The sequence below is a fragment of the Epinephelus lanceolatus genome, chromosome 2, assembly GCF_041903045.1.
Source record: "Epinephelus lanceolatus isolate andai-2023 chromosome 2, ASM4190304v1, whole genome shotgun sequence".
NCBI lineage: Eukaryota > Metazoa > Chordata > Actinopteri > Perciformes > Serranidae > Epinephelus > Epinephelus lanceolatus.
In genome coordinates this window covers 25,742,604-25,868,208 of record NC_135735.1, presented here as the reverse complement: position 1 = coordinate 25,868,208, position 125,605 = coordinate 25,742,604, and the positions used below count along the sequence as shown (strand labels likewise).

At 40.9% G+C, this 125,605-nt stretch overlaps 4 protein-coding genes across 8 annotated transcripts; 3 read left to right on the top strand and 1 right to left on the bottom strand.

Annotated features, from left to right (window-relative positions):
* Nucleotides 1-3,989: 3,989 nt before the first annotated feature.
* Nucleotides 3,990-51,822, top strand: phlpp2 (PH domain and leucine rich repeat protein phosphatase 2). Of its 2 annotated transcripts, none has more exons than XM_033627603.2 (19): nucleotides 3,990-4,336; nucleotides 7,874-8,154; nucleotides 13,751-13,884; nucleotides 27,590-27,780; nucleotides 29,745-29,870; nucleotides 34,603-34,757; nucleotides 36,630-36,776; nucleotides 37,608-37,838; nucleotides 40,106-40,308; nucleotides 40,458-40,518; nucleotides 41,247-41,342; nucleotides 41,989-42,144; nucleotides 44,356-44,556; nucleotides 44,650-44,812; nucleotides 44,904-45,034; nucleotides 45,273-45,386; nucleotides 47,665-47,859; nucleotides 47,974-48,205; nucleotides 48,366-51,822. In XM_033627603.2, exons 1-19 carry the CDS (start codon nucleotides 4,124-4,126, stop codon nucleotides 49,656-49,658), a joined length of 4,323 nt encoding a protein of 1,440 aa, XP_033483494.1. In that variant the 5' UTR covers nucleotides 3,990-4,123; the 3' UTR covers nucleotides 49,659-51,822. The 2 variants fall into 2 exon arrangements, with proteins under 2 accessions (XP_033483494.1, XP_078031835.1); XM_078175709.1 differs by having other exon boundaries at nucleotides 7,871-8,154.
* A 6,888-nt stretch (nucleotides 51,823-58,710) lies between these two features.
* On the bottom strand, nucleotides 58,711-62,098 carry marveld3 (MARVEL domain containing 3). The gene is made up of 4 exons (XM_033619303.2): nucleotides 61,964-62,098; nucleotides 61,249-61,514; nucleotides 61,038-61,135; nucleotides 58,711-59,461 (listed from the first exon to the last, which is right to left on the bottom strand). Exons 2-4 carry the CDS (start codon nucleotides 61,506-61,508, stop codon nucleotides 58,851-58,853), a joined length of 969 nt encoding a protein of 322 aa, XP_033475194.1. The 5' UTR covers nucleotides 61,509-61,514; nucleotides 61,964-62,098; the 3' UTR covers nucleotides 58,711-58,850.
* A 2,730-nt stretch (nucleotides 62,099-64,828) lies between these two features.
* Nucleotides 64,829-90,495, top strand: usp10 (ubiquitin specific peptidase 10). Of its 4 annotated transcripts, none has more exons than XM_033622769.2 (15): nucleotides 64,849-65,088; nucleotides 73,132-73,200; nucleotides 73,603-73,648; nucleotides 74,086-74,145; nucleotides 76,805-78,037; nucleotides 80,380-80,471; nucleotides 80,987-81,096; nucleotides 81,183-81,241; nucleotides 82,737-82,840; nucleotides 83,289-83,388; nucleotides 84,733-84,913; nucleotides 86,704-86,869; nucleotides 87,557-87,701; nucleotides 88,664-88,729; nucleotides 89,414-90,495. In XM_033622769.2, exons 1-15 carry the CDS (start codon nucleotides 65,068-65,070, stop codon nucleotides 89,599-89,601), a joined length of 2,640 nt encoding a protein of 879 aa, XP_033478660.2. In that variant the 5' UTR covers nucleotides 64,849-65,067; the 3' UTR covers nucleotides 89,602-90,495. The 4 variants fall into 4 exon arrangements, with proteins under 4 accessions (XP_033478674.2, XP_033478683.2, XP_033478660.2 ...); XM_033622776.2 differs by having other exon boundaries at nucleotides 64,861-65,088; nucleotides 76,808-78,037; XM_033622783.2 differs by lacking the exon at nucleotides 74,086-74,145 and having other exon boundaries at nucleotides 64,829-65,088.
* Nucleotides 90,496-100,822: 10,327 nt separating this feature from the next.
* Nucleotides 100,823-120,436, top strand: crispld2 (cysteine-rich secretory protein LCCL domain containing 2). The gene is made up of 15 exons (XM_033630909.2): nucleotides 100,823-101,058; nucleotides 103,331-103,685; nucleotides 104,775-104,893; nucleotides 107,950-108,082; nucleotides 110,643-110,758; nucleotides 111,193-111,293; nucleotides 111,374-111,568; nucleotides 111,658-111,718; nucleotides 111,809-111,875; nucleotides 111,970-112,100; nucleotides 112,258-112,301; nucleotides 112,417-112,489; nucleotides 112,847-112,922; nucleotides 114,454-114,584; nucleotides 118,552-120,436. The coding sequence occupies exons 2-15, from the start codon at nucleotides 103,410-103,412 to the stop codon at nucleotides 118,601-118,603; spliced, it is 1,575 nt and encodes a 524-aa protein (XP_033486800.1). The 5' UTR covers nucleotides 100,823-101,058; nucleotides 103,331-103,409; the 3' UTR covers nucleotides 118,604-120,436.
* Nucleotides 120,437-125,605: the final 5,169 nt, after the last annotated feature.

Here is a 125,605-nt window from a genome sequence, read left to right as displayed (position 1 = left end):
TGAGTGCTGGGCTCATTTGGGCTGTTTAATTTCAGGGATGAGTTGTATGAAAATTTGCTGAATCAGCCAGAAATTAATATTTATACATAAGCAGTTTCTCAGTTGATTTTACAGAACATTTACTATATCATAATATCCTCCTGAGACCCTGTGACATCATATGAGGACATCCCATTTTGAGTTTACTTGACATTACACTTAAGTCTACTTAACTTAGACCTGTTGTCCTTGTCCAATTTTTTTGTGCCATGTAGCAGTGGTAAGAGCACAATACACAAATGCATGTAACAACAAGATGGCAACCATCTCTGTCAAGTCAGTCTACAGCTGATCCCGACAAAAAAAAAAGACAGGATATCGAACCTGATCACATTATATGGTTTAAACTTGTTTATTTATGGGTAATAATGTTTGTAGTTTGATATGGCAACAAATTTGACCAATTTTAGCAACAGTAACAAATTAAGACGCTGTTAATTAGGAAGTGCTCATTTGAAGAAATTAGGGCTTTATTATCGCTGTTTGACTCTCTTGTTGTCTCATTTTAGGACATAGGGACTGAATTATCATTGACAATGTTTAGTTTTTTAAACCTCCTGATCCCAAATATTCATTCATTCATTTTCTGTGACTGCTTTTCCCGTTGGGGGTCGCAGGAGGGCCTGTAGCCTATCCCAGCTGACACTGGGCGAGAGGTGGAGTACACCCTGGACACCCCAGACAGTCACAGGGCTGACACATAGAGTCACCAATTAACCTAATGTCTTTAGACTGTGGGAGGAAGCCGGAGTACCCGGAGAAAACCCACACTGACACGGGGAGAACATGCAAACTCCACACAGAAGGGCTCCCCCACCCTGGGTTCGTACAATCAACCCAGTTGCTGTGAAGCGGCAATGCTAACCAAGCCAAATAGCTAGGAAAAATGAAAAATGCATACCAAACAGAAGTTCAGGTCTCAGCAGGATATTTATACAGATATTGTATTAAATTGGTACAATATTGGATGATTTTATGATCTTGTTTACCTCTAGCCCAACAGTTTTTTCTGTTATCATGGGATAGACTACATCTCTCAAAGAACAAATGTGTATGGTACATGATAATTACTTATAATAATGTCTTTTATTTCTACATTATGACTTCTATCAGAAAATATCAGTATATCATGTTAAATGAGCAACCAGCAGCCATGCAGCTGCTTTTATAGTTTTTCTTGATTGCTAAGACACGCTAAATTAAACTTGGATCCTCTTGATCGTCATCATCACCTTCTTAGCACAGCAGAAGTCTCCTCTTGCAAATGTGTTAACACTTTTCATTGGTTTCACACATTTTCACTGCCCTTTACAAACCAGTTAACAGACAAATCTCATAGAAAGACCCAAAACTCTAATGGATTAACTGTGTTAAACAAAATGAAAACACGCATTTACACCTGATAGAAATTACTTGCGTAGTCATTATGAATCTCTAATGCACTAATGTGAAACTCTTGAGCACAACTCTAATCAGCAGTCAGTCCTTATCCATCTATAAAAGATGCACGCCTCTGGGTTGATATTTGCAAACACGGATTAAAGAGAGGCTGACGGCGCATAAAATGAAAAACAAATGTAGTAAAACAGGAGAAAACTTTCTTAGAAAATGTCTCCCTTTTTTAAGGTATTTCAACAGGGCACCTTTAAAAATTGTAAGAAGCAAAGGTGCAAAGTGCAGTAGGGTTATCTCTAGTAAAATCATCTTTAGAGTTAATAATATAATCCATGCTTTGGTATGCTTACTTGAGTTTTTTGGCACAAACTATATGTAAAATATCAACAAATGGCACAGTCATATAGCACATTATGTCCATTGTGTAATGATTAATTGAGAAACTATATTAATTTGACCATATGTTTTGTTGATTGATGGAAATATTTGCTTTTGTTGAGTGTTTTTAGTGTTTCATCAGTGTTAGCGCATTTTGCAAACCTGCACCTTTCAGTTTAGGTCTGAGTGAACAAATGTGCCCAAGCAAATGAGGAAAACTGTAAGCATCAAATAACATCACAAGAAAGCAGATTAAACTTTTAGCATGAAGGGCCCCTGTGGGAATACAACTTTATTTGTCTAACTGTGTGTGCAGTTACAGAGAGTGAGTTGGGACATATGAAAAGGCTTAGTATGGTTATAAGTGTCTGACATATATATTTTCTGACACAGTTAGACAAACATAGGGTAAACATGGTAAAAACATGAATAATGGCTGAATTCCATTCAGCTGCTTCAGTTTCAGGGTCCTGATATTGTAAATGCTGCTGGCACACTGGGACACTTGAACAGAACAGAGCCGTCAGTGTTATTAATATCACCTACACTCCAACTTATCTGCTGTGAAGAATAGTCTACTGGTATTCCTTAATTAAGCTGAGAATTCTGAATTAAAGTTAATTATGAGCAGGTGTGTCTCTGGAAGTCCCTGACTCTTGATTAATCCACTTAGTTTATTGGACCATGGTTTGGAATACATAAATACAATAATAATTTAAATACACATTACAGAAACATCTCCCATCTAAGATTAATATTAACTGACATTTTGAAGGTAAAAGAATTAGATTGTGAAACAGGGTCCCTCTACCAAACAGGGATATTGCAGGAGCCACTTTAAGCCCCCCACCAGTTCCCTTTATTTTGTGTTAGTGGTGCAATTCACAAAGCACATTTGCAATTAATCAAATTATCACAGAATAATTGCTACTCAGTGAACCTTAGGGGCAGCTGAGGAGGTTAGTAGTCCACTATTGATGGTCCTCTGACAACAGACATACCCCTGCATTTTTGCCTGTGTGTCTTTAGTAGTTGAACCTCCCAAATTATTTACCCATTAAACAGGAGAATAGACATCCTCCAACATGATATTGGCTGCACTGTTAGCCCCACCAGAGCCAAGTGTAACAAAGGTAAGTAAAATAAATTAAATGAAGTGCAAATTTGTAACTAAAATTCATGCTTATGCTAGCTATGTATTTTAGCTATATTAAAGCTAGCGTTACAGACATTAGCCATTAAATTAACTAAAGCTAAATTAGCTAAATTAAATTAGCCAAGTCATGATGTTAATGTTGTTAATCGCTTAAGCTGTTTAATGAAACATATCTATGTGTAAAGGGATACAAAAAGAAGACTAAGATAATGAGTTTGAATGTAAGCCAATGGATGTATGGTGTTAGCAAAAACAAACATAAAAGGTTTGTTTTGTAGCTAAACTAACATTAGCTAATTTAGCTAGCTAGCTAGCTACTTTGGCAGTTAGCTTAATGTTAGCTAACATTTCGCCTTAAATAACTCGTTTAAATGATGACCCACAATTTAATTTCATAAAACGTTTATATCCTATATATTTTCTAAGAGGGCACTCTTCATTAAGGACTTTATTTTATTTATTTATTTTAATTTAATGCTTTATAATTCACCTGTAATCCAGAGGAGCTAATTTAGCTGCCATTACTTGGGTTGCCAGGTTGGAAAGAATCTCTGTTAGTTGGGTTGTTAATAAAGGTTGAGTTTTTCCACTTCCAGTGAGCTGACAAGTAAACTATTAAGTAATGTTAACTGTAAATCATTTGCCTTGGTAAGCCAAGTGTATTTAGAGAGGTTATGAGACTTATGAGAAAATATTTCTGAATGTTATTACATTAAGGCAATACCCAGTGATACCATGAAATATTATGAATAATATGATAATAATATGATAACATGAGATATTCATATAAACAGATACAATCCAAAAACTCGAAGGGTTAAGGCTGTAAGTACCAAAAACACGCCCTCCAAGGACATATCGTGATTTCTCGTTGTGAGCTGCATCAAGTGGTAAAGGACTTTCCTTATGGTTAATGTAATACACCTCTCCCCTCAGAAAGGGGCAGTGGCTGCTGAATAATAAATACCCTGAACCCGCCCATTTAATGTTTATTGATCAGCTCTCCAGCAGGCCTATCTGACAGCAGTCAGATTCAGTCTGGATATGGCGTCGCTGCACCGACACGGGATGAATTTTCACCTCTCCGTGGGAATTTGCCAGTCGCGCACCGGGACGGCACTTCTTGGTTTTTGTCGCTGTTAATAGGGATCATACATGGCGATGGAGGACGAGGATAATCACACAGCGGTCGTGGCGACTAACACCCAAACGGGCATCAAGAAAGGAGGTGATGTCGGAGATAACGGGGCTTGCATAGACAGGCAGCCGGACACGGTGGTACACCAAGCGGGGCTGAATCAGACTGCAGGTCGCGGCAGCCGCAGTGGTCCGGGAGCTCATGCTGCAACGGGGATCCGAGTGCTAAAGGCAAGTCATAACGAGAGGATTTATTTTCCTGTGGTGCAGGAGGTGATTCAAACAAAGTGCTCGGCAAATATCTCTATATTGTGTTACATGTCATGTTTTTTCTTACATTGTAGCTGGTGATTCAAACAGGGCAAAGTGCACGAGAATAAAAACGCATCATTGTAATATTATGTAATGGCTGTGATATCCAGTGATTGATATTCTCTGGTTGATGATTGATCTGTGGATGATTGCCACTCAGTGAGGAATGTACCAGAGCCAATTAACATCCACAAACCACACGCACACATAACCCACGTACATACACTGTAGGCTGTAAGAGCTTTTATAGGAAGGCCCACTGCTGAACAGTTATTATATGACATTTTAGGGCAAGACACATCATGTGTAATAACACACAAGTCCCTGAGGAAGCTGCTCACAAGGCAACGACAAACATACACACAGAATCTCAGCTGTGCCATTCAATTAATGTGTATGCATTACTCAGATATTGTATTTGAGGAGTGCACGTCAAAATCATAAAATAAGATAGGTCACCCTGTTAAAAAGTGCATAATACTGTAAGTAAAATGTTGATTTGTCCTCAGATTTGATTAAGTCCTATGATGTGTCTGCCAACAGATATTGTCTGCAGAACAATTCACCTATAATTAAGTTAGCATGTGTGGGCAATGCTTAGTCTTTTTTCATGCCTGTTAACATCAACATGAAATAGATAATCAAGTCTTTCTGAGTATCAGTAAGGAAATGCACCAGGGTGTGTTAATTAAATCAGGGGATACATCTAAACCCTATCTTTCTGACTGGTTTGCTAAGATATGGACATGGTTGTTGATTTGCTAAAGCACAAGATACAGTTTGTGTTACAGTTACATACTGTATCATCATGAAGTCTACAAGGGACAAACTAAAACTGAGCCAGGTCAGCCATCATTCATTGACAAATCTGTATTTCATTTCACATGCAGTATATTTATCTAATCCTTACTGACTCATGAGAGTTTGGCTGAATATGCATGCTCTTATTCAGCGCAGCCCTTTTTCACATTCACACAGCGACACATATCCCCACCTGGGAGCTGCCCAGTATATCTGTAGTCGACTGGAATGACCACTGAGTGATTCCACAGCAGCAAGCAGTGGTTCAGTGCTTCACTCAGACACACCTTGACAGTTGCTGATGAGGAAAGGGTATGGCAGCTCACTTTCACTGTGGACTCAGTTTTTTCAACAGGTGTGGAATTCAAACTAACCTCTCTATGGTTACCTCCCCCCTCCCTAACCTCTGGATTAATACTGCTTCTGTAATGACCTATATGTAAGGAGTGAAAGGGTTTTTTTGACTTGGAAGTAGAAGTTTAATAAAATAATGTTAACTCAAGGTTCACTTTACTTAACTGAGCTGGAAAGCTGGAAAGGGCTGTGACATTTGCTTTGCCCAAAAGGTAGAAAACCTACAACTACCAGAATGCACCAAACGCTGCAGCTGGTGGGTGCCATAATGCCAGCTAGTCTGTTTTGACACAGGAAACAATATGGCAGCCGGCAGATAATAAGCCTTCTTAAATTACAATGAAATGGTAAACAGAAGTATGTTTTTGACAATATTTAGGTGAAAAATATTCAACACAGTGACAGAATCTTGGTTCACAATAGATCAGCACTGCTTAGTTTTACCATTTGATCTTTTTTTTTTTCAGCCTCTGTTTTAACAATATAGGAAACAGTATGTCCCCCACTTCCTGTTGACAAATTCTGGTATCACCAAGCCCACACTACAGCAGCCACTGTAACTGGTGGTCCAGCAGATCTTTCCTTTACTCACTGAGCTCTTCTTTTGACATTTTCCAGAGAGACCCTTGGTTTTATTCTGAGCTACTCTTCCTTAACACTCAGCAGCAAAATGTTTCAAGGCTTACTGGATGTCACAATTGAATGAGGTGAAGATGACAACATTTTCAAACAATATTGGTGACACCTTTAAGCCACCAAACTGGATGCTCTCCAGACTTGTGCTGTCATATCCTGCCTATGAATCATCTGAATAGATGTGAGGTCATAGTGCATCCTTGACAAACTCCACCTGTAGCAGAGGGTGTGTGTTTTTTGTGGGTCTCTGAGTGTATGTACTGCAGAGCCTACATCCAGAGTCAGACCAGTGATTACATATCTTTACCTCTTGGACCAAGTGACATGTTGTAATGCCTTTGTTGTGCCCGTGAATGGTAGTCCATCAAGAGCAGCTTTATCATTTTAGCACTTAGTTATCATTAATCTCAAATTTAGATTTAATAGCATGATAGCGTAATTTTCAGGAAAGACATTAGGCTAGTGCACATCCGGCTAACATTACCACAGGTGATTAGGGTGAGAGCAAACAACAACAGCATGACATTCTGGTTCCTGTTAGTAATGCAGTCACAGGTTTTACCCTCAGTAAGACAGGTAACATTGAAGAAAACATTTAAGATTACAGTCAATGCTGCTGCAACAGAGAGAAGCTGCTCCGGAGATGTAGAGTTCAGAAGAGTTGAGTCTACAAAAGAAAACACTTGCAAGTCTCCTTGGTGTAATGACTGGAATTACTAGCTACGTACTTGCTAATAACTCAATATTGATTACAGAACATTGATTACAGTGTAGGGGGAGCGGTACTCCTTCACGAATACAAATACAACTGCACCAATTTCCAACAGTGTCACCTTCACTTAAACTTGACAGCATAGTTCTCATTTCAGTTGTATACAGATAGAAAGGTGGGCCTCTACAGGACTGTTAAAGCATAGACTCTCATAGCATCAAGTTGATATCAGAAAATGTGGTTGCTGCTAAAAAGAATTAACACATTTTGATAACCTTTTCATTAAAGGTATACTCTGCAGGATTGTAGGTTACTCTAATCTTACGGGGTACACGCCCATAAATGTGCCAAACACAGAAAACAAGAAGAAATTAAGAAAATACAGGAACACGGCAGAGTCTGTGCAGAGAAATATACCGCAACACACTTTTAGTGGGTTGTAAGTGATGATTGAGAGAGTTTACTCCTGTATGAGTCCATACATTGTTTTTAGGAAAATCTTGCAGAGCATATCTGTAACAACAAGAAAATAAAAACTGGTCCATGCAACCAGGATGAAATCTGTATTGCCCTCCCTCTGTCTGAGGCTGTAGTTGAGCAGTCTGATGTCTCCATAGTTGAAATTTCTCTATTCCTTTTGTAGCATCTGGACACTTATACTCTTTCAGCATGTTTCATGTTTGTCCCAATTTTAGTTTGTTAACATTTTATGTTCCAGTACTGACCTAAAAAGCTCTAAAACCAGACTTTATGAGAGTTAGACCATTGAGATAGTCCAGTTGGTAACTATCAGCACAGATGTTGTGTTGTAGTAAGCCCATAGCACCTCTGGGAGGGTCAGCAGTACATTTTGGACCACCCTCATGTTATTTAGGCAGCCTGAGGCTGTTAAACATGCTGATATGTATCTGATGTCAATCTGTGTGTTAAAATGAATCTCTCTGTGTCAGCAGCGCAACATGAAGCGGAATGGGAGTCGTGGCTGTGTGACGAGAAAGACCAGATTTGGATCAAGAGAGCGGGACTGGTTAAAGGGGGACACCCAGCGTGGCTGTGTGTGTCTATATGGGGGGACAGTGGACCCCCAGCCACCTGCCTCTGGCCCACAGGCCTCCTCCACCCCTCAGACAGACCTGCAGTTGGTGCTCTGCTCCACCAGTACCACAGTGGAGGAACTGTGTGCTCAAAGAAATGGAAAGGGACTCTATGTTCAGCTGCATGGAGACCTAGTCAGGTAAATAAACACTAAGATGAGTCATCAGAGTTAAGTTATACCTTATAATTTTCATTTAGACAAATGTGTCCTTTGCGTTTGAGCCGTTTGGCCTAAAATATCCTAAAAGGTTTGGATGGCTGTTGAGAGATCAACTGTAGTTTGGAGGCCTTTGTTGGTCAGAGGTCATCTCAGGATATTCCAAATACACTATGCTCCTTTTAGAGCAACACAGCGATGCGGTTTAAACCTGCCTCAGTCGCTCTGAATGGGTCAACACATGTATCCAACATCCAACAGCTGCGGTGCTTCATCAGTGCCTTCATTAGGTCTTGTCAGTACTGTAATGCTGTGCACGCCGAAGCATCACAGCTCACAGCTTTATGTATAATCACGTACAAACATGGAAATACAAGAAAGTGAAAGAAATAAATGACCTGAAGTTTAAAAAGATGCTTTGGGTTGCAGTTACGCGAGGATAGTGCAAGTGAAACACAAGATGTTGTACAACTGGTTTAGACCGTTGCATAGGTTAAAATGGAAGCACTTCTCCTCCATCAGACACACAAACACAGCTAAAATGGGTATAATGATGTACAGTAACAACAACAGTAATAAAAGCAATTTAGAGGCAATGCAATTTTAAATAAATGTCCACATCTCTTCTTTACTTATATGATATAAAAACTATACCAGGCCTTGGGTTTTACTTGATATCCTGTCCATGAAAACCACACACAGACTGTCATCTTAATTAAGCTTGACTCAAAGCAAAGAAAGCAAACACAGCACTGAGGACCTGCTACAGTTTCTCCAACATCCCATACTCCCACAGCACCTCAGTCAGGATACCCTCAGGGAACATGATTGTACGCCTCTGTCAGCTCTATGAGATGTACGTATGCAGACAGAAATAGCAAATGACCCTTTGATTATCTGTGAAAGGATAAAACGCTGGTTCACTGATCCGTGACCAGGAAGGAATCTGGGCTGTTCGTGGGAAAACTTATGTGTAGATATTAGACAGCAGAGTCTAAAAAAAACCCCAGCTATAGCTTGAATCGTGGAGGCATAGGGCATATTCTTTGTGAGCCTTACTGTCTGTTCAGATGTTTTTAACAATGTGGGATATTGAGATCTAATCTTACAAGACATGGGGTACCAGCAAAAATCCTAGTAGGCACATTTTTAGTGGAGAACCATAAATGACTGTGCTTGTAGTATTAACGGCTGGGAGATCATGCCACGGATGTGCTGCAGATATTGTGCTGGAATCATGACTGGAGGTTATTAATAACTTTATAGGCTGGTAGCCAGTGGTGTGATCAACAAACAGCATGTGAACCAACTTCATTATATCTATGCAGATTAAAGCTGTAGGCATTGTAGAGTAGTGCAGGCTGGTAATAAATGAAAGGCTTTTGGTAAGCCTGTGGATAGGCTGTGTTGGTTCAGTTTACATTCCTGCAGTACAGCCAGCGAGTACAATCAGGTGGATTTAAATGTAATATTAAAGTCCCCAAAACAGCATTGGCGACTTAAGAAAATCATGATTTCTGTTTATGTATAGGGAAATTCCATTCCTCCAGAGAGACAGCACATACAGTAAAATCAAGTCAAGGTTGCATTAAATGCATTGAATTTAAATGAGCTAGGACTCCATTTATGTTTGAGCTTAAATGGGCTTCTAATCCTATGTTTTCCCTCCTTCATGTAAGTCATTTTTAGGTACTCTATAGATGTGTTCTATGTGTAATAGGTTTGATACCCGTGATTGATAATAGATGTGTGCACTGTATAAATGAATGACTGAAACATACAAAGCTGTCGACAGCGTTGAGACAAGCACTGAAGAAAGGTTTGTAAGTAAGGACATGATGGAAGGGATGGAAGCTTTTTTTAGTGATTTTCTTATTATAGCTTGTAGTAATGTGCTGCTTACAGGAAGATGTGGTCTGGGTTTTTTCCTGCTTAGGGAACATTGTATTTTCAGTCGGACAAACTCCCTTTTAAGATAAATTTACTGAGGCAATGGAGTTGATGGAAGACATCCATTCTTCCATTCATCCATTTTTGAGCCACTTATCCTGGTCAGGGTCACAGTGCCAACAGGGTGAGCAGAGCTGGCCGGTGTTCTTTTTCCCAGCAACAGGCTCTTCCTTGGGGATCCCTAAGTGCTCCCATGACAGATGAGATATGTAATCCCTCCGATATGTTCTGGGTATGCCCGGGGTTTCCTCCCAGTTTGTCATACCCAGGACACTTCCAAAAGGAGGTGCCCAGACATCTCAACTGACTCCTCTGAGAGGAGTTAGCGGCTTGATATCATGGGCGTCCCAAAGCACTGAGCGCCTCACTCTCAAATGTTAAGTGAGGCCAGTCGCCCTGCAGAGAAATCTCATCTCGTCTGCTTGTATCTGCAATCTGCATGGTGAGAGACCAGACCAATTGCAATTCAAGCATACCCCTGTAATTGGTCCTGAAAGATCAGATAGAACCTCACACAGGTTCAGGACACAGTGCTAGCTCCAGGAGTCAGGTTAGGTGACTGCCCCTGTAGCTTGATCAGGCACAGGCCAATGAAGTGATGCAGGGCCATCTTGTGGGCTCACCACTGACAAGGTGAAGGGTAGAGGCTGGGTGGAAGTGCTGTTGGATAAGGGTTGGGGTTAGAACAGATTGGGCATTGTGATGTGTGCAACAACAAACAGCTGATTGACGATGTTTTATTTGGTAATTACATGTTGCATTTCCTTTGAGTTCAAAAGTTTAATCAGCAGTAACTGCAAGATTTTGGTTGAATATATGTTGGTCTGATATGTGGCTAAGATTAGCTTTCATAGACATGCACATCATAGCATTAAGCACCAACCAACCACCTACTGTAGCTGTCTTTTAGAAAACCATGTTTACCCACAAGTATTGTGATTTGGATTGAAAATTTTAAGCTTTGCTCCATTATGGTCTGGTTATTGATTTTCACAGGAGGTACCTGCCAATACAGTGCAAGGATAGCAGCTAGTTAATACATTTACACAGTTGGGGATGCTCTGCTTCTTTTGCAAACAACAGCCTTCTTCTTTCAACACTTGGTCTCTATAGTAAGAAACTGAAAACCTTGCTAAATGATCTATGATTGCTGAGGCATCACATCTTCTGCCAGCTAATAAAATGTAAAACACACCCTCATGAAATTAAAACATACTTCTCCGATCCTCTTTGTTCTTTTAAACCGAGTCAGTTTTGGCGCACCCTGAAACACACACTGAAAATGGGTGTTTTCGTTTATTTTGGCTGATTAGACATCTACTCAGATTGATGTTGAGTGGAACAACGCTGGGAATTACTAGCACAAACTAATAATAATTGGAAAGTTGTAAAGAAAGTGTCAATCAACCACTATCTGTACACACAAACACAGTTCAGAGACGTATAATTAGCCAAATAAGTGAAAACACCTGTGAATACACATCATTGATTCTGTAAAGCTCACCTGTCTCTGTTACATGGGCTACTGGGGTATGCCTACAGTAATCCCAGGGACACATTATCATAGTGTGCTGCATAATTTACCTTCCACCCTGAGGACGGATGAACCCGCTGGGTGGCATTTGACAGAGATTTAACAGCTTCTTGCTGCATTGCCCAAGGTTGGAGGATTTGCCAATAAATGAGGCATATCTGTGTTAAGTGTAAGCATCAGCGTGAATGGTCAACAGGGACTGTCAGTCGTCCTCCTCACAGTGCTTGCTAGAAGCTACCTAAATCCTGCATTGACGTGTTGCAGCCACAGTTGTCTGAAATCAGATAACACGATCCAGCAAATCATATTGGCCAGTGATTGTCAGCTGGTGGCCCATGGGCCATATGCGGCCTGCAGAATATCAATCAATTAAAAAATGTGAGGAGGAAAAAAACGTTTTCCTGTTTTGAGGATATCTAGCATTTTTTTTCCTACTATAATTAAGCAACCTCGAAAACAACTCCACCTGTGAGTACTAGACGTCATAATTCCATTTGCCAGCTTATTGTTAGCGAGGAGTAGTGATGCGTCAAAAAGTGACAAAGCAACATTCGGAGTAAGTTAGTAATAGCTGAACTTACAGAAACAATGCAATGCAATAGTCCACCCTCCACTTGCTCTTCCTCTCTCTGTCACTTACTCTCTTTATCAAACTGTCCCAGTCAACTCAGTGGAGTGGATGGATTCAAGGGTCTGGACCCAGGCAAATATCGTCATGCAAGAATAGGGACAAACTCACAAACTCATAACTGTTTCTATTTGAAAGCCCTGGCCCCCACAGTGTCTGCTTGAAAAGTTCTGGCCCTTGGACAAATATAGAAGAATATTGAAGAACCCTGATATAGGCTGACAGAAGGAAGTGGTCTTTGAATTGGGCATGGGTACTGATATTTGTTTGCCAACTGTGCCTAGTGCGTGTCAGTGATGTTTCAAAATGTAAGCATCTCTCTCATTTACTGTAAATGTTACTCTATTATTCAAGTTTTTTTCTGTCAGTCATCATGTGTACAGATACTGATGTATTTGTAAAAAGCTCGTATCAGCCATCCAAGCTTTACTAAGCTCGTCATCTTTATAGTATTACACCACAAATTGAAAATGCATTTGAAGTCATAAAAGTGGATGGCTCAGGCTATCAGTCAAAACAATTATCAGTAATGATAAGCTTTTCGGGAAATGAATGAGCATGAGTAAAACCCAGGACTTTGTTTGGCCTATTTCCAGCTGATCAGATTGGAAGCAAAAATGTGAGGTCCATCATGCAGCCAGACAGTAAGCATTCATGTGAAAGGCTGCTTGTATCAGACTGGGTAACGGATTTCAGGGCTGACATTCATCCTGTTAGGTATCAGTGGGAAGAGTCCTTAAAGTGATTACTTATAGACCGAGATGATTTCTTCAGTTTAAGTCAAAGGCAAAGTTAGAGGAAAAATGATTTGTAATTTCAACAGATTCATTTGGGTTTTACTTGAGAAAGTAAGTATGAATATGTTCCTAGTTTAGTTCTTTTTACTAATCATAGTGAGAAATGCAGTTTTTCCAATTATGTGAAATATCCTGAGGGGTGCAAATGCAATGCAGTGATTACTCATTTATCTACTGTTGTGCAGACCCAAACTATTGAAGTTGTAGAAGCAGTACCAATCACTTTTTGGGATTTTGCTCAAGTGCATTTTTCCAGTTTATGGTTTGGTAAGTTTGTGGTTCCAAATGACCACCCAAAGCTCCGTCAAACCTCTCTGGGCATTTCTTATTTTAACAAAACTCCACCAAACACCAAAAACAGCACTTACCACCACAGGAACCATGGTTCAGTTCGTGGCAGTGGTGCTTTCAGCTGGGCCAGGTCATCTGCCATTAAAGCTTTTAAAATTTGTAGTGCTGTATATTCATATTTGATGTGCTGTATATTTATACCTTTGGAGTTTTTCTCTCAGGGGTTAGAGTCTCTCTAGACTAGAGAAAACAGTCCACCTTTAGTTTGATGCTAACACTTCAGTGTATGTGTCCCACCTTATACTTAGCGAAAGACACTGGTGTAACTAATTTGTGGCGGGCATTGTTACACCACTTCTCCTGTCTTTTGTCCTGTAGGAGGCTGGACCCCTCTGAGCGTCCACTCCAGATGGTGTTCGACTACCTGGCAGCAATGGGCTATGCAGAGCCTGTACGAGTGCAGCAAGAAGCAGCCAACTCAGACCTCAGCTGTTTGATCCGTTTCTACAGTGGTGAGTACTGACCCGCAGGGGCTATCATCCCCAATCTTCACTATCTGCTTCAGCTCAGTGGGATCTGGCAGGAGGAAAACCAACCTGAAGGCCTAAACACAGGCTGCAGCAGGTCAAACTCTCCAAAACGGTTTTATCACATCTGCTTTTGATCTTGTGTCTGTGTGTACATTAAAGCATGTGTGCTCGCAGCAAGGACAGAGTCAAGCCAGTTGTTGTTTGAGGCTCCCAGAGAGTGATGCGTTTCTGAAGCTGTCTCTAGTATTCAGTGTAGCCTGGGTAACACAAACACACGCCCACCATGGCCTCATGATAAGTGACTGACCATCCGTCATCCTGTGGTGATTCTCCATCCCCATGTGGGCTGCCTTTCACCTGCTGCTGTCAACATGCTCCCATGAACCCAGGACTGAAGTGACTAAGTGTCCCTGTGTCAGTGTGATCTATTAATGCAGTGGCAGAATGGATGAGGAATTTGTATACCTGCATGTGTCTTAATACAGCTCACATAAACCCACAGAGCTCTCCCCGTTTCAGTCTGCGCATTGTTCTAATGATACTCTTACAGTAGCAGCATTAAGGGATTTGCCATTAAGGGTAAATGGTGAATGATGTTCTGTAATGCGTTTCCACTTGATAAACCGACTGATGTTCCTGCTGAGTCAGTGGAACTCCTTATGTTTGGGGTCTGAACTGCTCACATGCTGCAGTGCCAGAGGAACAGAAAGACTGAGCAAAACGCAGCATCTAAAGGGCTCACATGTAATTCCTCCCACATCAAGTACACAACCCTCCCTACATTGAAATGCAGTGCTGCCACACTGAATAAGAATTTAAGCTAAACATAAATCTCAACAGCTTTGTATTGAAATTCTCTGGTCTGACTCATGAGGAGACTTTAAAATTTCTAACTGACTGTGAAGACTTAGCAACAGATTTAGACGAGAGCATGCAAACTCTACACAGAAAGGCCACATAACATCTTTGATTTAATTGTGAGAGTTCTGAGACATTTTTTATACTTAGTTTAGAAGCATAGAATTTTAATCCTAGACTTTTGTGTATCATGCCATCCTGTTTTATCTGTTATAAACACACTACACAGCAGAGTCCTGCATGCATCAGATTGGCAAGAACATCTAATGAACTGAAAAGGCTATGTGCAATACCCAGCCACCGGCGCATAGGACCAATCAGGGCTCGACAGTGCGAGCGTTTCACTCGCATTTGCGACTAAAAATAGGTGTGTGCGAACTGTAAAAAATATTTAGGGGCACATGTGCGCATAAAAAAAAATCAGACGAAGCAGTCTATATTTTTGTCATTAAAAAAATATGATAATCTAACCGCAAATGTTGGAGGAACTCCAGCCGCCTTCCCTCTTCTCTGTGTGACATGGTTATGGGCGGTTTTCCAAGCCACTGTCGGCACAATGAATATAAGTCCAGTGTTTCCGCTACATTCATTTAGCAGCAGCGTGTCGCCGCTGCTAAATTATTGCCGCCGCTGCTGCTCGTTCAAAACATTTTTGCAAATGCACCACCACCACCACTCTGAGACATCTGTGCACTTGCACAGCGGAGTAGCCAGTATAGTGAGGAGAGCAGCGGTGAGGGGAGTGGGGGAAGGCTCCTATTTAGGGATGCACCGAATATATTCGGCCGAATATTGCAAAAAAACCCCCCACATTCGGTATTCGGTGGAATAAGTGAAAAGCAAGGCCGAATAATAGCGGCGTGTTTTGATAACGCAATCAAACAGCGTGCGGTGATGGACAGAGTAAAATGTTGGCAGTGTGGCGATAAACAGTAATGGCGAATCACGCCGGTTGTGGGTTGAACGGGGGTCACAGACACGGACAGGAATACGTATTCCTGTCAAATACGGCGGCGCATTATAACGGCTTACCGGCGAAGAAGTCCGGCTCCAGGTGAATAACTTGTTGTCATGACTGCCCAAAAGTACCCGAACAGCTGAGCCATGGCGGCACACAGTATGTGTCGTATCAGAGGAGAAACTTTAGGGACTGTTCGTTACTTATGAAGGAACTTGTCAGGGGAGGAGGGTGGCTGGTTGATTTTTATTTCATTTATTTATTTTATTTTGATCCCCCCTATGTTAATCACTTATTGATGCTGTTTTTGAAGTATGAATAAGTCAATAAGTAATTTATTCCATTGAAATATCATTGATGTATTATAGAAAAGTGATTTATCTTTTTATAAATGACAAAAGGCACATCTGCCTCATTTTCGCTGTGGTATCCTGATACTACTCAGAACCATGATACTTTCACTAGTATTGTACCGTGGGTCCCAATTGAGGGATGTCTCCCCCCCCCCAAGTTTTCTTTGTGCCCCTAAAGTTCTTTGTGCGCTGCTTACTTTTTCAACTTAGGAGCACATGTGCTCCTTGGGAAAAAAGTTAGCGTCAAGCCCTGCCAATTAGTTCTGCAACCTGACCTGACCTGCTGACACAAGGTCCACGTCCCACCCTGAAACCACAAATCTTATAATAACCATGGGTTGTTCCAATAATTTGGTTCAGCAGCAAGTTCAGAGTTACCGTTTTGGGTCATTTCATACAGGTGGAACTAAGATAATATATTGTAAAATGAAGGTAATGCAGGAAATACAGTTTAAATAAACATTTTATGCTTATTCTCATAATATCGAGATGCACATCTCCACAGTTAACGTGCCTGTTAGTAACACACCTGATTGAAGCGGCTCTCATATTCCAGCTGTTGCACATGTGAGAGCCAACACACGGTCAGCAGTCAGAGGATTAAAACTTTGATTTGATTTGATTTATTTATTTAGCACAATTGAACTAGACAACTGTGCAAGGGGGGATCGAAGCCCATGCGGGCTTGTACAGAGTTCCACCCCTAGCCATAATCACAAGCAAATGACATGCAGGCTAAATTCCTAGACTAAGCAAAAAGTCACAAAACAAAATACCAACAATAACAGTAACAAGAAACAAAAGCAAGAACAAAAAAGGAGCAAAACTAGGGTAATTGAAGCAAATTAGGAATTAATTCAAATTATTGTTACTCTTCATTGTATTTTAATATATTTATCGTCCAACACCCGCAGTCCAACTCGCATGTTCTTTTATCACCCAGAACCGAACCCAGTAACAAAATTAAGACAAAACACCCACCTGATGCAGGACTCTGCACAGTCTTGATAATCATCACTTATCAAAACAAAATGTGGTTTATAAGTAGAACTGTTATGGTTTTCTAACTTTGGCCAGCCTCTTCAGAATGAATACAACTTTCTCTTTCTGTCTGCTTTAGTAATACAACTGACATTTGTTTGTTAGGCTGTCAGATCTTAAGCTCACTACGGCCTCAGTCTTATTCCTAGTCTCTATGTGTCCAGTGGAAGCTTTATTGTTGTTTCCCCCTTGCCAACTTGAGAACTGGTCGGATCTTGGCTACTATCAGTAGTCAGGCCACATTGGTCAGAGTCTAGCCAGGCCCCTTGGAGACTTCCTGCCTCCTTTTGTCAACTCATGGGAAAAGAGGACCAGAGACCAGGCATGACTGGTACTCCAGCACTTCTGATGGACTGCCAAGGCTAAGAGCACAACTTCATTTGGCCATTTGCTGCACTTAGAACTGGGGAGGTGGTGAGAAGTATTTGTTTTGAAGTATAATTTGCAGGTTGGTGGTTGGTTGTGCTGAATTATCCCAGTGTGTTCCCTCACTCTCCCTGTGCTGTCGTTCAGGAACTCTCCTGTCATACAGCTTCACCAGTACACCTCAATTTTTGGCTGGCACAAGGTAACCCTGGTTTTTCATTCCCACCCACAGTGGTGTTGTAGGTGGGCTGTGATACATTGTTGAAACACACAACAACAGCCTTGTTCTGAGATCCCTCTCCCAGGTGCTTGCTTGTCTCACAGCTGTTGTCAGGGGTAATAATCTGACTAAGCAGACGAGGGAAACTGTGGTCCATCAGTAAAGACTACAGCCGCTACAAAACCACCCGATGTGGTGCACTGCATGTGTCAGTGCTGCGTTTAATAGGCTTTGAGAGTCTACACACTGCTTTTCAACTTGGAAGCAGTTGTAAGATAAACCTGAGGGTATGCAAGTTGACTAAAGGTTATCTAGCCATGTAGATTTGGCTTTATGTACCCAGGTACTAAGATAACTGTCCCTGAGATATCTGTCACCACCACAGTACATTAGAGGTGAATTATTTTTTTTTCTATATTATTGCGCTCACTCAGCAGCATGTCTTTCTGCATTGACAATGTCTTGGTTTTTCTGAATAATCTGAATAATCCACAGACCACATCGGTCTTCATCGTAATGTCTTTTTGCCAAAGGAATACTCCCTCTGAAACATTTGATAACAGGAAACACATTTTTTGCAATTTTGGTGAACTGACCCTGTAACAATATTGCAAACATACTTGTGCTATGAAGAGTTTGTATTTTCAGATCTTTTTCCCATCTTCTTTTCTTGTGAAATAGGCCATTTTCCCATTGGACAAAAACCCACCAACACCCACTGACATCTGGCTTTTATCTTTAATGGGAAAGGTTACAATCGGCATTCAACTCTGCAGTAGTCACTGGTATTTATCAGCTCTGGCTCTGATCAGCTCCAGTCAGCAGTGATGATGATGGACATGCTAATCTTAGCCCCTTTGCTGGTGCAATGCTATGATTCACAGTCACAAAATGTCTTCTGCTCTGTCCAAGTAACGCTCAAACATAGCTCAAAATCTAGTCTACACCAAACTTGAGAGAGAGACTGAATAACTAAGAGATATGAAATAGAGCCAATGTAACATTTTCACTGGTCTCTATGCTGTTTACCACTGCTTGCTAACCTGTTTTCTGTAATGTTGAATGTTGCACTCTAGAAGAAAAAAACAAAATGGAAAGGCATACTTGTCTGCTGCAGAGCTGTGTACAAGGCTCTGGTCTACTGGCAATGGGATAGCAGCATTTAAAAACCTGCAGATACATGTGGATAAGGATATAAGTTAGGTTTATCTCTTCAGGCTTCTACAAATCTTGCAAATGAATCAGTCAGTTAGGAATTCAACCAGAGGTACTGGGTTTCGAGTAGACATTGGTTTGTTGTAATAAATCAGTGGTCTACGTGCAAATCCAAGGGCATGCTTCGATTTTATATGTAGGTGTATACATTTGCTCATTGGCATGGTTGTGCATTTGTCTGTTTTATGGCCTTATTTTCTCTTAAGCTGCTGAAGTGTTTCAAAGTGCGATGCAGCAGGTAATTTATTAAACTTCACCATCCTCTTATTTGTTCAGGAAACTCATCTTGAACCTTCTCCACCCTCCTGCTTCTCCCACACACCCTCCTGCAGTGGTGCACAGATGAGATGAAAACAAACATGGAAAGGGGAGTAAACATTTCTAAATGCTGACTTAATAAAAAAACACTCCTAGTGAAAACAACGGCAGAGACCTGAGGGCCAGTGGTTCTCTTTGTTGGCTCATGCAGCTGCAGCACAGACGGGGCCTGCTGTAAGCTCCCATGAGCCCTGTTCCACCTCTGCCTGGGTGATCTCTGTCTTACATCTTTGAGCTTAGAGACCCGAGGCTGCTGCGCACAGTTCACGTAAAACCCATTGTCAGTGTCAGAGCAGAGGGAAATAAGTCATCTGCGAGCAGTGAACTCACCTAATAAGTTATTGATTCGGCTGGTGCTGATTTACAAATGGAAATTAGACCTAAATGAAGACTGCGGATGTCCTAAACCGTGATGACATGGACGGTAAACCAGTGTCTGAAACTTTGAGGCCCAGTGGTTTATCACTGAGTCATAGTAATCGTGTCCTAGAGCTACAGAAAGACTAAAATCACAATGAATCACCAAGCACAAGGTTGCGTCTTTATTTATGGTATCAAGGCAGAAGGAATTGGTTTACAGAGACAAAACTCGGAGAAGTCAGATTTAAGAGAAAAATGAAACTCTGTTCAGATCCGGGTTCCCACAGAATTGCCCCGAGCAACAGAGCTCTGCAGAGAGCAGGCGCTCCGTGGTTTCCTGACAGCTCCTCGTAACATGCTGTTTCTGTGATGGAGCTCAGTCTCTCCCAAGGATTTCCTCTTTTCTCATTTGAAACCTACAGACTCTCCCTCAACCAAAGACTCATGGTCAGTTTTCAAGTCAGATGGCTCACTGCTGCTGAAAAACATCCATTATTTTAATGGTCTGATGTAATGTCATCTGCATTCAAAAGCAGTATTGAGCTGTGCATCTTCCATTTGTGCTATATTTGATATCAGAATTGAATTACTTGCACAAAGTTTAAATAAGAGGGCTTTTTTTAAACAGAGGTAAACACAGACCACCAAGAGGAGGCATCTGGGTGGTGGGTTGAATTTGAATTTGCTGCCAAAAAGAGCTTGCTGTTCTGAGTCAAATCAGACTGTGTTTCCGCCTCCACTGACCCCCTACTGCATGCTAACGCAATCTATGCAATCTTGAGCAAGACAAAAAAGCTCTGGGATACAGGGAGTATTGTGTTCAACCGAGCGTTCCACAATTGTATTGAAATCATGTGATTAAGAACAGTTTCAAAAATGTCTAAACACCCTCCAGACCAGGGAAATCAGGAGCCACAGACTAAAACTATTACACAAAAGACATGAAATTGGCAGAATGACTTTTGTCTTTAGACGATAACATAGAGAGAACAGCCACTTTACCTGTGTTGTGGGGAGTGTAATTTTCATCATCCCTCCTACAATGATGAATCATTTTAAATGAGGCATTATGTGTTGTTCTTTTATTCTTAAGAGGTTTATTAGAGAGCAGATACTTTGGGTAAAGTCAGAGTGGTGCTCTGTCTTCATAGTTACTGAGATGGTGAATTTTCTAACATACAGTATGTATACTGTCATCCAGTTTAACAACAGCTGTTGTTAATTATACATCACTACTCTTGTTGGTCATTCAAATGAGGGCTGTAGCTAACAGATCATTTTATGGGGTTTTTTTTCTATAATTAGTTGATCTGCAGATTAGTATCTCAATTAATCAATAAAAAACATCCAAAAACAGCGTGAATGTTCATCACAATTTCCTAGTGCTCAAAGTGATGCCATTTAATATCTCCTTTTGTTTGACCAACAATAAGATAACCAACGGTATGCAGTTTATAGACATTTTTGTTATGAGATATTCTCTCATATTTTAGATATTCTTATATTTGAGAGTCTGGAAATATCAAATTTTTGGCATTTTCGCTTAAAAAAGTAACTTCAACCATTCATTTTTACTAATTGTGTAAAGAGTTGCCTATTAATTTCCTGTCAGTGAGCTTATCAAATTTCCAATATTGGATAAAACATGTAATATTAATAATTTATCAGTTCATAGTTATGGTCATAAATATGAGGACATGCAGTTACTCCAGTTCTATTTTTCTATAAGGAACTATTTTGACAAATGGGCTCAGTTTTACGTATTTCTTTCCGGCACTCCGCCCTGTTCTAGTTCCTCAGTTCACTTCCCCTCTTTCTTTTCATCTGCCAATCACATCCTATCTTGCATCTTTCATGTCTCTCTGTCACCTCTTTCCTCCCTCCTATTCCTCTTGCCATCTGTTTCTCTGTCCATTTTTATTCTTCTGTGATAATGGGGCAGAATCTGACCTGTTGCGACCCCGTTGCTCATCTGGCATGCCATGTGAAGTGAGATGTCACTGAGTTTGCTGGCAAGTCAAGGCCGCCGCCACACTTGAGATGAACAGAGGAGAGACAAGAAGCTGTACAGTCGACTCTCTGATCTGTCACTTGTCACACTGTCCCTGTGGTTTGGAAGCCTCTCCAAGGAGGCTGCTTGACACGTTGATGATTAGTTTAGTAGAGGCAACACGGCCTCGCTCTCCGTGGCCCCGCTCCTTCAGACTCCTGTAGCTTGGACAAAAACATCCTGCAACAGAAAACAGTGTTACACAACACCTACGACCATGTCACCAAACCCCTCTGGAGCCACCGCGAATGGTCAGCATTATTCGTCATCAGTGGGATGGGATTGATTTGGCCGGCTTTCCACAGAGCAGCCAGAGGTTGCTGGAGACAGTGTGGAGGTTTACCAACTCAGTTTGGACTTTGATTTTGTGAACAACCTGTCTCCCTAGCAACTAATAGCCCCACAGACCTTGAGGGATAGCATGTGTGTTTGTTTTAAAAGTTGGCTCTTTATGGCTGGAACTTGTTTGATATTGCGTAAAGAGGCCAATGATTTTCAGATGGGTGGCTGTTTGAATATGGACGTGTAAAAAGCAATATGTTGTGTACGTGAAGGGATGGGAGTTGATATGTTTTTATTGATACCACTGACTATATTGTTTCTGCTTATCGGTCTGTTTTTGCTCATCAATTCTTTTATTGAGTCCTGATCATTTTTCTGTGTGGAAGAAAGTAGGCCTACACAGGATTTCAGCATTATTATAAAGTAGGATATTTACCCTCTGTAACGGACATGCTGCCCGGTTGGGAAGCTTGACATCCATGCATAAAGTGACCAATGCATGGCATTCCTGGACTTTAAGCCCGTGTTGCGTAGAAAAGTGCTTCGGCATATTTCTGGTGTTTCCAATCTTATTTGAAATAATAATTTTACAGACATTACGCGCCGCACTGATGTCATCTTTCTTCATGAAATGAAGCTACGCTTTGGTCTGTTTTCTCCTCTCTGCCATGACTCCTTCTTGTTTCAGCAGAGTAGACGCATTGATGTTTGATGTCATTATTTTGCAACTGTCAGAAAAACATCATAGCATCAATAAAAAAGGCACTGATAAACCTGTATTCATACGATTCCAATGGGTCAGACAATTTGGAGCCGGTTCCCAACTGGAACCGCCTCCGATTTCCATCCTTATGTATGCATGGAAGCCTGTACGATCACAACATGAATTGGAATGTGCATTTTTGTGTGCATATTGTGTGTATTTCTCACCCATTGCTCCAGCAAACAACTTGTTTGATTCAGGTATAATTTTGTTGGTCCTTTGGACTTCTCTGAAAAGCCTTACGTTGTATTTGCGAGAACAAACATTGTAGCTTTTTTAATGGCTCAAATAATTAATCCATTATTGAAAGTTGCAGATTAATTTTCAGTCCATCATTTCAGCTCTACTCTTTTGTGAGCAAAAGGGACTGTTGTGAGTGTGTGATGCGAGTTGTGAGTGAGTGATGCTGTATTTGTACGCTAATTTTCACACGGATGCACAAATAATTGATGTTCTGCTTCATACGTTTCTTTGTTACATAGGGATACTATGATATATGGTTTAATTGCTTAGTTGATCATAGTGAATATATATTATTAGGATAATTGTGAACATCATGTCCAGCAGCAACCAAATAGACTTCTGGGCGAAACTCTGCAAAAACAGACTGCCCATGCACAAACCTTAAAAAATCGTGTCTCCATCAAGCATTTGCTTATTTCATATTGAAAGATGCCATTTCAAACACGCCATTACACTAAAAAGGATGTTCGCCAAAAAAGGTGTGTGTCCTATCTGTGATGCAATAAAAATATTTGTTTCTTTCACTTCTGTTTTAGTGCATATTTAAGACTTTTAAACATATTTTCATGAATATTGGGATAATATGGTGAATCGTAACTATTTGGCCAGGATAATTTTCAAATAGTTCCACGCGTATTGTTAGATGACCGGTGACATAGGAATCCAGATAAGCTTTGTAATAATAAGGTGGTGTAATGTCAGAGAAGGGTGAAGGTACAAGAGTTTATAACTAGTAGATTAAGATATGACTTGTGGAAAAAATGGAAGATAACTTCGAAAATCTTCAACAAAACCACTTGTTACTGGTTTTAGGGTCATTTAAGGATTCTTTCTTGCATTATGGACCAGTTATAGCTATACACCAGACTGTTTGTTAGTCTCCTGCAGGTAGTGCTCTTAAGAGTGTAGCCCGCTGACAACATAACAAAGCTAAGTGTGCTTGTTTCTGGTGTTATACTGTGAAGCCACTGAGAGCATCTTGTCAACCTGTGTCAGTTCGTTGCGAGTGGGTGCGTGATGACGAGTTTATTGATGTGTGTACTGCAGTGGGCGAGTGTTTTGCTTAATTACTCGTTTTAATGAATATATTATTTTTGGTTTCTTCTAATTTACTCTCTCTGCTGTCAGCTATATTCTGTAAACCTTTGATGTTGTTGACAGTAAACTACAATTACAAATATTCTAATGAAGTATGCAATGATATTTTTTTTGTATTTGACATACAGAGAAGGGATTTGTGTGTGGATTCCTTGCATGGATTTGAGCATCAGTTCGTGATAGTAATTCCTTGTCTCCTTGCAGTGATACACAGGAAGGGCATGACACAGAAATCACACTTCTTTCTAATTGTGCAGGAGGGAGGGGTGTCGTTTGAAATGTTTATTGCTTTTTGATCCCTTTCATGGATGAATATAAACACGTCTTCCAACAAAACTCTTTGTTTTATTAAACAAGATAATCTTCTCAAATGTTAAATTAGTGAGTTAAAACACAAGCAGCCATACAAAAACTTTGCCTCAATACAGTACAGTCTAAAACGATGATTTTAAGTCAAGGTCTTGTCAAAAAGTAAGTATAAAAGAGTACAAATCTGAGCAAACATTCACTGCCAACTGACATCACAGTTCGTATCAAAAAAGCACTGTGGTTTGCTCCATGTCCAGGTGTTTTCCCACTTTCACACAGGTCCATACTACCCCTCAATGACCCTGTGAGGGTTTGTCTCTCTAATTTTCTCTTTGAGTGAGGGCATGCCCAAGGATCAGTCACTACTATTGATCCACCAGCCAGCCAATTTGTTGTCAGAAGCACTTGGCTTGTTCATTATGAGTTTCCCTGGCGAAGAAAAACATGAGCAGCCTTTCATTTCATTTGGATGCCCTTGTGAAGTGAAAGGGAAGGTGGAGAGGAAGAGCGAGTCAGACAGGACGAGGGAGAGAGAGCGGATTGCCAATGAGAGCCTCTGAGTGGGAGGCAGCATAAGTTGGTTTGAGAAAAATTTAACAACAGAGGACAAGAGGCTGAGGCAGTGTCTCCTCCGTGCTTATTTGACCCGCCATTAACCTGAGTGCACTTGAAGCCTGGCAGAGACACTAGCACTGCTGTCTGATGCATCCTTCAGCACTGGCCAGCTAAAGCTGCCTGCTGTGCAAGTTGGAATAATTTAATTGAAAAGAGTGAAATTTAATGTGACAAAACCCTGACTCATTCATCAATATGACTGGTGCTTCTGCTAGGTTAGGATAGCGATGGAGTGAGAGAGAGAAAGGAGGAAGAGATAGATTGATAGATACGTGTTCATACAACAGTCATAGGACACCTTAATAGTTTCCCGCACCTTAGCTCTGATGTACTGACGGGTGTGGTGATTTCACAGATCCAAGTTTGATCTATAAAGAAAGGGAGGAGGAATGGGAGGAAAGAGAGAGGGGCTTGAATCCTTAATTGCAAAGATCAATTGAGATACTATAGCTTAGCATCCTGCACTGGCTGTGAACTCAGGCCTGAATCTGGCATCACCATCTATCTGCATCTTTTATTGAGACACTATGGCTTAGACCTCTGTTTAGCCCTAAAACTGACATCTGCCCATATCCTCATCTTCAACTACCAACCTGATTAAACCTCACTGCTACTGCCAACCTAGACCTGGGGCCTCATTAAAGAAAAATATCTTAACTGCTTATCTTATCTTAAGTTTCAGAACTAGGACAGATCCTATCTTCCTATTACAGAAGCAATTCTTAAACTCATTCCTACTCCCTATCCTAACTCAGAACTCCTATATACTCCTACTATGCAATATTAAAAAAAAGTCTTATTTTCTTCTTATTTTGCTGTGTTTAGGATGTTCCATGGGCACAGCACCCAGGTGAGCTTGGGACTCTAGAAAATCCCAGACACAGTGCTGAAAGAATGCAATTATGTAGCAAGGCGAAACAACAAGCAGACAAAGCTCGTTCCAAAATGAGAGTTAGTCTGGGGCCGTCTTTCACTTTCACTTTACAGTAACAGACAACTCCTGCATAGTATACCTTCACGAAGTTCTGACTATAACTGTAAATTCAATTCAGTCAGGACTCCTTGTGTCATGCCTGCATCAATATTTAAAATGTGTAGAATGGACCTACTTGAGATGGACAGGCCATGATATCAACAGCTCTCACTTGTCATCATCATGAACAAAAAAAAGAGTGGCGTTCAATTTTTTGAGAGTTCAGATTGCTCAGGTGACCTCTGTGAGGCGCATGAGATGCAATTCTGAGATGTTTAGGACAGACCTTCAGCTTCAGGCTGGAAGTTACCCTTAACAAAAAAACCAAAGTGCATCTATCATCTTTACGACCACTGGCAGAGCCGCATGCATCCTTGTAAGCTTCATAGCACATCGATCTAATTCAAAATGAATCATCTTGCCTGTCAATAGACACCCATTAATCCATGGCCCAGAAAATTTTAAGTGTCACCATGCAGTTTGAATTGTGATTTATATTTCTGTGTTCCTGTTGTCTCCCATCCTCTGCTGCAAGGATTATGCAATTAGTTGTCAACTATTGAATTAATCGGTAACTAATAAGTCAAATTCTCTGATTCCAGCCCCTTAAATGTAAATATTTTCTGGTTTCCTCACTCTTTTATGACAGTAAACTGAATATCTTTGGGTTGTTGACAAAACACAACAAAGAAGATGTCATCCTGGGCTTTGGGAAACACCAATCGAAAATTTTTACTATTTTCTGACATTTTGTAGCCCAAACAACTACTTAAGTAATCAAGAAAATAACTGACAGATGCATTGATACTGAAAAATAATCATTAGTTGCAGCCCGAACTGCCATACAGACCCAACAAAAGTGGTGCTGCCATTTTTGCCAGTTATTTTGAATTAGGACAGGGTCAATGCCATCCTAACTTAAGATTCCTAACTAGTAAAGTCCCTAAGTTAGGACAGTTCTGTAAATGCTTAATTTCTTTCCCAAGAGAAGATAGGGTTTTCCCTAAATGCAATAAGGAATCATGTTTCTGTAATACCAAAAACCCTGGATGTCATCCTAAATTGAGATAAGATAGGATTTCAGACTCAGGAAGTTTCTGTAATGAGGCCCCTGACCCAACCCTTGACCCAAAGCTATAGTTTTGCTTTATTTAACCTCATCCTGACTGTTAACTTACTGCACTCTGTCTTCTCGTGTATCTACTTGCAACACATGACAAACATGAATGCAGATGATTGGCTCAGCCAGAGAGAGAAAGAGATTAAATTCTTAGGAAGTTTGAATATAACCATTCCCAAACACAGTTCCCAGCAAGGTGTGGGGTATATAATAACGGAGTTTAATGGAGAAACTTTCTTCACCTTACTCTAAGATCAAACTTGTTATCTATCCACAGTATATGAGATAATAGGGCAGTGTCCATATTAAGTGACAATGATAGATCAGTTCCAGGAATTACAAAGCTAAGGAGCTGACTAATCCATAGGTGATATCATACTGACCTGCGAGTATCTGTATGACCTCATTTTCTGGAAGTTTCCAGCTTATGACATTTGCTGTTAATTAGCTGAATTTGTTTATCACAGGGGACTTAGGAGTTCTTGCATATTAGATCAATGTCTGAAGATCTACACTAACCTCTGTGTGTGGGCTTTTCCCTCCAGAGCGTCCAGTGAATGCAGACCAGCAGGAGCGGACCCTGCTGAAAGGCGTATTCAGCGTCAGGAAGGGCAAGTCGCAGCTGCACAAGTGGGCAGAGCGGCAGGTCATCCTCTGCGGCACCTGTTTAATCGTGGCCTCCGTCAAAGACAGCCTGACTGGAAAGATGCACATCCTGCCCCTGGTGGGGGGAAAGGTAAGAGTTCAGTGTTTGGAGAACAGATAACCTGAAGAGGTGTCAACCTTTCACTGTCCCCTGGGTAGAGTCCACACTACAGGCTGTGTGTAGATACACTGTAACAACACAGCTGGGTTGGACGGCTGCATAGTGCTGAATAGTTAAAAAGATGACGCACTACTTTACATGCAGACTGTATCGTCTAAAGCAAAATAGCCTTTACTGTGTGCTGTGTAGGCCGCAGAATGTATACAACTAAATACAATACAGCAGCTGATTTTACATTTACCTTGAACCACGGACAGAAAACCAATAAAAAATAATCTTTTTATTGGAATACCGTGATGGAAAATAGTTGAGAACCTCTGATCTCAAAGCTTTAAAGCTATAGACAGTGCAGATTCTTTGTACACATTACCATACCTGTGCTGAATTTGAAAGAAATCCACCATAAAATGCTTTAAAATCTCCACGCCATCTACTGCAGCCTGGTAGATGCATGCTATGTAACTTCAACTTCCCTAGTTTGTGTTCAGACAGGGACTATTGGCAGACTTGCCTTAATTAATATTCATTAAAATACAGAGTGCCATCTCTTTGGAACAACCTACTTCCATCATAACAATCAACATCTACATTCTCATTATTCAAAAAACATCTTAGAGGACTCTAATCAGCAAAGATTTATGACACTACATGGATTTCATTGTAATGCAACTTGTGAACAAACTCTTTGGTAATTGTACATTTCTATTAATTTTATATTACTGCTTAGTCTTGAAACATTGATGAATCACACAGTCTGTGTTTTTATCTTTTTTCTTTCTTCAAGCATGACTATTGCTAACTAATAGGGGAAGTATCTACGTAAACCATATTTGGCTTCTAACCTCTCTTGCACAATGTTTAAACTTTTTTTTTTATTTCTTACTCTCTTTTTTTATATATATATGTATATGTGCAGAAAAAATGAACTAGAAATAAACATGGCACCCTTCCCTTGTTCCTGGGGGACTGCCCATCATTCCGACAGCCAATATCTAGTCCAAAAAATGTCCCATTGGATTGAAAGCTCATTTCTGTGACAGGCTGTTATCCCCCAAAACAAATGCTCATTGCTTCCCGTCCCGTTTTTTCCAAAAAACCCAAAAAAACAACCACACTCCCTGCATTTACACAACCCAATTGCAAGTAAAAATGTTCACATTGTACGTTTCTGTAAACCACGGATACAATACATTTGTACATTATTTTGTAGCATTGAAACTTTGCTTTAAGGCTGTGGTGAACATGTGGTTTGGTTTAGGCAAAACAACACCTAGTTATGGTTATGAAAAGATCATGTTTTTGCTTAAACATCTATGTTTGGTAGGAAAAAAGCCACTGGAAAACCGGGCTCAATCCTGTGGGAAACGCCCCGAAGAGTCGCTAAAAACACCAGGGATCAGTGGCTCAAATTCAGTTGAGAAACTTAACTTAGCTTCAGGAAGTGTGTATTTTTGGAGAAAAATGACTTTGGAGCAATGGGTATTTGTTTTTGGGATAACAGGCTGTCGGAGAAATTGGTTTTTGGTCCAGTAGGCCGTCAGTACAACAGAGCATGGCACCATTTCCTCTCACTTTGTATCAACTGAGAGCAAAATGTTCACTTAATGATTTTGATATGATATCAGATATGATTTTTAGTGGTAAACCTCAGGTGTGCATTCACAATAGATTAGTTATAACGCTTCACTTTTGTCCACAAACCCTCTGGCACACACAGTTGAAGTGAACAGGTTAGCACATGTACGGTCGAGGGTCTTCTATCAAATCTAGGGAGGAACAGTAAGAAAAACAATGCTGACTAGTATATAACTTTGTGAAAATCTAGTCTTTTACCAATATCTTGCAATAATGAGTCATGATAATCATCATTTTCCATTTGTGTTTTCTCAATGTGTGTCCTCCTCATTGTATCTGTGTATTTCCTTTATATTGAGGTGGAGGAGGTGAAGCGGAGGCAGCACTGCCTGATGTTCAGCTCAGCCGGATCACAGGCCCAGACATACTTTGTCAACTTCGACACACTCGCAGACTACCAGCGATGGCATCGGCAGGCATCAAAAGTAAGCAAGAGACAAAGAGTGTGTGTCACTGTGTGTGCAGGACCCAGCTTGTGTCTCCCATGTTTTCTCTCCGCAGCAGTTTGTTTGTTTCCAGTTAGTCCCTCTGGGCTTGTACTTAAATCAGAGATTAGATGTTAGGACTACAGTTGCCTTCTGCCTGTTGAGCCGTCCAATCAGAAACCGCTGCCTCTCTGAGTGTGTCTGATTGGCTCCACAGAGGCAGACTCTCAGCGGTGTCTGGCATTGATTGAGCAGCATACCTCTATTCACTTTTATTGAGGTTTTGTTTTTTTTTGCCATAAAGGCCCTTAGCAGTAGAGCTTTTGTTACATAAATCACCGTGGATCAGAAGATGCTAAATGACCCAAACACATTTTTGTATTTGTGTTGTATGCTGTGTGTCTTTCAGAAAATCTTGCCAGGTCTTCACAGCTGTTCTTCAAAAAATTCATTGTTTCTGTTCTGCTCAGCCTGCTTTGTCTCTAATATCCTAATTAATGGCTATTGTACCGCAGCTCCTTCCTGGAGCTGAACAGCCTCTGTGAGAGCCTCCACTGAGGCCGAGCCAGCATACAATTAGCCATGGAAGGAGAAAGCCAACTGAAAAAAAGAGAAAGAAAATCCAATTAGTTGCAGATTCATGCTAAGTCCAGGATCTCTCTCTACCATGGTGGTATGGATTACTGGGTTAGAGTAGCCTGTTAGTGCACTGTGTTTAGGCTGAGACTTAGACGAGAGGTTTCTATGGAGACTGAGGATGATGACTGATGAAGGTTTTTGGTGGATTTGGGCCAGTGTAGGGCTGCACGGTATATGCGGTAGACGGTAGAAATGATATAAATTTGGCCCACGGTAGAGATTTGCGCTCTACCGTCCTATCGTTGATGACGTCATCGCACCTGCCTCAGTGTGAAAATGGCTGCGAGCACAGAGACAGCGGAGCAAGAGGAGTTGGTTCACGTCCGTGATTTAGCGTAGCACGTGCAACATGTGTTGCTGGAGAACTTGTGAGTGAGTGAGTTAATGTCTTATGAACAGCCCCGGACTTCTCAGACTCTTTTAGCGACTTACCGCTCAGAGGGAACTCATTCAGTGTCTCCTCTGGCAGCAGCACAGCGCCTCTCCCTCTCCTCTCTCGCCGTGCGCACACAGTGGTTTTCGGCAAGAGAGTTTGTCATAAACCTTTGGTAATGTAAACCTATGTGACGCTAGGGGCTCCACAAAAAACTCCATATGTGAATGTGTGATAGTTGTGGTATCATAACAGCCTGTCACAGGTTACAGCGTGATGATTAGAGGAGAAATGGCAGAGCATAAAGGTCCAGGTGGAAAAAACACAACTCAGTCATTTAGGATTTTGCTAAAAGAAGGAAATTACCTTTTGATATAGATCCCAGGGGACATTTTGCACCGTAGAGTACTGGGTTTTAATTTTGAGTTTTGAGATCTGCATTCTGCACAATAAATGCTCTAAAAAATACATTATATCTTTGCTTTTTTTGTTGTTGGTTTTTTTTTTTTTTTATCAATTTAGCTTTGCTAAGGGACTACAAAACCCATTCAGAAACACTTCTATTATAACTTTTACACTTAAATTTATACCGCGATATATACCGTTACCGTAAAGGGATTCGATTTATACCGTGATATAAATTTTAGGTCATACCGCCCAGCCCTAGGCCAGTGTTTATGCTACATTGCATAAATCATAAGAGTGTGTGTCAGCATGTACATTTGTGCTCGCAGAGTGCACTTGCAGGACAGGACTGAATACTGGAGCGCGGGGATACATTATAGAGCAATATATCAACTTTTGTATATTTATAATTGTAATGTATAATATAGAAATAATATATATTATTGATATAAATATATTTATAGGAAGTCAGACTGTGTAAAATATATTGTAGATTAGTTTGATTTTTGAAATAATTATGCACCAATTTTACAGTTCATTCACAATTGGTACATTTTATTACAATTTAGGAAATATGAACTTTAATATATAACAAAAGATAAAGTAGTGTTTGCTGGACAACTATAAAAGAAAGGTCAAGAAAAGTGACTGCTGTGTAAACATGTAATTTATGGTCTTGTGTAATTATGCAATAAAAATCAGTTACTATCGGTAATAAATTGCAGTCTAATTTTGCAATATGTGTCCTCTTTTATAGACTCAGGCTATAAATTGGTGGTGGAATTTGGATAACAACATAGATGGTGTCAGCAATCTCTTGCCAGTAACACTTTTATGTCTTTTATTAGTTGTTAAAGGGACAGGTCACCCTAAAATCAAATTAATAAACATGCATCTACTCATGGACTAGAGGCTCGTGCTTGTGACAGCGCGAGATGTAAACATTAATGATGTCCTCCTCAGGTGAGCTGTAATGTTAGCTAGCTCTGTGGTGTTAGGTGAGCTAACAGTAGATGCTTGCTTCCTTCTGTGCAGTGATATTGTTAGCTGGTGTAGTACGGTAGAAAGAAAAAAGTCCCTACATAAAACTAGTCTGTGAATCATCTTGAGTAACTGGATCATGATTTCTGGAAAGAGACGTTGCTGTTAAGTGTTGTTGTGAGTTGTTTAAGCACCACAAGCTGAGTGCCATTAACGTCCATTATATTTGAGAGAAGGCAGACATCTCTACAGTCGATATCTGCACACTTAAAAACTCAACAAAACAATCTAGACTGATAAATCGCACTACAGGTAAGAGGAAAAGATGTGTTTTTGATTTTGGGGTAAACTTTCCCTATAATGTACAAATTGAATTAAAAGTCCATTCCTGACTACACATCAGCTAAAACCATCTGTGCAGTTAATTAATTCAGTGAATAATATTTATTGTGTAACTGATTATTCAGTAATCATCACACCAGATTAAGGACGCCCTCTACAGTTTAAAAAGTCAGAGACTTCACAGACGAGCCTGAAGTACTGCAACATTTTGTCTCTGTCAGTGGCATCATGAGATTTCAAGTGTGACTGCCAACAGGAACGGAGATGCCAATCAAAGTGCTATCTAACCTGACTGGACTAGATATGGTGTAAGCATGTTTTAAGGTTAATGGATATATTAACCTGTGATGGCATATTTACCCAAATACACATTAGTAGTCAAATATGACTACCAGTTCCTGGTTTCTCAGAGCAATAAGAAATTATCTGATCGCATGTATGAATGATTGAATCGATGTGAAATGACTTATTGATGAAGGACTGAGAGGACCACAGTAACTGTTAAAAGTCACTATACTTCTATTCATGCTATTTTAGTCCTTTCCAAAACAGCTGTCTTCTTTTGGTGTCATCTTTGCTCGTCTTCTGATTCGATCACATTGCTTCACAGTGTTTCACAGTCGCGATTTTAAATTGCTATGCAAATCATCTAAAACAGCAAAACTCTTTCATTTTCTTTTGACCCCTTTTAAATTCTTCTTTGTCAGCCTATGTCCGTCGTCCTGCTTTCACGTCATTTAATTACTCTTGTTAAAGAGGAATTGTTTTTTTAAGGGGCTGGCAGATGAGTAGTTTTGTGGGAGATGAGCAGTTTTGTCTTTGTCATCTCTAAAAGCAGTGACGTAATGTCACGCTCTGCTGAGCAGCCGTCCCATTTTCTGGGTTGCTGCACAGTGTGCAGCCCTGTAGTTAATGGAGGAGACTGTCCTCAGACTGGACTGGGCGAACACTGCTGAGTAGCTTGCAATGATGGCCCGGCCTGTAAACAATCATCTCTGAGATGATGGGGGATTCTGTGCAGCTACATTTTTACAAGAAAAATGTGACGCGAAGCTGTGTAACTGTACTGTAACAATGGTGAGAGTAGACCAAGATTTGAACTAAGCTAAAACAAACACAAAATCACACATGTAGATGTAATCACACACTCCTCCCGTGGTACTTGTGAGGACATTGTGTGTCACATAGTCATTCTCTGGGGACTTACTCTGTCTTAGCCTAACACAACACAATGCAACAGCACCACAAACTACAGCCTTTAAGTGTTACCTTTAAATAGGTGTAACTAATGAACTGGCAGCTCAGTGTATGTCTACACATGTTTGCTAAGGTCTGACAGTAACGGACAGAACTCCATTGAACTGGAAACTGGGGCATTGTCTGTCTGAGGTAATGTCTTGGCAAGGCAGCTGGCTGCTTGCATAATCTGAGCCCAGTTTTATTTCTTCCTCTGTCCATTGTCGCAGCTCTCTTAAGGTAAATACTCCCCGCTGTTGGGTGGATTTAAAGTTGGAATTCATTACAAGGCGTGAGGCAGAAGGGCGGTGGCCGCCTGATTGTGCTGATCAATGCACTTTGGATTGCAAGGCTGCAAGAAGGAAAGGAGCTTTATTGTCTTGATATAATGGGCCAAGGGAGAATACTGGTTTTCTTGATTGGATTTGATTGATGCTTATGGGGATATCACTGAAATTGAGTTTTAGTCCAATATCATACAAAAAGAGGATAACTTATAAGTCAAACCAATTTGCTCAATGTGGCAGAGTTCTTAGTTTAGGAAATATGGATTTAATTTTGATTGCAATTTACTCTACCTGCACTACAGCAGCAGCCAACTCAGCAGATGTTGACAGAACATGTGTGTAAAGGTTTTTAGATTTCATACTGTATGAGCTATGTGATGTGATGTGACACTGACATGCCAAAATTTTGATACTCTCTTTAAACAGATAAAGGTTCTTGTCTTAACTCTGTGTTTGTGTGTGCATGTAGGTGGTGTCTCAGACAGTCAGCTTGGTGGACCTGTCCTGCTACAGTCTGGAAGTAGTGCCTGAATATCTATTTTACTGTCAGGATATCACCCACCTCAACCTGAGACACAACTTCATGAGCCTTCAGGGGCCTGGAGGCCTTCTTAACCTCCCCAGGTAATCACCCATCCTTCACCCGAAGAATTTTACACAAGTATTTGCTAACAGAGAGACAGTAGAAGTCCATCATTTAGCAGGGGTCATGGCCTTGTGGTGGAAAGTGTCTGCCTTGCTGAAATATGTTTCTACACGACAGAGAGACTCTAATGCATTCTTGGGTGCTATTTTGTAGCTGACCATTTGCTCCGGCCTCTGGTTTCTTTCTTTTTTTCTTTGAGCACAGGAGAAATGACTGTAATAATATATACAGTGATCTAAATCCAGTGAACAAGACATGCCTTTAATTTCTCCCTGTGTACCCTGTGCTGCTGTAGCCTTTTGGTTTGTATATTTAGAGAGAGAATGCATGGATAAAAGGAAACGGTCTGTACTTTGACCAGCGCTGTGACTCACAGCAGCCACCTCCACTGCTCACAGCACCCTGGGGAACAAGAGGAAGGTGGAGTTAATGTGGAAGATCTGACTGTGCACCCGCATGTCATCACTTTATACATCACAGCCCAATCTCTCGGACACGTGTTGCAAATGTCTACACACAAATCAGAATTGATGCATAAGATGTTTTTCTATTTTAAACAGCCAGTTGAAACACATCCCACGAATGAACAAACACATACTCCAAACTATCCCCATCAAGCGTAGTAGACATATGACTGGCTGAGCTAAATCTGGTAACATCATACACTGGTAATACTAATGCTACCAACGGGGTGATTTGAATACTTTTCCAATGTGAACACTGTCCTTCCTTGGATGCCGAGACACTGACTGATTTTTCCAGCTGCCTTTAAAGCCATCTTAATAACATGGTGCAAGCCCGAGGCACAAATAACAGCACAAAACTCCCACAGTGGACTTGTGGGGAATGAATCTGCAGTATCTAATTTCCTCAACGATTGGTGTTCAGCCTCAGCTGTTAGTTAGTTAGTACCATATATCTTCTTTTCATCCACATTCCTTGTTCACTGCATTCTCCTGAGACACAACAAGTAGCTTTGCAGACAAGACAGTGCACTGAAAATGTGGACCACAGCAGGCAGGCCAGCAAATATACTGCTGCTCATCTGTGTCATTGAATCTTCCAGTGTTTAACAGCTCTTTCTCAACATCACAGTCGTCTTCTGTCGAAGGCAAAAACAAACAAAAAGTGTCTTATGTTCCTTGTAGTGTAAACCGCAGCTTTTGATTGCTGTTTGGTTGAAAAAATGCAAGTACTGCCTTTTATCTATGCACCCTTCTCAGGTAGTGGACCCCAGAGTCCTGCACAGGTGCAGTTTTGAAACCCGCTCAGATCAGTGCCGACCTATTACCTGTTATCTCCAAGTTAAATGCAGACCTGCCTCAACCTGTTAGAAAAAGTCCCGTGAGCTGTAATTAAACACACTTTAAACTTTTTACAAGCAGTAAAGCCACTGACAACATAATTTTTACCGTCTCTGATCAGACCAAACTTCCCCCAAATGTATAACTTGGCCCTCGCCGATGCAGCTATCCTAACCTACATCGCTGTCTGATCAGTGATGTCCCGTTATTTGGCTGGATGTGACTTTAGGGGTCAAAGGTTGTGTCATAGGCGGCCACAATAAAAAACAATTTGGTGGCTGATTAGGCCTTATAACATTAGCTGATTTAGATGTTAAAAATGCAGTCATTTTCATTTCTGATCACTTTTGTTACTCACCCTCTGCACAGTGCAGGACTGGATCAGTTTTAGGTCATAGTAAAGTGATGTCAGACACATCCCACTATGTTGGTGTTCACTCACAGTTACAGCACTTCTGTTATCATATATGTGCAAATTAACTGGGCAGGTGTCAAAATGAGTGTGGTTGGCAATTTTTTCCTCCATGCTGTTTTCTCTTTCTTTAGGTTTTCTCAGCTGAAGAGCCTGAACTTGTCTCACAATCGTCTGGGTGTGTTCCCCGAATGTGTGTGTGAGATCCTCACTCTGACTGAGCTCAACCTCTCCTGTAACAGTCTCCACACCGTCCCTGTGCAGATAGGCAACCTTCAAAGGTGTGACACAGTGACACACATGTACATACACTACATACAAACAATACACATAGTACATGAATACATTACTTAGGATATGAACAAACAGTGCACACAATTCTATTGGAACCACATGAGCAGCACATGAAAAGTACACCAAGTTTTTCTGTTAGTAGTAAATCCAAAAGACAACCACACTGTGAATTTCTGTTCTCTCTTTACTTGTAGAGCTATTTATCTAGATTGTTTTGGTGTGAGTTGCAGTGTTGGAGATATCAACCAGAGAGATGTCTGCTTTTTCTCGAATACAATGGTACTAAATGGCGTCCGGCTTGTGGTGCTCAAAGTGCATAAAGGAGAAAAATTCCACAGACCTTAACGTGAGCATTTTCATGTAGTAACTATTTTCTTTCTACTGCACTATACCCACCAACCCCATAACAGTGCAGAAGGAAACGTCCATCTACTGTTGGAGGAGCTTGTGCACATAATACGGTGAAATCTAAACATTAATGGCGTAGTCCTCGGCTGAGCTGTAACGTAAGCTTCTTCAGAAGTGCAAAGAGAACTAGCCGTAGAGACATGCTGTTGTCTGTGTGGTGATATGGTTGGCAGGTATGGTTTGGTGGAATGAAAATAGTTCCTACATGAAACTGCTCACAACAAGGTCTGTGGATTATTTTAGTAACCGGGTCATGACTTCTGGAAAGAGACATTGCTGTTGAGTTTTTCAATTTTTTTTTTTTTTTTTTGGGGGGGGGGGCTTTAAGTACCACAAGCTGAGTGCCATCTAGTTCTATTATATAAATAAAATAAATAAAACGGGACTGTTTTCTCCTCTTTATCTTGTAGCCTGCAGACGCTTTCTTTGGATGGAAACCACCTCAGCTCCCTGCCTGAAGAGCTGGGTGGCCTGTCCCAGCTCAACAGCCTAGGGCTCTCCTTCAACAACTTCTCTCACATCCCTGCTGTGCTGGAGAGGTTGAGTGCAGTGGACAAGCTGGCTATGGCTGGGAACAGAGTGGAAAGTCTGGAGTTGTGTACTCTGGCCAAAATGAGCCACCTGAAAAACATCGACCTCCGGTAAGAGGCCAGCCAGGGAATAAACAGCTCTCTGCCTCTGTACTTCCTCAGTCTCTTCACTCTCTTTTTTCTCTGTTGGATCAATATGGAAATTGTAATGTGAAGGGGACCCCCCAAACACTTTAAGTTATTTAGTTAATATAAGTAACTTTTTTTCCTCCCTCTGGCATTGAAAGAAAAATAAATGACACAAATACTAGTCTGAACCTCAGCCATTCCTCCCTTCCTCACCCCTCCTCTAAGCCTCACCTTTTTTTCAGTAAACATTTATTTTTAGACGCCAGGTTTGCTGAATACAAATGATTTTTTTTCTGCTTTGCCTTTCCTCACACCTGGGAGCTACCTAGAACTACAGTTGCAGATATTTTTTGGCCTCTTAGCAGCTCCAAAGGAACAGTTGGGGACTAAGTGTCTTGCTCAAGGGGACCTCTATGGTGGGTAATGAGGGAAAGCTCGACCTATTGATTTTTCCTCCCAGTCTGAGGATCAAACCAGCAACCGCTGCTCCACCCACAGCCAGCTAATAATTTAACCTTGGGAGTTAAATTGCGGTTTGGCAATGGCAGACTATATTTATAAGGGCAAGGTGCATCTGTGGTGGATTAGTGAGCTGGCAGCTCTCATAAAAGAGGAGTTGTTGTTTATTAACAGGATGGATGGGGTCATGGATGGAGGGTCTGGATCTCAGCACAGTGCCTTTTCTGACAGTCATGAACTCAGAATTTCCTTACTCATTATTGTCCAAATCATTTTCATAGGTTGGAAGCTAAACAAGGGTAGACAAATCTGACAGGAAAGTTAATAGAGGTTTTCCCCCAGTGAAACAAAGGGCGAGACAATGGAGTGGTTCCAGTTTGTTTTCCAACAAACACAGTAACTTAGAAGTCAGGGTTAGATTTTTAATTAAACCTGGGTGATTGATGTGTCTTAAATGTTTTTAATCTATTTTCTTAAAATTCAAACGAGGCATTTTGAACCAAACAGCTCTGGGAACTACATACCTTCAAGGGCTTTTTTCTGTTTGCATTCGCACTGCCAAAAGGAACGCTGAAGTGGCGTGTTGTAAGCCGGCCAGAGCTTTGACAAGCCCAAGTCACGTCGTATTTCCACCATCACATATATGCTTAGTAAAGCCTGGACCTCATTGTTTGTCTATTTGTCCGTGTTTTCGTCTTGTTTCAAGCTGTTGTTTGCGTTTTGAGTTGTCTGTTGTGTACAAGGCTAAGGGGTTTTCGAAAATGACAATTGTTACTGTTGGCCCAGTCACTGTACACTTTAGTCACTCATGGTTCCCCTTGAGCTGGGAGAGTACCTACAGTGACAATGGACCGAAAAAAGTCCCTCAAAACAGTGTTCCAAGAACTGCGATCATACCTAGTTCTTACGGTGCAGACACAACAAAAAGGGGGATTCTTAAGACTAGATTGTTAGACCTATGAAAAAGTTCCCCCAGTCCAAAAATTGATTGACCTAAAAGATGGCTAAAAAGTTTGTTAATTTTTCGCATGCCCCCCACAATACAAGACTTAAGGAAATTACCATACTGTTGCTTATTTTGGCCAAATGTGAAACAGCACTGACATGTTCCACAGTGGAAAATTTAGAGGACACATGTTTATTACTGTTAATCATTCCTATATTTAACAAATGTTGTGACATTCTCATGACAACGTTTGCTGACGATCTGTCACTGTGGTCTAAAATAGCCACTGCTGGAATATTTTGAAAAAAATTGTTGGCTAATCAGGCAAAAATCCTAAATACCACACTACTGCTATTTTAATTTGGGAAAGTACAACACATTTACATGCTTTAAAGTTAAAAAAAAAAACAAAAAAAACACTTTATTTCCTCATACTGTCTGTGCTCGAACACCTGTTCACCCTCTTTCTGAAACTCTCTGTTTTAGCACCTGTTTCTTTAAGCTCCCCTCTAAGAAAAGCCCAGTCTGTTCTCAGTAGTCAGCATCTCTGGGTCTTCCATATTTCTGTGTCTCTGCACCTTAATTTTAGCTGGTAATGACTGTGACGGAGAATAGCAGCACTTTTTATTGTGAAAAATCACCAATATAGGAATTTAAACACATTCAGACATGTTCCAGCAGGAATATAAGAAATGACATGGTAACAATATATGTATATTTATATATGACAGAAAATAAGGAAAAGCACAATAGGTCCCTTTTAACACTTCATCAAGACTTCCTCCTCTGCTCCAGAAGGGATAACCAGTAATATTTCATCTCTTGTGTTCCCTGTTAACTGCAGTTTGAACGGGCTGCGCTGGGTGAAAAGTGAGAGTCTAGAGGCAGTGAGCCAGGTGACCCAGCTGGACTTACGGGACAATTGCTTGGGCTCACTAGACCTGAGCTCCGTCTGCAACCTGGAGACTCTGCACTGCCAGCGCAACCAGCTGGGGACACTCACGCTCAGCGGTTTCACACTGCGCATGCTTCATGCCAGCAGCAACCGTGAGTAACACAGAGTGCTGATATTATCGCCTCACTGGCTGTTTGTCTGTATGGTCAGGCCCTCCTTACTATGATACATTCATTATATGGACACATATATGAATGGACCAGATGTTTAGCTGCTGACTGCTGCTTTTATCTGCCCACAGGCCTTACGACAGTCAACATCTATCCAGTCCCTAACCAGCTGACACACATGGACCTATCACAGTGAGTTCTGGCTGGGAATAAGAAGTGGCTGTGGTCTCTGTGTTCACTGATTTTTTTAACAGAGGCTCTGATGTCTAAAAATAGTATCTTAATGGAGGTGTAAATGAAGTAACTGAATTGAATATTCACTACCCAACAAAAGCAAACACTGTGGAATCTATTCAGTTGTATGCATGTATAAGTAAAGATGTACATAGTTTTTAATACTATTATTAAAAACGATTGACTTAGCCAGCATGGATACGTATGTGCCTTTCTGGCTGCATCAGTGAAAGATTTGAGAGTTTAAAAAAAAAATATTTAAAGGTAGTGAACCTCACACACCCTTGACAGTTTTCTTTAAATTTTGCTCTCCTTAATTGTTCTGATGCATGTTCATAACCTGCTGGCTGTAAGCCTGATTATGCACAGTAAACATCACAGTATATCAGGGGTGAATATAAGCTTATGTTTCTGAACACCTGCCAGTTTAAAAAATATCTGTAAAATGTCCTTTTTCCAGTCAACCTCCAGTACTGATTGCGGACACTAGCTGTTTTTATTAAAAAGCAGATAGAGACCATTTGCGTGCTTGAATAACCCTGGGGGATATTATTTCGGCCTCTTGTTTACCACTGTCTCAAAACTGTTTACTCATTTGTACTATTAAAAGCAAAATGCCAACTCCGCTCAGTTTGAGTGTTTGCGTGTGTGTCTTTCCGTGTGTGACTGTGTGTGTGTTGAGACAGGAACCTTTTGGAGTACCTTCCGGACTGGGTGTGTGACTGCAGAAAAATTGAGATGCTGGACGTCACGCACAACCTCCTGTCTGAGCTTCCTTCCAGGTTAGTGACCTTATTCTGTCACTAATCCTGAACCCTTCCTGCTGGAACGTTATGGTTTATTTTGAATTTGAATGTATTCAGCCTCATGTAATAAACATTTGTGTCCAGAATTAGAAGATCAGGTGTCACATTACACACAGTCATGCCTTTTAAATGCTCACTCTGTTGCCAAACTGCTTTACATAATGTCCATCTTAAGCATTTGTTACGGTAGTGGAACCATGGAAAGAACAAGGCACCAATAACAGCTGGTATTCGTCTCTTTGTAAAAGTCAGTATCTGTGTCTTTTTGTTGCAACTGTAAAATATTGCTTTCCTATAGTGCTTGGCTCAGAGTCACCATCACTCATTGCCAGCCCTCAACACTCTATATATTCTTCCATCCACTGTACCCACTCATGACTTCTGTGATGTTTCAGGAGAGAATAAAAAGCCGCTGTGCTGGTCTGTTCAGGCAGCCAAGCTGAAAAGGTCATTGGTGGATTAGTTAGCATGGGTTGCCGTTCCTCACAACCCCCCCCCCCTCCCCCCCAGTCAGTAGTCTGCACAGGGGGACGATGTTCTTTGGTTTGTTGCGTTTTTGTTGGTCTGTTCTTTTTTCCTTGTCCTAATCTGGCTCTCTAATGTCTCTTCTGGCCTCCGACAGACTGCTCAACAGCTTGAGTTTGAGAAAGCTGCTGGCGGGGAACAATCATTTGCAGAGAGTGCCTGACCTACTTGACCACATCCCTCTGGAAGCCCTAGACCTCCAGCACAACAAGCTAGCCGAGCTCCCTGAGAGTCTGTTTTACAAGGCCTTAAAGTGAGTCTCTTCTCTACAGATCTTCCTGTTTCCTTTGTCATTCTGTCCTCAAGACTGTTTATGCTTTCACTTGTGTCCTTTAGCAGTCGGTTTTCCTGCTTTGAACCCTGCAGTGTGGTTGCAGTACAGTTTTCAGCTCATATTTTCTTTTCTTGACTCTATGTAGGGATTGTGGTAAAGATCAGTGGAGCATTCCAAAACGTAACTAGAGCTTAATTTGCTCTCCTGTTTCCTGTGTGGTAAATCACTTAATACCCATTAGCAGTTCAAATGGCCTAATGTACTTTACTGTCTCAAAGGCTGAGACGTAAAGGCAGTGACTGCTTGATGCATGATGGGTTTCCTGATATGTTGTCTAAAAGCTGCACAGCTTACAAAGGAAAAAAGTTACACTCAGGACTCACAGAAACAATATATGACTACAGAAACTAAGTTGATAATTAACACTATTCACATTCACAGACACGCACAATTCCAGTAAGCCACAAAGCCAGTGAGGTGTCAACCTTCTTGTAATGTTTGTGGCTTGCAGAGAGGTATCATTGCACTTTAATCACTTTGGACTCTGTTTTAAAACAACAGCGTGACAAGGTTCACTCCCTCGTGTGTCACAAGGACAGGTTTTATTACTGTTCAGTATGTGATACGCACAGACAATGACTTAACAACATCAATTACATAAGAATCAGTGGAGCTCAAATTACTGTCCCTCCTCTCAGTGCAGGTTCAACAGCATATAAATCAATGCTCCACTTGCAGGGATGAATTAACAGTTTTGTTCAGAGGTATCGTCTTTGGTTCAATAAGAATAAGGGTGGAAATGAGAGGGGGAAAAATAATCAACCTTAAACCCACAATTCAACAACCTACATTTATTCTTGCATTTACATCACAACATGTCCTGTATTCTGTACATAATAGCTGGCCTGCACTTTAACACTTGCACATCACATTGTTATAGTGCTACCAATATGGTACATTGCTGCAGCTGTTGTTGTAATGATGTAATGTTAATCATGCTGCTACATACTACTGAATCTCATCTTAATTGGAAATACCCTTTGCTTACTAATATGTAAATTAGAGGTTGTAGTTTGTAAGCTCTCCAGTAAATATTTAAATGAACCCCCACTGCCTGCTCTTAAGAAATGTCCTGAAGTACTTAAGACAAAATTAAAGCACAAAGACAAGATAATGAAGTATTTATGTGCATACTTACTTATATGTAACTAACTTTCACATTTAAATTAATGTCTATTAAATTCAAGCCCTTTCCAAACAACCTTACACAATGCCAATCAAACTTATCGCCGCCATGGAAAGCTCTCTGTGTGTTGCAGTATGCCGGAGTCGTGTTGTCGGGTGTCTGTGGTGACTTTCCTGCGCTGCCGCAGGGGAAATGATGAGTTTTATGTCAACCAGCCAGAGCTAAATGGGGCAGGAAGAGGGGAGAGACCGTAGTGATGGAGCAGCAGCTAGTAGCATGGCGGAAAATCCTATGAAGCATCCAAGAAAGGTTTCTAGAGTGGATGCTTACTCTGTATTCAGAGTGAGGATAAAAGTCAAAATAAGACTTGAAGAGAGCACACCTGGGGGCAGGGAGATAAAGCGAGCTCACCTGCAGGCATACGTCATAAGCGAGCATGACAGTGTTTGTGTAATTACTCTTCACTGCTCGGGGGGGACAAAACTTGATTACTCCAGCTTTCAGTCAAATTGTATTTGCATTTTTTCTTCATGATTCACTTTGTTACAGTAATAGTGACATTGTGATCAAATGTCATGTCGTCAGTACAGATAGCAATACCGTGGAAAAGACAGAAATAGGTGGACTTTCAATTTCTGACCTAAAATGTTTGCTGTTTGTATACATTCTATAGTGGAAAGGGCATGGGGAGGGAAATGCCTCCTAAATTGTATAGAAAAAGTTACATTTGATAACATTATTTGTTTTATTTGGTACTATTTTGTACAAAATATGTAATATTTTCCCAAACCCTGGAGAAGTCTACGAAACTCTTAAGTATTTTGGACATAAATATCAGCCGTAACGACAAAACTTTCTGCTCAGAAAATTAGCTTCAGCTTCTTAAAATCCACTGTAAATGGGGCAGGATTGGGTGTCATTGGATGCAATAATTGGCAGGGTGGATATCTGCATACACTTTTTTAAACTAATGTATCTTTTTTTTAACTTGTCTTCCCTCACAGCCTAAAATACTTAAATTTGTCAGCCAATGCATTGGAAAGTATTCCTCCCAGCAGCCCATCAGAGGAGAGCCTCAGCACGCTGCAGGAGCTCTACCTGACGGGGAACATCCTGAATGAGAACTGCGGTGCTCTGTTGGTTGGACACCAGAACCTGCGGGTCCTTCACATCGCCTACAACCAGTTGCTCTCCTTCCCTGCCAGGTGTGTTACATTTGCCTTCCTGTCCATCAGTGTTCATTATAATTTGTAGTCGATTTGATTAGCTCACTGGAATTTTTTTGTTTGTGTCTCTAGTAAGCTGAGTAAGCTGGAGCTGCTGGAGGAGCTAAATCTAAGTGGCAACAAGCTAAAGACGATCCCCTCCACTGTGTCCAGCTGTAAGAGACTGCACACCCTCATTGCACACTCCAACCACATTACTGTCTTCCCAGAGATCCTCAACCTGCCCGAGATCAAGGTCAGACTTGTTCTGGTTTTATTTGCCTGACCAGTGTGTGTGTGATTATGCTCAGCCTGTGTCAGCTCATGTGTGTTTTGTACATTTGTAGCTTGTGGATCTGAGCTGTAATGAGTTGACTGAGATCCAGCTGCCCGACTCGCTGCCTGCCACTTTGCAAGAGCTGGACCTGACAGGCAACAGCAGCTTGATCCTGGAACACAAAACTCTCAACCTCTTCAGGTGAGTCATTAAACCCAGAGCAGTCAAAAATAATTACAGGTAACTCACTGAAATTTGCATGAAATATAAGCGCCAACACCTTGGCTTTAGATTCTGTAGTTACTGGATACTGGAGGGATATGGCATCATTCTTATGTGTGAAACCTATATGAATATAACATAGCTGTGTGAGGAACTGACGCATATATGTATACCTCCTTCTGCAATTCCTTCTACTGTATTTCTCCTCTTTTTTTAGTCACATCACCACCCTGAAATTAGACCAGAAAGCCACCACGACAGCAGGAGACTCACAGAGTGCCTCCACTCCATGGAAACACGGTTACTCTGAAATGAGCGGACAAAGGAACAAGTGAGTGCTGCTTTGTGTTTCTGTGTGTTTTCTATGTTCATTTGTGAAAATAAATAACTTAATTTTTGTCAGCTGCAAACTGTATCTATCTGAATCGCCAAACTTGTAAATCAAATGACTACACAAGTACTCACTGACTACGTTTACATGCACACAATGTTCCCTTGCTCTTATCTTATCTTATAAGACAATATTCCGACTAAGCTGTTAACAGGGCTAATGACAATAAATACTCCACTCATAGCCAGTTTACATGCAGCCACGCATATTTCGATTAATATGCCATAACATTTATCATGTCAAAATATGGAAAAGTGTCAAGTGCCATTTTTCTTTGTTGCATCAAAATAGGATTTTTTCAGTTTTGCACTGGTGGCAGATGTGTTCAACCATGCAAACATAGCCTCCCTCTTTCATTCCCTCAGCCACTTTGAAAAGATTGTTGTTGCAATATTGGCACATATCCAAAAACTTGTTGATATCGAAGTGTTTCGTGATGTTTAAAAGTAGGTGTGTTTCTCCTGCCGATCAGAAATGTGGACTTTTCTTCTGGGCATGCATCTCTCTCAGCTTTGCAAAGTGTTGGCTAGTTGGTTTGTGTAAAATGCATCCAGGACAACAAACAGAGCTGACCGTAAACAGGCAGGACGCCGTGAGCCGCAAACTTCAGTACAAACCCCAACTGAGACACATATTCCACATTTGCTTTATACATGCCCAAATAACGCTCCTAAAGCCTGAATAATACCAGCATATCCACATCTTAATCAGAAAATTTAACATTCTGAAAAAGGTCTGATTCAGATATCCAAACAGAAATGCTTTTTACATGATTAGTATCAAATTTGGAATATTGTCATATTTGGAATAATAGTGGAATATTAGTGAGCATGTAAAGTATTCACTGTGTAAAAAATCTGTGGTAACACTTTACTTGAAGGTATCTACATAAGGGTGACATGATACTGTCATGAACTTGTCATAAACATTATGTACATGTCATAAACGTTTATGACTGCTGTCATTAAGTGTCATTGTTGACAAGTTGACATTGTTTGGGTTGTCTTGATTATGACAACTTGACATTAATCAAAGTGACATTACCAGAAGTTGTCTTTGTCATGACAAGTTGACATTAAATTTGTTTGGGATGTCCTTATAATGACAACTTGACATTAATCAGGATGACATTACCAGAAGAAGTCTTTGTCATAACAATAATAATCATTATGTCATCTTGTCATAAACACAAAAAGAGGTGCATTTCTTGTTAATGTCAAGTTGTTATGACAAAGACATCTTCTGGTAATGTCATCGAGGACCACAATGGAAATAAGCCTTTGGGCTTTATTGTGTATTTTAATCCTCGACGATTTTTAATTAATGTATGTGAAACTCATCTGCAGTTACTCATGTGTGTTTTTTAATTGTTGTCAAATAAACCTACCTACCTACCTATCCTGGTTAATGTCAAGTTTTCATTATAAGGACATCCCAAACAAATTTAAAGTCAACTTGTCATGACAAAGACAACTTCTGGTAATGTCACTTTAATTAATGTCAAGTTGTCATAATCAAAACAACCCAAACAATGTCAACTTGTCATTGCAAAAACCGAATGAAACTTAATGACAGCAGTCATAAACGTTTATGACATGTACATAATGTTTATGACAGGTTCATGACCATGTCATGTCATAGTTATGACAGTGTCATGTCACCCTTATGTAGATACCTTCAAGTAAAGTTTTACCAGATCTGTTTTACAAATGAAGATAGTTCAGTCTCTTCCCCCAGTCTTTATAGTCTGAATAAAGTGGCCAGCTTTACTTTGGGTCCTCTGCTGTAAAGCACAGAATCACTCTTCAAATGTTGCTTTGGTGCATTGGATATACTGTACATCTGTGTGTTTGGGTGTTGCTGCACAAGCACAGAGCAGGTGTCTACCACTGAGTCAATATCTGAATCACTGGCAGGCGCCTAGCACTGGCACCAGGGCAGTCAATGCACCTTTTTAAGAGTAGCTGGCGCAGTAGAGCCTAACAGTTTTATTGGATTTAATATCTGTAACTATGTTAAGTGCATCAGTGTTGAGAGCCCCGGCAAGCCTGGCTGCTCCTCCAGGGTCATGGCCGCCACAGGGGCCCACACAGCTGTGTCTTTTATCATATGTCACCCCCTGATCTGGAGCTGCTGTGTCGCATGCTTAAGTATGTATGAGGTTTACCTCTGTGTGGGAGTGATCTGTTTGTTAATGTGGATCTGTTGTTTGGGGCAGGTTGTGTGTGTCTGTGCTGGCTGTAGACCGATTTGGAGACGGTGTGGAAGCATGTTATGGCATCTTTGACGGAGACCGCAACGAGGAAGTGCCTCGACTGCTACAGTGCACCATGGGAGATGTGCTGTGCGAGGAACTGCAGCACTCCAGTACTGACAATGTGTACATGTGCAACACTTTCATCACCTCACACAGGTTAGACAGATTTGTTTTTAAGTCTTTATTAATACCTTTTTTTGTACTTGCAGATAAACAGATAATTGACTTAACGAGTTTGTCAGCAGCTCTGTTTGTTTTTGTATTGGACAGGAAACTAGGAATGGCTGGCCAGAAACTGGGTGCTTCTGCCTTGCTGTGTTATATTCACCATGAGCCTTCAGATCCAGGAGGCTACTTGAGCCTCACTGTGGCCAATGTGGGTACCTGCCAGGCAGTGTTGTGCCGGGATGGGAGACCTGTACCTCTCTCCAAGGTTTACAGCTTGGAGAACTGCACTGAGGAGATGGAGAGGGTTAAACTCAGTAAAGCCATCATTACCGAGGTAACACACAGCATCTATGTATGTTTGATGCCTGTTTTTACACTTGAGCCATGATGTAGAACTTTTGATCTAGTGTTAATGTGCAGCTTCATATTCAGAGGTGCATATTTTATGAGGCTATACTCTCATCTACAATTCTAATGGCACTTCTGTTTTATAGGATAACAAAGTGAGTGGAGTGACATGCTGCTCTCGCCTGCTGGGCTGCTCTTATCTGTCTCCCTGGGTGCTTCCAAAGCCCTGGGTACACACTGAGCCTCTCTGTTCCCAGGATGAGTTCTTGATCCTGGGGAATCGAGCGCTGTTTGAACGGGTCTCCTACCAGGAGGCCGTGTGCACTGTACAGGCTGTGCGGGATCCTCGCGCTGCTGCCAAGAAGCTGTGTTCACTCGCTCAGAGTTATGGCTGCAAGGACAACATCGAGGCTGCAGTGGTATCCCTGCATATTGGTGAGGACAGCTGCACCTGTGAGCTACCTGTCTCCACCACTGAACCACGGGGTCCCCCTCCCACCCCTGTGCCTGTGCCTGTGACCGTGACCCCAGGTCCTAGTGACCCAGCCACTCTTTCATCCAGCAGTGGGGTTGTCTCTGAGTTCAACAGTGAGACATCAGCCTCAGAGGTGGGCAGCGAGGCGGGGTCCACCGCTTCAGACGAGCACCCGTCCTCTGGCCCCGCAGCCCGTCCAGAGAGACGCTGTAGCCTACACCCTGCTACAACACTGTGTGGGATCATGGTGCCAGGCTCAGTTGTGGCAGGAACCCACCCAGGCCTATTTCAGCGGCAGCCCTCCTCTGCTACGTTCTCAAGTAACCACTCTGACAACGGCCTGGACAGTGATGATGAAGCTCCGCTTGAGGGTGTAATCTCCAATGGCAGCAAGTTAGAAGTGGAGGTAGACATTCACTGCTGTGCTTTCCAACTACGGTCAGGGGCCCCTGAGAGCCCCAAAGACTTGGACCTTGAAAAGCGAGGCTCTGACTATCCCAATGGCAAAATGCGCAGACAGAACAGCGTGGTGGTTTCTGCTACGAACGGCTGCCTACTGGCTGTATGTGGGAGAGAGATTACAGACCTCAAAAAGTCTCCTTCCACATCGAGTCTGTTTGCGAAGAAGCTGTCCAATGGCTCGGTTGTAGCCCCTGAGGACAGTCATAATCTCATCGAGGTGGCCCTGGAGGCTCCTAAGAAGAAATCTGGCTACTTCACTGCCCCAGCACAGCAGGACCCTGAGGACCAGCTCATTGTGCCTCCTAGTCTGGAGCAGGAAGTCAGGGAGCAGCTAAGAGGCCAGAGCCCTCTAGTCTCAGGCCCCCCCTTGCCATCCATACCCCCTTCCTTAAAAGACCCCGTGTGGGATCATCCACACCCCCCTGCATTTGCCTCCAACCTGGTCCCAGGTCCAGGCCCGACCCCCATCCTTCAGCAGGAAGTCTACGATACTGCCCTCTAGAGATGGGGGACACAGCACAGCGCCATGTGACTGGAATTCTGTGAATGTGCCATTCCAGGGAAGAAGAGGAAATTTTTCTCATACATGGGGGATATTCTAATTCAAGTTGCCATTCAGATATTTTGTGAGGACAAGACAAACCTGTGGGACCTTGATAGTCACTAAGTGATGCTACGCCATTAATGAGAGGTAAAAAAGGGTTTCTGTGCATGGTCTGAGTATCAACAAAATGCAGGCGACCAAAATCCCAATTCATAACAAGACGTTGTGAAAAGGACCGCCTATCACAGACCAAAAAAGCCTGACTTGAGATGGGATATCTCATGTGTTAAAACATGTCAGCAACATTTCCCTTTACTTGGAAAGCAAGCAATCTAGAGGGTGTGTACGGGAGATTGTTTTCAGTGAGGTCGTATATCCTCTCCAGGGGCTCCGTGGTCTCTCAGGTCCTGGAGAGAAGCCCTGTGACTGAAACTTGAAAAAGTGCCTACTGCAGACGACTCAGCCTAGAGCTCCCCCACATCCAGGCTGTGTTTGGGGATGTGAGCTTGTTAGTTAAATTCGGAGGAGGGACAGTGTCTCCAAGAGACCAGCACTGGCACAGCTTCTGCTCTCCTCCTCTTTCTGTGGCTTACAAAGGAAATCAGACAGTATAAATGCTTGTAAGGCACATAGGACTAGAAGATGTGAAGACAAAATAACTGCATTTACATCAAAGGGAATGCTGTGGTCGGGTTTTATTTTTAGCGTTCCCACACAATATGTATAGAATCTTCTATATAGGATAAATTAATTCTATACAGTATAGTACACACTCAAAAACTAGCAGCCAGCTGATGTGGTGTGCTTGAGCTGCTGACACCGAGGCTGAAAACTATTGCTATTTAGAGCAATGCATTTTGAATAGCTGTCCAAAATAATATCATAGTTATTCAACTGTACAGAGCGGATGTGTTGTAGAGTTCAAAAATCCTTATAACTATAATCTGTGACAGTGCATGATCAAATGATCTCCTTAAAAACTACATAGGAAATAAAAGTTTAATTTAAATTTAGTCTGTTTATGGTCACTGGACCCCAGGATGTTTGGACATCATTCTTCATTTGAACAAACCACTCAAGGCACAAAAGCGAATCAGTAATTATACAGTGTACTGTCGAGAGATGAAGGATAGATACAGTATTTGTATGTACTGTATGTTATGATACATGTCCACTGGTACTAAGATTGTACATTTTAGTATATCCAAACTTTGGAGGCTGCTACCCTTTTAAATATGTAAACATCCATCCATGTCCTGCGGGCAGATCCAGTTATTGACATTTCTTACATCTTAGCCAATCTTTTTTTCAGCTTCGCTCTCCAATACACTGCCCACACATCCAGATGACTTTCAGGGTGTGGTATTTTGGCCAATTATAAACAGAACCAAAACCCTACTTTCTTGTACAATCTGGTCTGTGCACATGAGATGTCACAGTTAACCCACAGTTCTACAAGTACACAGAGAGATTTGGGATATAGAAACAGATTAAGCCTTGCTATATTTGATATATTTCTGTTTTTCACTCCCACATATCGCATACATACTATTTCCTGATCAGGCAATGCTTCTGTAGAGTTCAGATCACAGAGTTTATGGAAAAAATGGTTGTCAGTGCAGCAGGAGCAGTGTAAGGTGCTGCAACATGAACTGGTTCAGTCTCTCAATATAAGTAAGTAATGCTTTTTTCTCATTAAAGGAGCACTTAATTCCCCAAATGACCATTTGTATGTCAGTTACTCACCCCGTGTTGTGCTGAATTTGTGAAGAAAATGTTTTTTTCTTGCATGCCTCTGGTAAACGAAGAATCCAAAAATGGAGACCGCTTTTAACAACAGCAAAACTATATGAAAACATCTGTTTACAAACTGTCACACAATTCATGCAGTATATTCCAAGTCTTTGAACAATCGTATGCTCAGTATGTCCCAAACAGACAGCCCTTTCAGATGCAGAACTGAACTGAAAGTTAACCTTATCCATGCTCTCTTCAAAGCCAGATTCCATTGACAAAAATAGTCATTTTACCTCACTGAACATGGGAGTTGCTTTTCTACCACTGCCTCTTTGACATTTTGAAAGGTTAGTTTGGACACATCCACAACTCCACCTCCCTCCAAAGGCCTACTTCCCTCTCCACCATTATGTCGTACGATGCTAAAGTTAGATAGTACTGGTGACTGGCAACAAACAACAAACAGTATGCTAACCGTTAGCAACTGAATGCTGTGTTGTCATATATAATGTTACAGTCTATGTTACATTAGAGTGTTACATTACAGTCGGAGGCCTCCACGTGGGGTAGACAGACAGGATGCGTCGGGAAGACAGACAGGATGCTCAGCCAATTGGTCGGAGTTTTCTTAGAACCATATGAGAATGATACAATTATGAGTTTTTATCTCTGGTGGAATTCACTTACATTTTAGTGTGCCATCAGCTTATTAATAGCATTCTAAACAAAGAAAAGCGTAAAATTTCCAGAAAGGTAAGTATTACTTTAAAGGCAAAAAGTCCAAAAAAATAATCTTAACAAAAGAAATTGCTGTTTTTGTTGGTGGAGTCTGGCTTTAAAGATAGCATATATAAGTTTCACTTCCAGTTAAGATCCCCGTCAGAAAGGGCTGCCTGTTTGGGGGGCACTGAGCATATGACTGGATAAATGACACTTGGATTATACTGCATGAGTCATGTGAGTTTATAAACAGATGTTCTGATATAGTTTGGCTGTTGTTAAAGGTGGACCCCTGTGATGTCATTTCATCATCAATTTTCTCCATTTTTGGATTCTTCGCTCACCAGAGCAATGCGAGAAAAACAAGTTTTCTTCACAAATTCAGCATGACACGGGGTGAGTAATTGATATACACATGGTCACTTGGGGGGTGACGTATTCCTTTAAGTCATACAGTGCTTCAGCAGTTGATATCATCAACTTTCAATCATTTCTTAAATTATTTTTAGGACCAGTCATATTTATCTCAGCTGAAAGTGATTTGGTAAAAACTACATTATTATTTGAATTATCAGGTAAATGTTATGGAGCCCTGGAAACCTCAGTTTGCCCCTTCCTGAACCTCCCCACCTTGTGCCAAAAGAGAAAGCAGCTCTGCTGGGGCTGCTGTGGTTGTAAGAAGGCCAAAGCTGGGTAATTGCTCATGTCAGTGATTACTACATTAGTTGTATATATTTGGTTGCCACTCCAATTTGGTAGTGGTGCGGTTCTGGCATTCCACAGCTGTTGCATAGCTGGACCTTTCAGTGTTCCCTTTTAGCCTTAAAGTAAACACTACTCAGTATTTTTTTAAAGGAGAGGCCCTTTGTTTCATCCTACTCATGCTCTGCTTGTGACTGAAGTCTTGTGCTTCGGGGGTTGTTGTTTATTAAAGCAGCCCCTCTGTCCTTTCTTTGCTCCTCAAGAATGAGTGAGAAATCAGTGATGAAGCCTTAATTGATGTGTGAGCCTGAATCTTTTCTTTGCAAGTTTTTGTCTCACACGGTTAAAAGCACTTTGTACATATAATAGAAAATAGTGATATTCAGAGTTATGTATATTTGAGTTTAATATATGAGATATTCAACATAGCGTGCTGGGATTATTGTGGCTTCCCTCAGTCCAACATATCACCTCTTGTCTACGACTACATAGCCAACAAAAATGATGATGAAGTGACATAATGGCAATTCATTCACAACATACATTCACTTTTTGGTGTGTTTTTAATATGACAAACATTTACTGTTTGCTTTCAAATACGTCTGAATTTTACAGAATAATATTTAAAGGTCCAGTGTGTGGGACTCAGGGGGATATACTGGCAGAAATGTTGTGTTTTCGTTACCTTGGAATGAGCCATTGATATCTACATAGAGAGCAGGTTTTCATCCACATAGATGGCCATGTTGCACCACCATGTTTCTACAGTAGCCCAGAACAGACAGACCAAACATTATTTTAGATAGAGCCAACCGCATTTTCACGTATTCATGTCAGCTGCATAGTAAAAATAATGGACATAGGTAGAGAAATCACACATCAGTTTGTCGACTGCCATTTTTAAGCCTCAGGTTCGGCATTTCGGCTGTAGCCATCTTTGTTTTTTGGAGCCAGATGTGACCATATTTGGTCAAGAGGTTTGAGCTGTGGAAGAGTGATAGATGGATCTTACTGGGAAGCTGAGGACACTATCTGCAGACAGCCTGTCACTCAAGTGGTCCCAACCTTAGAAATGGGTGTTAATAAAATGTAAATGGGTGAGTTGTAGAGCCAGCCTCAAGTGGCTGTTTGTTGAACTGCACTTTTGGCACTTTTTTAGCAGCCTATCTGCAATGAGTACGTCAGAAAAACACTGACTTTTTAGTGTGAAACTGCTTTATAAATTGTTTGTACTGCTTTAAATCACCAGGTGCATTTATTTTGGAGAGGAAGAGCCCTCTGTGGATAATTCAGCCCTAGTAAAAAAAAAAACCTGAACAATGAACACTGAAGGAATTCTAACCAAGAGAAATTACAGCTGGTTGTAATCTGCAGCCTTCACCACTGAATCCCCCTAAATCTTACACACTGTTCCTTTAAAATTCAACATCAGCACCACAAACAGCATAATATATGTTAACCACTACTCCTTAGCTACTCTAACACTATCTGCCAACATCACTCTTACTTGATATAAATATGAATTATTGGGCCCCCTGCTGGCGGAAGATGAGGAATTACAGTTATTGTTGTTTGTTATTCATGGCCAGTGTTGATATTTGGTTGAAACATTGTGCTAAGTGATTACTAAATATACAGGCAGACCTGAAAATGGATTTTAAAATCCCTCTACAATAATTACATGTTTTGAAAACAATAGACTAAGATGATAATTACTATAATCCACAGCAACAAGACGATATTATCCTTATTATGCTATTTAGAATTCAGAGACTGATTCAAACTAAAGTTTTGGATTTTACTTTTTCTAAAATGAACAATAGTGAATAATATTTTATAATGATGAGGCTAAGAGTTTGTTTCCAGTCACTTTATTGATCCGACTGTGCAGTATCTGAGATGCCAAACGCCTGGGACTCACGCCTGTTGTATGGACTGAACATGGATGGGCGCTACAGGTGTAACCTGCCACAGGAGGAGCTAGAAAAGCTATAAGACAGATTATGATTGTGATTAATATTACACATATGAAATGAGCTGGAGGACTGAACTGTTGAGCACGTTCAGAGAGGAGAGACTGAACTTTGCTTGAGGTTTAAAACAAAATGGTGGGAATTCGCTCATACAAATATGCAAAGTGTCAACTGTATATATATTAAATCATGTGTATCAGATCATCCATCACCTAAATCTACAAGAATCCTATTTCTCAATGTGTCTGAAAATGAATTATGACTGATGTGTGATGTGTGTAAATTGGGATTGTGTGTGTAAGTTGCATTTCTCTGATTATTTTTTGAGTGCGTCCCTTCCTTTGGCTCATTCACAGCGTAGTTTTGTTTGGACTGCAATGCACTGCTACATTTAGTGCTCTTCAAAACCACCTCGGTCAGTTTTTTCATACAGTCGTACAGTCTGTCTCCTGATTAACCCATATACTCACTGTCTTGTCTGATATACATTTTCAACATGAAGTATAACAGTGATCCATCAGTAGACTAATCAGTGTGCGTGTACATATGCCAACTGTATGCGTAGCTACAGGACGAGGGAGCATAGGGTACAGTGCATTGGTGTACGATATTCCCTTTAATTCTTTAGTGGAGGGGGTCCAGTCGTGAAACACTCATAATCCCCTTCGTGCACCATAATAGAGAGTGTGTGTATTTGAGTAGGCTACAGTGTCTGTTTTCTTTAACTGCTGATTCATTTCTTAACTGTAAGGGATCATTTCCTCTCTGCACAACTTAAAAAGCTCCCTGTACAACTACATTGCAAAATGTCTGTGTTTGCGTGTAAAATGAAGTTTAAGTGCACACGTTCAGTAAGTGTATGCATGCCCGTGTGAACAATGGACTGACTGTAATTCTGCGTGGGTATGGTGAATGAAACTGATCCAAGATGCTCCAGTTGTTTAACATGTGACCAAAGTAGCCATTGTTTAATCTCACAGTTCCTTTCTGTACATTATTTTCTAGAAATGCTTGAATATTTTTTTTCTCGATGCCAAGAAGCCGATGTTTATTTTTGTACTTCATTGTTTCATGCAAATTTATATTTCCCTCTCTGCTACAGAATTTAAAGTGATTGGGATTCTACAGAAAAACTGTCACTCACCACGGTACTTTATTTGAAGGTACTAATTAAAGCTGTATTTAGTGTTGAAAGCATGCTCTAAATATAATCATCAGAAAAGCATAGAGAACATACAAAATGTGATTTATTTGTACAAAATGGAGCATATCTAATATTTTGAGGTTTTTATTCTAGCATGCAGATTAATGCTAAAATTGAGTTTTATGTTGAATAATTAAAAGATGTATTATTTAGGAACAGGACTAACAATGAGCACTTTTGCTGTGTATCAGACAGAATTGTACTCCCCTTGAACTTTGAGAGTGGAAGACGGTCGTTATTTTTATTTGAAATGCTGCTATCATTAGTTTTGAGCAGACGAGCTGTTTTTAAATTAACTTTAAGCCAAGTAGCAATAAAACTTTTTACTGTGAATTTTTTTGTCCAGTGTCCATTTTGCTCATCGTTTTTATGATGATTTCATGCCAATAAATATCATCAAAATGACTCTTTTTGGTTAATATAAGATATGATGTCTACAGTTTGTTTTGCCATAATGTAATAGGAGTTTATTGATATATTTCCCTTAGTTTCCACAGACCAGAGATGCTTGGAGGAGGCAAGATAGGGGGCATTTCTAGGATTTTGTAACACCCGGGCCTCGGCCTGGACCTCTGTCGGAGGGTTCAGGACATTCTCCCATGGCACTTTTTGTTTGTTTTTGTATAACTGTACGCACTATTATTATTTTTTGCCTTTATTTTATGGGACAGATTAACGTGAAGGGGGGAATAAGAGAGGGGATGACACACAGTAAATGGCCACAGGCTGGAATCTAACCTGCGGCCGCTACAGCAAGGATACTGCCTTTGTACATGGGACACCTGCCCTAAACACTGAACTACTGGGCACCCCAGTCACCTTCTTAACCTTTTAAAAAATCCCACAGTGAATCATTTTTACTGCCAGTAAAAACTGCCATAGACCTTTTCTCCTACTCAGATAGCCTTAATCAGAGCTAATCAACTACTTTGTTCAGGGGGCCACATTATCAGACAGCACAGGGCCAAGGGGACGGACAATACTGTATGTTCACTTGACACAACATGCCACCACATTTTCAAAACTTATTCCATAGTCATCAGCAAGCTTGCAACAACAGCGACATGCAGAGGAGGGCTTTCCTCATCAATAATGCATGTGGTGATTGGCTCTTACTGAAAACACAGGAGTGCTCAACTGGTATATTGTGGCAAAATGTACGTCATTTATGTGATTTTTTTTTTCTTCAGGTTTAAAATTGTTTTTATTTGTAACAGAACTGACTCCCAAAAATGTATCTGTAACAGAACAGGATTTGCCCACAGGCTGCCAGTTGAATAGGGCTGGTGTAAATGCACAGAAGCAGTACTCAGAATTATAAAAAGAATCATAAAAAACAGAGACACTGTCTGCTGTGAGATATGCACAGTCAGTCTCATGCGTTGAAGTCATGAGTAAATCCCTGAACACAATAGATCTGACATCTATTGGTGAAACTCTGAATGACACCCTGCACTCTGGTATAATGGCAGGCAAATTATAGGAAAAAAAATCTTTAATGTGACAAAAGTCCTGGTATCATTTGTTTTTCTTGTAAATTATGTAAGACCTTTCAGGAGGAACAAAGTCAGACTCTTTGCTTCTTTTAAACTGAGTCTATGGAGGAGCTATCCTGTCACTTGTTGCCCTCACTTACACAAACCAAGACAGAATAAAAACTTCCAAGTTGTAGGACAACACTGAAAGCAATGAGGCTGTGCTACACTTGTTTCCTGTAATGCAGAAAATACATGTGACACTGTTTCAAGAGCTCGAGACATTGTGTTTCCAGAATTAGCTTTTCAGTCCAACCCTCTGTATCGACATCCATCTGCCAGGATTAGTTATCTACAGACTGAGCTTCACTCGCTGAGAGCTAAGGAATGCACAGTAATTTCAAACTAGAATAGGGCTGCCACGATTAGTCGACTAATTGATGACTAATCGACTATTAAAATAATCGGTGACTATTTTAGTAGTCGACTAATTGGTTTGAGTCATTTTTCATAGAAAAGCACTATAAAAGTACCCCAAAATACTCTTACTGCAGCTTCTTACGTTCAGATATTGGCAGCTTTACACAGTCTCCCGTGACAGTGAACTAAAACCCTTTGGCGTGAGTATGAAACAAAACATTAGATGATGTAATTTTGGGGTTTGGGCGAGACAGGGCGACATTTTTCAACATTTTAACACATTTTTTTGATGAAATGATTGGTCGACTAATCGAAGAAATAATCGACAGATTAGTCGACAATGAAAATAATCGTTAGTGGCAGCCCTAATCTGGAACACAAATTATTTTACTTTAAAAGAGATTTAGGTCTATGAAACCCCAGGGTACTGTACCTGGGTAACATATCAGAAATTCTTAAAATCATTGGCAGCGTCTGATATTCTTGGTTGCAAGTTGCTGTTTGTCTCAGTCACACAGGTGACTCCTCTAGAAAGAAGGACTTAATATTCTGGGATTATTTCTGCCGATCAAACTGTTTCTCAACCTGCCTTTTAATTTGCCGGTATTATTATACACAAAGTTAATGAAAAAAGTAGTAATAAAAAAGGTATAATTTAAGTGTTTTATTATAGTGACACATTTATAGAAAATAAAACAGACAGTACACATGTATGTAAACTGGATAAGCGGTAGGAATAAAAAATTATTCTACAAAATCAATTTAAAAAGCTTGTTCAGAGTAAAAAAATGGATAAAAAGCTAATTCACAGATCACATTCAACAAGAGTGAATGCATAGTAACACCTAATATGACAATAAAAAACTATTTCCATGTCAAAGAGATCCATTATTGCTCAAATATGCCACGGAGTAAAGCCTCAAAAATGATTGTCCTCATTTGCTCTTTGCCTCTTCAGCTCCCGCACTGATCTGAACGCTCTGACAGCTAACACTGCGCCGAAGATGAAAACAAACACCCCCACCACCCCAAAGAGACCTCCTGCGATATCCGCACCGTGGAACTGGCACTCGAAGCCCTTGTGCCCTTTGCTCTTGTACATCTGCTCTCTCTCCTTACAGATGGGGTCGTTGTAGGTCCCCTGCAGCTTAATGAAGTAGAAGGCCAGCGCAGGGATGTAGCCCAGGCCGATCAGGAAGTTCACCAGAGCCTCCCCCAGCAGCACGGGGGGCCAGCGGTATGGGACCCTAAAAATTCCCAGGGCTAGCATGGCACACACATAGATCATCAGAACCCCACCGCAGGCCATGGTGAAGACATACGGAGGACGCGAGAGCTGATGGAACAGCCGGTCCAGCTCCTTCACCCTCTCTGCATCGGCTCCGGTGAAGGCCTGGGCTCCTCCAAAGTGATAGTGGTAGACCCCACCAAGGCTGGCCAGGTCACGGTAACCCCCTTTGTTGCTGTATGGCACTCCGGCACAGATGACAATAAGGAGATTCAAAAACAGCTCCATCAGCTGGCAGAGACCTGGGAGACACAGCAACAAATACAATACTGACGTTAATGTGAAGCAACGTGGTGAGACTAGGGCTGAAATGATGACTAAATTTATTGTTTATTTGTCAACAAAAAATGTTTTTTCAAGCAAAATTGACAAATATCCTCCTGACACCCTGTGTCCTCATACAAGGACATCACATTCTGGGTTTACTGGACCTTATACTTCATTCTATTTACACCTGTTGTCCTCATTCGTGGACACTTTTTTTGTGCCCAATCCATGTAAAAACAAGATGGCAGCTGACACAAAAGTGGACAAGGTCCAAAACCTGATCACATTTGATGGTTGAAACTTGTTTATTTATAATTAATAATGTTTGTAGTTTGATACGCCCCACAAATTTTAGCGCAGGAACAAGCTAAGACACTGTTAATTAGAAAGTACTCGTTTGAGGACATAAAGAATTTATCATCAGCTCATTGAAGGACCTTGGAACTTTATTATCGTCTCGTTTGAGGATGTAGAGACTTTATTATTATTGACAATGTTTAGTTTTTTATACTTATCAGGTCCTACTGATCCCAAAGAGCTGGACAAAAGTTCGGGTCTCAGGAGGATATTTGATGCCCGCTTGTAATTTGCAGTTCCCTCTTTATGCTGCTGTTTGTCAAGGACTCCCTTGCAGAAGAGATTCTAAGCCTCAGAGGTAATATTCCAGATAAAATAAAGGTTAAATAAATTTATAAATTATAAAACATGTTTAATAAGTGATTAAAAAGTGGAGATAAATGCAACAAAACCATATTACATTTTGCATTGTCTAATGTATCTGAGGGCCATTCTAATAAATTCTAGAAATTTTTAAATGTTGTTGAGCACATGCTTTGATTGTAACCAACATGGCGATGTATTATATGGATGCATCCACCCAGTGTGTGCATCCTCTGGACTCCATGTACCATGGTGCACTGAGGTTTATTACCAACTGTAGGCCACTAACTCATCACTGTATCCTGTGTGCTCAGGTTGGCTGGCTCTCCTTACAATTTCGTAGACTTTTTCATTGGCATTCCCTTGTTTTCAAAGCTATTGGCCTTCTTTCAGCATATTTATGTGTGTACATTAAGCAAAATTTGAAAATGGCTATGCTATCCATTTACATAACATGTTTTTACTGTCTGTAGCAAGGGTACGTACAGAGTTTGGCAAGCGAACATTTATGTATGCAGCTTCTTATATGTGGAATCTTCTGCATAAGGACTTAAAGTTGCTCTCAGTGGTTCCTCTCGGCCGTTTCAAAGCACTGTTGCAAGATTTTTGCACACAATCGTCTATATGCCAATGTCACGGTGTATCTTAGCTGGTCTTTGTAGTCATATAGTTCACCTCTAGTATATATTAACAAACTTTTTGGATTTTCTTTGTAGTAATTTAGAACTGTACATTTTTATTCTGTATTTTTGTGCCACGTTTTCTGTCTGTAATTTATGTTGCTGCCTGTCTTGGCCAGGACACTCTTGTAAAAGAGGGTTTTTGTGGTAAATAAAGGTTAAATAAAAATAAATAAAACATTTCACAGACCTAAAAAATAATTATACTTGCCTCTGCTGGTTAAGAGGTATCTGAGATTGTACAGAGCTTGTTTGTGTTGTTGCTCATAATACTCCCCTTCAGGGTGATACGCTGAGGTGTCTCTGGACCTACAAGGTTGATACAATGGAATTAATTCTTTCTCTACAAACATCTTACATAAAAATGCCACAGATGGTTAAAAAAAGTGTTTGAGGATGACATGACAGTAAGTATACAGTACAGTCTCGAGGGTCCTTCACGCTCGTGGTCTCTGTAAGCAGGTGGCTCGTTGTGAGAGACAGGTGTCACGTCCCTCTGTCTGTTTTGTCTGCCCCTCCTGTCACCAGCAGAGCCTCTCTCGTCCACGTCCCTCGGCTTTTGGTTGCGACCCCTGCCATCGTACGAAGCGTGGTCTCTGTCGTGTGAGTAGTCCCTGTCCCTGCTCCTGTACTCGTCATACTCATCACCCCTGTGGTGGTGGTGTCGTCCCCTCTCTGGCATCCTCACCTGCAAACACAAGGAGATTATGGGCATGAATCCTATTACAGACCCTCATAAACAAAGTGGATGGTTGGCTTGTGTAGCTGTAGCTGCCACTGTGGACAGTAAAGCAGCATGAAGGATTATTTAATGAAGATGAATGGCTGGCTGGGAAGGTGCAGGACCTCAGACAGAGAGGTGTCTCCACTTGTGAAAGGAGATATGTTGTGGTAATCCAGGGGCCCACAGAGATTCCAGCAGGATTCATGAATCTGATCACAAGCCAGCAAACTAAATTACACTTTTACATGATCAGGCCTACTTTACTTCAACATGGGAGCCCACAGAGGCCCACAATTCATAGCAACGCTCTTCCTGATTGCGAAATGAAGTCGTGTTTTGGCTTCATGTTTCTACTAAGTGATTAGATCTAGGCTCATTAGTAATAAAAGACATATCAGCCTATTATTTCCTACCTTTGGACTCCGTGTGATCTTGTTGTCGTTTGTGCCGAGAGAAAAAAACAGCCCAGGTTTTTTTCAGCTTCCTGTTTGAGATTTCCTGCTGCTGCCTCTCACCTGTGCTGTGCCACGCCCACTACTATAGAGCTCATTGTAAACAGAAAAGTCAAATTTCTGCTGCTAACATGTGTTTTTGGCTTGTGTCCCCAGTTTGTAGTAGTTTAACATCACAGTGTGTTGGAGGTATACATTATGCATATGTATTGTTATACTTTATTACACTGTAAGCACTTTATTATTGTTTATGACACACTAAACCAGACAACTACGTTTAATTCACTGCTTAGTTTGACCCAAACATCATAGGACACAAGCAGGTTCACTAGAGTTCAATATTAAACCGAAAAGTTTATTAAAAGCTGTTGTTTCAATTGTGCCCAACTTCCAAAAACAAAAATCTTGCGACTCATGCCCCAACCCGGACGTGAACGCACAGAGCGCACGCGGCCACGCTTCAATCGTGAAGCTCGTGCTGTTAGTCCGCGACATTACTTCCAGCTTTTCCTCCGAAGCATGAATATATTTCAAAATAAATGTCTCTTTAAAGTGACTTCAGTGTCAATGAGTTCATTCTCAGACCCACACCCTGTAATTATATGAGACAGATTGACTTGATAGAGTCTATTCATGCAGCTCTCTGATACAAGTAATGACCATAAGAAGGTTAAAGATTTTCTGTTTCAATTGAAGAGCAAGGTCTCTGCTATTAGTTGAGATAGGCTCAAGCTGTAAGGGAAAGGATGTCTCCATTTCCTCTAAGATTAACCTTCCTTTAGGAACCCAGCAATGAATGTATATTACCAGTGATCATAATAACCCCACACAGAATATGGTAGATAGTTTTTGCAGTAGCAAAGCTGGGTTTCCTGCTAGTACAGGCAACTGGCTCAGGACTTCAGGCCCAGAGGCTCTGGGCTGACTCTCAGTTTTTTGGGAAGGGCAATATAACTAATTAAAAACAATTTTAACTGACACAATAGGTCAGTTTATAGAGCCAGGTGTTGAGCTTGAAAATCTTAAGCATATTTTGCACTCTGCACTTTTGTTGTCTTACTGTATACAGTGTTGAGGAGTAACTAGTTACATGTAACTATCCATCCATCCATCCATTTTCGTAACCGTTATCCTCTTGAGGGTCACGGCGGGGCTGGAGCTTATCCCAGCTGACATTGGGCGAGAGGCGGGGTACACCCAGGGCAGGTCTCCAGACTATCACAGGACTGACACATAGAGACAGACAACCATTCACACCTATGGACAATTTAGACTCACCAATTAACCTGCATGTTTTTGGACTGTGGGAGGAAGCTGGAGTACCTGGAGAAAACCTACGCTGACACAGGGAGAACATGCAAACTCTGCACAGAAGGGCTCCCTCCTGGGATTGAACCAGGAACCCTCTTGCTGTGAGGCAACAGTGCTAACCACCACATCACCGCCCTTACATGTAACTAGTTAAACCTAAAAATTAATGTAGCTGTTACTTACAGTTACTGAGAAAATATATACAATTAAATTACAGTTACTAGTCAAAGGGATACATTTGAATATATCCTTCAAGGTAAAAACACTTAAATGTGGGATAAAACATTAATTCTGTTGCTTTGCAGCTTTTCACTGTGGAAGAAAGCTTTATTTTGGCAAAGAATATTCTGAGACATTTTTAAGATTTACTACACAGTTACGAAATGTGTGAGAAAAGTAATAAAAAGGTGTTCAAATGTAATAAGTCCCACTACTTTGATTTGGCATTAAAATAGTTAAATTACTTATCAGAATCAAAATGCCTTTTATTGTCATTGTATCATTAAAAAAACACAATGAAATTAGGCAGTTAAAATGATATCATCCATACAGTCAACCATTTAATCTTTCACTATTAAATAATACAAAATACTGTAATCCAGAATTGATTGCTTCTTGGTCAGTGTGGAGGTAGGTTGTTTATACATCCATAGATCCCACACACATTGCATGAACATCTCTGCTGAGTACTGACTAGAAGTCCTGAAAGTACTTGAGAAAAACAGGGCTAAGATCCTGTGGGACGTCAAGTGCCAGACTGACAAGCAGCTGCTAGCTACCCAACCAGACACAGTGGTGGTTGACGAGGGGCAAAAGAGGAAAGTTGTGGTAGATGTGGCAGTCTCAGCTGACAGTCACATCATAGAAAGTGTCAGTGGCTGAAGGAACAAATGGAAGATGTCAGAGATGAGGTCCAAAGTGGTCCCAGTGGTAATAGAAGTATTAGGGACTGTGACTCCCAAATAGAGAGAGTGGCTCCAGCGAATTCTAGGTACAACATCTGAGGAGTGCAGTCCTAGGAACAGCTAAGATACTGCGATACTGTGCTGATCCCATATATACATATATATGCTATATATATATATATATATATATATATATATATATATATATATATATATGTATGTATGTATGTATGTATGTATATATATGTAATGTGCAAGATCATTGAGATTGCCTCTATGTGCACATAAATACTTGGCCAAGGAATGTTCTATTTCAGTGCTTATGTTTGACTTATTCCTAAATTAATGTGATTGATAAAACTCCCCCCACAGTTTCACTGCACCGATAGTGTGATGAGAAAGGGGCAAACATAATGTGATAATAACTGTATAGAAGTTAAATGTGTTTTGCTCCATGTGCACTCCGGAAGTCACAAACCACAGTACATCACTGGAGGGGATCATCTATGGTTAAAGATCAAGACTTTTATTGTGAAGTCCGGGATCAAACCGCCACCGGAAGTGTTTGTCGCTATTCCTTGCGCTCACGCTGCCACTACAACCGACCGCGCGCTGGGTTGGCTAGCAAGCGAGGAAGAGGCTAGATAGAAATGGCGGTGACGGCAAGGCGAGCAGCATGAAGTGCTGATGCATTACATGGATCGAAACTCACGACTGCCAGGACAACGTTGGGAAAATGACAATGACGTCGAAGTAGGACACCTTTTGTGACGGTCATTACACACCTACAACACCTTCCCGGGAGAGTTTTCATCTTGTCAGTGGAAGAGAGAAAATCTCACCGGGAGCATGGCTTCTTACAGCAACCAGGTAGCTAAGCTAGCAGGCTAACGTTAGCCTGCAAAACAACTCCTGCTGCACGGCGTGTAACGTTATTTATAGACCCGCGACCGCCCCTCGTTTGTACAACCTTCTGACCTAAAATAGTGCCATACCGTGGTGGCCATTTGGTCATGTGCGTGTTGTTATTTCAAACATCTGGCTAGTCGTGTCATTGAAAATGTTACAACTGAAAAGTGCTTGCTAATGCCCCCCCTAAGCCTCATTGAAACACCACACCAGCATGGTAGCTAACAGGCCCTAGGTCCCTCCATTCAAATGAGACAGCGCTACTATCTGCTGCAGTTTTTTAAGATATGGCAGTCACGTTTAGCCAGAGAACACAAAAGTGTGCTTATGCTAATGTTAGTGACGCTGTGGTGTGAGAGCCCATTTAGTGTCATGTGTTATTTCCCAGGGTAAAAGCGACACAGAAAACTGCTGCGTGTATGCATGGCCCACCTGCTCAGTGCTGCGACAGGCCTTCCCCGAGCGCATATTTTCATAACTGGGAATAACTGCAGATTAGTTTTGCACCGGGCAGTCAGGACGCATGATAACGGATTTTGTTGAAGGTTTTGTGTGAGATAATTTGTCTTTTCCTAGTAGTAGTGAGTCAGGGTATAACACTGCCCTGCTGTTGACTTAGCGTGTAGCAGGCTAACAGCTCTGCACAGATGGTGTGGTTACACTTTGCAGGCAGTCCGCTAGCTGGTTAGCTAAATTCAAATGCGACAGTGTGGGCCTTCGTTGCTAGCGAAGATTTATGTGATATGGAAACAATTAAAAAGCAGGATTGAGCTTGCACACAGCGAGAGTGCCGCTTCACCGCCGGTTCCCGTGTGACTTTGATTGTAGATAAGTTGGCAAGTTAGGTGTCATTTCTGAGGAAGTTAGCTATCATGTGGGAAGGCCCATTTTGCAGTCTAGCTGTGCATGCAGAGACATGCCAGGTCCGAAGTTTCTAGTTATTGACTGAAGTAAAGTTCAACTTATGACGAAAATCCACACAATAAAATTGAAACTTTAAACCATGGAGATGTGCTTCAGTGGGTTCAAACTCCTGCTGACAGTTCAAGAACCGGAACACGACTAACGACCAAAGGAAGGGAAACCTCGTTGAAGACTTATTTCGGCATGCTTTCACACTTCTTCCTGTGCTCAAAATTGAGTGTTTCTATTGGCTCACTGTTCAGCAAAGTGAAAGCTTGAGGAGAAAACCCGCCTTGCTACTTTCAAACACAGCTGTCAGCTCTTTCATGTCTTTGGCCTGCACATACATGTACCCACTGATATTGAATTATCCTTCCCTGATGGGGAATTTATTGTCACATACTGTATAAATGTCACAGAACGAGTAGCGCAGTATATAAAAGTTTGTTTGACAGACAGGGCTTTATATTGACAGTTGGCCAGTTTCCTCGGGGCAACTGGTTTTGGACCCTTGTCAACTATTTCATTTGGTCTGGTTGCCCCATTTAGCAACCATTTTTCTAGTGTTACAAAAACTCCTTTTAAAGGCTCGCCCTCTGGGTAAAATAATCAACAGCGGTGTTGCTGTCACATTAATTTACTCTGTGGGAAATGACAAATATGTATGTGAATGGAGTGAAAAAATAAAACTCAGTCATTCCACAAGAGAGTAGCATGACAGCAGATGTCAGGACAAATCCAAACTGAAGAAAAGTGGATGAACAGGCGGTGCAGCCGAACGATGGGAGGCAGATCAAGACACACCAGCAGCAAAAAAAGCATTGCTCTTCAGAGTATGAACAAAACAGGTAGTTCTGGAATACCTTATCAGTACTGCTTTGTATCTGCAGAAAAAAACAGATTTAATCTGACAACTAAGTGCAACAGAAGACAGTAGTATTCATCTTATTAGTGCATTATCTTGCAAATATGCCACCTAAAAGTAGTGCTAACATCCATATTTATAATATTTTTTACTAATTTTTAAAGCTGAGTCACAGTGACAAATTATACTGGATAAATTATGTCAGTGATGTTTTGTTTTTTTTTTTTTTTTTTTGTAGATTTGTCGCAATAATGTCCCATAAAGTTTCAGTGATACGCTTAGACAGAAATCAGTATATTTCCTTACACTTAAGGAGGCCTTTGCAGGATTTTAAGACGATAACAACAAATAAAACAATCCTTAAAAGCTGAATTGTAAACATCACGTTTAATATAAGCATGACAACAGTTATTTGTTCACTGTGTTTAGTTTTGACAGTTGATCATGAAAAGGTTTGTCAGAAATTTGTGTGAATGTCGGGCTTTTTTAAAGTTGCCTTGACCAACTTAAGAAAAAACTACTGAAATGCCCTCATTAACATTTAACTTATTGGTTTAGTTCATTCATCAAGACACTGTGTTGTTTGTTGCCTGTGTAGCTACAACATGTTATAGCTTATTGCCCAAAAATGTGCTGCCTTCCAAAAACTATTATAAAACACAAAGGGGCTATACATTGCATTCAGGTGACATGTCTGAGGTGTGAACAGGGAGCTTATTCCCAGTGCATGCACAAAGATGTCTGCCTGACATGGATCTAAAATGCGGCCATAGAGAAGTTTCAGAATAAACCACATCGGCTGTGTTCATTGTAATAAGGAATAAGTTACCCAAGGCAACGGTATAAGAGCTTTTGCAACTTTAAACTATTATTGCGACATCCTCCTCCTTTTTTTAACGTCTCTGTTTAGTTCAGCCCAGTGTCCCGCCAAAGCATAAATCTGTGAGTGGCACAGTAATCCTCTCCACCTCCCTTGGGAAACTATACACTGTATGCAAACAAATCAGACTATCATTAAAGTTGCCCAAAGTATTCAGCTTAGTCATGCCAAATGCACACAGAATGAAAATGCACTAAACAATGCTCCATAAGTGAAACTACACTTAGGTTTAAACTAAAATATCTCAACTATTGCTTGGATTGTCATTAAATTTGGGGCAGACGTTCAGGTTTGCTGTAGTAAACATTTTGCCTGATTTTTCATCTGCTACAAATCATATTTCCCAATTTTCAACACCCATTATCAACTAAACGTCTTTAAAATCCATAAGTGAATTCCCAGCAGCCTCAGCTGTGCTTTGAGATCAACATGTTACTCTTAGCATGTCACACTAACATGCTAACTGTTAACATTTAATTTTTCTATCTGTAAGCATGCTAAGATGCTAAATGCTAGCATGCTGTTGCTTAAATGTTGCTGTACACAAAATTAGGGCTGCAACTAATGATTATTTTCATTATCGACAAGTCTACCAGGTATTTCCTCAGTTAATTATTCAGTCTATAAAATGTCAGAAAATAGTGATAATTCCCAGAGCCCAAGGTCTTGAGATGTTTTGTTTTGTCTGAATTAATGTCCAAAGCCAAAGATACTCAGTTTATCAGTAGAGTGGAAAAAGAGAAGCTTGAAACAATGCATTTTTGCCTTTTTAAAAACAAACAAAACAGTTAGTTGATACCAAAACAGTTGATAATTAATGCTCTGTTGATCACCTAATCTTTGCAGCTCTTCACAAAGTTGATTATGCCACACAATGGTAACTGAGAATCCTTTATGAGCCACGCTATTTATGCTAACAAGACTAAATATAAAAAATGCCTCACAGTGTAGAACATTAAAATTCAACAGGAACACAAATAACAGGCTCTAAATTGACTATAAGTGTGAATTAGCACCTCTTCAAAACAAGGACTCCTGATTAGGCTGTGTAAGTTTTAGCATTGTGTTCCTAATAATGTGGAAGTGTGTATAGTTGTTAATGGGGAATGGCTGAGTTTGAGTACAGGGAACAGCAGAAGTTTAACATGTATGTAACAGTACGTGATGTCCTCGGGACTTTCCATTATCATTATTTTATCTCTTTTGTTTTATGGCATATCAATAAATGAAGGTGCTACTTCATTGTTGAATTGCTGAGCGGTTGCTTTTGCACCTGTTTTCCAGCCGAATAAATAACAAGGATTCCTTTCTTCCACTGTCATACTCCTCTCTATTTCATGCTGTGTAATCTTCATATGTCACCCTATTACTACATCACACCAATATGCAGGCACAGGCATGCTCTGGAGATTCATTCAAAACTAGTCTGACCTTATTTGTAGTGGCACTGCAGCATTTTCACGCTCAGCCAAGTTGTCCATTAATAACTCTGCATACCAGTTTAAGAGAACAAGCACAGTAGTGCTGGCTTTATCTCCTGTTATGGTTGGACTACACAGATTGTTTAAGTGGTGTTCATATTTTTTGGGGGTATTTTGCCAGAAGAGAAGTGGTTCGTACAACAGATGTGGAAATCAAAAGTGCTTATATCTTTTTATCTGTTGAACATTTTAAAAATACCACCCAGGTGTTTATTTTGTGATTGGTATGCAGAAAGTTAATTGCTTTGTGTGTCAGGTGTCATGTAGAAGATTGATAGAATCTGGCAGACGATAGATGGCACACGGACAGCACCTTCTGGACGGCACGGGAAAAACAAACCTGACGGAATGGAAAGACATTAAAACGAAACATGTATGATGATATGTTGTAATGGGGATGTTGCTTTGATTACAAAGAATGGAGTTTTGTTTTGTTTTTTTAAATAAAATGATTTTGTATTTATTATTTTATGTAATTATTCTAGTAATGTGGAGTGCATATGGCCCGTGTTTTCTCCTTCTGTGGAGGACCAATGTAACAGCCTGTTGTGAATTTAGTCGTGGAGGATAGCAAAAAGCTAAAATATTTTAACTTTTAATGGCAGTTGGCAGTATTCTCTGCCGGTCTCCTCTAATTTTACCATCCTGCTCTCGTCCACTAAAATAATAGCGGGTTTGCCGTCTACGGTGTGCTTGATTACATGCGAACACAGCATTGACTTTTTACATGTTGGAGATCACGGATGGGACCTTTTTGTGCCCCTAGAGTCAGTTTCAGGGAGTTCATGCGTATTGTGTACAAAGCTGGTAGAAACTTTCTAGTTCACTGATTATTTTCGGTGGCTCACATCCATAGATTATCAATTATAACTGAAAAATAATCAATAATGATGTTCATTTATTCACCAGAATCAACCTCTGGTCACCTGTTCTGCATCGTCGTACTTGAAACTTGCGAGACACAGTATCACTAAAAGTTAGTTAATGGTAGTAGGGCTTATTAAGAATATACATTTCATATTCTAATATTATTCCAGCCCTGCCCTTTGTTATGTTAGACCCTTCCTATATCCCTGTTGTGCGTGTAGTGTCGTCACTAAACTGTGTTGAAATCATACAGATGGCTAATTTGTTGTAATCCTCAGTCCAAACCAACAGCAAGGGAAGCTTAGTGTGGTACGTGTGGCACGCCTGCGGAAAGAGGCAAAGGGACATTCTTTCTGTTGTGATTGTATTAGCCATCCTGAGGCCGTTGGATTACGCCTGGCTGTTTGTCGCTTGTAGTGCCATTTCAGCAATGTGGGCCCTCGCGTGGGGCCTCGTTTGCAAAGAGTTACATATGCTTTAGCTGCACTTTCTTTTCTCTGGGCCTCCCCTTTCACGTCCCACTGTTTATTGCACTGAGAGGATTAACGGCGTGGCTAGTGAGTTCATTTCACCTTTTCTCTGGTGCTTTGTGTTTTGCATGCACGTGTGGACACTTGGGTTTCCCTGAAGGTGTAAAGGTCATCTGTCAGGGGGTGTAGCACAACTGCAGTTAATTATTTATATGAAATATTATTTAATATCTGTTGTATGGAGTAATAACAGTAACAGACAATATTCTACATGAATATGAAACTATGGAAGAGAAGGGATATTGCATCTTGCTCTTTTCATTTCTGTCAGGAGCTCACCTTTGAGAGTCTTCCATGTCCCACCATTAATTACAGTGCCAATGCCTGTCGATGGGCTTATTGGTACCCCATTAATTAACGTTGTCCACACAGACACTTCCAAGTGCAAAGTGAGTTCTGTTGGGTACAAGCACTTTGATAAAATCAGAATGTATAGCCTGTGTTTGAGGGAGGGGAGCTGTTAGGAGAGCCTAAAGCCCTCAGGCCATTTAAATGTTGTTTGTAGCCAGAGGTAAGTGATTTACCATGCATGTAGGTCACCTGCCTTACCTTGTCCCGAATAATAATCAACTAACACGTTTCTCATGATCCGCATACTTTTGTACATATACTTAAAGGGAATCTTTGCCAGTTTCAGTCAGCTCTTTGTTATCGCAGTATGTGTAAATGAATGGTGTTTGGCCTCTGCCTGCACTGCTCATCAGCACACACCGCAGTAACACAGAGCTGGTTGAAAGTCAGCAAAGTTTCTTTTTAAAAAACGCTCCTGAAATTTCAAGGCCTCATCAAACCTCTCTAAATATGACATTTGTAATAGGGGTGCCTCCTGAAAGCCTAAGATTCGAACCATCAGTCAGAGACCCCTCAGTCGATTGAGATTCCGTCAAGTTGAGTAGTCGTGTTTTTTGGTCAGTCTCGGATGTTTCTGTCCCCAGATTTAGCTGCAGAGTGAGTGCTTTTCATGTTGATGCTGCAATTCAGTGCAGGGTGAGCCTGCGTGAGACGGAGGCAGCTGCCTGGATGAAGAGAGGCTTTGCCTCGTCAGGCTCCGAGATAACATTATCTTCTGCCCTCTGCTTAGAAGTGGCAAATTTACAGCTCACAGCAACTCAATGAAATGAAGTCTCTGGCTTTATTTTGATATCTAATTTCGGCATAAAGTGTTGCACATTTTGATCCGTTACTACCTGAGTTAGCACGCGTTAGCTTGGCTTGTTTACTTTATTACATGAATCCCACTGTGACATTGAATATCCTGCTAAACCTCGTTCAAACTCTGTATGGGAAAAAAGTAACAAGTAGTTGAATATTGGTATTGAACAGCCAAATCTGATTCGACTGATATAATTCTAACTCAGGTACAGCCCTAATGAGTAATGTGACGTTCTGCCTACACTAAAAAAATCCATTTATACTAGAGTTTTCGTGGCTGCGGTAGATCTGTGGCATATGCATTATGTAGGCAAACACTGCAGTAGTTCGGTGGCTAAGAAAAAGAAACCCAAAATAACTACAGTTCTTGTAAATGCAGTATAACTGGAATGAAGTTAAATGTAGTCAGAAAGCAGGTTATCTCCACATAAATACATAAATACAAGTGGTTTACAAAATAGGAATTATGATATAGTACCCCTTCAGTAAATAATAGTTTTGTAAATGTTTTGTTTGTGGTGTATTTGAACAAATATCTCGAGGTGTCTCTGAGAAATGCAGCACTGTTCATTGTGCAACCTATCAGCCACCAACGCGCTTGTCTTACAAGTGATTGATTCATCATTTAATTATTGACAATTTACTGCTCCACTCCAGATTTTCAGCTGACATAAGGAGAACTTGTTAACAGACTTTCTCTCTCTGGATCATGTTGTTTTCAAAATCACAAACAGGCAAGTCAGATGTCTCTCTGTTGTCTAAGAGGCTGAGACTGCACCGTTAGTTTTACTCTGTCACAGATGTACACAAAGTTACAAGCATACGTACCCCTACTTTGGCTTGTTTTGAGGATAAGGTTGCCTTGTGTTAACAACTCAGAAATCTAGTTCTCTAAAAGCAAACAGTCGGGGAATCAGATCTGAGCTGTTTGTGTGCATGGTTTATGTATAACACTGCATGACTCATCACTTCATGTTGTGCTTTACCTTTGCACAAGCTAGCAGTGCACTCTTGGCTGGGTGATGATGGACTCTAGTAAGAGGCCTTGTACCTAGATATCCAGTGACAGCGCCCTTTGAAACGGTTCCAGTTGTGAGGTGGAAGGCCCTGTCCTGTGTGTGGCCCACTGTGTACTTTCCCCTGGATTTGATCTTTTCTTTATAGTGATGCAGGATCTCAAGCTTTGTGACTCCTTTAATGTTTTTTCAAGATCAGTTCCCTAATTTTGAATTTCCACAACAGCAGGAAAATACATTCAGAGAAAAGGGGATTTTAACAATATTGCCTTTCTTTTAAACTAATGGTTGTATTGATTCTTTCCCACAGTACATCTTCGGGGAATTCAGCCCTGATGAGATCAATCAGTTTTTTGTGACTCCACGATGTTATGTCGAGGTAAGGAGCTGGATTGTATTTGTTTTTGCTTTAATAAATCATTGTAACATGGGTTTCTTTAACAGGAAGCAACAGGTTTCATGGGGACTGTAATTCAAATTATTACTTTGGAACTGAGGCAAAAACATGTTATTGCAAAGGTACCCGTTTTAGTTGACAATGATTCTCTTTAATGCTCGATGTAGCCCCTTTCAAAATGAACACCGTGCCTAAAATGGCTGTTGAAGCATCTTATAAATTTGTCAGTTTTCGTTCTTTACATCCCAAATGATCTAGATGATCGTCTTAAATATTTAACCATTGGTAGACAATGCTTCAGAACTTAATTCCTCAATACTGTTGGAAATTTAGATGTGTGTGCGTTTGTTTTCTAACTTCTAATTTTGCATTTTGCCTCCACAGCTTCCTCCGTTCAACGACAAAGTCCCGTGCGTCACTCAGTCTTCTGGTATGTGCATTTTACATACACTTGATTGCTTGATAATGTTACGTTTTTTCTTCTTATGAAATTTTATTAGCATCATAAATACCCTACCCTCTCTCAGGAGCTGACTATTGTCATTCTCTTAGTCAGCATCACTGTAGTTTTTCAAAGCAGGTCTTATAAATGTAAGATAGAAGTCGAGTCTCAACTGACCTGACCTGCTTAAGAGAGAGATACTTTCCATGTGGTTATTTTTGCTTATATTTATACATAAAGTATACATTGTTTAGAATAAATACCCCAGTAGCTCTTGACCATTTTATTATTTTAAGAATACGTCAGCCATTTTCATTTTTAGAATTCGAGCCACCAAAAAAAATGTAATAGCAGCCACCTGTCTTTGAAATGGTACCCGTTTGCACATGACATTTGCCTTACCTTGATTTGTATTGATTATTTAGGAAGTTACTGCACTCCTGCTGTACCTTATATTATGGAGTCTATGGGACTGCAGGTTTGCGGTGAGTTGAGGAGTCTGACACCCTGTGGCTTGACTAGCTGTTGTACGTTTGCTGTAAAACTCAAAATCCAGGTTTCAAAAACTGGTGGCTTTCTAAACCTTGCGCCTGTGTTCTTTCTCTTGCCTGTTGGTAAAATCTGTAGAGCTTTGCATGCTCAAGATACTATGAAGTATCTTACCTTCTCTTGCATATAATGCATTTTCACCACTGCAGGGCTCCAAGTTGAGTTAAAAATCAGACTGAACTTTCGTATGATTTAACAATCACAGCTTATGTACTAAGGGCATAGTGGTGGTTTTATGTGATTGCTAACATGTGTGTACATATATAGTCTTGCATTGTTAAGGTTTTACTACTGAATGCCTTTTACAGTCATGAAGTGTGATTTCAGTAACACTAACAGAAGGTCTTCTAATCCCAGTAGAGGAAGTAACTGCTGTTTTCATACACTTTAACCCCTGCCGAACATCAGGGTTTACAGTTTGGATGACCAGTCAGCTGTGTCATGTCAAAGCCACTTGGATGATTTTTCTGATTTGCACTTACTAATGTTTCCTGTTTGTTCACCTTTTTTCACTTTGCGCCTCTGCATAATAATTGACTATTTAAGCTGCCATGCAACACACTTTAACTAAACAATGAAGTTTTGTAATGATGACTTACAATTGTTTGTGCTCATTGTTCTACATTTGAAGGAGTAAGAGACATTTTAAAATGGTAGTATAAAAAGTACTCAGTTTTTAAAAAATGTTTCATGTTAATGTGCATCATTAATGTGCAGTCTATTATAAGCGATATTTTAGATAATTACAGTTATAGTTGATTTACAGAAAAAAATGAGTGTAATTTGAGATCTCAAATCAATAAAAGTAATATGATAATAATAATAATAACAATAATGATAATAATGATAATGATAATAATAATCTAGAAATATTTTAAGTTTTTATCTCAGCAGACCAGAGGCTTTTAAAGGGTGGGGTAACTGTCAATAATTTTTAATTTGGCCAGTCAGAGGCTAACAGTCCCCTGTCACTCAAAAACATAATTCCCCAATACACTGGCTGAACCACTTGTCAATCATTTTTAATTCAGCCAGTCACTTCACAGTAGTGGTAATAGTCAACTTTTAAACTAGCATCTGTTCATCAACTACCTGATGATGATGATGATGGATTATATGGTAGTAGCTGAAACACTGCTCATTTTAAAAGGAACACAGCAAGTCCACAGCTCCACACTGAGGGTTGTGTTGACACCGGAGGAACGCTGACAGACCCTGCTGACCTCCTGCTGGTTCTTCTAGCGGAGAGCAGAGCACAGCTGGAGTCAGTGGGGTTTGCTGGAGGCTGCTTAGGGGCTCAGAGCCAGGCGACTTGTCCTCTTTTTTGTGCCCATGCCCTCTAGACAGGTGGACTGTCACTCCTGACCATCAATTCTAGCATTAACCCTAGTCAAAGTATTAACAGAGGGCAATGTTTTTAATCAACATTTTGAAGTCTTCGTTTGATAATCTTAACCATAAAAATGATTTTTTTTTGTGGTGATCCCTCTAAAATGAGCAGTAGTGAAAGTTATATTGTACCATGATTGATCATCAAGGAGTTAATAAGCAGACAGTGTTAGCTATTATAGCTAGGCTAGCAAGCTATGCTTGTTGTAGCTAGTGAGCTAGTGCACTAGCTAGTGGAAAAGTTGTCTACCTCCACTTTAAACAGGGAGTTGTTCTCAAGGCTAACAATTTACTATAACAATCTTAAAATATTTATTGTTAGCCTGCTGTATCATTACAACTGGTTGAATTGATTAAATATGAAGTAGCCAAACAACGTTAATATCTGCAAACCAAGATATTGCCCTTATAATACTGTGAAGTGATTGGCTGAATTAAAAACTATTGGTGAAATAAGTTTTTGATTGGCAGGGGATTGTAAGCCTCTGGTTGCCAAATAAAAAAATGATTGACAGTAACTACTCCCCTCAAAGTCTCTAGTTCTCAAGTTTTTGAATCCTCTAGAAGTAGATTTGGCCATCTATAAAAGAATATTGTATAAAAAAAACATGATTGATATTTGAAGGCGAGTAATGTCCTACAGGAATGTACAAGGTAGGCCTTCTAGTGTGCCATCATTTGTCTTGTTCTGTTTTGTTTGTACACTGTATTGCATCATGTTAATCTATACTTACTGTTCAATTAAAATTAAACAAGCCTGCCTTTTTGTTAAATGATTTTAAAGATAATTTTTATGGCAAAGCATTACAGTAAACCCCCTGTGCGTTGTTACTGTCGTTAGCCCACAAGGCCCAAAACAATATTGTCCCACTCTGTCTAATTATGAAAGTTAAATGTGGATATTTTAGCAACATTCCTGGGATTCCTATAAGCCCAGAAGGATTGTGGTTTAGTGGAGCATAGACACAACAGTAGTTGTTGGAGCCAAAAATAGGTCCATCAGGATTTGTTTCTTTTTAGTGGTATGTCTGATACTGTCACAGAGCTCCCACGACCTCTGTTGGATGATGGCTTAGTTGTTCGGAAATAAGGACTTAGAAGCAAACTCCTCAGCAGAGAGTAAAATACAAAAGTGTGTGTTTTAATTATAGACTGAATTTGAAGCCAAAACTTTGTGTTTCTAATTGATTGAAATGTTATCTGCAGCAGAAGACTATCAACGCATTGAGTTTGGTGTTGACGAGGTGATGGACTCCAAGCCTGTTGGGGTGAACGATCCTTTGTTCAAGGTGTCGAGCACCCTGAACCCCCAGGCTCCAGAGTTCATCCTGGGCTGCCAGCCGGCCCAGAAGGCTCAACAGACGGCTCCTCCAGCAGCTGATGTCCCTGATGGAGCTGACTTCAACTCGCTGGATGGCCCTGACTCTGAGGCCTCAGCCATGGACAATCACCAGACCTGCCAGGACATGGACGGACTCCCTGGCAGCCTGGGACAACGAGAGAGGAAGAAAAAGAAAAAGCGACCGCCGGGGTATTACAACTACCTGGACCCGTCAACGGGCAGTAACAGCAGCAGTGCAGCAGATGGGACGCCTGTGACAGCACTGGTGAACGGACATGCAATGGGCGGCCCACACCACATTGCTGAAGATGTGGACGGTAAGGCATTATCAGGGGCTGAACTTTCCACCCCTGGACCTGTCTCCACGGCAACATCTACAGCTGCTGTGGCAGCAGCCAAGTTTGCCCCCACATCCACTGCCAATCAGAGGACTTGTGATAGCCCTGATGACTCTTCTTTGGACTTAACAAGTGGAGCTGCCTCTTTATCAGATGGCAACAATGCAACTTCCTCCTCTTCATCCTCCTCTCAAAGCAGAGGGATGACAGAGGGACCGAGGACTGCAGATCAGCAGCCAGATCATTTGGCTCCACAGAGCCCCGAACTTTCAGATACTCCACACAGCCCGCGCTCCAAATCCCCTCTTCCTCCTTCAGCTGCTGTGGCCACCCCCTCTGTCACCACTTCCATTACGACTACTGAACTGGAGGGAACGGAGCTAGCAGACAGCGGGGTGGCCAATGGGTTAGCAGAGCCTGATACTACCATCAGTGCAGATGAACACAAAGAAGACTGTGAGAGTGGGGAACAGGCTCAGCAGGTCTGCCCAGACTCCGCTGCCCAGTCGGTAGTGACAGAGCAGGCCCATTCGCCTGTGATTCCAGCTGCACCTACTGCCAACCTCCCCAAATCTTGGGCTAGCCTCTTCCACAACTCCAAGCCTCTGCCTGGGGGCCCTCAGGCCTTTGTGGAGGTAAAGAATGTTGTGGAAGTTGTGCCTCCCTCCCTCGCTACGCCAGAGCAGCCCGAGAAAGTTGGGGAGGTCAAAGAAGGCCCTGTCCACGTTTCAGAGGATCCTATGGCCCCTAAACTTGCAGGTATTATATTATGATGCTCATTGTGTATCTTTTAAACCAGCCCATCTTACTTGTATCATGTTGGGTTTTTTCTTTTTTTTTTTTTAAGCTTTTAGTGCTTTGCAGCAAGAGATGAGCATTAATGCGAAATTTTCTCCCCCTCCACTTGGTGGCAATGTTGAGACAATTGTACTGTTCCTACTCTTTGTGTTCCTGTGTGAGTATAAAGTTTTAAACATGTTGTTTGAAAAGAGTAGAAGTGATAAGTAACCAAACTTAATATTCTGCTGTTGATTATGCTATATATTCATATATGAGCTGCCCAAATTGCCCAATTATTCCTTGCCACAGGGAAATGTTATAAACATGTTGCTGTCATGTGCAAGAAATTCAAGAAATGAACACTAGATGGTGGTGCTACATTTAGAATATCTGTCAGATGTTAAGTCATTAGTCACATTTGTGTAACCCACTTCATCTCATCAGCCAGCACTAGTATAAGCAAGCCTTGTGAATGCAGTAAGGTGGATGGTTTCTTTATCTTGGATCTTCTAGAACTATCTTTGTTTGGACAGTATGTATATGTGTCCCCTTAATTGTGATATTTAAAGAGGGACATACAGCATGTTGTGTGCGAATGTATGGTTCATATTTCACATTGTGGTGAGGTTGTTGGACCATTACGTCAGGGTGCAGTTTAGATATCATACATACCATTAATGAATAGCCAAACTTTTCCTTTTAGCTGCATTTTAGATAGAGTTTGAGATGCTTAACTCCAAGAGAAAGGGAGATGTCAAACTCTTTTGTGTATCTTGAGGACATAACAGCCTAACACAACACAACACAACACAAAACTGGCACTGATGCTGTAGAGTCTGCAGAATCACAGCTTCAACATTCATTCAAGAAAAACAATAGAATTTTAGCCAAAAGAGGATAGAGGGATTTCTTGAAACATCTCATTGATCAAGTAAGGCTACAAAATAAACCGAAGCCAAGCCATTATGGTTTGGCTTCATGTGGAGGAGGATCAGTTGCAGCGAACACACAAACAAGCAGGGTTTAGTTTGATTTGAGATCTCTTCTGGGTTCATTTATTTAAGAACTTGCAAACAGAGTGTTTGGCTGTGCCATGTGAAGTCACTCAACTGTTTCTTTTAAATTTTGGTTTCTGTCTTTTAAAAGCAGTGTGCAGTATTTGTTTTAGTTACATCTGAATATGCTGCATGTATATACAAGTTTGAGTTGCTGACGGGGGACCTTCTTTTTGTTTGTCTACCCCGCACACTTTGACTTTGAAGCTCCACTTTGAACTTAATCTGGTTAATCAAAAAAGCACATTTTCAGCACACTGTCTTCTCCTCTTAGATGCCCAGCCCTTATAGGGTGTAATTTGGTATGCAAAGTATTCTTTTTACTGTAACGGTGTGTTTCTTTTAGAGATGTAAATCTTATGCATGCATATGACACAGAAAACCTTGTGGCTGTATCTTTATCTGCAGAACGTGATTTTCCTAGCTTGACAGCCATCAGTCAATTCTAGATATTTTAAAGCTCTAGATCCACTGGAATGACATTTTGAAAAGTGCCAGTGACCCGTATTGACCCTGTAGACTCTTAATTGTTTGCTCTGTTGGGGAGTGCTGCAACATAGTGAGACTATAGACTGTAATCCGCAATGCGATTACAGGCAGATGGGATTACAGGCTGTTTTGAATACTGTGCATTTAACCATTTTTATTTGAATGTGTTCAGTCATACATTTGCAGAAGTGAAATGGGTCGTTTCAAAACCATGGTGGTGCCATTATAAATTGAGTTTAGTAATCAGCCCACCTGTTACTGACTTGTTGTGATAATCCAAAGTGTTTTTGTGAAGCAATAGTTGAATTATTTACATAAGTACATGCTATATGTACAGAGGAAAGATGCATATGCTTGAATGTACTGATGATCTATTATTTGTGTTGTCTAATGTGTGTATGTCGTTGGTCTTGCAGTCACAGCTACAGAGACAAAAATCAATGATTTTCTCTTCCATAAATCAGTTGCGTAAAACAAAGTCCACGTTACCATGGGAGCTGTGTTACTGAATGACAGTCTCCCTTCCTAGGCGTGGTACAGCAAGTTCCTGCTCCTATTCACACAGTTTCTGGTGCTGTTGTCACAAGAGGCAGGAATAGCAGAAGGAACATTTGTGAAAATAAGAATGTATTTCTTGTGATTTAGGACTATATATGTAAAATTCACCACTGTATCATTGTGTTAATGACTGACATTACTGACGTGGGTTGTCATTGTGTGTTGGGAGTTGTACAAAGCTACCCTGTTTAAGAACATTGTGTCTGTTTGAATCCCCAGAACTTATTGAGAATGTGAAGTTGATACATAAACCAGTGTCTTTGCAGCCGAGAGGACTGATCAACAAGGGAAACTGGTGCTATATCAACGCTGTATCCTTTCACTCTGCCTTTTTGCTACACCTAACCCCTCAGCACTGCGTTTACACGTTTATGTTTGGTTGTTGGTAATGTAACTCGCTCTCATGTTGGTGCCAAGCCACATAGCACAAAGGATAAATGTTATCAAGTCTCAGGCAGACTGGTATGTGTTTTAGAAATACCGTGCCATTGTGAAACGTGTTTGTTTGTCTTTGGCACACACTTGCTGAGTGAGTTTCAGCTCTGCCTGGAAATTTCCTCTGAAGCCAGGAAAATGCAATTTTTCTTTTCAGGAAAGTTCAAAACATGTAGTCCATTAATAATCATGGTGGTGTTTTAGGGAGGCTGGTGAAAATATGATTTGGTTTGATTGGAAAAAATAACAAAATCTCAAATTCAAGACTTCACAAAAATAACACCATTAACTTAGACCATATTCATCCATTGGTATCAAACTAAAGTATTAGAGCAGCTTGTCATGTAACTTTTCCTCCACACTGCTTTCCTCCCTGACTCTGTAAACTCAGACCCTACAGGCCCTGATTGCGTGCCCTCCCATGTATCACCTGATGAAGTCCATTCCTCTGCATAATGAAACGCAGAGACCGTGCACCTCCACACCCATGATGGACAACTTGTAAGTAGCATTTCTGCAACCTGATATCAAATTGTTAAAACATGTTTTGCTCAGAGACATCACAGTTGTTTCTTTGTCTCTGACAGCGTAAGGCTGGTGAACGAGTTCAACAACATGCCTGTGCCATCTAAAGCCAAACAGCAAGGTAAGATATCAGACAATGGCTGTCAAACATATGGCCCGGGAGCCAGAACTGGCCCACTAAAGGGTCCAATCTGGCTCACTGGATTACTTTGCGCATTTTATATTGATGCACTTGAGAAGGCTAAAAAGTGCCAAGTTTCAGGGGCAAGTTAAACACTGAGTAGCCTGCTTAATTTAAAATGCTGCTTTCCACCCTGAGCACAATAGAGGTTCTTAAAAAAATAAGAATACCTGATGTGGTCATGGTTGAACATACTGAACATTGTGCAAAACATTTTCATACAGCAGCTTTAGTGAAAAATAATCTGTATCAGACATATTTGATGACACATTTTGATTTGTAAATGTTTTGTAGGGATGCACCAATTCATTGGCTGTACATTGGTATTGGCTGATATTCTCCTTATTGACTGTCATCAGCCTATTGCAAATAAGATATTCACCAATGGCAGTGGCCAGTGTTTTTCTGTTGCATCATATTGAATTTGGGTGGGCTAAAAAGCAGAGTTTAAGACAAACGGCGTCCCTGAGACAATAGAAAATGTGTTTCGGACAGACACAAGTCTTACCTAGGGCACCTTTGAGACAAAAGGATGCAGTAAACTCACCATTGACACATCAGGGGATACACCTGTTTATTTTACCCGAATGCTACATTGTGAATTACAAACCTGTGTTACCATCAGCAGGAGGAGAGCTTGTTAGGGTTAGCGGTTAGCAGCCAGTGGCCAGAACGAACTGCTCACAGAGATTGCATCAAGTTGCTTTATGATGCGTTCATGTGCTATTTGTTTAAAATGAGTAATGGCATGGTAAATTTTAGCGTTCTCATGATGTGTTCAGTTGTAATTTTGTAAAACTTGAATAAATACAGTTGTTTGAGAGAACTTTGATGTTGTTTTCCCAGCAATATAAAAAAAGATACTAGAGAAAGTAATTATGATGTATCAAGTCAGAAACGTTTTTATGTGAAAGAATGTTATTTTTAAGGTTGTTTGACAAATGTGTGTGATGAAATTTGTGCTTATTCAAAGGTAATGGAAGGCTCAATGACTTTAAAACAGCTCACTTATTTTTTATAAAGAAGATTTCCTTGTTTCCCTGGCACAAAAGGGATGAATCAATGATAACAAAATAAACAGCAACAACAAAGAAATCAGCATCAACTATCTGCCAAGTTGTTGTTCTTTTTAAAGTTGGTATTGACCCAGAATTTCACAATTGATGCATCCTAATTTGTAAGGTGGGGGATAAGTTAACCTGCTTCCTCAGTAGCTTCCTCCGTAGTTGGTGTGGTGATGGCAGTATAACTACACAGGAGTGGAAATGTATGGAAAAGTACACATGTAATAACAGTGAAAAACTGTTGACATATTGTTGAAATTGCACTTAACATGAACTAACATGTGTTTGACACCCCTCTGTTAGACAGCCGAAGAACATTTGGTTTTGCTTTCTGTTGGCATCACTCATGTGATTTTAATCTATGTCCACAGCTGTTGGTGATAAGGTCATGAAAGACATTCGGCCCGGTGTACCTTTTGAACCGACCTACATTTATAGACTCCTCACTCTCATCAAGTCAAGTCTCTCTGAGAAGGTAAACCATGCTGCCTCTGGATAAAACACACATTCACTGCAAAGCAATGTGTCAAGGTGTTGCAGGTTTTTTTAATGATCACACTCTTTGAACACACTTCCTCTGGAACATACAGTTCTTGAAGCGAATGTCCTTGTCCTTTTTTTAATGCACATTTTTCAGCTTAATATTTGTCTGCTCACCTGAATAAAGGCAGTTTCACATGCTGAGTTGATTCTGATTCAGTTTTAATGAATGAAATTACACAAACATTGCGAGATTGTTACCTTTTGCTCTTTAATGAGGCTTACACTCATCCTGTCTCGATTGTAAAACATGCTTCCCTGTCTGTTTACCTCACTGAATGACTGTGTATGCACATTCATAATAAACTGGTGTTTTATTTGACAGTAAGCATTCTTGGTAGAGTGCTTTAATTCGTGTTGATGTCCTGGTGCTTCACTCGCAGGGTCGACAAGAGGATGCGGAGGAGTATCTTGGCTTCACTCTCAATGGACTGCACGAGGAGATGCTGGCTTTGAAAAAACTAATCTCGCCTCAGGAAGAGAGTAAGCATCTTTTACCACTTTAATATCCAGACCATATCACAAGGAAGATATCATTGCAGATATCATTTAATTGGCTGTATTCGTTGAACGTCATTGTGCTTCTCTGTGTTTAAGATGAATTTCTAATTACTTTCTGTTTACTCAAACTGCAGCAAAGTCAACTGAGCATCTGCTGTTGAGTTTGAAGTTTTTGTGCTGTTTGTTGTTGGTTTAACATGAACGCTTGCAACAGAGTAGATGTGACCTGACAGTCTGTCACACTGTGATTAATATGCACTCCACCACACAGATCCGAATGACAGCTTTAACAAGTAGTTTACAAGTTTTAAATGAAACCTCTGCCATCTTCCAGTCATTGAGCACGGTTACATGCGCACAATAATCAGATAACTGTGAATAATCAGGTAATGGTAATAATCTGATTTGACGCGTTTACATGCACTTCAATAATCTGATAATCAGAAAAACCTGGTTTACATGATTCAGTCCTTCAGTTGGATTTCTCCTCAACATGACATAAAACTCAAACTTCTTGTTACAGTAGGTACTCATATCCTTGAAAAACCTCGAAAAGTACGCAAGTCATATATTTGCAAAATAAAGCACTCATCATGCTGACAGCTTATATTCTTACAGTACTGTTTGTTTTTATCATTAACAAATACATGTGAGAGCATTCTAATGTGTAGTTTATCAATGTGGAGCCAATTTTACATACTTTGGGTAGATTTGGAGTAAAAGTACTGTAAAGTGCAATATACAAGTGTATTGTATATAAACTTGTCACACAAAGTGCATAACATATAAGTAAGATAAAATAAAAGTGACAATTTAAACACTGAGAATATAAAGATATATTATTTTATGTAAAATCTTTATCTGAAAGGAAACAAAAGCTGTCAGATTAACGTAGTGGAGTAGAAAGTACAATATTTCCCTCTAAAATGTAGTGTACTGGGAGTATAAGATATTAAAACCCGAAAGAAACCAGATTAAAGGGTATACATGCACCGAATAATCTGACTACTGGGGAAAAAGCTAGGTGGGTCTATCTGATTTCTCATAATCAGATAATGGCTTTTATCTGATAAAGCCTATCGGATTATGCTGTTTACATGACCACTTGAATAATCAGGTAACTCCAGAAATCAGATAATGATCGGTTTATTAGTGTGCATGTAAACGCGCTCATTGTCACATCAGCTGAAGTGCTTTTGAATTTTCTGCAACTTGTAAACTGACATGGGATTCAGGAGAGGAGTTCATTTTGCTTACCTCAAAGCCGTTTGAAGTGCTTTGATCATTTGACCTCTAAAGTGTTTTTTCTTCTGTGTTTCTGAGCAGAAGCTCCCACACCCAATGGGCCAGAGTCCCAGCCAGGTGTGGAGGAAGATGTGGCTGATAAGGAGGAAGAAGGTAGTGAGGACGAGTGGGAGCAAGTTGGCCCCAGAAACAAGACTTCCATCACTCGCCAAGCTGACTTTGTCCGCACACCCATCACTGACATATTTGGTGGGCACATCAGGTACGTTGACAGATCGTTGAGATGTGTTTCAGAAACACATTTTGTGTGAAGTGAAAATAATTACCTGAAGAAATGAAGAAATTCTCATGGCTGGTGAACCTGTGTGCTGTTTTCTAAGTGATGAGTTTTTACTCTCATAAATTAACAAAGTACTCCATGATGCTGCACTCGTGTTGGATTTCCCTGTACAGTACTTTTTTCTTCTTTGCTCAAGAACCACGTTACCTTAGGATATGTTTTAATAACACTGTTTCGCACAAAGTAGAGTGCTGGCATGATAAATGGGTCATGATTAAAAGAGCTACATACACTTACGAGAGAAAAATGGGTCAGTTTAAACCCGTGGTGGTTCTAGTGTAAAGTGAGCTCAGTAATCAGTTACTGGCTCGTCGTTGTGAAACATTTGATTTTATATGTAAGCACATGCTATGCAAATACATGGGAGGGAAGGATGCACAAGTTTGAACATGATCTGTTTGTATTGTCTTATATCGTGAGATGCATTCTTTGTAAATCAGTTGTGTAAAACTAAGTCCACGTTACCATGGGAGCTGTGTTACTGTGATAGTCTCCCTTCCTAGGCGTGGTACAGCAACTTCCTGCTCCTATTCAGACAGTCTGTTGTGCTTTTGTCACAAGAGACAGGAATAGTAGAAGGAACATTTGATTTGTGAAACTGAAAATGCACCTCTTGCGATTCAGGAATGATTTGCTATTAGTGTTGTCTCGATAACGAAAGTGCAGCAGGTACAATTGTACCAAAAAACAAATATGGAGAATCAATATGTTTCAATGAATCGTCAACAGTATCTGCTAAAATAATAATTGACATATCACTGTGTTGACAACTGAAAGTATGCGTCCGCAAGATAACACTGACATATGTTTTCATCCTTTTTTTGGAGTTATTTAATTTCTTTGTACATAGTTTCTCAGATATGTCATAACAGAGCTTCATCCTCTTTATGGTTACGGCTTCTGTTCCCAGTCAGTACACCAACTCCAGGAGATAATTGTCATCTTCATGTGTGCACCCTGCGCTGGTTATGCAGCATCTCATTCAAGGTTTTTGACCTCTGTTCACATTGGCGTCACAAATCACTCTGCCACCAGCCATCCTCAGCTTTTGTCCAGCTAGCACCACAGTCCTTCAGCATAACAGCCACTGTGGGCCGCTTGTGGTCTGAAGTCTGGACAGCAAGACGTGGGGCACACATTCACAAACAAAGGTCTTAACTTTCAGTCAAATTGGAAAGAACCTGTGTGGATGTAGCCTGCCGAAATGATATGTTCTGTGAGGTTCTGGTCTGGCACAGTCCTGGTCTACACTGGTCGCACAGTGTCTTCAAGGATTATTTTCTCAGAAATGGTTGCAACCAGAGAGAAATGGAATACAGGAGTGTATGTTTGCAGAGTGTGGTGTGTACGCCTACTGAGCCTGGCTGTAACCCAGGGGCATTTCAGGCACAAGTATTTAGTTTGTGATTCACGTTTACAGTTTGAAAATTATTTTTTAATATCGAAGTCTTTTTAAGGGAAGCAGTCAGAATATAAGATTTAGATTTTTTTCTTTCAGATTTGGAGGTGAGATGCTGCAGTCAGGATATGCTTGTAATAATAAATAAGGTCCAGTCGTTTGATGATACCAGTGTTGACCATTTCATTTAAGTTTCCTTTTTTGAATGACTGGATTGTAAAATTCAGCATCATAAATAATCTAATGGTTATTCCTAGTAAGATAATTTCTTGTATCTTCTTATATCTAACCTGGTGTTTTGTTTCTTTGCCAGATCGGTGGTGTATCAACAAAACTCTAAAGAGTCGGCCACTCTGCAGCCTTTCTTTACCCTGCAGCTGGACATCCAGTCAGAGAAGATACGCACAGTCCAGGAGGCTCTGGAGACCTTGGTGGCCAGAGAGTCAGTCCAGGGCTACACCACAAAAACCAAGCAGGAGGTATGAATACAGTACACTGTCAGGCTGTGGTATAGTTAATTAGTTAGTGTCACATGTTTACAAAGAAATTTAAGTGGTAAAATGCTCCTGCTCTTTTCTCGGCATGTGGACTGATGGTTTTACGTTTAGATAAAGAGTATTGTCGGCTTCACATGGTAAATGGCGTAAATCTTCATTTAAACTGTGAATTTTCTCTGAATATTTCTAATTATTTCCTTGGCTCTGAGAACACAAGAACTCAAAACTCCTGAAGAAAACACTTGTCTTAAAATGGTTCAGTGATTGAACATTAAAATAAAACAGCTGCTGCAGGGACAATCTGCTCTACAGATGTATAATGGGCATCTTTGGATTTCTTTTTCTGTTGTTTTTGTAACCGATCATTCTGTTTTTTGTCATTTCAAAGACAGTACATTTTTTTTACAGCCAAGCTCTTCTCTTTTGTGCTTTTAACAGCCCCGAAACTAAATGATTTACGAGTCAATACTTGGAAGAGCCCAGCACGCTGTTGTATTTACAAAGTGCTTGTTCTGTAGTTGTTCCGTTCTCTGAGCTGTTTTGTTTATCAGAAGTTTTATTGGGTTTTATCCCAAGTCAACACAATATACAAATATTTGTATTGTTTTATTACAATAAGGGAACCTTCTCTCACTGAACTTCTCCTTGTCTTTCTGTCCACGTCCTCAGATTGAGATCAGTCGGAGGGTGACTCTGGAGGAGCTCCCCCCTGTGCTGGTGCTCCATCTCAAGAGATTTGTTTTTGAGAAGACTGGAGGCTGCCAGAAGCTGACAAAGAACATTGATTACCCCGTTGATCTGGAAATCAGCAAAGGTATGGACTTCTACGACCAGGCCAGACCTTTAACTTGACCCATTGCCTTTTAGTGTTTACAAAAGTGTAGTGTCTGCACCAAGTTCATGAACAGTGCACAGTGCTTGTGTATAGAAACTGATTATTCAATTTACCAGCACTGACCAAAAACATACAAATATGGGCAAGTTTTCCAACAGAGAAAATTCTATCACTATACTCTATCTTCGTTACTATAGTGTGGACTCATCAAGGTCCTTTTTTAGGATTATGTGTATATGTTTGCAGGCAAACATGTTAAGAAAAATAAGTAAGGGCCAAAGTTATCAAACACACATCAACATGTTTCTCAGTTTTAGTTTCAGATGATTAATTCCATGAGTTGGCCAGATTAACCTCAAGTGTTGGTATGATTTGTACTCTAAAAAGTTGGTTCCCCAGAGGGAGACTAATCATTTTGATATTCAGAATTATTGTGGTGTGTTTCTTCTCTGGGGCAATGATCTCTCTGCTCAGCTTGTGTGAGTGACTCATGAAAATGACACAACATTATGCACTGATTGAATCGGGTTGCAAAATCATTATCTTGCATAGCTCAAGTAGGATAGCTGTAGTTATCTTTGGAGGGATCAGGCTCAGAATGAATCAGGATAACAATGTTGCAGTGAAGTCTGTATATAAAATCATTTTAAATTAAGTTTTTTAATCTGAGCCCTGTTATGATGTTGTACATTTCACTTTACCTGCAGCAGAACATGGTGCAACACCTTCTGTTTTTAGTCAGAGTTTAAAGGTATACTGTGCAGGATTTTCCAAATACAGTGAGGAGAAATGTTAATCTACATTTGGCTTTCGCTTTTGTAGGCGATACAGTTTACAAACAGTAATGTTAACCCACAATTCCTGTATAGTACACCTTTAAACTATGGTTTAAATCTTGCTTTACTAATCAGTGGATTTTCCTAACCATTATTTCCTTTCAGATCTCTTGTCCTCTGGAGTGCGGAGCAAAGTTGTGAAAGGCCAAAGAACTTACAGGCTCTTTGCAGGTGTGTTTGTGTTTTGTTGTTTATGCACTTCAGTCGCACTGTTAGATTTGCTTTTAGGGAGTTCGTAATTATGTCAGTTTTGTAACTTACTGTCACTGTGGGAACTGTAAATCCACCACAATGTGGCCCAAAACAACGACGCTGCCAAGAGTGCTTTTAAGAATGGCTGTCCCTCTGTGTGTCAAACCTGAATACATCTGGTTGACAGTCATCCTTTCATTTCTCATCAGGAAATACTTTGGGATCATAATCAAAGATTAAAACGTTTTTGGAACACGTATTTGTTTTGCTAAGTTTTCCAAGAAACAATTCATCCACAGCTGGAGTAAAAGCTCTTTGTAATTAATCATTAAAGTCATCAGTTGAGCTTGAGCCTCCTTTTAGTCCCACACTTTAGAGCAGTGAGATTTTATAGAGAGTTTATAAGGTTAGAAAACAAAAGCATTAAGCACACAATTTTAATTTGGTGTATAAAATCATTTAAATATAAGTTTGTAAGGCATAATATCTACTATTTAAGCTATGCTGCACTGCATTGTGGGTAAAACTCTGGGCTTAAGTGTTCATTATAAAAACTGCTGATACTGCACTGTCCAAGTTTGAAGTAACAGATGAGTAATGCCTTTTAAATATAATATCCCACATTCCTCTCATGTCTTTTTCCCCATCTCTCAACCCAACCAGTTGTCTATCACCATGGGAACAGCGCGACAGGCGGTCATTACACCACGGATGTCTTCCACATTGGTCTTAACGGCTGGCTGCGCATTGACGACCAGACAGTGAAGGTCATCAACCAGTACCAGGTGGTGAAGCAGACTGCAGAGCGCACCGCCTACCTGCTGTACTACCGCCGCGTCGACCTGCTGTAGACACATGCATACACATCCCAACACACACGCAAGAATACCCGAATATACCCACCAACGCACACCAGACATACATGCTCCAAATGCACTCGTTGACAGGACAGTACATCCACACATGACACAAACACACATATAAAACTAATGAACAGGAACACTGCCCAACTTGTTCTCTTGCAAGATTTTCCTCTTCTTCCCTCCTGTCCCCGCTTTCCTGAGAACCAGCTTTTCCGACACCTTTTTCCTTGTCTCTTTTTTCTTTTTGGAGGAAGAGAAACGGGCTGCATTCACAAAGGTTTCCCTGTGACTGCTCTCTCTCTTCTCTGTGCACCACTGCTGTTTTTTCTTTTTTTGTTTTGTCCTTTTTTGTTTTTACTTTTAAAGCAGCGAGGAAAGGACTGTTGAACAGACAGAGGTGGGGTTGAGGTTTACAGGTTAGGACCTGAGGCTCACCTCTCACTGAGCCCGCAGCTCGGCTCAGATAGCAAACAGTGGACTCACACACAGGAAGAACTATCTACCACAGGCTGCAAGTGGACCGCTGGGGTAACTTCTCTTGTTTGAATTACCTTTTCTAAGGAAATGACCTAGAAATATCAGTGTTTGCCTTTTATTAAAGGGGGAACTGTTGGCCTAATGAATTTGCAGCAGTTTAAAAGCCTATTTGAATTTGCCCTCGTGCATTGAACAGGCCCAGCACCAGCATTATCACGAGTCTCTCCTCCCAAGGCCAGATTGTCTTCTTTGCCACCAACACAAACAACTCCTCCATTTCCTCACTTTTATGATGCTTTTAAATCTCGGTACAACTTGAGCCATCAACAACAGGAGAAAAAAAAAACATGGGTAGTACATCGAGGACTGAACAGCTTCCTTGTTTGAGAGATCCTTGTTATGGTATCTGGGTTTAGATTTAGAAAGACTATCTAAAAAAAATATTAATGCGCTTTAGAATTTAATAACAAATAAGCTTCTGTGCACAAAGTATAAACTGATTGATGATTACGATATGACAGGCAAATGCATATTTTGCAAATATTTAGATTAAAATGTAAAAAAAAAATATAAAAAAATATAAAAAAAAATAAAATCTAGCTGACTGAAAACTTGTTTGGGTCCTAAAGGGCCGCGCTAGTTTTTAGCCTCAGTTATTGCACTGGAGAGATGGCAACCAATCAAGACAGATTCCACTGCAAAACCTGCCCTTGTTTACTTTGTACATTTCCTTCTCTATCCATTCTTTTTTTTGTCTTTACTTGTCTAAAGGTTCCACCTGTGTATAGGTGGCTTATCAGTGTAGTTTTGAGCCACACCACCCCTCTTACCCCCCAACTCAGCAGAAAGCGGGGGCTGCCTTAGGTTCAACGTGTGATGTTTTTTCCACTCAGTATACAAGTCTAACCCTAATCAGTCGCCAACAGCAAGTCTAATGTCTGTGAGGAGTTAGGGGAATGTACCTGACACCTATGTATTTACTCTTTTGTGGCTCAGCATTTCCTCCTAGTCGAGGGAAACTGAGGGGAAGTGGGACTACATCTGTGCTAAGCTCTGCATAAAAACCAACCCCGGACATGTGCGCAAAAGGAGATAGTGTTTGCTTTTTGTTGAAGATATTGATTTTTTTTTTTTTTCTTTTTTTTTGGATCATTCATTGATTGTGATTTTGTTTTGAGTTACTAAAAGATGTTTTTTCTTTTTGTCATTAATCATTTATTGGATGTCCCCATGCTCTCGCTCCCTTCAGATTAAAAAAAGATGCTTGCATTTGAATTGGTGTTTGAAAAGAAATTACACAGGCTAAAGCACAACAATGAATAAAATTGAAATAGTTCTTTGCTTGATATTTATTTCCTTTTTTTTTTTTTTTCCTTTTTTTTTTTTTTTTTTTGTTTGGTCATATTTTTCCTTTTTTTTTTTTTTATTTTGCTCAAGACCCATTTCATTCCAACCACCAGTGTCAGAATCTCAGTATTAACACTTTACAAGTGTTTCCAAGTATTTCCACACGGCTTGTGTACAAAAGTCCTCCTTTTTGTCTCACGCATAGTTAATTAACGAAGGTACACAGGTGAGAAGGTGGTTGTCCCACAGTTTCCTGCCTCAGATCAGAGATGGTGCAGTGTAAAACCATTTTCCTGTGTTTATTTTAACACGTCCCATACGGTGCTTGGTTGTAACTTCACAAAGACTGACCAGGTTCAGTCCCAGTTTCAAGTGAAATTTAAGTCATTTTTCAAAATAACATAATTTCACCTTAAATTATTTTTAGCCTCTGTAATTTAACATTATGTGGTGCAATTGAGAAATTGACTTTTTCTTTTGGGTTCCAAAGTCGGAAACCTTCCCCAGGTAAACCAAAGGACACATTAATATAGGCCCTGCTGCCTTTCCTCCAGTATATATATCCAAACATTATTTTTGCCTTCTCCATCCGAGGTCTTGTTGCCATGTCCACGACTCATTCCACGCAGGAGACGGAGGCATGCCATTTAGACGGTCGACACACATCTTCTAACTTTAATGATAGCTCAGTTGTGCTGCTGGCTTTGTAGTCATATCTGCACAAATTGTGACATTGTTAATTTGCATACTTTTCTTTCCCCTTTTTTTGAAGAATGTTTGGGAGTGGGGACTTTGAACGGACACCTTGAGCTTTCTGTTGTACAGTTTTATCTCAGTCTCTCATGGCTGGTCAGGAAATGTGCTGGTGAAATGCTTCAATAATGTCTCTCTTTTCAGTATGTGCTCCTAACACTATTGTCTGCTGGGAATTGTTGGGATATTGACCTTAAAAAGAAAAAACAAACAAAAAAAAAACAAAATCTATACTGTCTTTTAATTTTAAGCCTCCAGCATTCTATTTTGTTAATTGTTCAATAAAGGATTGTGCAAAAAGCAGTTTGCTAATGAAGTGTAGTCAGAAGACTACTTGGCTTTCTTATGATACAGTAAATACTGAGAACATCTGCAGTCTCTACACCCTGGACTGGCCTACAGAACAATGTGCACAATAAACCAAAACAACAAAACGATCCGAGTCTTGGTCTACCGCACGCTGCTAATTGCTCTCTTGTTCCTGCATGTCAACATATACTATGTGTAGTATTTGTAGTATGTTGTATCTCCCCCTCCTGTGGTCTAGCTGGCTGCCTCGGTGCCCGCACTGCTCTCCTTAGGGCCGCGGCTCAGCCCGCCTCTGTTTGCTTTAATGGGAAGCAGAACCCATCATTGAAAAATTTGCCCAGTAAGGTTTTTCTGCCCTTTTAGTATTCCTTACTATTTATTCCTCCCTTACTATAGCCTGGCCGTCCGCTGAATTGCGGCTTTGCACTCAAACTTACAATCAAGCGGAGTATTTTCCTTGTTAATGTCAGAAGGCAACTACAAGAGATCTTTTTTTACAGGCCCGCAGCCTGAAGGGCAAATTACATGTTTGGACACCCACTGACAGACCACCTATACTCACAAGTGTCTCCTTCAGCCGTACTTCAGGGATGATGGTGGATGTGTGTGTGTGTGTTAGCCTGCTCCTTGCGGGCCCCCCTTTTTTAAGGCTTTTGAGTGGTTTGTTGAAAATGCATAGGGCATATGTATTTTTCAACCTAAGCTGGTAATTTTTATGGTCACAGTGTTGCAGCACAGAACAAGGAGCAACATGATGGGGTTGCATGTTAGTGTTCTGTAATATGAGCATGTAATTGTGCTGTTGAGATGATTATTGTGCTGAGGATCAAAATAATTACTCAGAGTGGAGATGACCAAACCAACAGGGTCAAAGCACGTGTAGCTGTGGATAAGAACAATGGGGCCCTGTCACATCTGTATGCCTGTCTGCTCTACAATCAACATATGAGTCATGTTTTAATAGACAGGAGACAACCATTAAGCCCTGTACTTAAAGGACTAACCCACCCACTAAATGACTCTGTACATAGGTTAGTCATTGCGTGTTACCTTGAATTCATGAAGACTTTTTTGTTTTTCAAGCTTCCATTGAAAACATGTGAACGTATTGATTACTTGGGGCCATGCGCTCACAAACTCAAACACAACTTGTGCTGTATAATCCAAGTCTTATTTATCCATTCAAATGCTCCATACTTCACAAACGCATGCATTTTTGCTTTTAAAAAACACAACCTTCGCATTGGAGTCTGGCTTCGGAGACAGCATAAAAAAAAATTCATTTTCAGTTCAGTTTTAAATAATGTTTCAGTGGAAATGCATGTTTGGGAATTACCGAGAAAACGACCCTTGAGACTTGGATTATACAGCACAAGTTCTGTGTAATAGTTTTCTCCATTAATTCAAGGTTAACACAGCATTAGTAGCTGATTTTTTTGGTCATTTTGTCGGTGATGTATTCCTTTAACTGAGCAGCACCCACCACAGCTCAATACTAAGTGGAGTGGTGGAACCTTGAGATGTGGTTCATTTAATGGCTTCTGGATACAGATAATGAAGTTGGTCATTGTTAATATTTCCGTAGCTCTTTTCACTTATTTTGAGGTCTCAGTGGCTTTAAAGCGTTCTTGTTCCATGACAGAAGTGGTTTGTGTCCTGGGTGCCAGGACACCCAAATGGCATTAGACGAATCAGAAGCATTGCAAGAATATTACAATATTGATGAAATTTATCCAAAAATGTTATTTCTTTTTGCTTAAATTCTCATTTTTCCTTTTTTTTTTTTGTCAAATGCTGAATATGTCGTGATCGAAACCTGAGCCCTTCGAAACCTGAGCAAATTGGTTTGATTTCCATGGGAAGAAGGCAATGAGTGCTTCTAATAATTGTATACCATAATAAGTACATATGTAATTATGATAATTATAAATATTAAATGTTAAATAAAATATAACTTGTAAATATTAAATTAAAAAAATTTGCAATTAATGGGACAATTCGTATCAACTTGCTCATTACCTTTTTTCCCATGTTTCTGAAAGAAACTGCACCAATTTGCCCAGAAGTTGAAGGTTTAAATACCTACTAAAGGCTTTTGAAAGCAGCACACAGTAAGTGATGTTGCTCCAGGTTTCAAAGGGTTAAATAGAAATAAAACACAACAGACAGGAAATACAATCATCACACAATTAAGTGACCAAAACCGGCTCAAAAAAATGATTGCATTCCTAAGTTACATGGACTTTAAAAGGGGGGTAGAATTTTTTTAAATAGTGTTTTCTCCCGGCTCAGTGTGAACCCTTGGAGCCTGGTAAGGAAGCCACCTGGTGGAATAAAGCTGAAGCCTCTATAAAGAACAACACAGCACAGCACCATCAGTATTTGATTTGCTTAACAACAACAACCTTGTACCTGAAAAATACTAAAAGGCTGTATTTCAAATAATCCATCATCATGCAGTAGCACTAAGGCCACATTGTGGTTACATTGAACTGCATCTTTTTTTTTATAAGGTGCAAATATTTATTGCTTTAATTGTTTGAGGAAGTATGCACAGCTGATATTTTTAAAATTAACATTTAAAAAAATCCTCACTAACCCCCTGCAGTACTCCAAAGTGCCCCTAGGGGTATGTGTACCCTCATTTGAGAAACACTGCATTTACATATTCATACCTTAAACAATGTAGGAAGAAAAAACATCTCTCCTTGGTGGCACCGCTCGTGTCCAAACTGATGGGTCACAAGAAGTTACTGCTTTGTTTTAAGGGGTCTTGAGCCAAAATACACATCACTGACACTTTGCCTCTGCGTGCAGTAAGTAGCAGTTACTTCTGCCATGACTGTCGACTCTGAAGTTTCTTGGTGAAACTGCTGGCCTTGAAGTTGGAATGTGTGGCATGTACTCCATCTGTGCCAGTCCTCCATTCAAGCTGCTACAAACCACAAAAGCTACCGGTTTCCTTATCCAGCATGCTTGTCATGTGTCTGCGTTTTCTAATCTGGCCCTCCACCACCTCTTTATCCTCGTAGGAGTGATCTTTGTGCATTTCCTGTTCCATTTCAATCAGCCTCGTACACCATATGGTCTTTTCATTCAGTCTCCCCCAGTTCGACCTCCTCTGCATTTCATTTTTGTACATCGTGTTTAGAGGTCCACCAGCGCTTCACAGTTTCTAAGGAAAGTAAACATGGCGACCAGAATTTCAAGGACCTCCACGAGCCCCTGTCCAAATAAACCACCTCTCAGCTTTTATGTGTGGCGAACAGCTCTGCAGTGTGTGTGGCGGATGGTGGTTCCGTCTTGAGCTTTACAAAATGAAAAACTAAAGTCCCACCTGCTCAAGATTATTTTATGTCGAGAAGTAAGCAAAAAAAGGATGTTTGTGCTGTGTAATCCTCCTGTTGTCTTCATCTGAGGCTGATGCAGTGCTTCGAGTTTCCATTTTCCATTTGGCCTGCTATAAATTATGTATCCCGGTTGATGCAACTGAGAGGTGAATAACACTTCTGAGAAGACAACACTGGTCCCCTGGCTATTAGAATACAGTCATCAATTGTGAGTAACATGATTATGAATGTTTGTCACAAGGGGCTGCCCAGGACCGGGAAATACAGGTCGAGGTTTGGTTATTTGAGCATCTGCAAAACAAAACAAAAAAAATAAAAATCCTAATCTGGAAAATCCATTTAATCACAACATAGATCATTGTCTGGCAAAAGTATTTTCCAAAGTACAAGACAGGTAGATATGTACTTGTGCTTGGAATTTACAGCGTGTCAGAAAAAGACTTCAGGATGTTGTACACGGCTTAATGCCACATTTGTGTTTTGAAAGGTCTATGAAAAAAACGTTTCAGAGCACAGATAATTGGCGTCTGGTATTTGTGGATGGTCATGCGTAAGTCACAAGAAGAAAAAAATGTAATCAATCATTTTTACGTCTTAAAGCACCATAAATCTGGAGCCTTTACAGTTACCCTGGGGCAGTGCTTCCCAACTGGTCCAGCCACAGGGTCCAGATTTCTCCTTCGTCATCAGTTCAGTGTCCACACAGTTTAATATATTCGACGTCATACTTGCATTTGGCCATGTCACCGAGCTAGTTTGCCTTCTGTTATGTAGCTGTCCAGTAGTCACTCACTCTACAGCAGGAAACAGCATTTCAAAATAAAAGCTCTGTGCCAGAAATTAACTGTCCTTCAAATTAAAGTGTCTTTTTTTTACAAAGGTGACATGTTTGCAAGTCACTTGTGGTCCATACAGAATGGACCTGGGACCCACTTTTGGACCACGACCCACTAGTTGGGAACCACAACCCAAAATGAACTCCATAAAGCTGATATTTTTGGATGGTTTTTGGTTTATCATAGCTATTTGTTTCATCATATTCTGGATTCAGAAACCTTGATAGGCTAGCTGGAGTCCTCTGATAGAAGCCAGGAGAATGTGGCTTACCCAGGTTTCTGATCACTGTATGTGTGCAGCTGTACCGTCTACCCATGCTATTTAGTAGTTAGTTAGTAGCACAAAAAAATCTTCAGTGATGCAGAGCATAATGAGCTGCGTCAGATGGAGTAGCTGAGTTCTGCCTCCAGGCGAATTCAGCAGACTTCAGAGAGCCAGAAACTGTTCGTCCCCGACTGCTGAGGTAAAAAGAAGTGGCTGAGATATTTAATATCTGAGGCACACAGACGATCGGAAGTCTGGATAGTGTTATGACCATCTAAAATGACATAAATAGCAAGGCTCATCATGTTCTTTGTAAACGTCATATTCTGGGTATTATGGAAACCCAGACTGACGCACGAAAACAGAACTTTATGCAAGAGGTAATATTATATTACAGCTTAGTTTCTGCATCTGGATGGGTTCATGTTTGGATAACTGATCTGTGAAGGTGGCTGCAGCCAGTTCAACAATGGCCACAATCTGATTATGATGTGTAATTACTGAGGGCAATGGCTCCATGTCAGTTCTGGAGAAAACAAATTTTGCACAGTGTTATTGCTGGGAGAAAATGCCCCTGATCTGCATAAGACGTGTGGATGAATCTTAATGTTGATCACTAGATCAAATATCACCATTTACAGAATCTCTGGATTGGTACATTACAATCCCTTTAAGAGGTTGACTGTACTGAAATGCTCTGATATCCCGAAAACTATACAGCACTGAAGGAGCGGCCCTGTTTGAGCTGAGGGAAGCCAAGAGTAATAAAGTATTTCCAGGCTGTCTTGGTGATAAAGATGCATCCCATGAGGTCATCCCATAAGCTTGATCTTTAGCTTTTCTTGTCTTGTGTCTCAGAAATGTAAATCAACCGCCCTTGCTAGCCATCTTCTCTGCAGGACGTTTAAGAAAGACAGCAGATGCATGATGAGCCAGACTTCCTGCTAAACATGTATTTTGACTGCGTGCAGAGCCCGAACTGGCATTCCTTCTGAGTGGCTGTGCACTTGTAAATATCTGAGATGTTTCAGACAGAAATCAAGTTCACGATGGAATAACATGTTCACTATTTAGGTCATAATACAGCTAGCTGTCTTTGCAGCACGGAGATATGACTGACACGTGATTCACTCTGTTTCCAAAGCAGGAGATCTCTCTGCGCCTCATTATCCTCTCTTACACAGATCCTATAATTATGTGAAGTGTTTTAATTCTGTATTTACTGATAACATGTTCACGTGATGAAGGTGATGTTTAGTTTCAACAGCAGGGGCCCTCAAATGTGTTTACTGCATTCCCTAAATCAGGTCAAGTTTGAGTCCAACTAAGACGACTGTACAAGTTTGTTTTAAAGATTATTTTTTGGTGTTTTTGCATTTATTGGACAGGACAAATCCAGAGTAAAGGAGTAAGGACAAAGCCTTTGTACATGGGGCGTTTGCTTTACTAGGTGATTTCACTTAATTAGCACACCTACACCTGTGACATTAAAGGTGGAGTCAGCAATTCTGCAGAGAGATATTTGAACTCGATACACACCACCTGTCAGTGCTTGTTCAAAACCTCTGTTTCACCGTCCCTCTCTGCTCACACTGCCTTTTTCTTATTACATCCATGGCCTTTTGCCGTCCTGTGCACGAGCACGAACACCCCTGTTGCCGATTGGCTTGACAGTGTTGTGCAGTTCAGCCTCAGCCACTTTATTTGTTTCCTATCTACAGAGCCAGGGCTTTGTATAAACAAACAGAACAGACAGCGAGCAGACGTTAAGGAGATATTCGCTGAATTTGACAAAACGTGTTTTGCATGAAAATCACTGACTGCACCTTTAAATCTACAGGATGTATGTAAGGAGTAAAACATTATGTAAAATCTTTCATTGTTGTTCCTGACATTTGGACGGCTTTATGTTTGGATAATCGATCTGTAATGGTAGCTGCAACCAACTAAAACACCAGCAGGATCTGATTGCTTTGTTGTGTAACTGTATTACTCTGTGTGGTTGAAGAAAATTCTGGATATGGCAAACAAAAATGTGGAAAGTTCACCCGTAAAATCAACAAAATCTTGCAACACAGTGACAAAAATGATCCTCTCACTGCCTGATGGATCTTTTTAATGTATCACAAATAGAAACACTATTTTATCTTCTAAATTATCACAACAATTGTTAATGCAGTCATCAAATAATGCACTTTTTATTAGGGCCCAAAAATACGATATCATGATACTTAAGTCATGATACAATATTATCACAATTTTAAATGTATTGCAATGTGCTGAATTTACCTTTTTTGAATTGCAAAAAAGAGCCCATCCCAAATGACATTAGGCGAGAGGCAGGGTACATCCTGGACAGGTCGCCAGACTATCACAGGGCTGACACATAGAGACGGACAACCATTCACCCTTACATTCACACCTACAGCCAATTTAGAGTCACAATTAACCTGCATGTCTTTGGACTGTGGGAGGAAGTTGGAGTACCCGGAGAAAACCCACGCTGACACGGGGAGAACATGCAAACTCTGCACAGAAGGGCTCCCCCATCCGGAACCCACTTGCTGTGAGGTGACAATACTAACCACTGCACCACCATACAGTGGCAAAATCCAATACTTGGTGTCCATGTGACGATACGATATTGCCATTCAAAAATATCACGATACTATGCTGTATCGGTTTTTTCCCCCACCCCTACTCTTTATAAAGGGTGCATCAATTAACTATTGATAGTTATACTTCATTCTACTTAACTCAGAGCCGTTGTCCTCATTTGTGGACGATTTTTTGTGCCATCTAATGATAGTGAGACCTCAACACATTAATCAGTGTAAAAACATGATGGCAGCCATCTCTGCCAAGTCAGACTGCAGCAGATCCAAAGACAAAAGTGGACAAGGTCCAAAACCTGATCACATTTTATGATTGAAACTTGTTTTATTCATTATTAATAATGTTCGTAGTTTGATATGGCAACAAATTGGACCAATTTTATCAACAGCAACAAGACACTGCACATGAGGAAGTACTCATTTAAAGACACTGAGACTTCATAGATCTTATTTGAGGACATTGGGACTTGATTATCATTGACAGTGTTTAGTTCTTTATGCTTATCAGGTCCTACTGATCCTAAAGGGCAAGGAGAAATTAAAAATGCATACCAAACAAAAGTTGTCAGTCAGTCAGCAGGATGTGAACATCTGGGTTGCCAGATTGTGTAAACTGCTATTCAACTTTTTCCCAGAGAAGGAGCTGCAGATGATCTGGATTAAACCCAAATAACACAACAGCAAACTTGATGATTAGGCTACAACCCTCAATTAATGACCTGTTAACTTTAGTTAATGGCTCATTAGAAATCATAATAGGTAATGGATTATCAACACTTATAACTACATTTTAACTACTTTCTAAATATTTTATGCCTCAGAACTAATCTATGAATCATAAGTAAATGATTCTTTAATCATTAATAAAGCTGCTGTATAAGGTGCTCCATTAGAAAGTAGTACTACATGTTAGGACCAATAACAATTCAGTAATCAATTTTTTTTTTTTTTTAATTAATTTTTTTTTTTTTAAAGTTGTAGTGATTTTAGTTCTCCCCTGTCTGTTGGGAATCCCCCTGTTCACCGCTTCCCATGTTTAGTCTATTGAAATGTTTGTCTGTAGCTGGTTGTGAAGATACATATCTGAGTAATAACTGTCACCACTCGTGATTCAGAGATGATGATCTAACTGCTTGCCGCTGACTCGGCTGACAGCTCCAAGATTTGTAGTTTTCTTCCTGACATCAGGCTGCTCGTCAGCGTGCGCACACTGCGCGCGCTCTGCCAAGAACATAGCCTACTTGAGGGAGGCTGGCGAGTGGGGGGAGTGGGGAGAGACAGTAATTTTTTCCTCTGGTCCTGAGGGGTCTCCTTCTCTATATAAGGCTCTGTGAGCTGCTCAGAAGTTACACAGCTCCTGTGTGCTTCAGGAACACCGCCAACAAGCAGCAGCAGCAGACCCGCTCCTCTCACAAGGGAATTATACAGCTCTCCAGCGCGCAGAGGAAACTGCTCCCAAATATTCAGCTGGATACTCAGTGAGACAGATAGAGGTGAGCCAGATGAGACATTACACATATTTATTTGCAAAGTGTTGTATGGTAGCTTCCATGTATGCTGTGGTATAGCAGGGTTTTACTAGATAGACTTTGTTTAGTCTCATATTTCACCTATAATTTATAATGCATCCTGCAAAAATCACTTTATAATATCTTAGGGCTGACATGACTGTGTAAATTTAAGCTGTACCTGTCTTACTAAGCCTGTTTTTGTTTTATATGACAATATAATGTTATGACAGGAGTGACTTTAATATGATTTAAGTGACTGTGAAAGAGGCTGTTGGCAACATACTGTCATTCATTGTGAGTCTGCAGCTTCACTGAGCAAATGTCAATGTGAGAGCACCATCATGGAAAATGTATATACAGGCAGTAAGCTTATGAGTAAAATGGTAAAGTATTTTAAAAGTTATTGCAAGATTTAAAGTTATTAATAAAAAAGGTCATACTTCACCTCAAAAAAAAAAACCCACTAATTTTAGAGTTGTAGGGACAAACTGTTGTAAAAAGTAAATTAAAAAGTGTCTTACATAATGGCATTAAACAGTGAGCAAGCATCTATGAGGATGTGTATGAATCAGAAAATTTGAATAATGACATGAGCTGTGTTTACATTCGACCTCGTGGTGAGGCGGAGAGGAGCTCAGCCCCTCTTCACATCACACACGAGCCCACCAGTGGCAGACAAGTCTCAGTTCCCATAGACAAGATGTGGATATGTACGTGTGTCCAGATCGTCTGCACTGTCTGTCACTCTGGTATAAAATTCATGAGAGCCATGAGAAGGGCCCAGACAGAGAAGCTGGTGGAGGTTGAGTGTGAAAAGGGGGGCAACAGGGGAGAGGAGAAGGGTGTGGTGCCTGAGCTGCCCGCTGGCTCACAGTGCCCAGAGCTGGCATGGCGTGTTGACACAGAGCCGGTGCCAGACCTCAAGCCGCCTTTTTAGCCAGAGGGAGAGAGGGGTGAAGGGATTCAAGGATGAGAGCAACCAGTGCGAGCTGGGAACTTGGTTTATTTTGTCTTTCGTCTCTGATCACACTGACTGGCTGCTCTTCTCTCTCTTTTGTAAGACTTTGTGACTGTGTAATGTTTGGTTTAGCTCTGATCTTGGACGTGAAGCTTGTTGGCCTTCAGAGGGATGAGGTCAGATGGACAGTCAGTTACAGAGTGTTGCTCCTGGATGTGTCAGGAATGTAGTGTTTCGCAGTTTAGAAAGCTTGTCAACATGAACTCAGGTCTCCCTCCTCTGTGTCTCACCTGCTCAATTTGGTCAGAAAATAATTGGATAGTCAGGAGACGAGGAGATGTCAGTAAAACTAATGAGCAACAAGCCAGTGTTACTGATTATAGTGAAACCACTCTTTATAACAGGTGCTATTAAAGCTATATTACTACTGGGTAGAAAGGCTCTTTAGGGGGCTTTTAAAGAAATTATGCTGAGTCTTGATTGCTCAGTTTATTTTACCTTTTGGAAACAGATGCTAACTGGTTGGTTGATTGTGGTAAAGTTCATTTTATTTTGTGTCCATGTGATAATATTTGATGCTGTTCAAAATAAGATATGAAATGTTGCATACTCAGAAATTGGGGTTGGCAATTACATGGTCACTCATACAGTGATAATGCAACAACATGATGTCACACTGTTGCACAGGATATTGACAGCATCATGATGTGGTCACTTCTGGGATGCCCAGTATACTGCAAGTCAATCATCTATGACAAATCACAGTATCTGCGTAGAAAAGGAGAAAACATAACTCTTAAATTTAGATAATAACTTGCAATAAAAATGTGATTCAGTCCACTACAACGTCACCCACACATCAACAATTGCTCAATATCCAAAGCTTCTCAGGGGAAGGACTTATTGCAGTGCACTTGTATCGGATTGCATCAGATTTTAGTAGTGCGCCTGATAAACGAGTAATAGTTTTTATGCAACAGCCACAAACTGGCAAAAGGCTGAACTGACAGGAAGCAGAGGAGCTGAGAGAGAAAGGCAGAGTTGAAGGCAGACTCTCAGTTTACTTTGCTTCAGCATCACAGGAGCCCGTGTGCCAGTATCAGCTACAACATCACACAAGGGAAAGAATGAAGAGTTATAGATTTCCATATCAATATTTTATCCCAGCCTCATTAAGATGTGACCTTTGTTATATAAAGTGACTTCCGCTTTAGTTTAGTAATAAACTAAATAAAAATATCTGCTTTGTTGACTCACACAGTGGGGAAACACTCATTAAATGTTTCCTCCCTGCAGGTTGTGTCTGGGACTTCACACACACAGTCCGCCATCTCCTGCAGTCTGAAAGCCGAACCCAGACAGCTGAAGTGTCAGAATGACCTGCGTTGCCATGACCTGGCTCCCTGTCCTCTCCGTCTCCCTCCTGCTGCTGTGCGTCAGGGACTCAGCTTCCCTCTTCCTGCCCGACTCCAATGAGCTCAGACAGCTGCTGAGCCGCTATGAGGAGGAGGTGGACCAGAACAGCACCAGCAACACAGCTGGCAGTAGGACCCGACGGGCCATCCGCTGGTCTGACCGCGAGGAGATTGTCCAGCTGCACAACAAGCTGAGGGGTGCTGTCTACCCCACATCCTCGAACATGGAGTTCATGGTGAGACATGTCCCAATAACCCAATTACCTATTTTTTTTAACTCTTAAAGATGATTGAAAGTGATCACATTTGGCTTCACCTCACTGAGAACTTCATTTTGATGTGTCAGCAACCTGTGAGAAGCAGCTGGTGATTAGCATTTAAGGTTATACTCTGCCCAGAAAAGCTGTGTTGCTGTAATAAAAACAGCCTTTTCTCTCTGCTGGAAACTTGCAGTCATGATGGTGAGCTTTTGCCAGCCTGCTGTGCTACTCTTTAATAGGGAGGATAATAATTCTGACTCTGTCCTACCTGCTCAGACAGCTCAGACAAGACAGGAGAGCAAGGGAGGGCTGGGTCAACAGAGGACAGAGAGAATAGGACTAGAAAGGGAGAGTCATGGGACGACGTGGCACATCAATGGGTAAATTAGGAGAGGGATTATTGTTGAGACACACAGGAGGTTATTGAAAACCACGAGGTCCATAAAGTTGAGAGAAGCAGTGGTGGCCTGGGTGTCTCTGGAGTGCGGTTATAGCCGGGAAGGAAAGTGTCTGAAGATTTACTCAACCCAGTGCTCTCTCAAATTCCAGCGAACAGGCAGTGTGTGTGTTTGTGTTAGTGTATGGGTGTTTGGGGTTACAGTGGTGTCTGTGTATGCATGTTTTAGCGACCACCAAAAGGCTGGAAATTTACTGAGGAAATGTGCTTTGAGGGGCCGTGCTGTATGCAGTCCTCCCTCCCTCCCTCCCCTCACAGCGCCCCCTCCACGGTGGGAGTCAGGTGTCTTCTCTGCTTTCCGCCCTTCTCCACCACTGTAAAGAAACCCACTCAGGAAATGTGGATAATTCAGCTGTGATTGCTGGAGATTTGTAGTGGACCAGGGCCAGGCGCCAGCTGCCCCACTCAGATGTCACCGTCAAAGGTTAATGTTGTACTTGTATCCAGCTCAGTTTCAGCACACTGGGAAGGAAGGAAGTGCAGGAGTGGAGGCCTTGAACAAGTTGCGGTTAGGTATCTACTGAGTCAGAACAAGATGTGGATTATAATGTTTTATATTGTAGCTGATGCAGCAGGTGAATGAAACTCGTTTTACTTTATGTGTGCAGGTCTGGGATGATGAGTTGGAGCGGTCTGCTACTCACTGGGCGGAGCAGTGTCAGTGGGACCATGGACCTCAGGATCTGCTCATGTCTATTGGACAAAACCTGGCTGTTCACTGGGGAAGGTGAGATGCAGTAACACACACAGTCAGTCATCTTATGCGTCAAATAAAACTTTATCTGTGTTTGTTCTGATCATTAATCACAAGTCATATTTTATAAATACCATCACCAGTAAAAGGGAGGAGTATCACAAATTTGATTTGGCACCAATATCGAAACAATATTTTCTGGAGCAAACTTTTTGAGTAATACGTTTTCCTAGACTCTTTTCTTATTTATCAGCACCACCCTCTGATAGGGAGCCATTTATTAAGAGCTTATACATTTTTGTTATCTGCTTTATTATTGGTTAATAAATCATTTACTAATGCTTTACACATGAGTTGCAACATGATGTAATAGATAAGACCACAGTCCCTCTGTCTGGTGTTTTTCCTATTTAGTTGACATTTCTGCAGTTATAATTGTTGGAAATTCATTATAAAATACTTACTAAACTGTTAATTAATAGGATTATGGTCTAGATCCTCTACAGTCCTTTTACAGAAGGTGATATAAGGATGGGAAAATGGTTACATTATACCTGCTTAGCATCTGCATGCTAGATTGTTCACTATAACCCATGTTTGTGCTATGCCATTGAACCGACGGCCCAAAATTTCGAAGTCCCATTACTTCAGAAAATGCCCCATTGGACTGTAAGCCCATTTCTCAGATAGCCCATTACCCCAAAACAAATGACCATTGCTCCATTTCACCAAAAATACACACTCCCTGCAAGTAGATTCAGTTTCTCTGCAGCATTTGAGCCACCAAACCCGAGAGATTTTCACTGACTGGTCCCTGCTTCTCCAGCGACTTTTGTACCACCAGTCATGGGTGTTTTAAGCTGAAACATAATCTTATCTCAACCAAGTGGTTTTGAGCCTGAAGTTTCAACATACCAGCTACAAAATAATGCACAAATTTAACATCTCTGTGGTTTACAAAAACATACATTTTTTCAGCAGTTAAGTTATCTAACTGCAGGGAGTGTGTATTTTCAGAGAAATGGGACTTCGGAGAAATGGGTGTTTGTTTTTTGTTGAAGAAATGGGCTTTGGGTCCAATGGGACATTTTTCAGACTAATGGGGCTTTAGAATTTTGCGCCCTCAGAACAATATGCAGCCCCTCCATGACCTTAGCATTTAGCTCAAAGCACCAATAGGCCCGTTTCCACCGCAGGAACTTCGGGGTAATTTTACGGGGCCGGGGCCGTTGGTGCGTCTCCACCGCAGGAACCACCCCCGAAGGACAGAGTTCTGGAACTTTTACAGGGGCTAAACAAGTCCCTGCCTCGGAGTAGGTACTCAGAACGGACCCGAAAGACTCCTGGCTGGGGCTTGGGGATTACTTGGTGCTGATTGGATATACTCAAGGAGGGATGTGACGACAACAAAAAGCAACAAAATAGCCAGCATTTTTAAAACTCAGCAGACGAGGGTTAGCTCGTTCATATAGCTTCCGCCGCCATCTAAAAAAAACTCACTAAATGGCCCGTGAAAAAAGTATTTTTCCAGCGGATATCTTAGTTACAACATGATTGAGCTAGCAAAGCAGTTTTGTGTTGATATGTGTGGTATTTATTCAATTATGGGAAGTCACGATGTCTAGAAAGCATCAGCTACATCAGGACGTCATCTGTTAAAAGCCTCCCATTGTCGGATACGACATGAAACTACTCCAGTTAGCTCAATCATGTTGTAACTAAGACATCCGCTGGAAAAAATATTTTCTTCACGGGCCATTTAGTGAGTTATTACAGACACCGCTATCGGCTAACGGCATCCCTACGTCACCCTGGCCAAAATGGTCGCACAACGATTACGTCACATCCAGAGGCAGCCCGTAACTTTACAGAAACCTTCCTCGTACTCCGCTCTCTCAGTGGAGACACGGCGGTTGAGAGGGCCGAGCGAGAGGACGTTCCTGTAGTAGTTCCTGCCCCGCAAATAGTACCAGGAACTTCTTCAGTGGAAACGGGCCTATTGTGCCCATGTACAGTACAGCAGTACAGAGCAGATGGTGCGGCTGTGGACCCTTAGTCATGTTCACAACCTGGCAACCCAAAAGCTGTTCTTATAAAGGCTTATTACTGAACATTAGTAAACGTAAACACCTGATTGCGGAATAAGTAATCGAGACAACAAATATGAATTTGCATTTGATGCCAATTATTGGTACTTTTCAGTTTTCGTTACTCGATGTACCCCAAAAACACTGAGCTTTGATACCCAGCCTGAGGCAGCACCAACAGAGGTTCAGAGTTATTGTGTTACGTAATCAGCAGATCAAAATGACTCTTCTTCTTCTTTCTTTATTAGGGTGAGTATTTTCTCAACTGTTGCAGGATGAAGCAGCTCCCTATAAATTACAGTGATGAGTGCTGCTCCTTTAAAACACAGTCTCGGTCCACTGATATGTGTGAGGCACAAACATGGGTAGTTAAAAGCGCTAGTCAGTGCTAGTGCATTAAGGTTGGTGTTTGTGTGAATGGGCGTGTGTGTCTCTGAGCAGACACCAGACACAGTAGACCTCTGTGTATGACAGAGTATGGCTATCGCAGCAGGTGCCCTTCCAGGAATCTGCTCCCATTCTCACAGCCCCTTTCCTCCCTCCCTATTCCCTTCTTTTCTTCCTGTGCCAATAAACCCTGATGTGGAGTCCTTTTTTTCCACTCCCCCTCTACTCTCTCCATTTATAAGCTCAGCACTTTTCAATACCGTAAAAAGAGATGTTTATAACAGGAGCTTGAACAGATTTGTTGGGCCGTGGAGCCATGTTTAGGTTTGCTCTGATTCTTTTTTTTCTCAACCTGATTTGATTTCCCCTGTTATGGACGGGGGAGCAGACTGCCGGTCTGTGTGCCAGGTCAAATTCAGACTCATCATTTGAGGGCTGAAGGGAGGAGGAGGGGCAGGGGGGTTCATGCAGTGTTTCTCAAGTCTGGCCAAAGCACCTGGCAGCTCCCTCAGATATTTCCCTTTTGCCCTTGGTACCTGGACGGTCTCTGACTGAGCCTACTGTGTGTCTCTTTGTGTGTGTTTGTGTATGTGTGTGTGCGCATGGACCCTACAGATACCGCTCTCCTGCCTTCCATGTCCAGGCCTGGTACGATGAGGTGAAAGACTACACCTATCCCTACCCCCAGGAGTGCAATCCCTGGTGTCCAGAACGCTGCTCCGGGCCCATGTGCACCCATTACACCCAGGTAAGATGACATTTTAACAACACATTATGTGGTGGTGACACATAATGTGTTTAAATTACGTGCCACCACCACGGAAACAATGCCAATGGAGGTGGTAAATGCTACAACCCCGTTGGTAGTCTAAGGAGCATAGCCTGTATATAACAATGGACGTAGCCACCGTGACGTCACCTATTGGTTTGTGGACTCCTGTTTTGAAGCCTCAAGTTCACCATCTTGGTTTTCTGGAGCCAGAAGTGACTATACTTAGACGAGAGGGTGAAGCTGTGGGGGGGCAAGGGGTGGATCTGACTCACAGACTATAGCGACACCTTAAAGGCAGCCTGTCACTCACGCGCCCCCACCCTTAAATATGCTTAACTTTAAGCCTTAATAAACTGCAAACAGATCTGTACAGTCATGAATGTTGAGATTAGCTATGGAGACCAAAAATGTTTTTTGTACCTGGCTGTAAACATGTTTATTTCTGCTGGGCATTATGGAGGTCTATTGGGATTTACTGCTGTTTTGAAGCCAGCCTCAAGTCGCCATTCGAGGTACTGCAGTTTTTAGCACTTTGTTTTTCAGCCTCTGAGGTTGCCGCTTGATAAATAGCAACAAAGTCTGCATGTGGAGGAAAGTCGGGTTAGTGCATGGGTCAAACAAACACAGGACTTTCACTCAGGAGACCACTAGTCATGTCCCATGTGAAACGAAACGTCAGCGTTGACTTATTTCAACTTAACATACTTAAATCAAGTTTACGTACTGATCTGAACTGAAGCCACAATCTTTTTTTGAACCTAACCAAGTACTTTTGGTGTTTAAACCTAACAAAACTGCTACCATTTCACAATGTTAACCACATGTCTAAAATTGTGACCATACTGGTATGTAATTTTGACACGTTTCGTGCAATCGCCACAAAATGCGGTGTTAAGAGGTTGTGTCATTTCAGGTATTTCTGTGAGATCAGGTTGGGTGAACGAGTTCAGGAGAAACTTTTAAGACAGACAAAACAAAACAAAATGACCTCTGTAGCCTGCTCCTCATCTCTGTTACATTAGCTGCCGCTACCATGACACAACTGAATCTGCGACCAAGTTGTCAGTAGTTGTGTTGCACTGTGGGTAATGTAGGCTCCAGGTTTAACGAGAAAGAGGAATGCTTGGAATAAAAAGGAGGATATCTCTGAGTACTTTAATAAAGCACTTAGTTTGCAGTGGTTTTACTCTCAGTTGGATCAGTGACTGCAAGATGAAAAGGTTAGCACACAGTATGGTGGGTTTCATTTATGGTTGAAATATATTTTTAAACTTCCTTTTGAAGCCTATACTTTAATGTCTGCTATATTTATGATTGAATCTCTGAAGTATCAGCTTGTGCGCTTTCTTTTATTTGTGATATGGAACATATGTGACTTGACAGGTGCTGCTGTGCTACAGCATGTGGTTTGTGCACTCTGTATGATATTTCACAGCACTTATGGGCAGTGTGGGGGTGACTGGGGGGTTAACTGACAGGTATGGATTAATAAATTATAGACAGTGAAGGATAAATAGAAATTCAGAGGCAAGTAATGTACAGAAAGAATAGTTGATGGGTGGACGAGTGAATGAATAAATCAATCAAATGGAAACAGAAGTGGGTGAGCTGGTCTCCTCTTCCACTAGACTTTACTTAGTGGCTGCTGGGATGAGTTTAAAGAAACATCCAGACTCCTCCCTCTGCCTTCCCCCTGAAACCCGATCACTGCCATCTGGTAGTCATTTCCAGACACACCAGACACCCCTCACTGCTTGACCTGGATTCTTCTAAAGATGCTGCAGAGTAGACAGTGCCAAATCTGAGCATCATCACCTTGTCTCTGTCCGTCATTTGCTGGAAGTGCTGATGTACCCGCAGTCCCGGCAGTCATACTCCATAACTACCACTGCGGAGAAATGCTAGACCCTCTGGAGTTATTGAGTACATTGAGCTGAGCTACCAGCACTCAGCACACATCAGTCTGTCTGCTGACTCACTGCTTCCAGTTGCTTCTAACTGGACCAGGAAAAAGATGAACATTCCTGAGGAGGGAGAGCGCACATGTTTCAGAGTTTGGGAGGAAAGTGAGGAGGAGTTATGGAACATGCTGTGTTGTATTTGCCGTCAAATGGCACATCATTCATCTGGAACACCACTGCAGCAGCTTTCCGTTTAATAAGCCGTTTTATTTTACCTTGGACCGTTTCGGGGGCCTACGCTGACTTCTGGTTTCTGCAGAGTTAAGATATTAAAAGCTGCCATTTATTTCCACTTCTATCTGGATGATGGTGTCACAGAGGGCAAAGTGGGTTCACACAAGACATGCATCTGACTGGGGCAGAATAACAGACCCGGCACTCCTGGACGTCCCAGTGGCCCCATTAATCGTGACTGCCAATCTAGTTGCTTCCTCTGGAATGAATGCAATAGGCTGTGAGAAAAGTGAGGCAGGAAACCTGAGGCTACAAGCTCAATAGTTTACTCTGCTATGTGTCGGTTCATTCAGCAAGTCTGTGTGCTAACTTTGGCCATTCTTTTATTTCCCTCTTTACAGCTGGTCTGGGCGACCACTAGCAGAGTGGGCTGCGCTGTGCACGTGTGTCCAAGGATGAACGTGTGGGGAGAAATATGGGAGAATGCCATTTACCTTGTGTGCAACTACTCCCCAAAGTAAGATCAGTATCCCTCCATGTTCCACAGTTCACTCACACCTCCTCTCTCTTCTTGTTTACATTCTTCACAGTGTGTGTTCCTAATATAGCTGCACTCCAGATATGTAGCGCTAGTTGTCCGATACATTTGTATGACAGATTGGAGCCATTAAAATTCCTCCAGAAGTCAGAATAATAAAAAAAAATAATAATGAAGCATAGGGAAAGAAAAATAAGAGCAGAGCAGGCGCTTGTTTTCCAGACAGCCCACAGGATGTAATTGCCTGAGAGACAACGAGGAGTGTTTTTATTAGTTTGCAGGATTAATGACTATTACGAGTGTTGACTGTGGACAAAAAAGTGCTGAAGTAATTACAAGGCCATGAGCTCAGTGATGCTTGACTGATGATTAATTTCCACCTTAGTCAAGCTGTCTACTGTTCACTTCTGCAGGGGCAACTGGATCGGCGAGGCACCATACCAGAACGGGCGGCCTTGTTCTCAGTGCCCTCCCAGCTACGGAGGAGGATGTAGGAATAACCTGTGTTACAAAGGTGAGTGAGTGCACATGGTTTTCACTGAATGATGTCAATGTATTGTCAACCTGAGCTCATGTGTGTTTGTTCATCTATAGACTCCCAGCGCTCAGAGACAGAGGACATGAATGAGGTGGAGAAGCCTCAGGTTCCACTGCCACCTCGTACCACCGCCAAACCTGCCCCCAAACCTAAACCGTCTCCTCCTAAGAAACCAGCGTCCAAACCATCCACTCCTAAGCCCGCCACACCCAGGAGCCCACCCTCGAAGACTCCCAGCAACACCTTTCTCGGTAGCTATGGGAATTATTAAAAAAAAATTAAACCTACATGTTTGTTTGTTTTTACATTTCCTTACTCATTTCTTGTCTTGTTTTTGCAGCTCAAAACATTAAGTGTGAAACTAGACTGCGGGATAAGTGTAAAGGAGCAACCTGCAACAGGTCAGGATGTGCATAAAATATGTTTTATTCAGTCTAATTTACTTCCTGTCCAATATCAGCTCACTCTTGTCTCCATTTCTGACTCTGCAGATATAAGTGTCCTGCTAACTGTGTGAACAAGAAAGGGAAGGTTTGGGGAACTCTCTTTTATGATGTGGTGAGTCTACCCAACATGAAAAAAACATCTTGCGTCATGCAACAATTTATACTCTCGATGCATATTTATAAGTGCTCATTTTTTATTGTTTCAGCAATCGAGTATTTGCCGAGCTGCTATCCATTTTGGTGTCATTGACAATAACGGAGGAGTGGTCGACATCACAAGGATGGAAAAGTTTCCGTTCTTTGTCAGAGCCACTAAGAACGGCATCGAGTCGTCCAGGTAGGTGTTTGTGTTCTGACCAATTTCCCTAATAGCTTGAAATCACATCTGCTGATGCAACACTTGTGAAATACATCCCCCTCCTTCAGTAATTCACATTTTGTGCAACTCTGGATTTCTGAGTGCTGATTTCTAAACACTACGATGTCTTTTACAGTAAATACAAAGCTGGTAATGCCTTTGTGGTGGCCAAAGTGGAGGGTAAGTGAGGCACAGTTTTCAAGAAGAGCTTTGCGTTATAATTACATGTAGATTCACGCAGTCAGCCATATGAAGTATATAAAGTAAGTGGTTTTCTCTTCTCTCTTTGTGACAGAAATAACCGCTGACTGCTACACCACTGTGGCTGAAATCTGCCCTTACAAGAAGCCCAACTCAAACTGTCCAAGGTGCCTCCTCACATCATCTCATCATTCTATGAAGCATGAAATAATCATCCAGTTACAGGTTTTGCTTTGGAGTAACTCCTCCTGTGGGCACCCATGTGTATAAACAGATAATGGATGACAATACAGTAACACTGTTACAAATACTGGACTTCAGTAATCACTCTGAAATATCCTTCTATCTTCTTACAACCCTTTTATATACTGTGTTATAAACCGTTTAAAGCATCGTATAGTGCTTATCAGTGGTAAATGGGGGGTGTTAAAGTCATGTGCTAGCCATCATTGAAAAATATATCCATTAATCTGACCCCCTATCTGATGCTGCACATTCATACTAATGTCCAAAATGTTTTTCAGAATCTTCTGTCCGGCCAGCTGCAAGACTCAGCCCTCCTACTGGTCACCTGTGATTGGAAACAACATCTACGCAGATGTAAGTCATACATGTTTTGAGGGAACTTTTACAAACTGGTTCTTCAGTTCTGTGCTGTTTATTTTTATTCATTTATGTGCTATTAGTCCAGACAGAAAGAAAATTACATCCAGATCTGCAGTGTGATTAAGTTAGAGTGACTTTGCAGGCTTTGTGATGCATTGTAGCTACAGAGACAGAGCTCAATAACGTCCTGTCCATACCAGAGGGGAAGTCACTTTCCATTGACTATGTATTGCGTGAAGGTGCCTCCTTGTCAATTCTGTGTGCTAGCAAAAGACAGAAAATGCCCCAAAGGGTGTTGTGTTGTGGGATGCACTACCAACAGGGGAAAGAACCCAGAGCTAAGTTTTTAGAAGCTGCTGATTTGAAAAACTGAGCTTTTAAGAGGGCAAAAGTGGAGACAGGATGTGAGGCATCAGCAGGAAGACATGGGAAACTGTGGGATCCTGACAGTCATAAAAAAGTTATAGTTGCTAATTTGGCCAAACAAGCTGTAGAGGTTCACTTCTGGACGTCCAGCAGGATCATTTCTCCAAAATAAGCAAGGGAAGGAGATGGTACACAGAGACAGATCGACAATACTGAGTTTGGTACTATAGCTTTTCTTCTCTTGTAGACACAGGGTGCTAAAATCATCCTTTGACATGCTGAAATCTAATGTTTTTAGGCATTGGTTGCATATTGTGGTGCTAATTGTTTTCCCCTCCAGTAGGTGTGGTTTCCAGAGAATGATGTGTTGCACTGTTTTTATGGAAAGTCATTGAATCACAGTGTGAACCTGGCTCATGGAGAATAGGAGTAATGGTGCATTAAGCATAAGGCTGCCAGGGATGCATTACCCAACTTGGGGCTTGCCCACTCAGAGGGTTATTCAAGTGTTATCTCAGACTAAGTGCATGTGCCTCAGAGATAGGAGATACAGACAGAATATGGTTTCATGAAAGCTGGTTTATGTCATCGCTCAGACGTCACCTAAATCATGTTCAGGGTAGATTAGTCATCGTAAAGTACCCTCTAAAACAAATTTATCAGACGTACAGTTGGCACAGTCAAAGTGGATGATGTGGTGTTTCATGGGGTTTTACCTTGGACATTGACCTCAGATGACGTCCCGGTGGACACACATCACAGCTCCCCTTAACGTCTCACAGTAAGGCAGCAGTGTGTCTCATAGCAAATGTGCCCAGGAATGTTTTGCAATCTCAGGCGCCCAGATGTGTTTCTACAGTGGTGCAGAAGCTGGATGCTGGTTAAACATGAGACATAAACCATCTGGTGAGAAATGTTGTAGGGGTGTATGGAGAGCGTGATCTGTGTTTAGACTAGAAATGAATGATTCTGCTCCAGACTGTTGATAAGAGCTTATGGTCTGTTGTGCTGGCTCAGACTGTGAAACAAATGCCTGCGTGTGTTTCTGTGGATTACTGCAATATATTTTGTACTGTATTCCAAAATAAAGGAATTACAAAGATATTCAAAACCATGTTGTAAAAGCGTTTCTCCTGTTTGCCACACTTTCTCCACACAGAGCTCCAGTATTTGTAAAGCAGCCATCCATGCAGGGGTAATCAAACCAGACGGCGGTTATGTGGATGTTCTGCCACTGGACAAGAGAAAGACCTATCCTGGTGTCCTGAAAAACGGCATCCAGTCTGAGAGGTACTGCTTGATTTTTTTTTAGTCAACTATTTTTACTGTAATTATCTTTCCCAGATAAGGGTTGTTGCACAATAACAAAAGGTACAAAGATGGATGAATCAGGCACCGTGTCAAATAGCTGTAGGTTACCATAGTGACATTAGAGATAATTTGAGTTACAGTAATCTATATTTTTAGATTTGGCTCCGAACAGTCTGGCTGTAGAGTATTTAAGAGAGGCTTTTTTTATCTGAAAATGAGAACAACCATTCATGTTTAGACGTGGTGTTTGACAGCTTCCATCAACAAGCAGCCATTTTGGCAGCTGTGAAAGTGCAAAGCCTCCTCGGTTGCAATGAAAGTTATCAGTTCAGTGTTAAAGCCCGGGAAAGTGTGGGAATATTTTATCACTAATAACATGTACGACCACTCTACCACCTGCTTAAGTCTCAGAGGAGTCAGGTAGTGCATAAGGTTTGATGGTTAGGATCCCCCAGTAGTGTCAGAATATTTTCCCAAAGCACATTCCACATGGTGTTTGCAAAAAACAAAGCAAGGTCTCTCAACCAGAGGGACTTTAAAGACCCTACAAATCCTCATTTGTTCTGGATGGTTGGAATTATGCTGGGGTTTATGCAAGGTCAGCAAACTCACTGTACTAACAAGCATGATGAAAATCTAAGGTGTCCCACCCAAACAGGTGCAACAAAGCCAACAGGAGAGTCAAGTCTGCACACAACCACACAGTCATGAGAAGAGGTCTAATTAGGCAGGATTGAGAACACCTGTGTTGGTGCTCAGTTGGCGTGTCAGGGAGAAAAGTCAGACTGAATAGTGATTTTGTTTGTGGGGTATATTCAGCTTTACATTGTGTTCATGCCAGCTTGTTTTGGCCTAAGCAATCGCAGGGAGTGACAGATTTGCCATGATAAATTCATTTGAAGATGACGCCGAAGCTACCATAGCAGTTACTAGGGGCAGATACGTCATCATTTTTCACTTTGATGACAGAAATATGTTGATTTAAGAGGTGTAACCCTGTCTCCTAGAAATTACATTTGTTTTTTAATAGACTGGTTTCTTAATAATGTTTTTGTGGCAACGTAATCGCTGCCTGGATTATGTTCATAGACAACATTTCTTTCAGGACATAAAACACCACTTAGTGCAGGACCTTGACACCAAAATTAAATCAAATCAAGTTTATTTATAGCACATTTTAAAACAACCGCAGTTGACCAAAAATGCTGTACAAATTAAAAGAATGACACAACAACAAATATACATAATATAACATGTACACAAATATGAAACAGAATATCACCGGTAAGAACAATAGCATACGTTAAAAAGATGAGAAAAAAGTGAAATATTAAAACTACTCCGAACAACCAAAGGCCATTGAAAACTTCGAGTGCGGATGGCTATTCCAGAGCTGATTTTGGTGAAATGTTACGAAAAAAGGTAACAAAAACAAATGCTGTAGTCACTACAATTGGATACTGTATTACCTATTTTGGTGAGAAACAACTGAAATACATTGTCAGTGAACATTTTGCTATGTAGGAAGATGACATCCCCATTCTTAATCAAAGTTTTTCCAACTGGGAGAAACAGCCATCCATGGAGACAACACCAAATGTATTTAAACTGTTGAACAACTTCGAGATCAGGGCAGTAAATCAGTAGGTCTGAAACCAAATCTCTAGGTTTCACTATGTTCAAAATAATCGTGCATGTGTAAAAAGAAAATCCAATTCAAGTCAATTTAAAACTGAATTTTATGTTGGAGATTATATACTGTCATGTACAGACACAGAATAATATTTATCTTCAGTACTTTGCTCAGCTCAGGCTTTAATCTTAGACCAGTGGGAGTGTGGTAAAGAAAACCTTGAGACACAATTGAAATGAAAACATGGATTTTGTAGTCAAATCAGACAAGTAAATTTGACAAGAGAATCTAAAATATGCCTGAGAAAGGTGCTTTTATTCACTACACTCTACTTTGATTTATGTCTCCTGTAATACTGCATGTAGTGGGCTCCCTGCATGCACACCATGTTTCTCACATCACTCTCATGGCTGTGGCCAGCTCCAGCGGACTGCGCTTAGGCAAGGAAGCCCTTGTGGGCAGTTTGCTGGCATGTGGGGTTGTAAGAGTAATGGTGTGGTTTGGTGTGTGGATGGGCCACACATGGGATCTTTGCTTACTTTACTCAGGCATTTCAATTGAGTGTGCAAAGTGCTGAATGGCCAAAATAATCCAAGTCTGACTACTATGAAATCTAATGCAGAGCTGCGAAGGCCCCACTCAGGGCACTGGGATAGGAGGTCAATAAATGGCTGAGAGAGAGTTCGTGCCATGTGCCAACATCATGGCAAGGCGGGCAGTTTGGACCGGGCTCTGTTTCTGGGGAAGTAATCACAGCCTATCTGATTACTCGAGGATGGAAATGCTGTCAGCCACCTCGTCAGTGCTTTCCTATGTTGCCAATTATCTGCGATCTGATACCAATCGCGCAGGCCTATCATGATTATTGATCATGGCAGAGCTTCAAGGTCTCTCCACCAATGAACTAATTACAAAGTCATCAGATTTAACACATGTGGTAGCTGGAAAAGGTCAGACGCAGAAATACGGCAAAAATGAGTCATACTGCCAATGTGCCATTTTGAACACCGTGATTGTGTGCTCTTTAATGGACTTGGCTGCTGCGAGGACTTGGACAATACTGAGAAACAGACTTCCAAGTATCACAAAAACAAACATCACGCAAAAGATATTTATTTGACTTAAAGGGAAATTTTACACTTCAGTTTACTCATCATGTGGAGTACTACTCTGCCTGTGAACACAGCTGTGTGATTTCCTCTGTGGCTCTAGAGGGAGCTTTCTTTTGTTAACCCTCATGATGTCACCAAGGTCTGCTGAAAGATGCGTTCGGTTGCATTAAGGATCCAGTGTTTTTTGAGCTTAAAGTTATAGTGTGCGGGATTTTCCTAAAACAAAGCAAAACTCATATCAAGTAATCTCTCTCAATCATGACTCGGCTTATTGCTGTGTTTGGGGTGTCTCTACATACAACGTGCAGGTGAAGTCAGGACATCATAAAAAAGGTACCAACCAGGTGCCAGACCCTGAGTAGGACGCATCCAAGAGGACGCTACGAGTCACTGATAATGAGGCAAAAATTAGGGCGGGCTGCACTGAGTTAAGGCTCTGTGTAGTTAGTTCAGGTGTTCTCCAAGGATGGGGCAAAGAGTCACTTTGCCTGTCTGTACTGTGGACTGCTACACTAAGACAGCTGGCCAGTTGTTGTTTTTTATCTTGAGGAGGCTACGAAATTGGGAACACAGCTCAGAAAAAACACAAATATAGCAAGGCAAAACCCCAAGTGGACAAAGCTTGTTCCAAAATAAGAGTGAATCTGAGGTTGGCTATCATTTTTACTGCTGCTGGTGAGACATTTCAAGGTATATTATGCCGGCTTGTTGGTTACTATTTGCAAACATGCTTACCAGAGCAAGTAGAAGTGATAGCCAACCTTAGATTCACTCTCATTTCGCATTTTACCTTGCTATATTAGCATTTTTACAGCGCTCTGCTTCTTGAATGCCTGTTGCTTATGGTCTGGCACTTGGTCACTACCTTTTTAAAAAGCCCCGACCTCATCTGAGCGCTGTTGATGGACATGCCCATAAACGCCCTGAGCACAGAAAATAAGAAGAAAATGAGAAAATACAGACAATGGGGTGAGTCCCTGCAGAAAAATCCATCTCCAAACACTTCAAGTGGGTCATATGTGATGATTGAGACCTACACTAGGGATTAAAATTCAGGATAACACAGCCTCTACTGCTTCAGTTGTACCATTCCTCTCAAATCTATTTCTTACAACTATGGAAGTTACATACTAAGCTGCTGTGCTGCACCTGTATTAGCGGTTGCCAAATGTAACATGTTTTCTGTATTGTCCGTCTACAGCAAGAGCAATACCGAGGGAGGCTCCTTCCGAGTCTTTGCTGTGAGGGAGTGAGACTTCAGATCAGAAATCCAGACACCAACAGAGTCACCTCAGCTGCTCTTGAAGAGCAGGAAGTGCCCACAGGTTGGATACCATGGTTGTTAATCTGTCTCTGCGCCGTCAGTGGAAACAGAACATCCCAGCAGATTGATGGACACGTTTCCCCCTTAGTTCATAAACAATAGCCGCCCAGTAAAAGTTGTTGTCCAATATTTTAATGGACCTTTATTTTTTTTTTCTCAACTTTTATCTCCAGATATAGATATTACTACATACTTACTCAATCTGTGAATACAGAATGTTTTTATATATTATGATACATTGAACAGCTGGTGCTGCAAGTTTTGAGTTAGACATGTTTTACAGAAAGTATTATGTTTACATTGATGCGCTTATTACAAATTCAAATTGGTTTTCATACACAGGAATGTATACTGATCACACTGTATTTAATCATTGTGTACAGAATCTATGGTATTTGGTTTGTTTAACATTTTTATGTCTATTATGATATTTTGTATTATTTTATTGCCTTCTTCTGCTCACCTGGACAATCTTTGCTTTTTGCTCTCGAGGATTTAGCCTGTGAAACCAAAACTAGAGTCTAAATTGTATTTATAAGTTAAATGGTGCGCTCATTGTGAGCAAGGATGTTTTCTTGGCTGGGTAGACCAGAACTTGTCAAGCAGATACAGAAAGAGAGGAAACAGTGTGGTAAATGGAAGTATATACAGGCAGCAGGCACTGCTGTAGATAGATTATGTTTTCCTTAAGAAGGCTGGTGTCACTTCACTGCCAGATATGTGGAGGTGATTGAGCGGAGGTATTATGTTGCTAAGTTGACTGTGTAGTATATGAGAGCTGGTGCAGATGGATCCTCAGAATGGTGGCGATGTTGTAGATTTATTAAACATTAATCAGAGACAGTAGGTGTTAAAATAACAGCCATTTGTCATTTTATATTTATTATTGCTTAGTGCTTTTCTCATTTTCTCATCTCTCTTGTTTTTGTAAAATACATGAAAATGCTAAATTTGTTCCCTCCCCACCTAAGACAGATGAATGTGTCACATGTTTCAGGTACAGAGAGACCTTCATGTATGGAGACTAGACCCTATTTTTAGGTGTGAATGCATTAAAGATTCTCATCATCTAACTGCAGTTAACTTTGGAACAGTTAACACTATGCAGTGCATGCAGGACGCAGACACAGTGAAGTCTGTCACTAGACTGGAATGAGGCACTGTTGCCACTGTTACAGCTATGATTTGAACACGTTTCTTAAAGCAATTCCTATTATTAAAAATGATTTTGTTGTTTTTATCTCTGTACAGCTGTCTTGGTTTAGGTCTCTAAAGCGTTTCTGCTGTGTCTCTGAAAAGATATTTTAGCATAGTAAGCATCCCTCATGTCAACTAATGAAACAAATGTAAAATCCAATTAGTGCTTCAGGACTGGGGTGTCCAGTTGTATCATTAAACCTTGTCACTCCGTTTGTTTCCTTGAGGATAACAGAGAGAGTTTGTTTAAGAAACTGTAAAAATATCACAAATACCTGGCCAAGAAAAAAAATGAATCTTTATCTTTGTATTCTACCTCAGTCCTATCGCTATGCTAGGCATTTAAGTCTTTTCTATATGGGAATTTTTATGGCAATGCTAAAGATTTTGTAAAGTTATGGGAACTGTAAATACTATGATTTGTCTGTTTTTGAATAATCCGTAATGCAGTAAGATATGATCAAAATGTGTGAATATATTTTAATTTTCTTGTTTTTATACAGGTGTAGGATGGGTTCTGTATTTTTTGCACAATTGGAAAATAAAGTATGACTTGCCAATGCTACAACACCTGTTTCTGTCTCAGTAAAGGATGTGTCCAGTGAGTACATGATTACTTTGTGTATTTTGCACACACTTTGGGCCACAGTGTCATTTTAACATGAAGAAAAATCAACCAATTTTATCTTTGCCGGAGGCATTAAATGTTCAGATTGTCTGTACAGACGTCCATGTGTACATCCCATTCTCATGAGTGTGATATCCTTATAACGCCTTGAGGGAATTTCCTTAAATTTGGCACAAACGTCCACTTGGACTCAACAACAAACTGATCAGATTTGGTGTTTGGTGACCTTGTCTGTCTCATTCTTGTGAACGTGATACCTAAAGAACACCTTGAGAGTATTTCCTTAAATTTGGCACAAACGTCCACTTTGACTCAACGATGAACTGCTTAGATTTAAGTGGTCAAAAGCCAAAGGTCACTGTGACCTCACAAAACATGTTTTTGACCATAACTCAAGAATTCGTGTGCTAATGATGACAAAATTTCACACAACTGTCTGATAAAATAAAATGATGAAGTGATTACATTTTATATCCAAAAGGTCAAAGGTCGACTTCACTGTACCATAATAACAATTTGCAAAAACACCTTAATGGCCATTATTCTACACCATAACTCAGGAACAGAAGGGGAAACATTTGGTCGAACACTGAATTGGTGCCACTCATCTTGGGTGTTGTGCTGATTGTATAGATCCTCTGTGCTTGAAGGTGTGTGTGAAGCATCCATGTTTTAGAATATGTCTCTTTGTTTCAGCAACATCCATATTTGAAGCATTGTCAGCTGTCATGGCTACATGAGTCTGGACAGACATGGATGTAACCTGTAAATGCAACTTGACTGGTTTGTGGAGGCATACAACTGCGAGGCGGTAATTCTAGTTTTTATTGAGGGTTGGTATTAGTGCTTGATGGTTTAATTGCACTTCAGGGAACTGCCCTGTCATGTTTTGCACAGCCTCCCCAGACAGATCAACAAAACAGGATATCCAGTGTTTGCCTTTCACCCATGTGAGAGTGCCCTACCCAAGTACGTACTTGGATTACTGTATCCTTTGGGCATCAAGTGACCAAATATGAGTGAAACCATATAACTGTTATGATCTCACAACTTAATTAAATCCACTTTGACCAGCGCATCAGGATACAATCTGTACGTCATGCATTATGAATGAAATCTAGACCAGGGCCACCCAGGATCTGACCGTTATCTTTGGAAGAATTTCACTGACCATGTTCATAACCTGGCTCTGCTTCTTGCAGACGCACATGCCGAGTGAAGTGGAACAATAAATTGAAGCAATCGTTTTTACTCAAGGACCTCATACAGTACATAATCTGCCAATAGGGTTTAAGCTTATGGTGGAATGATTTCAGAAGAAAGGAGGAAACTTTGTGGACTCGGCTACATTTTCACAACCTTGTAATTTCCCATTTCACACTCAGGGCTGAAGTTCTCATTTGTTACTTAACAGCTGTTTGAGACAAGCTCGCTGAGATGATAAGATCACTGTATATACGCCATTAATAATAAATGCCTCATTAACTTAAACCCTGAGAAAGGGGGAGAGACATGAGAAGAGGGAAGGAGAGAGACGACCCTAGCAACCTTGTAAGTGCTAATAATTCTTCAAGCCTCCAGGGCTTTTATTAGAGGCAGATGTTCAGTTTCAGTTAAGCCCTGGCTGGACAGGTCTCTGGCCACCTTATTGATAAACAGCTGCAACTGGCTTGTCTGATGAGTGTTTTACTCCCATTGTCAATGGAGATAAAGATTTGTACTCACCCTGTAAATCCCCAGACTCCTCAGAGAAAAAGCTCAGGGGCTGTGTCCAACTTTCTTGTCCTTAAATGCTTTGCACAACATATTGTATTGGTTGTCCAACAACAGCATCACATTGGACTCAGAGGGTAGTAACAGATAAGTTTTATTTGCTTTTTGTTGTCATTAAAGTCTACAAGGTGTCAAAACTCTTTCAGCTGCACTGGTGAACTTGATCAATCTCATTTTCTAACATGACTTAGAGGACCATTATCACTGCAGGACTATCTCAAGAAATTAACTAAATTTATATAGATCACCACGTGTATCCAAATATATGCTGAAACGTAAAGGACACGGTAGTAATTTTCTTCTGGAATCTGGTCACTGAGGCTCTGAGAGGTGTGGTGAGCAGTGATTGTCAAGCATTTCTACAGCTTTTTTATTTTAGGTGTAAATTAAGCATGAGGTCATATTATTAGTGGTATCAGGTCAGACTGCAGGGCACCACAAAAATGAGACAGTTATTTAGTAATGCAGTGTTTCACAATAACCTTATATGTACTGGCTGGAACCAGAGTAATATATTAGCACTCAAAGGAAGTGATAAGGAAGTAAATGCATCACCATTAAATTCACCACAAACAGTTGTGGTTGATTCTACATCATTGATATTCAGACCACAAACTGTCAGAGAAACAGAAATTATAGTGAATTTAGCTTCTGTACTGTGACACGTTTCACAGTAAAACACAATATGTGATCAGAGTAGAGTTGCAAAAGGAACTTAAATCAGATCCTTTGCATCTGATTGGGCTGCTAAAACATGGGTGGATTTGGAGTGTAGCAGAGCTGCAGTGCATTGCTGGCTTCCCCTTCATGACAACTGTACTGAGGGTGGGGGGACAGCCTCTCAGCCAAATATGGTCGCTTCTGGCTCTAAAAACCAAAACACCGACGGCCAAAATGCCAAACTCGAGGCTTCAAAACGGGAGTACACAAACCTGTGGGTGATGTCACGATAGCTATGTCTGTTATTTTTACAGTCTATGCTCTGCACACACCTCCCTCACAGTTAGATCAGCAGGAGGACGGGGTAGAGATGAATGAGATAATAAATTAGGTTCATGACTGAATGAATTAAAGCCCAGACTCACAAACTGACTTCAGAGAACTTGTGTTTACGAAGGCACCCCCCTTTGACCGCCGCCTGACAGCCGATGGTCAGTCAGTGATGGTGCCTGCATGACAGGAAATAACTCTCCCCACCAGCAGACAGCGTCGTCTGTAATGCTCATTCAGAAAGAGAAATTGGAACAGCATCTTGATATCTTGATGCTAGTTAGCCAGTTAGCACATTAACAACACAATCCAGTGTTGAAAGAACAAAGCATATTTACCATGTGCCAGAGAACAATAACACAAACAATCGCAAAACGTTTCTGCGAAAGAGCTCAATGACAAAAAGAATAAAAAATCTTACTCGTTTGTTTTGGTCTCGCTTCCTCTTGACTTTAACTGTTTGTTTACGTTCCTCACTTCCGTTTCTCTTCTTGTGTGCTAATAAGAATAATTTCATTCACGGACAGGCTCCGTTGTTGCCGATGCTGATTCACCATGCTGAATTGGTGGGAAAAAAGTGACTGGGGCAACAGCGCGGGACACACCGCACTGATGAGGGCAGCGGATGATCACCAAAAGCCAAATTTTGACCAATGGCCAACCGTCAACTTGGGGTGTCAAAGCCTTTGGTGGTTGAGAATGGGTGTGTCGTAACACTGAGGCTCTGATGTGTAACCCCATAAGGATCGTAGTATCCATCAGAAGAAGAGAGACAAAGCCTGTCTTATACTCCATGTAATGCTAGTTGCCGAAGAGACTCTCCTCAAGAGAATAAATTCTAGCCCGCAGCCTGTAACCACAGTATTTTAGGGAAACAAAGACATGCTGATGTAGCATGCTGTTGCTAGCAAGCTAACTTAATCTTAGCACTGTGCAGCAAACGTTGCAGATAAATTGATGGGTGGATGTTAAGATAATATTGGTTGAAATTGGTTGGTGCAAACTTACATAAACACACATCATATTTTGTTTTACAGGAAGAAGAAGTTGACTATTTGTAATTGTTTTTATGTTATCTAAAAGGGATAAAAAGAAATACCTTTAAATGAGTCCTGAGTTGTCTAAAAATGTGATCTGGAACTGAATTCTCGACTTCAGTGATGATACTGTATACGTGAGCATATTTTTCAGTCTTGCTTCATTTTCATTTTCTCATTCTAGGGACCGCAATGTCAGTCCATACACCGCTTTGGCACCATTAGGTTGATCTTATTATTTTGTAGTGAATTATCATGACAACCATAGATTGCCAGTCGCAGCTGTTCATGGAGCCCAGAAGATGAATTCTAATGACAAAGGCAGGTTGACAGTTGTGGTTTTGAGACAGTCTTGACTCTGCCTCGTATAAATTGCTGACTCTAGCTGATCAGCATGGTAACATTGAGATGACAGTCCTTGAATCATGCAGTGTTTCAAAATGAATAGATTTTTAAACATCCAGGATTAAATTTTGTTGAGTGTAAAAATGGATTTGGATGAACTGGAATGAAAATCAGAGTAATATGTGGCACTCAAAGGCACCGTTAGATTTGAACTACCAATGAAGGGACTTGCTCTGTGCTCTCACATGTGTGCGGCTATGCATATGGTATTATTGCCAGAATATAATATTGGGAATGTAATTAATGGGGTTTTGGAGGGTTGGATGAGAACTTCTTGCAGTATAGTTCATATACTCCAGGCAGGATCTTGATCTCTGGACAAAAGAGACCAAAGTATATAATTGAGATCGTGATGATATTTCCCTGACCGCCAAGGCCTTATAGTACAGCACGTGTTTTCAAAAAGGCCAGTTGGAATGGGCCAGCCTGTGTGGAGGAATTTTAGATTTAGAGACACTTGAATTAGAGGCACCATCTTCCAAAACAGGCAAAGATGTGGCTGATGCTGTTATGACAGGACTTTGTCTGATCTGTCTGTTCATCGTAAGAATGTGGTAAGATTTGTAGAAACCAGAGGAGGACCTAGGCTTTACCAAAGCCATCCATCATAAAGGAATATTTGGGATGCATCTGGAACTGATTGGTTTGAATGTCTTTTATCATAATTTTGCTCAATAATTTTTATGTGATCTAAAGGTTACAGTGCAGCCTTGGGTTAGCTTTCTACTCATTATTCACTGTTAAATAATCACATCAAGTCATGGGAGCATCTGAGGTAATTTTTTTGTGTGGCCTCTGTCCAAAGTGAATACAAGGCAGGTGGTGGATTACCTAGTGTGAGCGCCCTGTCGTTAATGACATACAGTACCTGTATATCGTCTGTGAGGAGCTAAATCAAGAT

Bases quoted from the DNA above. Each gene is read 5' to 3' on its own strand.
- phlpp2 (XM_078175709.1), top strand. From the start codon at position 4,124: ATGGCGATGGAGGACGAGGATAATCACACAGCGGTCGTGGCGACTAAC. The intron at 41,343-41,988 runs GTTAGTGACCTT...GGCCTCCGACAG, and splicing joins CTGTCTGAGCTTCCTTCCAG to ACTGCTCAACAGCTTGAGTT. The intron at 44,557-44,649 runs GTGTGTTACATT...TTGTGTCTCTAG, and splicing joins TTGCTCTCCTTCCCTGCCAG to TAAGCTGAGTAAGCTGGAGC.
- crispld2 (XM_033630909.2), top strand. From the start codon at position 103,410: ATGACCTGCGTTGCCATGACCTGGCTCCCTGTCCTCTCCGTCTCCCTC. The intron at 111,294-111,373 runs GTGAGTGAGTGC...GTTCATCTATAG, and splicing joins GAATAACCTGTGTTACAAAG to ACTCCCAGCGCTCAGAGACA. The intron at 112,490-112,846 runs GTGCCTCCTCAC...AATGTTTTTCAG, and splicing joins CCCAACTCAAACTGTCCAAG to AATCTTCTGTCCGGCCAGCT.
- usp10 (XM_033622769.2), top strand. From the start codon at position 65,068: ATGGCTTCTTACAGCAACCAG. The intron at 65,089-73,131 runs GTAGCTAAGCTA...TCTTTCCCACAG, and splicing joins TGGCTTCTTACAGCAACCAG to TACATCTTCGGGGAATTCAG. The intron at 74,146-76,804 runs GTGAGTTGAGGA...TGTTATCTGCAG, and splicing joins TATGGGACTGCAGGTTTGCG to CAGAAGACTATCAACGCATT.
- marveld3 (XM_033619303.2), bottom strand. From the start codon at position 61,508: ATGCCAGAGAGGGGACGACACCACCACCACAGGGGTGATGAGTATGAC. The intron at 61,136-61,248 runs GTACTGTATACT...TCAACCTTGTAG, and splicing joins CGTGAAGGACCCTCGAGACT to GTCCAGAGACACCTCAGCGT. The intron at 59,462-61,037 runs GCAAGTATAATT...TGTGTCTCCCAG, and splicing joins ATACCTCTTAACCAGCAGAG to GTCTCTGCCAGCTGATGGAG.